The sequence below is a fragment of the Sipha flava genome, unplaced genomic scaffold, assembly GCF_003268045.1.
Source record: "Sipha flava isolate LNK unplaced genomic scaffold, YSA_version1 42_pilon_pilon, whole genome shotgun sequence".
In the NCBI taxonomy this organism is placed as follows: domain Eukaryota; kingdom Metazoa; phylum Arthropoda; class Insecta; order Hemiptera; family Aphididae; genus Sipha; species Sipha flava.
In genome coordinates, this window is record NW_020273159.1 from 1,297,299 (window position 1) to 1,421,827 (window position 124,529).

Here is a 124,529-nt window from a genome sequence, read left to right on the forward strand (position 1 = left end):
AATTATATTTTCAGACGGGCAGTCAAGTAATCAGAGGTCATTTTCCGATTTTCGATATTCAACGGTAACCTCTTTAATTCACGATTATTTTGTAAAGTTGAAATACATAACGACTGTAAGTAATATTAGTTTTAACATTTTATATTAAAACGATACATTCCAAATAATTGTAAATTTTAGAAATAATGGCATTATTCTTACGATCAACCAAATTAGCTGCTAGACTCACAAAAGGCACAACTAAATGCTTTTCAAGAAATTATGCTGACCAAATGAATTTCACATTCGCTGCCGCAAACCAAGTAAGTTTGTAAACATTAAACTTATAATTCCGAAAATAACATGGAATTTTGTATATTAATGGTTATCTATATACTATTAGTTCTTAATAATCAATCATTATTTCGTTGTCATGATCAATGTTTATTCTTTTTTTCTAGATCTTTTACAATGAAAAAAACGTAAAACAAGTTGATGTACCATCTTTTAGTGGTTCATTCGGTATCTTACCAAATCATGTACCAACCTTAGCCGTTCTTCGTCCTGGTGTAGTTACTGTTTACGAAGATGATGGATCACCAAAAAAAATATTTGTGTCCAGTGGAACAGTAAATAATTATTAAAATTTGATGTGGATTATATGAAAACTATTGTAGTTATTTAAATTAATTTCAGATAACGGTTAATGAAGACTCAAGTGTTCAAGTTTTAGCTGAAGAAGCGCATCCAATTGAAGATATCGATGGATCTGCTGCTCGTCAAGTATTGCAAGAGGCTCAGAGTCAACTAGCAACTGCTTCCGGTGATGTTGCCAAGGCTGAAGCTGCAATTGCTGTTGAAGTAGCTGAAGCACTCGTTTTAGCTGCAGGAAACTAATTCTAAATGTAAACTATGTATTATAATAGTGTGAAAATTCGTTTTAAGAATTTTTAAGATACAACTAGGACTCTGAAATCTAATTAAAAATTCTACATATGGTATATTTGTTGGTTTGTGTAAGCTTCAAGTTATAATTTATAATCCTCATCATAAAATTTCTAATAAATTAAAAATGTATTTAATACATGTGTTTTAATTACAATTTTAAGTTTTGGCCAATAAATTATATCAGATTAAACATAATAGATTCAAATAAGTGTTAAAGAGTTAAAAAGTATTTTTTATGTTTAATTATTGTAATTTAAAATAAAAATGTTTAATACAACAAATAAAATAATAATTTTCTTTTTTAGTACTTATATAATGATAAAGAAAATCAAATTAATTTAATAATTTATCTTATAAAATCAAAAATGTAGATTTTCAATACTATTTATACATTTCATTTAGAATTGTGTTTTATTTAATTTATTTTTTTAATCATAATTTTACCTTTTAAATTTCAACTCTTTATGAATTAAAATAACTTAATTCTTTCAACAATAATTATTTTTTGTTGAACAATTGTATCTAAGTATCTTATTTTTAGAATATTATTTAGTAAAATAAAAATCTTATTCTTTGAAAAAAAAAAGAGTGTAATTAAAACACATCATTTAATCTATCAATATTTTAAAATTAATTGTTGGTCATTGCTTAAAATTTATTTTGGAACTTCTATATCTCATTTTTCAGAAATTTTTTTATTGTACCGTCTTAACCTTAGTGCAGAGTAAAAGGGAGCATCCAAGTATTACATGAGCTTATTTTTTTTCATTTATTATTATCTCTCCTTAAATAAAGATAATAATGAGAATTATAGGATGACTTGTCATTGGTGCTGTCGGTAAATCATTGACTTCTTTTTTTCACGCGATAAATAGAATTTTAATAGATATGATGTTGACATGAGATTTAAGATTTAGCCTCATTCTTCTTGTAAGGTACTGTCAAATTTCCCGATCCCCTAGTATGTTAATGTATGTTCCAAATAATTATCCTAGACATTTTTTCCTATGCAAATCATTTTTATTTGATTTCAAGATGTGTTTTATTCTGACTTATAAAATGTTGATAAAATCATAACTGATTTTATGAAAATTATTTATAATTTATTTGCACCCTATAAATGGGTATAAAAATGCCTGTATAAGATGTTAAAGTTTTTGAAAACCGTGTGAATAATCAAAGTTAATGAATGATAATGAAATTATTTTACTTAGGATTTGAATCTATAAGTCAGTTAAAAAATTAATCCTTTTTGCCTGTAAATAAAGTTTATGCATATTTTCTATACAAATAAAAATTGTTTAGTGCTTTAAATCGGGGGTCAGCAACCCGCGGCCCACGGGCCGCATGTGGCCCTCGAAACAATTTTTTATAGCCCTCACAAAGGTGGTTAATTTTTGTATTTTAATTTTGTTCAATAAATTTTTCATACAATTTTCAATACTATTCAATTCTTTTTTCTTTATAAATAATATTATCTAATCGGAGTCAAAGATAATGATGGCTGCACTACTCAGTCATAAGATAAATTAAACATAATTATATATATTTAAAAATTAAAATTTTAAATATATTTAATCTATGGTCATAGTTACTTTGCATTTGTAGCAATTAGTATTACACCGTGATTACGCCCGTACGTGTGACTGTTTGCATTTGTAATAGTTTCATTTTACAAATAAACCCAAACATTATGGCGATTAAAAAAAGAAAAATTTGTGATGAACATCGTTTTTTTTAATAATTCTTCGGTTGATTTATACTTTTTCGTTGAAAACAAAGGTAAGCCATTATGTTTAATTCGTCAAAAAAATAAATTTTTTCTTAAAAGCAATTTTTTCCAGTATCTAACATTCGTATTTTTTACACTCATATTTCTATGTAAAATAATCAAATATAATAGCAATCAATTATTAGTATATATCATAAGTAAAAAAAAAATTTTAATATGGGCCTTGATAAACATTTGAAAAAAATATGGCCCGCGTGGTTCAAAAGGTTGCCGATCCCTGCTCTAAATAGTTCAAATGAGCTCATAACACTGTCAACACTATTTTTTAGACTATCATATACAATTTCCTCATTTAAATTTATAAAAATTAATTTTATTTGAATATTAAGCTATTTAGACCAGTTGAGTTTAAGTAAAAGTTTAAATGGTATGATTTTTAATGTTCTGAACATTTTAATTGCTAAAAATAATAGTGAACTGATTGAAAGAAATCTTATTAAAATATTATTCTGATTTCATATTTACGAGTATGTAACTACTTTGAATGTTCTGTAATATTTTTTATAGTTTTAATAGTTTATTAAAATCTTTTATTCAATGAAAACGAATATTGATAAAGTTACTTCTGTATCTGAAATCTCTAAGTATGAAATATATATTTAATTTAAAGTTAGGTTAATATTTTTAAATATTAACAATTTAATAATTTAAATTATTCTATAATTTAATGTAAATTAATAAATTGAGTTGTTAAAAATTGTCATAAGTAACAGTCAGATGACTGTATAAAGAGGATTGATAAATGGTTAAAGTTATTAATTTTTAATTGAGGAAATAAATATTTATAATAATGACAACCGTAAGTAAATTAATTAATTATTCATGAATATATATTATAGTATTTAATTATTAGGGCCGGTTTTAGCTCTTTCAATGCTCAGTGTAAGAATTATTTTGGCAATCCTCCATTTAAACGATTAAAACATATAACTTAAATCGGCAGAATTTTGGGAGCTGGAGGAGCTTCATTATATAATATATATATAAGCTTCAATCATAATCAAAAATGCTCAAAATAATTTTTTAAATGTGTATATTTGCCACATATTTGTTAATCATTAATAGAACAATCATAATAATATTTGTAGTAATATAGTGATAGTTTATAAAACTGTAATTATACCTACAAGTGCGATCAATCCTTGCATGTCGATAAAATAATAAATAATTATAATAATAATAATATATTGAAAATATTATGAATTTTATTTTCTACCTATAGTAGATAATTTGCGTTGTCAAGGATTGATCAAATTTAATTCTAATTTTGACGCTTCTCGCACGCCCTTCTGATTTTGGCGTCCTGTGCCGTCGCACGCGTCGGTCGTATCTTAAGCCAGCCCTGTTAATTATACTTAAGTTTCAATGAACTTACCTATTAGATTTCTCAAACTATAATTATATAATTAACGCATAAAATTATGTTGAGACAAAATGTATTCCAAAGCGGACAATTTTTTTTTAAGAACCATAATAACCTAATTAATTATAATAATTTTACCATCAAATATTTTTATTATTGGTGGACATAGTTTTAGTTTATGTGTAGATACGCGAATTCGTTAAATAGAAAATCCCTAGTGAAAACTTTCTTGAATATTTTAATTTCCATTTCTTGATCAGATTCAGCAAATAATGACGTGCATATTTATTGTTCATTTTTGTAACACATACTCTTGCGAACGTTTTGCATTATTTCTCGAAATTATTTCACTTCCATGTGATAAATTGACAAATGTCTTTATGCAAAGAAATATTCGAGTGTGATTGTCCATCCATAACGACGTCGTAACCTCTCTACAACGTTGTGTATGGTATATAAAAACGGTAAGTATGAATTTCCGCTTATTCCAATGGTTATAATAATAGTGAACTATTTCATTGTGAAATGTGTGACTATTATAAAAATAGAAATACAAATATACATCATGACACCCCTGTCCTGAACTCAATTACTAAGTATGCCATAATTTTGTATTTGCGACAATTTCATTATTAATTACATTTATTTTTTTAAATTATCGGCAATACACCCGACATATGAAAAAGCCGTTAAGCAATTGCGTTAGGTAGATAATATTTACATCTGTAAATAACCGGTTGGAATTTTTAACTGTTAAATTCTTTGGATTTGGATCTTTTAAAATTTTAACCCAAAAATACCTATAAATTATAAATAAAACAAAATTATCCAAACAATCGAAAGTTTCCAACAAATTTTGGAACCTGTCTTCATTACGAATATCGAATTTCTAACAAGGTCTTTCATGGATATTAGTAGCCACTGAAAATTAGTACTCGTTATAATGATAATATTCTAGACCTTTTAGAGCAATAGAGCAATATTTTCTTCGGTGTTTGCTTGACTAATTCTATTGAAAACACATAAAACAGAATAAAAATGAATTCAGAAATATAAAACGTATAAAATCAAAATTATATTCACATTATCATGATACCAGGGTCATTTCGAATTCTATAGTAATGCACAGTTTTAATAGAAGGATTTAACCCTAAGTTCATTGCCGCAGTCAATTGAAGTGACTTTTCTAGATCTGATTTGATATTCAGTGTTCCGTTTGAATTTTGCTCTGTTGGTTTCGTACTAAAAAATATAAAATTATGAATGTAAGTAGATTTATTTATATATATTCTTTTCATATTAAATCGTTTCAACAAATTATTTGTGTGTTTTATTGGTTGTAGCTTATGTGCTCGTAAAATTATTTACTATCATTATTTTACAATAGATATTATTATATATTCTGTGTAAAGCTATAATTAATGTTCGTAAGTCATCGTCTTAATGATATTTATTTAGCATAAAATTAGAAATTAACTTAATTCACTAAATTGCTTTTACGATGTACCAAACAATTATAATTAAAATGGTTTTTATATATTGTTGCGTATATTTAGATATTTACAAAATTATTTTGTATCCAATTATAATCAGTGGAACCTAGCGTAAATAATTTTGAAATTATATAAATCCACTCGAATTGCCTTATCATATTCGATTAGATTCAATAGTACATTGTAACAAGATTTTGATAAAGTTTCTATAAAAAAGATTTTTAGTTAAAATAGTTGAAAGATAAAGACCCTTTAATTTCTGGATCCAAATAATCTAATTGATATAAATTTAGAAATAAATTGAATTAAGTTGATATTTGTAAATTTTCAAATTTTAAAAAATGTATAATAAATATTTTCATTTAATGGAATTTTCAATTAAATATATCTATTATATGTTTAAAGATAAATTGATAAACAATAATAAGCCAATAGGTATTGTAAACTATTACTATAGGTAAATAGTATTCGACTCAGTCTTTCCGTTTGGGCGCACTGTGGTATAGTGTTTAGTATTAACTGGTTTCTTGTAGTACGTCCTTATTTAACAAGTCTCTTTTTCACTCTTTCTGATTAATTTTGTCTCATTTGATGGTAAATTTATACCATCAATTAAAATCTTAGGACCCGAGAAACGTGCAGTGATTATAGAGAAATCCGTTTGTTGATTTCCAGTGATATTTTTAAGGGGATGTTTGACGATTGGAACGAATGTCCAGGGCAGCTAATTTTAATGGGCGTCAGAAATATGATATCCCAAGGTGTAAAATGTTAAAATATGCTACTGTTAACTTGTAACACGGTGAACGGTAGAGTAAATTTTTCGGTAATTGGTTAAGGTAATACTGTAAGTCCGTTATAATATATCATACATGTTTATTTCGCAACGTCCGTCTTGTTCCCAATAGAAATAATAAACATAACATGACGATACTATGATCATTCAAGTGAATTGTGAAACGCCCAAATCGGTCCTTGTCGCGATATACATAACACATTTTAATGCGAGTCGATCAATTACCTATAGTACAAAAATATACTCCGAACTACGTAATGTGTTAAAATATATAACATATTCGTTATGTAGTGCACTGCACTTAGCTTTTAAAACGTTAGAGAACTTAATATATATTAAGTCATTATATTCGAATAATGTAACTGGTACCTAAGTAACAAGTAACAAAAAAAATTAACGATTATTATCACTGCATATAACTCCTACAACTTAATATATATTTTATATTTCATAATGACTTGTTCTGTAAATTAAATAAAAAAATTGTTTTCCGTTTTAACAGGGCCTCTTAAACAAGCGAGGCCTTAAAGCGGGCGCCTAATGGTAGGTACTGATTATAGCATGTAAGTATAGAGCACACAAAGGATATCCACCGCTACTAGATTTAGAATTTTTTTAACGCTCGAATTTAGAGGGTTGCTATAGCATTATAATTCATGCAGAAGTAACTTTAATATTTACTTTAATTATTTTATATAAATAATCTGGTTTTGCAAAGGCCGAGAGCTGAGAAGTGAAATGCTATATAGTAACATTATAGAAAACAATTATTACATACGGGCTTTTTTTTTTTCTTTTTTAATGAAAGTTTATAATATGCAAACCGTGGTGCATAAATTTTAACTATAAATTAACAACAACGCCTAATAATTTATGGTTAACAATAAATTAGATTAATTTTTAATCGTCAAAATCGTGAATAGTTGTATTTTCTTAACTATAAAATAATGTGGATATTTAATTAATTATTCATATTAACGTATGTAACATGTAATGTATTTAAATGCATATAAATATATTTTGTTATGTATGTGTTTATTTATGATATAACGATTACATGATTGTATAAAAATTTGAAGTGTTCATTAAAATTTCATTACACTCGAAATATGTAAAATATAATTTAGATAATTAAAATATGATGTACAGAATTTTGAATTTGAAAATTTATTATTTTAGTATAATAACATTAAATTATTTAAATCTACTTTTTTAAATGAATTATATGTGTTTCAGTTTTTTTTTAGTGGTTGAGATTATTACGATAAAAATGTCTCTAATAAACAAATATGTGTCAAATTTGAAGTTTTCTATTTAAATAAAGACTGCGAATAATGTATACTAATCTGCTTTTTTTTAACTATTAAATATCATCGAGATACTATCAATGAATTTTGAATCCAATAAATATTAAGTTTTTATTTAAAATGTATATTTTTATAAAAATGGCTTCATATCCCGACACACCAAATAAATAGGAAACAATAAATTTGTGATAATTTATTGTATACTGTCACTTGGTTCGTTTCCTAAAATATATTGTAGTAAGTATCTTGCAATCTCTATTTAATCCACAGTACTATAATTTCATTTGGTTTTGAGTTACTGATAATTTGCCCACGACAGATAAAATATAGAGCAGAACATGTTGAAAGATGCGCTTTAATTTAATATCACCACATGGTTATGTTGATTATAAAAAAAATACTCATCTCACGTTAACAAATTAGATCTTTTAGAAAATAATTTTTTTTTAATAACAATAGACATAATATAATAAAATAAAAGTTTTGCTTTTCATTTAAACTACAAGTAAAAAAATATCATATTCTAGCATATTTCTGGACCAATTTGCTGTATAATTAAATGATACATGTATGTATATAATCCTATATGAATAATATTATGATGACCCAATCAAAATAACCTGAATTTATGGTTAGCACACACACACGTCTTTGTATTTTTATACTTATGTACACAATGATCTCGTTATGGATTGTGGTTAGCTAGAGTTTTCTGGTACCGGTTTTTCTTAATGATGAACACGCATTCCGGTGACATAATTGATGTAAAGCCACTCACACTTGAATTCGCCGCGAAGAAAGTGGTTGCATGGGCACACAGTTCTTATTCGACTTTTGTACTTGATAACAACAACAGCTCTGCAGCTACACTGCACGGTTGTTCTTTCCTTTTAACAAAATCTTAATAGTTTTTTTTTTTTTTTGTAAATCATTCTACAATATTTGTATTATACTTGTTGGTATTCATATATATAATATAAAAAAATGCGTGCAAATTATTTTACAATCGTTATTCTACTTTTTGGATTCAGTTTACGTAACACTTTTTGTCAGACACAAGTTGAGGTGAGTAATATTTCATATTTTCATTTACTATTATAAGTTTTTTCTTGTATTTAGTAATAGTTGATATTATTGATCTAAAATCATACATTATGTATATTAAAATAGCCATCAGGAAAATGTAGAGCACCCGACAAAGCACCTTTAAACCTTGAAATAATAATTAGCATCTGCCAAGAAGAAATCAAATCTGCATTACTACAAGGTATGTAAAATAACTAAATAGTTTTATTGCTGAAGAATTGAATAGCCTGAGCATTTGAATGAATTTACAGAAGCTTTAGATATTCTCAATGATGGCACTTTGGAACAAAATACAGAAAACCAAAGCAGATCAAAAAGAGATGCTGAAGAAGACTTGACAAATGAAGAACGCAGAGTTGCTGGGGTAAGATTAATGAATCTGTTTTCTTTCTTTTTTTTTTAGATAAAGATATCGTTGATTTGGAGATCATGATTTTACTTTTTAAATCTAAATTATTTTTGCTTAGAAAATTAATACATAACTCATGGTATAAAATTGATTTTTTTATTACGTGTATCTACATTTCAATTAATTTAAATATTTAAAAATCTTTTATAGTTAAATCTATATTTTTTTTTTATCTTTTTCGCTGTTTATAATTTAACAAATAAATACATTAAATTTAATGAATTATAGTTTAAAATTATTTTTATGCGAATTAAAATTTAATAAAAAAATTAATATAAATACATAATACGCGAACTAGTTTAATTTATTCGTATACGATATTATAAATAAACAAAAATAATGTTTGACAATATTATTTTTTATAAAACATGAATGAAATTAAATATTTCAAATGTGTAATATATATGCAATGACACTGATAATAAATATATTTATTAATAGAGCAAAATATCAAAGATTAAATAAAAAGTTATACTAATGTTTTATTAAATATTCGTTAGAACTATTTATTTATAAATAAATAACTGAATTAGTTTTAAATATTTTTTACTTCTCGATCAGAATACGTTTTTAATTTAAACTAAAATATAATGGAATAAATATTAATAGTAGCAATTGGATATTGGATAATAAATTACCTAATAGTAAATGACCGGAAGCAAGTTGCACCCGTTTAATTATTATACACGTGTTAAGATTATTGTCGCTTTAAACGGCTTATTTGCTTACAGTCGAATAGTAGTACATGATAGTATATATCTAATCCATTGAGTGAAGTATTATAAAAAAAAAAAAAAACCCATTCACTTATTGCATAACTGAAACCTGTTCCGAATGGTCCGGTCATTCAGTAATATATAAATACCCCGTTGCACATTTCTGCGCATAAATTTAAAAATTATGCTACACGGATCGTCTATAATAGTAATTATTGTTTTCAGTGTTTGCTCCAGTGCGTCTACAAGAAAGTGAAAGCAGTTGAGTAGTAGTAGTATTATTCATCGCGTCCGCGTCCTATTACAATAGAACAAATCGGATAATTGGTCTGCGTAGTATTATTATATATTATAACGCGGTGCATTTTTATTTAGGTTGATGAGACCGGCTTTCCAGTAGTGGACGGCCTGATGAAACTGTACAACGAGGGTGTGCAAGACAGAAATTACTACATGGCGACGTTGTCCGCGGTCAGACATTGTATCTCTATCGCACAGCAGCTGAAACAACAACAGCCGTCAAACCGATTTGGTAATAAATGTTGTCGAAACTCGTTCGTTTTGCGTACCGTTTTGCATTGCACGTAATCGTCTAAAGGGCAAAAGACCCTGCAGGCATAAGACCTTAGGTTAGGCGGGTGCAAGGTTAAAATTAAATAAAATTGTTTTTCCAAGAACAATGGTACTTCATTTAATAATAATTTTAGAATTATTACTGATATATTGTTGTGACAATAATAGTTTTTTTTTTTATTTAGATAAGTTTTGAATATCGCAAATTTGTCTTTTTATCATATTAGTGACCATTTAGGTATTTAATTGGTTTACGTGTATAATAAAATACCAAAATATTCTAAACTTTACTAAAAATTATTATCATCTAAAACCCATCAGTCTCTATATTACAATTATTTTTAATAGAAGTATAATTATAAATTACAAACAAGTGAAAAGTATACAGATAACATTTAAAAGTTACAACTTATGTAATATTAAATATTCGAAATTAGATAAATTGATAAATATTTAGAATGTTATTAAATTAAAAAAAAACAATTAAAAAAACCATTACTTACATGTGTTTTATTATCAATTAAAATTGTTACGTGCATAAACTTTTATGCCTAAAGAAATAACTGTCTAGTTATAATGATGCATTATAATAATAAAATAAAATTTATAAAATATAAAATGAATTCACTTAAACTAATCAAAACAGGTTCTTATTACTGTTTTCGAGCTATATTATTTTAATAGTATAATACTTTCACAGTTCATTAAAAATATTCAAAATAAAATCAGAAAATTCAAATAATTGTAAAGCTTTTAAAAATTGTGAAGCTTTTAATTATAATGGAAAATCCATTTACATTATAATAGTATTAAAAAGTACTCTTTTTATAAATATAATTCACTAATTTTATGACATGTTTTCAATTTTACATGTTATTTTGAAGTTAAATAACAAAAACTCACTCACACACATCATCGGACAGTATAGTTATGAATGTTGAGAGTTCTCAGAGAAAGTAGATACCATTATTGAATAAAACGTCATATAATGTTATGTTATTTTAACGCATTTGGACGATTATTTTTCAGTTAACACAATTGTTTAATAATTTATTAACTATTTAAAACTGTCGTTCATAAGTGTAGTATCTTATCGTTGCACGTTATAATATAATTATTTGTATATACAGATATATATTATATCTTTGAAATCATGTAAAAAGACTTAATCTGAATAAAAGATTTATCTTATATCAATCAGTAATATAATCATTTAATATTTTTAATAATTAAATGATAAAAAATAAAATAAAATTATTAAATGGTTAGTACTCGTAAATTAATATATAAATATAAAGTTTATATCTATATAAAAACAAATAAATAAATGCTTAGCCTGGAATGTATTATATAAATATAATTAATAATGTACAATTGATTTCAAATTAAAGAATTCATTATCAGGTATACATTGAAGGTTTCCTGTAAATACGAGTAAGTACTAAATTCAAATTTTTATCTACTATAGAAACTGTAAGATAAAAAAATTTTGTTTATTATTTATTAATATTATATTATATAATATTACTTAATTTAATAAATATTACAAAATTTTCTGTTTGTTTATTTGAACTTTAAAAATTAGTTATATTAAATTATTTTATGTATACTACTGATACATTTTTTTTTATTAAAACCGGGTCGTACATTACAAGTATAAAAATACTCCAGACCAAGCATTTATTTATTTATATAATATTTTTAACGTGCTTTGAAATTTTTATTTAATGGATTTTTTTTTTTTTTTAATAAGTAATTCATCTATTTTTATAAACACTAAAATAGATGAATTCATTGTTTAGAATTGATATTGTAATTTAACTCTATAATTTTTTTTAATTATAGACGATGGACAGACATGTGATCTTGCATATGAAATGTTTGAATGCGTGAGCGCTAAAATTGATGAAGTATGTGAAAAATGTCCAAAAATTTATAGGTATTCAACTTGCACTAATGGATTTTTTATTTTTATTTTTTTATTTTTAGAATTGTGGAGTGGAAAATAAATCAAACAATTTAGGTTAATGCCATTTACTTTAATAATTTTATGTAACGGTAAAAATATTATGTGTACATAAATAACTAACTATATATCTAATGTTTAAATAATTAGTAATTTTGTAATATTTTAATTTAAATAAATTGTTACTACATCGTAAATATTAGTAGGAATTAAATAAAACTAAATTTTAAATAATTTTAAAATTTTATTTAAAATGTATCATTTTGTATTATAGATCTTAGAGTAAAATCCCTTCTTGTAATTATAATCATATATTTTGTGTGTTATATGAGATATTGGAAATTTATTTAACTCTCAATATAAAATTGTTTAGGTACTTAATTTTAATATTAAGATAAATCATGTATTAATTAAAATAAATGTAAGTTATTCCTTCAAAACCTTATTGGACAACATATATACAAGTACTTTAAAGTTTTCAATGAATTTCAAAGTGTTTACTTCAAATTCTGTACTTATTTCTTTTTATTTTAGGAATAAATACACATTATGAATATAACATAGTGTTATTTTGAATTTTTGTACATTTTAATCAATAATCCTATATGTTTTAAATTCATGAATATATAACTGCAATAACTTGTTCTCATATGTTTACTTTATTTTATCTCTATATATACTCGTATATATATAAAGGAATTCCTATTTCCTTTGGTCACACCATAACGCGTGAACGTCTGGGCCGATTTTGCTAATTCTTTTTTTTTTTGTTATGTATGTTATTGGCAGAAGAAGGTTCTTACAAAAGAAAAATTAAGAAAATTGCGTGGTAAATTAGAAAATTTAAGAATACTTAACTACCATATAAAATTATTTCTAATCTAAATTTAGCGCTTTAGACAAAATAAACATTTTTAATGTAACCTTTTGACATTTGTCATAGAATTGACAGAATGCGTACTGCAAATATCGTCAGAGAATGTGAAAAAAACTGAATATCATTTAAAACAGATTGTTTGGTCGGAGTTATTTTATTGATAAAAAATATATATAGACGAGTATTTAAGATAATTAAATTTCTTAGTGCACATCACGATTAGTTCAGAGCCATTATGCCTAATATTAAAAATTTAATTTAATAATGAATTTTGGTAAGTTTGGATAGTCTAACATACACGTTACTAAAATACCAAGTGATATACTTTGTTTTAAAGAAGAATACTATAGTTTTCTTTCATTTATAGTAGAAGTTTGATTGATGGTTTGGGAAAATGAGGACAGTTATATCTTAAATTATCGGTGACTCTTCCATCAATATGTTGTGGACATGTACGTGAAAGTTGAAACTGAGCGATTGACATTTATCAGGTTGAACCAGGCAAAACTGCGTTATGAAGAATATATTCATCTACGGAATGCCTTCAATGTTGATGTAAATGCACAGAATATAGGTTGAACAACTATTCTTACAGCAACATACGTCGGAGGTCCGCGACATATGAATGAATACACTCAGGACACTATGACATAAGTACGTCATTATGGCACACCAGATTTGTTTATAACGTTCACATGTAATCCACAGTGGACAGATATTCGACAAGAATTATTTCATCATCAATCACCCATTGATCGCCACGAAATTACCGCGAGTATTCAAAAAAAAGTTAAAGTCACTCATGAACTTCAATAGCATATCCGGCGAGTGGTGAAGAAATTAATAAACAACGTCATTGAAGCCACAATTTTGAAAGCGAAGTACAATGGCGAAGATGTTTTGATTCCACGGATTCTCTTGATTCCGAAAGATATGCCTTTCGACTTTAAACGGTTGTAATTTCCAGTGCGGCTAGTATTTGCAATGTCGATAAATAATTCTTAAGAGCAATCGCTAAGTGTTTGTGGCATCAATCTTGAAAATTCATATTTTTCACATGGCCAGTTATATGTCACCTGTTCCCATGTCGGAATACCAACAAAACTAATTATAAACGCGCAAGACAAAAAAAACTAAGAATTTTGTATATCATATTTTTGAAATATTTTTTTTATTAATTATACCAATTCGAATTCAATATTCATAATTAAGACAGGACAACGTATGTCATGTCAGCTAGTATTTGATAAATAAGTTAAAAATATAAATTAATATTATTTAATATTTTATGAGTGTTTAAAATCAAGTTAATTAATTTATATTAAATTAGTAATCTGTATTATATATGACACAGTTTTAAATATTTGTTTAAAAAAAAAAGAAAAAAAAGAAAAAAAAAAGATACTTGTTAATGAATATTAATAAATAACCTATGTCCAAATATATAGTAATAATATAAAGTAAATAACATAAATATTACATACAGTTAATAGAACACAATTTATTTTGAATTTTATAGAATACTGTTTCTAATTTAATTTTTATATTATACGAGTATAACTATAATCAAGTAAAATGTACAGTATTCTACTATTATTTAAATAAAATTAGAAAAATAGTAGTTTTAATAACATTTATTATTCATTTAAATATGAAATGACTATAAAAGTTTATCTTTTCATTTTCTTTAAGTTAAATATCTAAACAAACGGCAATTAGATATGGTACAATAGCTATAGAGTATTATTTTTTAACAATTATTATTGTCATCTCATGAGGTCATTAATCCCATTTAGTGGTTAAAATACATCTGCAAACTACACTTGAAAATAAACCGCATGATGGTCATTTCTTAATCATGCATTAAAATCATTGAACTCTGAGATAACACTTCAATCGTAAAAGAATTTATATTAAGTAATAAATGTAGACAATATGTTATCATATTTTTGTAAATTTTATTTAAATCAATATTTATTTAACTATAAGTTCTCTTGTGTGGTTTATTTTAATTTATTAACTATATACGGATATTCATAATAGCAAACGTTCTTAAATCTCCGTAGCAAACCCCAATTAAGATGTTATAGTGTAATCAATATTTCTTCTGATATTATATGAGTAATTGGTACATTTATATCATATATTTTACTAAATTTTTAACATTTATAGACTATTTAAAAATTATATATATATACACATAAATACACATTAGTTCTATCAAAAAAACACATAGATATTATAAATGTATTAATTTCACCTATTTTAAAGTAGTAGAATATAATGGTAATGCTTAGAGATTAAATGATATTACTATTGTTTAAACCTTGTCACACACAAGGTAGATTTATAAGCACGGTAATTATTCTATGAGATGTTGAGAAGGTAAATAACAAAAGCGGCATAAGCGCTTAAGTCCATTTTATTATCTTATCATATAATTAGTGAACATAATTAATGATCTATCTCAGAATGTATTTATTTGATGTAAATTGAGAAATCTGTAAAAACGTTATTTATTATATTTATGTTATTCACTTTAAGGTTTTTCAAACCTCCACGGCCCAGCTGAATATTTCGAATAAAAAAAAAGAGTCTGAAATAACCGTCAATATAATTCAATACAAGTCTGGGGAAAAAAAATCGAAAAAGCTTTCAATTTTTTTCATCGGAAAAGTAGTAGATATATTTAAATACAACATAATTAACTCAATTATAACAGGTTAGGTCTCCCTTCTATATTATATTATACTCTACTAAGTCTATATAAATGCTCAAGTCAATATAGACAGTTGTGTATAGCAGCAATTCTCAAACTGAAGGTCATCAGTAATCCTTTTTGGGTTACCAATTTATAAAATAAATAGTAAGATATTTTTGTAAATATTATCAAAATAATCATTGTTGAGAATTGCCATTTATGAAATTTTAGGATTGCCAATTTTTAATGTGATCATAATAACAGGGTCACTTAAAATCTTGGTGAAATAGGGAATCGTGGCTTCATAAATATTGAAAACCGCTCTTGTTTAATATGCTGATACCTAGACAATATTTTTAATTTATATTATAAAATTTGAAAACATAAACAAACCCTTAAAAAAAATCTAAAAAATAGTTACAATTACAAAACGTAAAAAAACTGCGCTAAAAATTATTATATAAATATTAAAAATATGGATTTCATATTATATAAAATTAATTTTTTTATTAGAAATTCATACATTTTCTGAAAATTAGTGTTTAATCTTACAAAACTACCTTATATAAATATATTTAATTGCCAATCAAATTATAATGTATAGATATATTTATAATTTTACTTCCAAAATTAAAGGTAATAAATAAAAAAATATTTAATTTTAATTTTAATTTTATTTAACTCAATTTAATTTTTATTTATCTACCATTTAGTTGAAAGATTAGAGACTAAAGTAGAGTAACATATGTTACGCTGTCATTATATAAAATAATTACTGTAAATATAACATTGAATTATTAATTCATTGATATTTAATGTGTAAGTAAATTTTCATTAAAAAAATGATTTTAAAAAAGTATTATGAATATTGAATGTAAAAAGACTAATTTTATTAATATTTACGATAAAATATACCAATATACTAAGAAAATAGTCCTAATATATAATAATTAGCTTCGTTTAACTTATTTCGTAATATTAAATCAGGTCAGAAATTATAGCAATTGTTATTTTTTGTATACAATGGGATGCATTCGAATTCCGTGCATTTAACAATGGTTAGCAAAGTGATTTTATTTGCAAATATTTCGAGTGTAAAAACTAAAATTAACAATATACCAATGGCACCTGTTGACCGTGACGTCAGTAATATCTTCTTAGCATCTTCACGGTGTAATGGGCAAGACCTTAAATACATACATCAATTCTGCTCGGAATGAAGAGACCGCTGGCCACTTGTTTTTTGGCGCCATTCGAAATAAGTCGGTGTACCTGGTAAAACCTCATAACTGTTTAGCAACACTTCGAAAGTATACATTTTTTCCTGCATTATAATATTTTTGTAAGTACCTATAATTTTTATAAATAATATTCAGGTTTAAAGTTAGTAAACATTTTAAATTACTACGATAATTTTTAAAATAAATACTCACATTTTGTAATTTCTTACATACATTGAAGTATTTATTTATATTATTTTCAAAAATTATTATAAAAAAAAAAAATTAATTTTTTATGTTGTTAACTTTTTAACTTAATTTTAATTTAGATATTTAATGCATATTTCCATACTTTGACTTATATGATACTTAATATTGAATGTAAATATTTAAAACCTGTAATTTTAACTCCATAGATTTTTAGTAACTGTAGATGCAATCCTACCCCGTTGATCTTGAACTCATCACTCCATTCCTATAAACGGTCAGATTTTAGGAAAACGAAATATTTCTCAACTATTCTATTTAGATACTGAATTTTCGTTTAAGAAAACGCTAAGAAACAAAAATGAATTGTTAAAATCTCAACTCAACATTTGGCACGAAACACTACTTATTTATAACCATATAATAAAATTAGATAATTATTTATCATAATATTTCTATGTTACTTATATGTGTATATATATATAAAATATAAATTTTTATCGGTTGCATAAATAATATTATAATATTTATTTATTTATTTATATATTTATTAAATATATTTGACTGTAACATTATGATGGAAAAATTACATACACTAGCCGTAAATAATAAGAATTACAATTTCACTCAATTTTAAAAAATTTTAAAACTAAAAGATTAATAATATTTAAAAAAAATTCTTTGGCATCGTGGATCACTTGAGATGAGTCCGCGGATCACCAGTTGGAAACCACTGGTTTATACAATAAAAATCAATTCATAAAAAATACACATAGTGTTTTTTTTATCGTTTAAGTTTATTAATTATTTTTTAATATTTAAACAATTATTTTTTGATTTCTTCTTCTGAAAATGTTGATTTATTAAATTCAAAAACTGAAAAAGTAATATATTATTTATAAATATATAAAGTTTCAATTGTTAAAGTGGGTTAGCAGAATGGAGATTCTCTTATATTATAAAACAATCTATAATTAATATCATTATAATATATTATTTTTCAACTTGAACTGTTTATACTTGTTTAATTATTTTTGTATTAATTATTTTAAACTCTATACGAGTACATTTATATTTTACGCTAAAAATTTGGTATGTTAAATTACTATAAGAAATTAATACATTTTAGGATAATATAAAATAAAACTATTATAATGATTTGCAAAAAGTGCATATAAATAAAATACTACAGATCTCATAATATCATGCGAAAATAAAATACGTACACAAATGTTTACGCTTTATAATACTTAATTATTTGTTGACGAAATATGATATTTTTATAACTAACAAGTAAAAATTATTCCTATTTCTCATCAGTATTATTATTATTTTTATTGTATAAAAAAAAATAATCATACGAATTTTCACAGCAAATTATTATAACAGTCACACGAATTATGCTATAATTAGAGTAAAACTTATACAAAATATATCCTTGACCATTTTATTATAAATTTTCTCATGGCTTGATTAAATTACAACAAAGCAATTATCAATAACACCAATACGTTGGTGTTGCTAAATTGCGTGTATTATGCGCCGTCTAAGGTTGTTCAATATTTTAATTAAATTCCCTTAAATTAATATTTAACTATTTGCAACATTGTGGGTTTGATATCTATATTATAAGCTTTTACTTCACATAATAAAATTCATAAACGGCCAAAAATATTTATAAATTTTTTCTTCAATATTTTATACCATGCTTTCCTAGATAAAAAATATGTCTCTTTCAATACATATTTTACAGAAAAAATTAAATTTTTCCCAATCATTAGATTTCTTTATGGTTTTAAATAAGTAATTTTTTTTTTTTTTTTGAGCTATTTAGATCATAAATACATTTATTCCAATATTATTTATATTTAATAAAAGAATAACACTCGAACCCTGAGTGGAAACATCTAAAATTGATATTGAAAATAAGAATTCATAATCTTTGAGAATCTAAGAATAACGCACTTTTTTTTTGTTTTAAAACCAACGTAATCTATAATACGATAATAATTAATTAATTTAGTTTCAAATTATGTAATCCTATATAAGTTGAACATAATATGTCATTAGAAACTTGTTACCCCTAGGTTTGAGAAAATAGTATTACTTCGGCTTCACTAGATTTATTTATTTTTTTTTACTCAAATAGTTTTTGAAATTAAAAATTGTCCCGCTAATTATTTATATAACACGTATACATACATTATTAGTCTCGTAAACCCACAGAACACAGTGTTTGTCTTTTTTTTTTTATAACAATATTATTTAAACGGACTTCATATTATATTTTTCGATTTCCATACGCGTTGAAACGTGCATGGGAAAATGCTACGAATTCACTATTAGTGGTAAAATCAAAAATTGCCTAATGCAATCCACCGACATCGACGGTTGATCGTGATTCGAGTACATATTCCGTACAAATCGAATCGACAAGTCCCGGATATTGTTGTTCCATGGTGTGCGCCGTGTACGCATTGTGCAGACGTTTTTTCTCACGTTTGACGTTGGCTTTATACCATCGACAGTCGCTGCCGATTACGTGAGCAATAAATGATCTCGCGCTATGTAGACACTCGCGTGTGAACGGCGCTGCGGCTTACACGATGACGGACTCGTCGTGGTGTTATCAGTGTTCGGCAAGTTCCTAAAAAGAAAATGATTCGTTCCTCGTTTTTTTTTTTTTTAGTTAATAAAATAAAAATTGTATTAAATCAAAATATTTATTTTTTTTTTTCGTGTACATCACATACTTTGATAATTTATACGAGAAAAAGAGAATCATAGTTAAACAAAAGTAGCTGTAACGATTAATGTCAATACTCGATAACGGTCACTCATTGACAATGCACACACTAAGAAAAAAGAAAAATATTGGTATAAATCTTGTGAATACTTAAATGGATCGAAATATTTCGTTCTTTTTCCTTAAAAAAATAAATAAACAAATGATTTGTTCAATTCCTCGTTATATTTTTTCTATATAAAAAGGAATTAGTTCGACGTGCCGTTCTTTAAAATATAATTCGTTCCAGGAATCCGTTCCTTTCAAACACTAGGTATTTATGCACAGTCCTCGTGCGTTTCGCTGTACACATGTTTATTGTGCATGCGCATCGCTTCCCGTTATTATTATTCAACCGTCGTAGGCCGCGTCATCGTTGCATTGTTATCGCGTGCATTTAGGGTGCTCTCGCCCATCAGAGCGACTGCCAGTACACGCGTGTCGGACATATGATAACGGGCGATTAATCGCGATCGGAAATCGCGTAGACACATGTGACATTCCACAAGTCATGTATATTGTACCGTGGCACGTAATGGTTTGAAGTCGACTCCAATTTCGCGCGCACAGTAGACATGTGACCGGCGGCCACCTCGCGATTTTTAGTCGTGTGTCGACCAAGTCTCAACGTTAGTCTAGTCGTTATAATTTCACTTTTTTTCTTTTTTTTTTTTTTTTTTTTTGTGAGTGTTTGTAATTAAACGTTCGTTCCTTTTAGTGAATAGCTATATTTTATGCTAATTTGTACAGTTTCATTTTTTTGACGAAACACATATTTAACATTGAACGTGTACAATTGAGACGGCTAATTGTTTACAACTAATAAGTGATTAAGACGAAACGATATAATGAATATAGAATCGTGTGGACGACCGCGTTCTAAGCTTCGTTGAGTGGTGTATGGAAATGAAAATTTTAAGTAAAACTATTGATTTCAGTGGTGAACTACATGGAAATTTTCAGGTAGGGCATGTATGTGGACTTAAATTTTTTTAATTTGTAGGTGTCTTCGAGTACGATTTTTCATTCCGTATGAACCACAAAGGCACCAAGTTTTGAAAAAATACAATATTTTTTTTAGAGTGATTAAACAATTTTTCCAAATAAGATAACCGTAAGTACAAATATTGAACGGTCGGTTTTTATTTTTCAATTTTTATCATCACTATAATTGTTGATTATTGCGATTACTGCTATTAAGGGGTCGCGAAACCAATGCGTGTTGTTCACGATTCTTACTTAGGTATTTACTGTCTAACAATGCGATTCCGCTTTATTGCATCGATACAGATTCGGCATGAAGTCTATATGAAATCGATGAGGCCAACTATTTTAGTTATATTTTATTTACTTTTAAAAAAAAAAAAAAAATAAGCACACGATATTTGAAAATGTTTTTAGTAGTATTCAAATTCGATTTATGTAAGTTGAGAATATAAATCTAAAAACGTGATCTGAATGTTTGATCGACGCAAAATTAGACTTCATGAAAAATTTGAAAAGGGTCTTTTGGAATCATTATAGCTTCACTAAATCAAACGTACCGATGGGACAGGATATGCGGTTGGTGTTGGTTATGTCGCACGGAACTAAGACAATTCGGTTGGTGTTAAATCGCCATTTTATTATCATTATCTGTTACTGTTGTTTTAGAAAAAAAAAATGTTCAAACTATACAACCGTGACCGCGCTATGCGTTATCATCGTTAACCTCACCGATCTGTTTCGCAGTGACGGCGACCATGGTGCTGCAGTTACGCGGCCGGTGCGTATTAACGGCGGCGGTGATGATGGCGGCGATCACTTGTGCCGCGGGAGCCGGACAGCCGGATGACGCGCCGAGGTCTGCGGTTGACAAACGGCAGGCGCCCGCGGAAGGCGACTACGCGGACAGGTCGTCGGACGGATCGTACGCGTTCCGGTACGCGGACAGGAACCAGTTTCACTCGGCCGCCGCCAGTAAGGACAACGTCGTCTCCGGCAGGTACGTGCCCACATGTTCACGTGCACGTGCATACGGCCCGCGCGTTCGGTACTCGTAAGCATCGCGCGCGCGCTATATGATTACGCGCCTCGCGAGCAACCATTCATTACGCGCATCGTTTGACGTACACGTTTAACACACGCAATATGTGCAACTAATGCGCGCGCTTGTACGTTGTGTGCACGCCGCGTGTTCGCGTAATTAAAACGTGCGCGTCCGTCGTTTCCGGCAATGTCTAATTTTTATTAATAAAAATTAAAAAAAAACACATACATATGTATAGGGTAATCTCCGTGTTTGTTTTAAGGTCGAGGTGGTTCTTTGATCGCATGCGAACACATTCGGCCGGCTTAATTTTACGATATATGATATACAATTGTTTCTGTCCATCGGAACGCGAACACTGAATGCCATTATTATATTAGTACTTTTTCCAAAAACCGCGACGACATGTTTCCGTTTCGTCCTTCGGCCAACATGCAAATTATAACGTATAAATAAAAACAGGTAGCAGTAACACAAGAATGCGATCACTATACCGCTATTATCCTGTGCGGTGAATAATCCATGACCATTTTTGTAGTATCGTTAGTCGCTGTAAATCGTCGGTGAAAATGTAAACAAATATTTGTATTTTAGCAAAACCGATGAAATCCGATAGTTACGTGGACCGTTGAACCTATGCTTATTGAACCTGTGAATTTGTCTAAAACTATGCCACGGGTTACTCTGTAGACTATGTCAAAACGAATACAAATAATGACTCTACAACTTAATATAATATAAATCACGTATTTAATACATTTATTTTTCGGCACTGACCTTTCTCTGGTTTGCCATCGTCTTGTAACTTTTACGACCCATATAATAATACAAATAGACCTACGCTAATTTTTTGAATAAATATATATATATATATATATATATATATTCAATTCCATTTCCAGATTTGGCTCCAGAAGTCCCGAAACCGGCCTCATCGTGCAAACGTCGTATTCAGCCGGCCCTCGTGGTTTTCGTGCTCGCGGTCCGGATATTGCTAGACAAACCGATTTATCGCAAATCCGCTTGCCATATTCACCACCTATTCCAACCGATTCCTCTAAATACGATCCGGCCTATGACCGATACCACGACCCAAATGAAGACCCTAGTTACAAGTTCGCTGTTCGGACGCCTACACATTCGAAATCAGAAACCGCTGATTCCAGAGGTCACGTCGAAGGCGCATATTCGTACTTGGACGATGTCGGTAAGAAATACCATGTTTGTATTGTTTGCATGTCAAGCAATGATTAATAATTAGTAATTATATACTTGATAAGAACATAATATTTTAATAGGAATCGGTCCAAATCTATTATTATTATTTATATAATACATCCAATAGACGAAATATGTAGCTTATAAATATTCTTATCTAGACATTTTTAATTTCATATTATCCATAGAATATATGAATACATTTTTGGAGCAATTTTTATATCTTATATTATCACTTATACACGCATGGTTCAATATAAATCCTTCATGTAATTGTGCACAATTAAAATTTATTTATACATTTAAAATATTTACCACCCGAAAATCGCAGAAAATATTTCAAAAAAAACTATTAACTACTTTCAAAGTATAATAAAATCATTTCCGTAAACTTAATTGAAATTTCTTTAGGATAATATTTACCAGTATACCCCAGGATGGAGTGCGTATATTATGATTACAACCTTATATTCTACGTAAATGGTTGACATACGTAAATAAAGAAATCAAATCATAACCATTATTTCTAATATTAACAATCGTTAAATTTATATTAAAAAAATACAACAGTAACGCACTTCGTGAGCGTGGTTTCTAATTTTTCCAGGAAAGAGACACGACGTGCAGTACGAAGCCGGAGCCGGAACCGGATTCCACATCAAGTCTGCGCACCCGGACTCGGACACGTTCAGAGGTGTCTTCTATAGCGGCCCCCCTGGAAAACCCGGCGGCCGGCCGCGTGGCCATTCATCCGTGGTGCTGGGCAAAGACGGTTCGTATGGGTTCACGGCGTCCGGGCCGGACCAACGACGGTCGGAGGTGAGCGATTCCAGTGGTCGCGTTCAAGGTTCGTACACGTACGTGGACGATAAGGGCGTGCAGAGGACGGTGCAGTACGTTGCCGGCCCCGAGATCGGTTATCGAGTGGTGAACAACGCGGCGGCGGGGGGTGCGGCTGCAATTGCCGCCGTGTCGGTGCCCACTTTGTTGCCGGGCGGCAATGTCGTGTCACTACCACCAGCCCTATTGATCCCGTCGTCGTCCACGCCGTTATCACCGGCCGCATTCGAACAGGATCTGTTCGGACCCGCGGCCTCCAGCACGCCCGCAGCACCGTTGCATCAACAGTCAGACCGCCGACGCCCGAAACCGATTCAATCATCGATCAGCATAGGCGGTGGAGGTGCTGATGGCGTAGTTGGCGGTGGTGCTTCCGACGGGTTCCTGTCACCGGACAGCACGCTGCCACTGGGATCGGCGTTCCCGGAGGACGATCCATCGCTACCACCGAAAAAGTGGCCAACCGTGTACAAGACCAAGGACGAGGAGTCGTTTTTCCAGTCTTTCGACAAGTTCAACAAGCGCTGGGAACAACAGCACCAAAAACAGCAACACGACCCGAAGAAAGGGTTCGCGGTACCGGACTCGTCGTCGTCGTCTTACGGCGCACAACCGACATTGAGACCGTCCACCAGCAGGCCGGCCGTGACCGACAGCTCGTCATACGACTACCACTCGTCGTCCACCAGCAGGCCAACCGTGCCCGACACGGTGTACGGTCAACCAGCTCGGCCTATAGTGGTGGACGAGAAGTACGGCCAGTACGGCGGCACGGACTATCAAAAACCCAGTAAAGACCATTCGGAATACAGTGGACACGAGGACCACGGGTTCAATCGGTTCCCGGCTGGCACCATCGTGAAAGCGCACGTGCACAGCTTGGACATATTACCGTTCGGGTACAGGGTACCATCGCCGTCGTACGTTTTCGAGAAACAATTCGGAAACGATTACCAGAACGCAATCAAAAAATGACCATTGTAGCTGACGCTCTCGGCAACATAAGAAAACGGTTAGCAGCATACGCGACTAATATCGTATAATTGTATGATTATAACTGTTATTATTCCGAGTACCCGGGGGCATATTTTTACTCGTATAAGTTATTTTTAATCTCAACAATATTATATTATTTATGGACATCGGCTCGGGTGCCTCATACGTACATCGATGTGAAAGCTATGCAAATATACTTTATATTTTGATCAAATTTAGGACCGTAACGTTGCCAGAATAAATATTTTTGAGAAAGTCGCTAACAGTCACTGTAATTTATAATTACCAGTGTAATTAATAGTAATGTATCACACGATTTAAAAATACGTAAAATTAATATTATAACATATTGTATTTTATTAAATAACTATTATTTAAGTTAGTCATAAAATAGTCAATAATTACTATAACGTACCGTGGTACTTGTATTTTTACCATAATTTAAATAAAAAAATAATATTATATATTTATAATGTCATTTGTTTAGAGACATCGTCTGTCGCCATTTCATCCTTCGGTTTTGAAACCATACTTTTACCTATACGAAAACAATATAATAATTATAATAATACACAAATATGAAATATACACATCGTGTTATTATAATATAAAAGCGGATACACACTGGAACATTTAGGTTTTTTGTAACAGAGTTCATTTTCGGTTGTATGTTACATGTTACAAATCACCTTACCTAATTACTACTCTGTATCAGTTGTTCATCGATCAATCCATATGTTATTCACCGTTTGTTCTCATGAAACATCGTATGCAATATCTAATTTACTAGTCGCTAAAGTAATATTTATTTAAATTAATTTATACTATTTTGATAAAAAATAAAATAAAAAAAAAAAAAAGGTGAATGAAAATAATGCAAAATCTGAATGAAAATGAATAAAATCTAGGTACATAGTTAGTGAATAAGATTTATCAAACAATCTTTTTCCTACATTCATCTGATGTCGTTTTCATTTCTGTGACCAACCCTTTCCATGCATGAGATTTTGCAATTTTTTTTTTAAATATTTTGGATTCTTTGAGAACCATAGTACGAGTTAATTATGTAGCACTTAATAAAGTCCAACATCTTTTAATTTTTCCATTCCGTTTTTAAAATTTAAATTAAATCAATACAATTACAACATGTTTTATTAATATAAAGTTCAGTAGAGGAAAAAAATGTATTAAAGTAATTCGCAGCGAGCAACTGGCTTACATACTAGTGGTATATCGTAATGTAACATTACTTTGATGTTCGTCAAAATACCAACATTCGGGCGAATCGACGGTATCGCGAACCGATCGCACACGAATGATACAATAACACCATACATAAATTACAGTTGCATTACACCTAAAGCTTCGGTGTATGCCCGCTTTAAAATACAAATATTGGTAATAATATGATGATTACAACTAACTTGCAAGTCTGTAAGTCCAAGATTGGACGCCAACACGTTTCTATTTTGTTTTGTTATATATTTTTCCATTTGAAAATGGTATTCTAGCCAATTTTTCTGTGTAATCGTAAACACCGCTCTACCGGTATACTTTCCTTTATTCTTTGCTAATTGTTCTGTTGAAAAATAATTAACTAATATTATATGATATTATGGCACACATACGTATACAATGCGTACAGATAATAGCGTTTTCAGGATTTTCTTACGAGGTGAGACGGGCTCAAAAATTAAAACATATCTAAAAAATTATTCAAATTATTAAAATTATTATTATTGAGTTAAGATTTTATTAAAAATATTAACATCTGACATGTTTTTCAAGTATGGTGTCAATCATTAAATACATCGATATATAGGATTTAGTATCAATATTATATTGGTAGTTTAGATATATGAATGAGATTGAATTAACTGATCATATCTCGCGCTCTTCCATATCGAGAAAAAACTCCTTTTTGAGTTGATATTTCAATACACAATGTGTTTTTGTACAATGAGTTATTATTTATGATTTTTATTTTTAATAAATAAAATAAAATAATTTATTAAATAAGGAAGGAATCATTTTATGGAATATTATAGAAATGTATTATTGTAGTTTAAATTTAATTAAGTATAACCATCTAGAGTAAAGCGATTAAAGATAATTTACACCTTTATAAATAATTTCTACAATAAGAGTAATAGTATATTAGAGAAGTTAGGTATTGGGTTTTAGATATTATATTAAAGGTTAAAGTTATTAAATTTTTATTTTTATTTTTAATTAATTGATTGATTAAGTCGATAGAAAATGTATGAAAGTGAAATACATTCAAAATAGAGAGATCCATCAGCCCTTCCGCGAGAACGCCCATATTCATAAAGTAATTTTTCATAAATAAATATAAATATAATACATTTATTTATAAACCATGCCCTTAATAAAAATATATTTTTACCTGATTTGGTGTCATTTTTCAGTATTTTATCTATACTGAAATTCAAAGTTTCCGTTTCGTCATGACATGATTGTGGTTGTAGTTCGTCCATTTTTAGTACTGAATACTTAATAATATGTTAGGCTCAAAAAAGCTATGTTATTATTTTTTTTAAGATATTCACGAGAAGGGGAAAATAATTCATTCTTAAAATGTTCAGTGGTGTTTTAAAATTCTAATTTACGACCGTTGTGGTTTAAACATGGTTTAACGTATTGTTTACGTAATAAGAACGTTAAATAAAAAACATCAGTATTAACATTAGATTCTAATGGTTTAACGCCTAACAACCATTTGGTCCCAGCTGCTAAAATACATAAAATGTATTCTATAAAGACTATAATTTTAGATATTAATAAATACGTTAAATAGCTTATGTTTTATAAATATACTATATATATATATATATATATATATATATATATATATATATATATATACATACATACTCGAAGTATATTGGTTATAGATAGTTTTATTTATATGTTTAGATGTTAGTAGAATATGTTACACAAAATAACTTAACTTCATAATTTATTTTAGCATGTTCGAATCATCATAGTTAAGGTACGATTCCTTAGGATACACATAATAGTAGCAATGCTATAAATCAATATCAAGATTGATTTTCGTTTTAATAAGATCTCCATTTTTTTTCTTCGTTACTATTTAATTTAAATGGTTTATTTTTCATTGATTTTGCACGTTAACATTAGAACGTTAATGTTTTCTTATACATATTACCGAAAATATTCTGAATACATATATTCTGTAACAAACATTCTATAGAAATCCTCCGAGACGTTCAAATCTCGAAACTGAGCTATAAACATTAATTACAGGGAACTTTAAAATATCTAGTTCGGAGATATATCGAACTATATCATAGGGATTCCATTAGATAACTCTATTGGCGGACATTCACTATCGTTAACGAATATCGAATAGTCACGTTAACAACTATAAACACATGGATTTTTAGTATGTAATTTATTTGAATTTGAAAAAATAATTAACAGCTCATGACTTTTTATATGATTAGTTTTAAATTTTTAATTAATTTTGTCTTTACTTTGTACATTAATTTACAATAATTAGAGAACTAGGTCACATATATAACACATCACTGTCACTTAAGTGACACAAATGTTGATCATATAGTGCAAAACACGGTTGGCAATTATTTACGGCAAGTCTACAATGTAAAATATAGTTTGAGATTTATAATATCATTTCTCGACAGCGAGCACTCGTATAAACATATATCTTATTGAAGGTATACAAAACTTGGAAGCTTCAACCATGAATATATTACTTATAGCATTAAGTTTTTCGTTGATCTGTTATTCAAACGGAACTGAGGAAGAAAATATTTTAAACAGAAAATTCATGGACTTGGAAGCATTACCGTTGGAAAAATTGTTGGAAATGAAAAAAGAACTGAGGAAAAAAAGTAAGTTTAATTATACTATATTTATAAGTATTTGATAATTTTCATACATTAATATATAGACGTCATTAATTTGGGCGAAGTCCTCAAAATGTACTTGAGTATAACATATATAATTTGGACAAGAAATTAACCGATCGTTTTGGTGAATTTATAAATTATTGAATAAAAGGGAATTAACAAACCTATTCAACTATATTGTATTACAAATGAGGCTGAATCATTTCACAGTAAATGTAACCCACAATATTATCATCTACAACCTAATATTTATCAAGTAAATTATATTTAAAAAAAAATTCAAATAGAAACCTAAATAAAAAATGAATAAACATTAAAATTATGAGAATAATATCAAATCGAAATATTAACAATAATCGATTATATTAAACAAATAGGTATATGTTACCTTACCGATAAAAAAAAAAATAATAAATATAATATAATAAATTATATGACAGTATAATAAATTTTTAATCATACCAAATAGATTTAACTGAAAGTCCTATGTTTCTTTAAAAATGGAAACGAAAACGTACTAGTCCATATAAATTTCATGAACAGATACATAAAAGTTCACCCGAACGATGTACTAGACATATTGAGGATCATATAAATTCATCATCAAACATCATTGATTATATTGTCTAATTTGAACTAATATAAAATTGTTTTTATTCTGTTATTGTCCCGAAAACGATTTGATCCTTAATTAAAAATGTTCATATGAAATTCTAATCGGTCCAATTCGGTACAAGTATATAATGTGCATACTAAGAGTATTTATACTAAGTTATTCTATGGTTTGTAATACGGGACTCGAATTCGCTAAGTGTCCATGAAAGATTGCATTAATTTTGTGCTGAACGCGTATTGTACCGAAAACCGAAATTGCGTTTTAGAAAATAATTTTCTCGACCCACGCTACGGTGGTTGTTAAAGAGTTAACTTTTGCTGAACAATCCAAATCGAAGGCCGTTCAAAGAAATTATTTCGCACGCCGTCACCTCGTACCGATGCATTAATAATACGCACATCCGTGTCCGTGCTGCACGTGTGTTACAGATTGTCCAGCAGTACGGCGAATGACCATGGCAACAGAGACGGCGGAACAGAATGCGGCCGCGCCGAATGCCATGGCCTTGCGGCGGCTGGCCGTCTCTCCAGGACCATCGGCCGACAGTTCGGTGCAGACTGCTTTCCAAATGTCGCTCACTATCCTCTCGTTCCTAGCATTCGGCGGCTACGTCATCACCATGGTTGCGCAGAACATGCGTACGTCTCATCGCAATGGTGGCGTCGGCATGACAGCGCCACTACCGCTTAAGACCGTTGTGGTTAACCAGTACAAACAGCCAGCCGTGTCGAGACCGACCGGCACCCTGACCACAGTAAGTTTCGGACGACGCAAACGGAGTTGGAGGTTTCTTTGAACGATTTCTTTTTCGACGTTGTTCTTTGTTCACTTTCACCATTGTCCTTTATTTTCTTTCCCTTCGTCGTCCTTAACTTCACATATTCGTTTTCTAATATTATACCCATCGTACTGCAATCATCATGCAGACGCAAGACCTGCCACATTTCTAGATTCCTTGAGTACGACTTTCGACGCGTTTTTCAACAAAATTTCAGTACTGTTCGAAAATATCTCCAATAACATCGAAATTACGAGTTTGATACAAACATGAAATGTTTTATTCTCAAATAAATTATCCAATATTTATTATTCTGTTACTGTACCGTCTAGCTATTTAATGATACGATTTGAATATACAGGATGGGATTGATATAATACATCTACTTTTTTTTTTTTTGGATCACTGAATGAATCTGGTTTTCGAGAATCCGAGAAAATGTTTCCTACATTGAAGTGATGATAAGCCCCCCCCCCCATATTCATGCCTTCATTAATATATTATATAGAAAACATATGTAACAGACAACGCATCTAATTACCTACATTAAATGTTTTTTTTTTTTTAAATACATACGACCTTATAATATTGAGCGGCCATACGTGATGGTGATAGCAAGTAAAATATATACCTACTTATTATATCTACTTATATACCTAATTATTATAAATTATAATGTGATATTAATTGCGCTCGTTACTGCAGTGTTCAACTATTAAAATATATATATTGTAAATAAATATTATATTATACAACACTGAATCTTTTTTATTATTATTTATTTCATATATATTTTTTTATATCCTTTAATAATATTTAAATGTATATTTCGTTAATTATTTAATTTTATAAGCTTTTGGATTAAAATGAGAATGGGCAAACTAAATATATATACTTTTCTAACCGTTTGAACTTAAAATATTTATGATCATGAATAATACCAATCCAATATTTATTACACCGTTCAATAAAAAATCGGCTCTGCTAAATCTTTCGCGTGTTTAAATTTTAGAAAAAATATTGTAGGGTTAAATATAGACTTTCTCAACAAATTCAAGCCATAATATAAAAATGTACTATCTTTTATCAAAAAAACTATAATTAAAAAAAATACAATAAATCAAATATAAGGACATAGTACAAAAATATTTAGAAAAATATAATTAAAAATATTAAAAATATATACATACAATAAATCCTAGATAATATACAAGTATAATTCTATTTCAGTTTTATTTTTTCATATCGGAGAAAAAACTAAAAAAATCCAATAACTTTGAGATTATTTGTGTTAAATTTTCTATTTAAATTCTGTTCCATAATTTCTATAATGTGTACATCATAAGAATTGTGGAACAGATTTAATACCCGAAATTTGACAAAAAAAATAGTTATAAATCTAATATATTTCTAACCAGTGTTTAATGTTGTGGTCATTGTTAGTTAGAGGCGTAGAATTGGGGGGCATAATAGGATTATTTCCCCCATCGGATTTTTTTTTTTTACAATTTTGCGGAATCTGTAATTATAAGTTTAATTTCATACTTATAACTACTCGCCTATCATGCATTCCCACCAAATACGGTGCTCAATTTTGTAATTATAATAGAAATTTCTAACATCAATACTACGTTCTATAATAATTATAGATAATAAAGAAAAATCTATTATCTATAGTTATAATCACGGTATAGAGAATTCTAAGTTTATAAGTAGAGGTCGGATTTATATTCTCTTAAAATCCTTAAAATATAATGTTTTATGTCTTTAAAAATGCAAATAATCTTTCAATATTCTGAAGAAAAAAAATTAAATTACTTGGTTTAAATTTATCTTTTATTAAATTTTATTTTTTAATAAATTCGGATAATTCAGATCTTCGGATTTCATGTCCATCCCTAATTTTAATGCCAATTTTAACCTACGTAGATTACCCCTAATATCTAATGATAAATTTTTATAACAACCTAGAAGGATATAAAAATAACTCACATTTTGAATATTGTATTTGTTGATTAATATTATCAAAATGTCGATGTACGTAATACGTGCATGGATGTGAAGACAACTAATAAGTAATATAATAATAAATTGTTTTCTTCGAAAAAAATATTTATGAAAATAACTTTCAAAAATAAAAATGCTTATAAAATATTCTTTCACGTATTTTTTAATATTTCCTAACCCCTAAAATATGCTTTATTTTGCAAAATAAATTTTCTGTGAATTTTGTGTTTCATAAATTGTAAAGATATCTCATTTTCATTTAATTGCATATACTAAAAAAAATATGTAAAATCATGAAAATCCCACCTCTAGTTATAAGATATATAAGTATATATCAGAATTTTTCTCTACACCATGATCATAATCAATAATCAGTATTCTATGATAATAGTTTATTTTTATTATAAGTAATTCTAATAATTATAATTATATGATCCTTATATATTTATATATTTATATATAAAAGAACAGGCCTTTTTTATGTTACCATTTTGTGACGACAATATTTAACATTTTTCCAATTTTTTTTTTTTCATAGAGTTGTTCCAAATATCTTTCTGAATATCAGCAAGTTCCCCAATTTTTCATTTTTTTTTTTTTGTCTGAAGGGAAGAAGAGGTAGAATTGTATTAAAGGTTACTGTTTTTTAGTTTAACATTTAAATAATTTAACGGTTTTTTTTTCATAAGGATCTACAAAATATTCCTACGAATGATATATTATTCACAATTTTATTTTATTCTTCATGTCAGTTATAATCGTGATGAATTACTCGATACAATTGTTGATAGAGAAGAATCGATACATTTTTCTTCAGAGTTCTTAAATTCACAAACATTTTGGTGTGTCTCCTCATTAAAATATCACTGAAGGCGGGAGTTCCAATCATATTATGAGAATTTTTAATTCTCCAAGGTTATGCTATAAATCTAGGCTCTAGGTCACCTATTTTACAAAAAATGTAATTAATTAATAATTGAAGCTAAAATTTTGATTGCATATGCTAAGGAAGAAAAAATATTTTTACTGGAATTACTATTATACCTCAACGATTTTCCAGTTTAGTTTAGAAGAGTTAGAGAGTTTAGCTATAAGAGTTCAGTGTGTTTTACAATGACAATAAACAAAGCGCAAGGATAGATTTATTTAAGGATAGATTAATTTATTGTGGTTTAGATATGGAAAATAGCTGTTTCTCAAATGGACAATTGTGTGTAGCATTTTCTAGAGCTGGAAGACATAACCATTTATATGTTTATACACAACAAAATAAAACTCTGAATGTGGTATACCAAGAGGTTTTGATTTAAGTCATTTTAGAAAAATGAATAACTCAGTATAGAATAATTTATAAATATTTATAAATTAAATAAAACTATACAAATTATAATTACAACTATAGAATCATTAGAATCATTTTTAAATATAATTATTACTATTATTATTATATTTTATTAGTAATTCAGCACCTATTACTATTTATCACTTGATCAAATTAAGTAAATTAAAAAAATTAAGAATTTAATGTAGAAAAAGCAAAAACTAGAAAAGGGCAAAACTGGGTAATTCAGCTAATTATAATATATAACTATAATTATAAGTAATTATTAAAAGTACATCTTTAATCACAGTTTCTTATAGATTAAAATATTTTATATTTTTAGAATAGTGAACATTATGACAATGTCAAAATCACAGATTTTGCGCTTTCTGAAAAATTAACCCAAATACACTACCTAATGGTGTGAATATAATTGCAGTACTACTTTAATTTATTTATTGATTTTATATATATATATACATATATATAATAAATTATATATTAATAGGTATATATTTATGTATATATATATACCCACTAATTATTGTATTAACTTCTTACCTACATATTATAATATCACAGCCATAAACATTGGTATAATTTGAGCATGATATTAGAAGTTGGAAAAATTACCCAAAATACACAGATCAAAAGGTTGTAATAATAATTATTTTAATAAAAAAAAACTTAATATGTTTTATCGATATATAGTATGAATAAACATATATAATTCTTCTTATACTTTATGTGTTACTTTAATATGTTTTTACCACTAATGTAATTATAACCATGATATTACATGGGTATTTTTATTTAATCCAACTACTCTTTTGCCCAGACTGTCCAGACAAAATATACAGAAACTGTAACAGTACCATTTAATTAACAATAAGCCACAACTATGAACATCTCAGGAGTTTAAGTATAAATTAAATAAATCTATACTATAGTTCTATTCTAAAGTATGAAGATAGATATATATTTAAAAAACATTTATTTTAAATAATACTACAAAATAGGAAATGATAGCCAAAATAGAAACACCACTTCAGGCTTTCTATGAGAAAAAATTATAAGTTTAATAATGATACAAATATATTTATTTAATAAAAAATTACAAATGTTCTTATATTATTTTATTAAATTATTAAAATTAGATAAAGATAATATTTTTAATTTGTTCAAGATTTAAAGGTGTACGTTTGATTTTAATAACAAATTTATTTAAACATAAAATTAAATAAATACTTTAAATAAACATACTATACAAAATAAGCTATATAAGAATAATTAATACATCATTTGGTAGTTTTCTGGTGAATAATATTTAAAAACTACTATTCCAATACATATATATATATATATATTATAAACATATTATAATATAATAAAACCTAATAGATACTAAATCATAAAATTGTTAATAGTGTACAATTCTAATTAATAAAAATAATATTTTTAAGAATTGATGTTTGGGATTGAAAGGTTTAAATTAATTACGTTATACATAACAAGACTATATACTTATTACAGACATAGCATATTCTTCGCATATGTAAGGTAAATTAAATGTATTCAAAATTGTTTTAAATTATATACTATATATATATATATATATATAGTAAAAGTGAATTATGACATTATTATTTGCAATAATATATTTTAGTAAAACTAAATAAAATAAAAAACTTAAAATGTATCAAAAAAAAAAAAGAAAAGAAAAATTACAAGTGTTCTTTAAAAAAATATTTTATCCAAAAATAAAAACAACTGGATAAAATAGAATGCAGTATGTTTTCAATTACCTTTCAGAAATATCACAGTATTTATAATAATTGTGATTTATAATAAATACCTTGAGCATGTAAAACGGTTCAATTCATTTAACATAAATTAATATATACATTTTTAAAAAACTATACATAAAAAAGCAAATCTAAGTACAAGGTTTTGGAATTTAGAGTAGATCAGATAAAACAAACAATAACACAAAATAACTCTTGATATTTATATATCATAAACAACATTGATCAAAATTTTACTGAATAGAATATAATCAGACAAAAGAATAAAATGTCATTTTAATTATTTGAATTTTAAGCTTTAAAATAAAATAAATAAATATATCAAAAATATTAAATAAACTCTGTTTATTTTATCTATGTTTCATTGATAAATAGTTTACTATTTATTGTAAATAAAATGTACATGTATTGATGTTTTTAAAAAAATAATGTATTTATAAAATCATATATATTTAATAAATTACTTTATAGCAAACAAATATTAAACTAAATAATATAAATAACCTTGATTTTTGAAACAAAATTTATAATAATATAATAAATTTAAATTACAGAGGGAGAATTTATTTAATTTCAGTTTTTTTTATTTTTTTTTTTTACAATATTAATTGCATAATAAATTAGTTGTAACTTAAACTTTTATTTATACTTCCATTCTATTTTATATAAATATATTAAAATAATGTATTGGTTTTAAGCTTATTTAATCTTATACAGTTATATGGTACAAGTTTCTTATATCAAAAGTATAGGTATTTTATAATTTAAATTAAATATTAATAAATAATTTGGTATTTATTATCTTTGCAATGAAACATCTTATAAAGGTTGGTTTCAGAAATTATTTGTAGATACAATTGTAAAACTTTTTATTGTGAATTTAACAATAATAATAATAATAAAATAATGTTTAAGTTCAGTCTCATCAAAGTCTCAAAAACAGATAGAGTACCACCGATTTTTCAAAAATATCTATGCTATCTGAAGGAAAGTTTAAATTTATTGGAATATAATTTCAAAAAATAAGTCTACAGCACAGTCATGTTTTTTTTATGCAATGAATTCAGTTTTTTTATCTCATAAAACAAATATTAAAAATGGCTTTATTGACCTAATCTTAACATAGTTATATAAATATTATCTAAAATAATATATATTATAATATTATATATATTAATTTAGTTAAAATTAAACTCAGAAATACTTATTGTTTTCCTTAATAGTTTTTTTTACCATTAAATTGAATTAAATTGTATGATATATTTTTTTAGAGCCTATATTTTGTTTTAATAAAATAAATTATACATAAATACCTATGGCGCAACATGTGTCTAAATCGTGAATCATAAAAATTACATTGAAGTATTCATATACATTCTATCCCTAATATGATGAAATAAGACTTAAAATGAAAAAAATATATTTAGTTATATGAAAAATAACTGTTAAATTAGAAAATCAAATTATATAATAGAAAAAAAAAATTATTTTGAAAATAAAGGTAGGAAAGCAAGATGAAGGAAACCAAAAAAGAAGAGGTGATTAGTAAGATAACCTTGTGAGTATAAAAAAAAGATTTGATTGATGTCATTTATTGTCCCTTTAGGATAGAGAATCAGTACCATATTTGTCACTAAACACTATGGATACAATCTTGCAGCAGACATTTTCTGATACTTAGGTCATATAAATATTTTTATCATTACAAATTATAATATTTTGATAGTAAATTTTCATTTGATTTAACCTAAAAAAAGGTTAGAAAGTAGACAATTTATAAAAATAAAATAAGAAAATATACTAAGAATAGTATGGAATGTATGCCAACAATAATAATAACAATATTATGAAAATATTATGTTGATTGAGAAACTGTTCATCATAAAAAAAATAGTTGAAAATAAGGGGAAATTAGGGACCAAAAAATCTTGTAACCCAAGTACTATTAAATATTTGAGATTAATGCCATGTCATGACGTGTAAAATAGAGAGTAACAATGTTTAGGTTATTTTAAGTATTTGTTTTACTTTATTTAGACTTTAAACTTCAATATTCATATCTGACCTTAACCCACGATTTTTCAGCTTTTCTTCAGCTTTTAATATTGGTTCTTCAGTTCTGGTATGCCATACATATACCTAGAATTATAAATAATATAAATAAGAAATAATATTATAACATCATAACATACAACATTTTCAAATTTACTTTAGTACAATTGTCTGCCAATGGTTCCAACTGGTCTATAGTAGTTACTTGTGAAAGTATGGCACTTTCTTGGTAACCTCGACTGACGTCCCACGAAAATTCAGCATTTGAATGATTCCGTAACAATTTTAAATTTATAGCAAAACCAGCCATATCAACAGGAAATGGTCGTTCTGGTCTCCATGCGCTATTCCATCCAATTACTTTACCCTTACTATTTATCAATGGTTTTTCTACTAAAAGACCACCAACAAGACCAACTGGCCAAACACCAACACCTTTAACTTTTCGTATCTATGTATGTATAGAAAAAATATACACAAAATAATAGATAATAATAGATAAAATAAAAATATTAAATTAAAAACTCATTTTTTACTTCATTAAATAAATCTACACTATAAGTATTATCATCGTCAGCAAAATAAACAATGCCTTCATCATTTTCATTAGCTTTATTATTTCTTAACCATTCTAATGCCTTATTTCTTTGTTTTACACCTCTAGGTTTTTTCCATTTAGGTTCCTAAAAAAAATGTTGTTATTGTAAATCAAAAATTATGATTTAAATGAAAGTCAATACTTTTAATTTTCTTTTCCATTCAACAGGTGTTCCAATAGCTAAATGTGTATAATTTAAATGACTTCTAAAAAGCAAATTAGCTACAAGTGATGTTTTCATTTCGGAATCTTCGACAATAATCCAGTGAAAATTATTTATAAGACGAAAAGTGTTGGACAGTCTACACCATTAAAATATTTTTGTATATATAAAAACTGTAATGAAATGTATGAGTTCATATATACCTTGTTAGTTCTGCTCTTTGTACAGGTCTTTTGTAAGTAGGTGTTATTGCATATATAACTGGATTATTTGGTTGCCATTTATCACATATACTCTCAAATCTTTCTTTTAAATTATTGTAATTTATAGATTTAATTTTTAACTAAAAAATGACAAAAATTATTGATTTGTACTATTAAACACAAGATTTTAATTAATTACTGCAAAATATATTTATAAAAAAGAAAATGTGTATGAATATTGGAAATACAATTTTAAATTGTTTAAGAACAATTTAGATTAACTTATTATTAATTATTATTTGATAAGTCAAGCTTTTTTTAGAATAATATAGTTAAATTAACTATTTAATATTATCCTTTTATCAACTCTATGAACCTATACATTTATACAACTAAAAAACAGAATTCAAATTACAAATCTCTACACAAAGATATTAAGCGTTCTCAATTAGCGTTTACACATTGTATAGTGATATTATATTAAACGTGTAACTTTTATAAGTATTCATACTTCTTGTTTAGTGTGTTCCAATATCTGTTTTAAATCTTGATAACGAGATGCATCTAATACAAAAATAAATAATAGGATTCAATTTACATTATCAGTAATTTAATTAAATACCATATACTATTCACCTTTACTTCGAATTCCAACAAACCAAAATACTAATAAAACAAGAAAACAAAAGTAAAACATTATTCTTCTTTTATTAAACATGTCTAAAGACTTATAGTTGGTAATAGAACTAAACATTTTATTTAACTCAACATTTGAGTATATCTTATTAATTTATAACATTATTAATCAATTTGAATAGAACAATAATAAGTTATAATTAAATATTGAACTGAATAAAATATATGTAGTCTATAGTAAGAAAAATTATATTTTTAATGTCAAAAAAATATATTAATATGGTGATACTAAAAGAAATAATGAAACTAAACTATATTATTAAATAAAAGTACAATATTAAAATTATCACTAACAACTTTCAGTCTCAAATTTTGTCTCTTAGAGGATTCTTGTAAGCATAATTTTTATTAAGGGTTCCCTCAATTAACTTATTATGCTATGATGGACACGAAAATAGATACTATCTATAACCATACTGATAACTGATAAATTATTGTGATAGTAACCTTCCTTTCTAAATATTCTAGTAGTCATGGTTTCTAAGTTTTAAATCCTCATGCCGACCTGCTATTTTTTCATATTATTATTTTATCATTTATTTATCATCATTGTTCATTATCAGCATTAGTAATTATCCGCTATGTTAATTAGGTAGATTTGAAGGATGAGTATTAATATTACTTTTATGTTTTAATTTTTAATTATTATTTTTTATTTAATATGAGAAATATTTATAACGTCCTTTTTTCGTAATATAATTTATCAGGTAACCTTAGCATAATAGTTAAACATCATAGGTAAACTCAGCATAAACGTAAATAAATAGGTAGTAATAATATTAAGATAATTAATTAGAACATTTACGTAAATAAAGGGTGGTTAATCACAGTTTCTAACTATTGTTCTCAATTATGATTTTTTGTGGATTATTTATCTTTTTCAATTGTATTAGAGGATAACCTATCTAATCATTATATATAAAAAAAGTTTGTCGTTCAATTATATATTAGGATAACCTAATCATTATTCAAATATATTTTATTTTTTAATTTAAATAATTCCTTATGAATGATTGCGTGTGTTGTGATGAAATTATGCATAAAGAATAAACTGTGTACATAAATTGTATTATTTTTATAAATTATTCAAGCAAATACAATTTTTTTTTAGAAGTACATAATTCAAATATCAGCTAAGTTTATCAAATTAATCAAACGTCTTATCATTCCTGTTAATTATGGGTATGTAATACTTTTACTTAAACTTAATAATAGTCTCAGAGTAATAATAATAATAGTTATAAACTAAATAACCTAACAACTTTTATTAACAATTATTATTATTAACTAATTAAATTACGCTATGTAAATAATTTAAATATAATAGGTATGTTTATAATTTATCAATTTTATATATAATTTTAATGTTATTTATGATTATATATTTCCTTTGAATCAACTAAGAGATTAAGAAAATTGGATAACATTAGTTAACTACTACTACTCCATGTTATTATCTTAGTCTGTGGTTTGTAATTAAAAACATTGAACATTTCAACTGAATAAGTAATTAAACTACTTATTTTGTTGATCATTTTTAATACTTATTATTGGTTCCAGTAATCCTTAACACTTGCTCCATTGATATTCGCAGGTAATTATATAATGCAATAAGCAATATTGTACTATTCATTAATTAATTTATGCTCTCCTAATGTATCCTAGATCATTTTTAATATGTTACTTTTATATTTTTTAACTATATTTACAACATTATCCAGAAAAAAATCTTAATAGTATTCTGTTCTTCCTGTATTTATTTTATTGAAATTTAGTTTAGTTAAAAATACTTATTAAAGACATTTATAGCAACTATACATTTTTTAAAATATTCGTAAGCATATGTAAATAGTAAATTTTTTTTTAAAAAATAAACAATTATATTATTTCAGTAGGATTTATAAAATTATCTTAAAATTATGTATGAAAAACTGCTAACTAGGGAATCAATTTATTTAGTAGTGAATACAAAATAATAATGTTTACATTCAATTTGTTCAACTATTTATATTATATTCTAATAGATCATTTTTTGAAATCCATGAAAATTATTGTTTCAAAACCATAAAGTGTTGTTTTTTTTTAGCTTTTTTATGTTATAGAGTATAAATTACCAATTCTGATTACATTTTTTTTGCACCAATAGGTTATTTTTGCTATTTTTCAATTAGGAATAAATTGTACTTTTATTATTTTATACTTGCATAATATGTATATAATACAAGAATTTTTTTATTTTTTAATAAGAAATTTGTGTGATATCAAATGAGTAGAACATTACATTTAACCTCTCAAATAGGTAAAAAGTGTATAATCATATTCAAGCAAAATTATGTTGCCAATTCTCATGTCCATTATGATATAAGTAAAATAATTATATACAAGTATTTCTATATATTTTTAAATAACTCAAGTTGTTTTTCTTAAAGTTGCAGAAATAAGATTCAACTAAACTTCTGGTTATGATTTGTTTTAAATTTAAAATTAATGTTTCCTTATATTTAAGGATTATATTGTTTAAATAATATAATATTATTAAAATACAAAATAGCTACTACTTATATTTAATGAACACATAAGTTGTTTATCAAATCTTTTATTAAAAACTATGTTTCAGTAAAAAGAGTTATAATAATAATTAATTTCATATAATAGAAAAGTATTTTTATTAATATTTTTATTTATATAAATATGATGATTCTAAGCAATAAGATAACAATGGATGAATATGTATATAATTAGTAACTACAACTAAGCTGAAATCTAACTGACTAATGGGGAAACCATTAGTTTAAATAAGAGAAAAATTATGGTTGGCAGTATTCATATGTAGTATAATTTGGTTTTCTACTAAGTTAGCCAGTAAGAAAAGAAAATTATTCCATTACTTTTTTAAAATATAATCAATACATTTTAAAAGTATCTTTTGATATATAAACATTTAAATTTTAAGTACTTTTTTCATTATTATTAAGAGTGAATTTTTACTTTGAATAATTTTTTTTTCTAGTTTGATAAAGATTTAAAAATATATAAAAGACTATTGATTATAATTCAAAATAAATGTATAAATTTTAAAAGAAAAAAATACATGGCAATATAAAAACATAAATATACTTTACCATACATAAATTGTACATCATTTACAGCTTTAGTACTTAAACACAATTACAATATTATTTGTTGTCAAAAATCTTTAAATACAGTCTAAATTTAGATAGGTATTTTTTTATATGATAATATTCTTATTTTATACTTAATCTCGAAGCATCGGTAATTTTTCATGTAAGATACATGTAGATTTATTGTCAAAATTAACAATTGGCTCTTGGCAAATGTTATCACTTTGAAGAATATTGCAAGCTCTGAATAAAACTTGTTTAGGATCTTTAAGTACATGTTTTTTACAAAATTTACTCTTAGGTATCATTTTTCCAGTACATTTTATTCCCATTTCAACAAATGTACAATGTGGAGGGTGTGATTTTCCTTTATTATTTAATAATGAAGTTGCTCTTATTTTTCTATCCATTGCTGACTTAAATACTACTGCTTCTTGTCCTATTTCTATTTTTTGATAGTGTTCTAATAATTTAAGGTAGCGAAATTTGGCATATTCTTCATCATTGGTCCATTTTGTTTTATTTAATTGTCCATATGATTCAGAATCACATTTTTTATTTAACAAATATTCTCTACGTTTTATTCGATACTTGAATAATAAATATCTAAATAAAAAAAAATTGATTTTTTTGGTTATTAATGGTTTTAAATTATACAATTTTAGTTAAATTTATTAATATATACCTGTATTCCTGTGCATACAACAATTGCAATCTTATAAATTTGTTTCGAACTCTCCGTACTGCTTCTTTTTCAGAAAGCTTCGGCATATTACACAAAGGATCCGATTTGGTTAAATTTATATCCTCTAGTTGGGGTATTTGTTTAAATAAGTCAACAGTTACAGTTTTAATTGGCTCTTCATCCTCTAGTGGTTTGGTGTCTTCTAAATTTAGCTTGTATCTTTCTTTAAGAAGCTTTTTTGAATCAATTTCATTGAACGGGTTTAAACTTTTGTATTTTGTAGCATAATGACCAAATTCTTTTTTTAAATCAATTTGCTTTTTTCCTTCCATTTTCCTTAGATAATAGAATATCAATGGAACTATTTTTTGATTTATAATAATCTATGTTTACCTAATAACATAACGTATATATATATAACATTTATTTTGAATGTTTTGTTAATACATTCGAATGATAATTAATGTGAAACTATACAAATTTATCAAATTGGAGTAATCGCTGACAGTTTTAACTACTAATTAATAATATAAGTAAATAATATGAAAAAGATGGACTGTACCATGTAAGATCTTCCGATATGTATTGTAATATAATTTGTCTTTTTGATTATCTGACATCTGATATGTTGAATGTTGAAGAATATTGCAGTAAATACATAGTAATAATATATGATTTTGGTTTTTCACAACTTAACCTAAATTTAATGTTGTGGTAACTACTTCAGGTATCTGTGGTATTAGCTCGGTATATCCATTATTGTCATCATTACGCATGCGCATGTTCATATGATTTAACAGCTGTTGAATCAATCTTGTTTTTCCATTGTCTTTTCATGACGTTGGTCCGTTTTGGGCAGTGTAGTTGAGAGTGTGTAGTATACAAGTTTTGTTTGTTGTTCGACATGATCGAATTAATGGCACTTTTCATTCGTTGTACCTGGACTAATTGGTTCATAAGAAACTATGAATACTGTGCATTACAATAAATCTTTATACATTATCATTCCCAATACGATTAACTTCCGGTTTTCTGGTGAGTGTCCTGGGAAGGGATAGGTATTTTGTTTTTAAAGATGAGTAGTTATTGTTAACTACCATGATCATTTATCAGCCTTAATGGTGAACTGTCATTTATTAATTAATTTATTTTGAAAATATTCATACATTTTTTGTTTACAATATATAAATTACATAAATTATTTGTATTAGTTCCTTTACTGATAAATGTGACTATATTATAGAAAATTGTTATTTGATTGTGGCATGATTAAATTGCTTGGAGGTGACGTCTATGGCCGAACAAGCTAGTTCCGCGTTTGGTAACGCGTCTTCTATAAGTACCAGGTCAGAAATGTAACAATATTTACCACTGTTTTTATTACTTTTGTACTTTTATATTTGTGCTTTAATGGGTGATTTTTATGATAGGAGGGGAAATATAGAAGGAAATACTAGATACAGAAGTGGTTCTCGTAAAGATAGTAAAAAAAGTACAAATAATCAAGAATCAGATTCTGTTGTAAATACATCTTGTACTGAAATACCGTAAGTACCATCAACATTTTTTTTTATCTATCAAAATGTTTAAATTTTTAATTATATTTCAGCATTGTGAATGAATCTTCTGTATCTGTTCAAAATAGTCGTAAAATTAAATCAAGTTCTAGAAATACTCGAACTAGTATTTCTAGTTTATTAATTGTAAGTTGACCAATTTATAAAAAAAAATTATATTTAATTATATTTAATTATAATTAATAAAAAAAAGTAATAAATTATAATAATAAATAATTAATAGTTAGTAATAATTATTATTATTATTATTGACTAATAATAATTATAAAAACATGAAATTTTACAAACCTCTTAAAATTATTATTTAAGCCATAAATAAATGTTTATACTTTAAAGTTTTGTTGGGATTTTTAATACATATTTGTTTTATTTACCCTGCATCAGTTGTAAATTTTACTATTGCTAAACAATAATAATTTAATGTTGGATGGTTTTGACATTTTCTGATCACTATGTTAACATACCTTTAAATACTATTATTTTATTAAAAACTTATAATTTTGGAGTGAGGCTTTCTGTAAAATTCTTCACATGTAGAGCAATCAAAATGTTTGTGATTGTTCTACATATGTAGATGCGTGACTACCATATGATATTAAACAACGCAACTAATGCATGGTTAATATTGTTATGAATACATGCATACTTATAATATCTCATGTACAATTTTATATATCAATTAACTTCATTTTAATGTTATATAGATTTATATTTTAATTGTTAACATACTTATCTATTAACTTTCACCATATAAATTGTATTAAAATGTTATTCTTTGATATTTTTTTAGCAAAAAGAACCAGGACCAAGTAGAAAATCTACATCGTCAAAATCACCTAAATTAAGTAATTTTTCTTTGCTTTACAATTATTATTATTAACAAAGTTTATAAACGTATACTTTGATACCTTGAGATTTACAAACTTGATTTCTCTATTTATTTATTGATTAAAATAATTAAATTACATATTTTATCGTAAAGCTTATTCCTTTATATAAAAAATAAAATAAATATTTTATAATGGTACAAATTAATTATTATTCAATTTTGATTTATAGACAATCAAATTTAATTAAATTTTTCTACTCTTCAAGGAGCATAATTAATAATGTAAGACTTTTTTATAAACTGAAAATAAAAAAACTTCAACATGTATTCTAGTTTAAATTTGTTTTTTAATACATGCCTTTTATTATTAAAATTTTACTTGTACTTCTATTATATTTTGGTTTAAAAATTATATAACCAGTTTATATTATATTCATTTTATAACAATTATTTTAAATCAAAATATTTGAAAATTAAGTAGACCTATTTTTACTTTGTATTAAATACTTAAAAAATAAAACAATATTTTTTTGTGAACTATATTTTAACTTTTATTTAAATATATGTTTATGTTTTTATGTATGTTTTTGTTTTGGTTTAATCTTGTATGTATAATTTTCTAGGTCTGTATAAGATACTTTATATTGTCTCATTCCAATATTAGTTAATACACCTAGTATTTTCCTATATTTATAGACAATGGCATTTATAATTTATTAATTTATTTTATAAAAAAAACAAAAGGGAGTAGTCCTACTGAAAATAGGTATCCGTTGCGTAGCAAATCGAAAGTATCTTTACGTTCTCAAGAAAGCACTATAACTAACAAACTTTCTATCCAAGAAATAGAACCTTCACCAAATAAACGTCCTAAATTAGAACTCCCTACACTGGGTATGTAATACATTTTCGAATTATTATTTTTAATTATTTTATTATTTACTAAATAAAAAATTTTATTAGACAAGTTATAATATTTCTGTTATATATTTGTTAGGTGCGTCATCAAGTAAAAATAAGGAAGATAATTTACGCGCATCTTTATCGTTGCGTAGGAAACGCGGAAGACCAACAACGGGGTCTTGTGCCAGTACTAGGTATTGATAATAATTTTATGTTTTACTTAATTATAATTTTGTTAATGTGTATTGTCTTATAAAATTATAACTTTTGCTTTTATAGTCGCCGCGGTCATACCAAAGCGAGTGGTAGGGAAGGTGTAGAAGTGGCTATGGAAGGAGTGGTTGAAGGGGATGGAATAGCTGAAAGCAGCGAGAATCTAAATTTATTACCTTCCACGTCTAGTTCAATAAGTACTAATGTTCCTGACATGGCAACATCATCATCCACTACAACCATCACTAATCCTTCTTCTTCTGGCACACAAGCTACTGGAGGTGGCGTAAACTGTAATTTATTTTAATATAATAGTTAAATTATTTAATACGTTTATAAATTAACTTTAAACTCTTTTAAGGGCCTACTGCATGGAGTAGTGGAACTACTAGCCATGATAGTGAAGAAGAAGGTGAAGTTGGACGTTTACAAGCATTATTAGAATCGAGAGGATTACCGCCTCATTTATTTGGAGCTCTAGCTCCTCGTATGCATCATTTGTTTAATCGATCCATGGGAGCTGCTTCTACTAGTATGTATTATATAAATATTTATTAAACTCATGTAAAATTATCTAATCATAACAAAATAATTATTTAATATTCTAAATGCTATTCTAGCATCTAAAGCTCAACAACTACTACAGGGAATGCAAGCTACAGGAGATGAAGGGCAACAACTTCAAGCAGTTATTGAAATGTGCCAAATGTTAGTAATGGGCAATGAAGATACTTTAACTGGATTTCCAGTAAAGCCTGTAGTCACCGCACTAATAGTTCTACTTTCTATGGAACACAATTTTGATATGGTAAGTTAATTTTTTTTCTTTTTTTTGGTATTTTAATTTTTCATTAGATTTTGTTTGTTCAAGGAAAAACATTATCTTAAAAATAATTTAAAATTATATTTCATTATTGTTTAAAATAAAATAAGATAATGTAAATTTGTTTACTATGATTTGATAATGTTATCAGTATAAAATTTTTAAATGTAGAAAAACATTTTCATATAAACGGTTATTTTTCCTTTTTAATTATGAGTGTTTTTCAATATTTTCAGATAAAAAATGTTACATATTGTGTTAGAAGTTTTGTAATTATAATTAAATTTTTTTTTACATGATCTATCAGTTATATATATATCACTTGATACCGATCTTTATTGAAATATAAATTTACATACTTATTTTTAAATTTATACAAAAAATATCACAGTTATGCATCAGTATTATATAGCGATTATACTTGGTTCAACAATAATTTTACGACCTCTTAATCTATTCCTGGTGAAATTGTATTTTGTTTTGAATTTTTATAATTTTTTGTTTGAAAATGAAAATAATGATTATTTTTATATGTGAATGTAGTTTTCAAAATCTACTTATTTAGTTCTTATTAAGAATCATTAAATTATTAATTTGATTAAAAATTTAATTGATTATTGCATAACATGGTGGTATAAATTTATATTTTATTGAATAAAGATTATGGTTGTAGGCATTTTTCAATTTAATCAATGTCTGTGTTAAGAAGTACATTTTATAATAAACAATTAGATTCACTGATTTGACAGTCTATTTAGGAATTTTTTTTATTTATTTTTTTATTTTATTTTTTTTTGACATATTCAATTAATTTATAAATATTTTTACTCTTTTTTTTTTTCATTTGTTTGCATGAAAATATAATAAATAATATATATTATATAATGCTTTTCTAGATAGCATATAGCTAATGTCATACTCTAACTAAATACTGATTTTTGTATTTTATTAGTATATTATAATACTAAATAACTTCTTATCTTATATTTTTATTTCTAGATGAATCATGCTTGTCGTGCATTGACATATATGATGGAAGCACTTCCACGTTCATCAGCTGCTGTTTTGGATGCTGTTCCAGCTATGTTGGATAAACTGCAAGCGATCCAGTGTATGGATGTGGCTGAACAGTCTCTGTCTGCTTTAGAAATGCTTTCTAGAAGACATGGTCGTTCTATATTACAATCTGTAAGTTAATTGTATAATATGTGTGACTCAATCTTTTTTTTTTTTATTAGAGAAAATCATATTATATACTGTGTAATTTTTTTTTCATACAATATTTTGTTTGTATATACATTTGGGAGAATGATTATAATAGAATTTTATTTAACAAACCCTTGGCAGCGAAGACATTATATAGTTTGTTTAATTATACAAGGCTTTTCAATTTTAATTGTTTTAAAGTATAAGAATTTAACCTTGTTATTGAGAACAGGCTCCAAATCAATAAAAAAAATATAGGTAGAAATAGTTTTAATTTTGCGTTGAAAAACATTAGTTATGTTTCTGGAAATATGCCCAAGATTAATTAATTTTTTATTTCCTCTAACAGGGTAGTGTGATATAGATATCTTATTACTACGCAATATATCCTTTCTTTTGTTAGCTGATAAGTGTGAAAATCTTTTTTATTGTGTTGTAAAAATTTTATGACGGAGTAATAAGATTCAGGTTATTGAGTAAAGAGTTTTACACCATTTAATGAGCTTTTGCAAGTGACTGTTCTTCTTTGGTTATTTCTTTAATATTAACGCACAATGAATTGAAATTAATGGCAATGCGAATAAATATTGGAGGTGGAAGTTTTTTGCAAGAATTGCAATTTCAATATGATCTGTTTTTAATTCCATATCGTAGGTTTAGTGACTGGTTAATTTCGAGCTCATTTGAGAACAATGAGGAATGATTTTTCGATGCATAATGTTGTTTTTTGTGTTAGCAGCATTAGGTGATGTGAAATGGCTAATGAATACTTTAGATAATATAGGAGTAATATTTCAGTCATTTCGATTGGATTGAATAGAGGAAGTGGAAGAGTGATTTGACACACTCTGTATGCAATTTTTTTGATATTAAAGATGGGACTATTTTAAATTTGTTGCTATGTATGATGAGGCTATTAAATATTGATTATGGAAGGGCTGTTTATCACGAGACAATGGCGATAAGTGGCCTGCCGAACTGCGGTCAAAAGTGTGGTTTTGTCTAGAGACAAATTTTATTTTTACCTACATAACTAATTAAATAATTAATCAAAATTGAGTTAGTGAGAATCTTTTTTTTATGGAACGAAATTTTATCATAATTTTTGGAAAGCTTGAACTTTTTTAGACAGATTGGTTTTTTTTTTTTAATAAAAACAATAGAAACACACTAAGCTTAAGAAAAGATAATTATAATGACGACATTGTGATGTTTCATATCAATGGTCGCGAACAAAGCAGAAATGTAGTAGATTTTTATAGACTTTTTTTTCTATAAATAGTTTTAATAATATAGACTTTAGAACACATAGTGAATGTAGGAGCATAGCCTTGTCACCCATCTGGAAACTAACAACACACTATCGTAATAATATATATAACAATAATATATAACATCAATAATTATCAGTATTTAGCTAACCAAAAAACTCCCTTTATGAATAATTGTTTAATATTCAAAGTTATTTTACTGTTTGAAACTATTTCTATGTTACTATCATATATTAAATATTTTATGTGTTGATAATTAAAATATATTTTTATATTTTTTAGAGCGGTGTGGCTGCTTGTTTAACTTTTATAGATTTCTTTAGTATTAATGCCCAACGAGCAGCATTAGCTATAACTGCAAACTGTTGTCAAAACATGAATTCTGATGAATTTCATTATGTTTTCAAGTCATTACCATTACTATCAAGTCGTGTAACTCAACAGGTACGTGATATATTTTTATACATTTATTAAACAATAAATATTTATTATTTCTTGTTTAAAATTAGGATAAGAAAAGTGTTGAAAGTGTTTGTTTAGCATTTAGTCGTCTTGTTGATAATTTTCAATCAGATCCTAATAAATTAAAAGAAATAGCAAGTGATGAATTATTGACTAATCTTCAGCAATTGGTAATATATTCATATAATAGTATATAATTATACTGTTAAATATATTGTATTTTTATTTAATTATTTAGGTTGTGGCATCCCCTCCTGTTATGAGTACAAGTACATTTATTATGGTGTTAAGAATGATGTCAACATTATGTACAAATTGTCCAGAATTGTCTCAAACTTTACTAAAGAATAATATAGCTGAAACTCTAGGATACCTTCTTACTGGATCTCCTTCTCCAGAACTTACCCAGGTGTGTTGAAATTATTCTGTATTGTATTACTCAATTTTTAAATTTTTTTAACATTATAAAACCTTTTCTTTTATATATTATTATTAATAACTAACAAAATTGTATGTATTATGAATATCATAGTATAACTAAATATTTAATACCTAATACCTAATAATAACTTTTATAGATTGAATTGCTTCCAAGAAGTTCACAAGAGTTATATGAAGTTACATGTCTTATTGGTGAACTTATGCCCCGATTGCCTGCTGATGGACTATTTTCAGTTGATAGCCTTCTTGATAGACATGGTATTTATGGTGCTATTCCAGGATCAGGATCTTCTCAACAGATGGTACAATGGCAATGGAGAGATGATAGATCTATGTGGCATTCTTATACATCATTAGACTCAAGAATAATTGAGGTATAAATATAATTTTTAAAATTTTAACTTTGCCAAAGAGATTTCCCTGTATTTAAATATAAATATTTTTTTGTCTTAATAAACCTTATCCTTTATACTACTATGATATATTAAATATTTGGTCAATAAAAATAACTTAATTATGTGTATAAAATAAATTGTTGATTTTTGAATTAATTATGACTAATTTTTATTGTTTTTATGTTTAGGTTGCACATCAAGCTGGTGAAGATGAAGTTTTATTAAGTCATGCGCCTTACACAATTGATCTCCATTCTATGAGACAAATTAATGAAGATACTGGTACTACACGACCTATTCAACGTAAAGTCTTGACAGTTCCATCTTCTTTTAATAATAATCATCAAACACGATCCACGTCAGATGTAGATACAGTAGTTGCATCATTTGGGTAATACATTTATATTAAATTTTTTTTTTTTTTTTTAATTTAAGTTATAACTTAAATATTACAGTACTATATCAAAATTAACTCAAATTATTGAAAACTATGTAACAGTCACTATTTAAAGAAAATAGTTATAATAGATATATATTTAGTAATAGAGATATTAAATAAAATAACTTCTATTTTATTTCTATTAATGTTTTTTTTATAAACAAAAATATTTTTAATATTTAACTGTCTTTTTTTCAGTGAAAATGAACTTGCTGGATCATTTGTACGATTACTTTTCAGTATATTATATGAAGTTTATAACAGTTCAGCTGGTCCTTTAGTCAGATATAAATGTCTTCGTGCATTATTGCGTATGGTTTATTACTCTCCTGCAGAATTACTTTTGGTAATTGAAATACATTTCATTTTAGGTGCTTTGTAAAAAAAAAAAATTACAAATATATCACTAAAATAAATATATAAAACTACCTTTATTCTAATTTATATTGGTGAAAAGCTATTTTGTATTTTTGAGTTGGCCCCTTTCATTATGTGTTGTACCTAGAGTATTACAGCCATTATAAAAAAAAAAAAAAAGCTTTGTCAAAGTAAAATATCTTGAAATTCCTATTTATTATTTTCTCTCGTTTAATGTATATACATGTAACTGTCCATCTTCATTAAAAAATGAACGTAAACTGTAAATAAGGATAAAAGTAGTTTTGAAAATTATATTCATCATGATTGACTTTTAATTGATATTTAATTAAAATTATATTATTTAAAATTACTTAATGTAATTTTAGAAGGTAGTAACACAAAAACAAATGGTTGCTAGTCATATTGCTGGTATGATGGCTTCTCAAGATTTACGTATTGTTGTTGGTGCAATGCAAATGGCTGAAATTTTAATGCAAAAACTACCACAAATTTTTGAAACTCATTTCATTCGTGAGGGGGTTATGCATCAAGTTAAACAATTAGCTGAAACTGATATTCAAACATCCGTTAAGTCTTCACCATCTACTTCAAATGTTGGAGTAGAAGGATTACCAGGACCATCTAGAAATACTCCAAATGGTATTATTTAAAAAATTGTATTTTATTGAGTACTCTTAGTTTAAATAATAATAAATATACTTTAAGATAATACTTTTATTCAATGTCCTACTCCTGTCGAAAATGGAAATAATGAAGTTCAATCAACAACTAATAGCTCTGTAGTTGAAACAAATATTATTCCAGAGGCAACTGTTTTAGCCCAAGTAGCTCAACGTTGTTCCACAAAGTATGTAGTTTATTTTATGGCAAACATTTTACCAGCATAAATTTGGGCACAACTACAACAATTATTTAAAAATAAAAATAAAATTATATTAAATCTATGGCAATTATATCTATGATCTTGTTTCATACATTTTTAATTGTATTTAAATTTTAGTCGGATGTCTGAAGTATTTAAGCGAAATAAAAAACACAACAAAAGGCAATCTGCTAGTGCTGCTCGTAAAAAAGGAAATCAAGATAATGAAATAAATGAGGTGCAAACTATGGCTAGCAGTAGTAGCAGTGGTAATAATCTTTCACCAACTTCTGCTCAAGCAATAACATTGCATGAATTTTTTATATCCAAAGGTAATAATCATAACATTTTCTTTATGATGATTTTATTGATGATAAATTAATAAATAATGTTAAAATTAATACTAAAAATAGTTTAATGTATGTTTAAATATTATTTTAAGGAGGCAATACTGCTTCACGAGCAGTTGGTGTTAATTCGTCGTCAAGAACTCGTTTTTCTAATTCTAATTTTAAATCGACTTCAGGGTTTTTAGCATCTTTGAATCCAGCACGACTCCTACGAAGTACTGAGAGAGCTTTTTCTAAAGTATGTGTTCTAAAGTTACTATAATTATATATTTATTTTTGTATTAATTAGTAATTTCTTAGGAATTAAACAAAAATGCCAATATGTGCAACAATGGATCAACTTCTACCTCTGCAGCATCAAATATCAGTACAGTAAACAAAGAAAAGGCTAAATTGTGGGTAAAAGAAAGGGCACAACATTTTTTGAATACTTACGATAAGAGTATAAAAGATAAAGAGACGTATAATGAAAACGAATTATCTGAAAGTATTTTAGTGCGTCTTACAAAAGCTATTAGTAAATTACAAAATGAGGTAAATAGTTGTTAAAAAATTCAACTGAAAATTAAAATGATATTACGATTTTATTTATGTTATTAATTAGGAAAATGAAGACATAAATGCTCTTTTAGAATTAAGAGAAATTGTTCTCACTTCAGATATATCACCATTTGAAGTAAATCATAGTGGATTAATTAAATCACTTACTGTATATTTAACTGAAATAACATTAGGATTGGATCATAGAAGTGAACGTTTACGAAAGTTTTTACATGTATTTGCTGGATATCCAGTAAGTACCTGTGTAAATTACAAAAAAAAAATATTTTAGCTTAAGAAATTATAAAAATATTCATAGTTTATAAATTAACTTACATATATTTATTTTATATATTTTTAGCTTAATCTTTTTGATCCATTTACACCAAAAACTCATGATAACAAGGATACTCGGCCATTTTCTGCATTGATTGGAAAATTAGGAAGTTGTGTCTCACAGTTGGAACAATTTCCAGTAAAAGTTCATGATTTATCAACTGGTGCTGGAAATAGTGCTTTAAAGTTCTTCAATACACATCAACTTAAAGTAAGCATTCATTTTTAAAATATTATTTAAAAACTTCTTTATCTATCTATTGATTTCAGTGCTTATTACAAAGACATCCTGACTGTAATAATTTGAAACAATGGAAGAGTGGAACTGTTAAAATTGATCCATTAGCTTTGGTTCAAGCAATTGAAAGATATTTAGTGGTAAGAGGATTTGCTCATATCAGAGAAAATAATCAATCTAAATCAGATGATGACAATTCCGATGATGATATTGATGATACTTTGGTAAGTTTATTTTATTTTATTTTATTTTAATATATATTATTTAATTATATATCTATGGTTTGTCTTTCAAACTAAGAAGAATTATATTTTGCTGCCATAGATTTTACTCTTCATACTATTTTTTCTTTTGTCATATTTTCAGGCGGCAGTTGTAATTGGTCAAGGTTCTGCTAGACATAAACTACAATTTCTTATAGGAAACCATGTACTTCCTTATAATATGACTGTATACCAGGCTGTTCGTCAATATGCTACAAGTAGTGATATGGAGACTGATAATGAATCTGAACTTCCATTGGGATCTGCTGGAATATGGGTGCAAACACATACAATATATTACAGGTAAAAAATAAATTGAAGAAAGTTATTTTGATGGATAACTTAAATATATTTAAATTTTATTAATCTAAAATTAATTTTCATAATTTTTGAAATTGTTGAATTTATGAAAAATTGCTCTTATTTTTCCAATTTTTATGTAAATAAAAGTACATATACAATTTAAAAAAACAGTAACCTCAACTAATACTATAATATGAAGTCATTTTTTATCTATTCAGTTTTTAAAAACATAATTATTTTAGATTCTGAATGAAATTAAAAAAGCTATCAGTTTTACCATGATTTGGTTTTTGTTGTGTGTTAATATCTACTTATACACGATTTCGACAAAAAAGATTGCTCCAATCATCACATTTCTGAAGGGTGATAGGTTTTTAATAGAAATTTTGTCTAGTTGGTACATTTAGAAGAGGTTACTAATAAGAAGTATTAAAAAGAAAAGTTAAATATTTATGTATGACCCATCTATTTTTAACAAAATTTAATTTTTGATTTTGTTTTTATCAAAAAAAAATAGCAAAAAGTAGTAATTTTTTCAAAATACTCATATTATAACTTTTTACAGTTTATATTATAATTTTAAAGATTATGATTTTTGATTTTTTTTAGATATTTGAACACTTCATGTTTTCATACCTTTTTTTTTTTTGTAAATTATTGATTAAATTATTTTGGTTTGACAATAAGTCTTGAAAATTTAAAGCAAAATTCCTTGTACGTAACTCTTACTGGTTAATAAATCAAAATTTAGTTTCATTACAAAGAAATAAAAAAAACATAAATGATTGAATTGTAAATTTTGACAACAATTATGTTAGTTTACAATACTTATGTAGTTCAAAATTAATAAATTATCCATTTATTACTTAAGGTTTGAAAATTGGATCCAAGATTTTCTTTATAATTTTAACACAAAGTTGCTTAATATTTTTTATCGGCATTAAAATTGAAATTATGTTAAAATAAGGTATTTGGTTATTCTTCATGTATTAATCATAAATTTACTGAGGAATTATAAGTTTTTAATAGTCATTTAATCTCTATATGTTGTTTTTTTTCTCCAAAAGTTCTAACATTATAAATTGAACCTACTTCTTTTGCTCAGTACATTGTTCAATATTACATATTTTTAAAGCTTAAAATATCAATACTGCAATATCATTTACTTATTTTTATAACTGATTATTATTGTGTTAAGGCCTTTACCTGAAGATACAGAAGTACATTCGCCTAAACCTACTACTAGCAGTTCTGGTAAAAAAGGAAGATCTGGAACTCATAAAAGTGCCTCTAAAAGAGTGAAAGATGAATTATGGTTAGGTAAGTTATCTTTTATATTATTATTTTTATTTTTTTATTATCACTAGTTAAAATAATTATTACTAATAAATTAATACAACAATTTTATTTTTTATAGAAGGGATAGTATCTCCTGTTAAGTCTTCACTTGAATCATATCTTCAACTTTCATTGCCAGATTATGTTCAGATTCAAGATCCTTCATTACCTGTACTCAGCCTTTTACGAGTTTTGAATGCCATTAATAGGTATTGGACATCACTTTACCCAACACAACTTCATAATAATTCTATCATACCATTTAACGTAAGTAAACAAATAATCTATAAATAAATTATAGAAAATTAAATAAGAAAAAAGTGAATAAGGCAACTAGTCTTACTACTAAGGCTAACTAGATGTAATTCAAATTAATATATAATTTATCAATTTATTGGAGATAAATTTATGTATATTTGAAGAATATGAATGGCCAACCACTAATAATTAAAAGTGATCAAATGAAGAAAATATATACTTATATTATGTTTGTATTAAATTGTTGTAGGAATTTATAAATGTTAAAATATCAGCAAAAGCAAATAGACAACTTCAAGATCCATTAGTTATTATGACCGGAAATCTACCGGGTTGGCTTCAACAGGTTGCTTCTGCATGGTAAATTAAATAAAGCAGTATAAATCAATTATTTCTTCCATATGATTCATGTATATTTTTTATGATTTTCAGTGCATTCTTATTGCCATTTGAAACTCGACAATTGTTATTTTATGCAACTGTATTTGACCGAGACCGTGCATTACAACGTTTACTTGACTCCAGTTCAGAGCTTCAAGGTGCTGGAAATAATACCAATGGTGACATGCATGAACGTGTTGCACCACGTCTAGATAGACGTAAACGTTCGGTTACTAGGTCTAACATACTTTCTCAAGCTGAAGCTGTGATATCTGAAAATGCTACTTCACGAGCTTTATTAGAAATTCAATACGAAGATGAAGTAATCATTATTTGACATAATTCGTTATAAAAATGTTATGAAATAATTTTTTTCAGGTGGGAACTGGTTTGGGCCCAACTTTAGAATTTTATGCATTAGTTTCAAAAGAGCTACAAAAAGCTGATCTCGAATTATGGAACAATCCTTCTAAGTCTGAATCTGATTCTTATGTTTATTCACCTGAAGGACTTTATCCTAATCCAATATCACGAACCACAAAACTTCCACATCAAGTAAAAATGAAATCAAAATTCAAGTTCTTAGGAAAGTTTATGGCTAAAGCTATTATGGATTCAAGACTAGTAAGATAATATAAATTTAAGTGACTTAATTTATTTATAATTTATTAATTTTAATCTTTCAGCTGGATTTACCATTAAGTATTACCATGTATCGTTGGTTATTAGGCCATGAAAATTATCTTTCTCTTAGTGATCTTTCATACATAGTTCCTGATGTGTACAAAACTTTATCAAAACTTCATCAATTAGTACTCGAAAGAAAAGTAATCCTCATTGATGAATCTCTAAATGATGAAGAAAAAACTGAAAAGGTTATTTTACTATAAATAATTATAGAAAATAATACTGCTAAATATATTCTATTATTACTATTATTATGACTTCTAAATTTTATATTTAATTTCAGATTAGTAAAATTACTTTAGATGGATGTTCAGTTGAAGACTTAGGACTTAATTTTACATTACCTGGGCATTCCACTGTTGAACTACGTAAGAACGGTCAAAATATAGATGTTACAATTGAAAATTTGGATAAATATATAGAGGTAAATGTTTGAAAATAGTTATTTAAAAATTATATTTTGTATATATGAGTATATTGAAAATTTTTATAATTTCAGCTGGTTTGTCATTGGTTTTTGCGTGAAGGTGTTTCAAAGCAAATGGAAAGTCTTAGAGAAGGTTTTGAAAGTGTATTTTCTCTTAAACGCCTTGGACAACTATTCTATCCAGAAGAGTTAGAAGCAATATTTTGTGGGCATATAAATACAACTAAAAACTGGGACGTGCGTATGTTGTCAGAATCTTGCCGTTTAGATCATGGATATACAGCAAATTCTAGAGCTATTGGTTTTCTCTTTCAAATATTATCTGAATATGATAATCAGCAACAAAGAGACTTTTTGAGATTTGTTACTGGAGCTCCTCGTCTTCCTGTTGGAGGTAAATATTTCCTTTAATTATAATATTGAATTTTCTCTTTCTTTCAGTTTTATATTTGTTCTCGTTTTATACTTTCATGATAAATTTAATTTTTATTTAAATATTTAGTTTATTTAATCTATTCTTATTTGATGACTAGGTTTCAAATCACTTTCTCCAGCATTGACAATTGTTAGACGAATATTTGAAGATAATGATAATCCAGATGATTATTTACCATCCGTCATGACATGTGTGAACTACCTCAAACTACCAGATTACTCCAGTATAGATATAATGAGGAAAAAATTACAAATGGCTGCTTCTGAGGGACAACATTCCTTCCATCTTTCATAATTGCAGTTTACTTTGTAATACAGTATCACTTATCAATAATTTTCTTTTTAAATATAAACCATTTTACAAGATATATTCCAATAATATTAATTATATTGTATCTTATTGTATCTACTTTTAATGGCAAAAACTGGTTGAAACCTAATAATTATAAACAATTAAACAAATAAAAGGCAATATATATAAGTATATATAGCTATATGTTAAGTTAATATAAATTATTGTCATGTAAATACTGTGCAATACATAAAAATTCAAAAAATTGTTTTAGATTTAATTTTTATTTTATGATCACTGAATTTGTTTTATTTAAAATATTAATTTAAAACTAAGATCTCTGACATGTTTCTTTGTTCTTGGGTGTGTGATAATTAATATATATATATATATATATATATATATATATATACTTTTTTTAGCATGTGTAACATTTGCATACCGTTTAGTGTCTTTATAATTTAGCATGTATAAATATATTCAACAAATTTGTTTTTTCTCTTGAGGAAATAATTAGAACATTATATTGTTTACAAACATTTATCAAATTCCAAATAAAAATTATCTTATAATAAACACATTTATTTTTATTTTTAATGGATGCTTATCAATTATAATTAAATTATTACACATGAGAAACATAAGTTAAATATTGAAGCTTCTACAAACAAGTTTTAACAGATAATAAAATGACTCAATCCATCTTGTTAAGAAAAATGAATGTAGTGTATTAGTATATAAGTTGAAAAACTAAAATATAAACTAATATAATAAGTTCAATTCATTTCTGAAAAAAAAATACATTAATAGTGTATAACAACAATGAATTTTGTAATAAAAAATATTTAAAATCATATTTAAGATAAACAAAAATTACCATTTACTATTATTTGTCAAGCTTTAGTGGATGAAAATTCATTGAAGCACTGTTAATACAAAATCTTCGTCCTGTTGGTGGTGGCCCGTCTTTAAAAACATGTCCTAAATGTGCATCACATTTTCCACACTGCACTTCAGTTCTTATCATACCTGGGTTGGTAATCAATAACAGCAAATTTGCTCCAACTGTATCCATCACCGTCATAAGCGACAGCATTGTTTTGTATAATTGAGGAACCAAGGAAACGCCGCCAACACCACAAATTATTACCATGGTAAAAAAAAAATTTACTAATCTAATCCAAAGCATTAATACACTGAAAAACGACTGTTTGAAACAACGGTATAATCAAAATTTAATGAAAATCAGTAGTTATGAAAGTAATTTTTTATTGTAGTTAAATGATAAAATTAACTACTAAAGAAACAAAAACATATAAAAAAAACCCAAGCTTTGTGTAGATTAATATCAATCAAGAATACAACTATTTAAATATAAATTAATCAATTTGTACTGTTATAAGAATTTTGCAATAGAAAATGCATGAATATTTCTTTTACATACTTCTATGTAAATAATTTGCATGAGCCCTAATGAAAAATGTATCATTAGATATTTAATGTAAATGAAAAGGTTTTTAATTAAAAATATGGTATAAGAAAAAAAAAAATTATATATATTTTTAGTTTCTGATGAAATCAAATTATTCGCTTTAATAAAATCATAATTTTTTATGAATATATTTATCACTAGGATCCATTTTTAATAATTTACATTTTTTTTTTTTTAAGTTTGTATTTAATAGAATCCTAACTCTTTTTAAGATTGCTATTTATTCTTTTGATTAAACTTAGAGTAAAGATATTACTTTTTTATAATATGTAGTGCTATTTTAAATTTAGTCTAGGAAAAATATTTTCTTATTGACCCTGAGAATAAAAATTATATACTTAAAAATATTTTGACTGTACACTGAATCAAAAAAATTAAAATGTTCAACATATATTACACTTTATATTTAACAGTAATCATAATTAGTAATGTAATAAATAATATTTTAAAAGAAAATAGCTACAATGTAAATTATTTCTATTAGGCATTATACTTAACATAACTCGTTTAAATAAGAAATGTTTAATTGTTGATTTTTATTTAAAATCATTTAATAATACATACAAAAAAAAAAAAAAAATTTTAACAAAATATAATACTTATATAAAACTTCTTGTTTAGTTTTAAATCATGTTCTCATATTATACCATATTTGTTTATTAACTAAAATACTAAGAAATAAAAAAAAATGAACAAAAGAAAATCTTATAGAGATATTTTCTCATGTTTAGAACAGCAATACATTATTTAGCATATTTAAATAAAAATATTTGCATTGACCAACACCAAGCTATATATAATTCACTCTTTTTATAGTAAATTAATATTAAGGAAATTTAAAATTATTTTTAAAACAAGCAATTGTAACTAGATGAAGTAAAAATGTTATTAACTAAGCAGCGTTTCCAATCTCCTGACAATACACAAAATAATCTACCAACACCATAGACGTTTTTACAATCCTTTCAACATACCATTTGAAGTATCAGAAGTTAATTTCACTTTTTTTTGATCAATAACATCATTGAACGCAGGCCAACCACAACCGGAATCAAATTTTGTTTCTGAAGTAAATAATGCTTCATTGCAAACTACACAAGTGTACAAACCAGCTTCAGTAGTTTTGTTATATTTTCCAGTAAAAGCTCTGAAATTAAATGATGCAATTTAAATACTGTGTATACACTTTCAAATGAATTTAAATAGTTACCTTTCTGTTCCTTTTTCTTGCGTAACATGATACTGAATAGGTGACAAACGTTTTTTTAAATCGGCCTTGTAATCAACAGACTCGTCTTGACTCATGGTTCTTACAATAATGTTGATTTTATTACTAAACCGTGCGATTTTAGTTAAATTCAATAATCTATTATGAAAATACATTCATAAATATCTAGGTCAACAATTATTTTTCATCAATGATTCATTAGTTTATTAATACAACACTATTCTTGCACTGGTCACTATATATAAATATAATACAGTGATGAATAGTGATTATAGTGGGTGGTCATATGGATATATGGTATTCTGATGGAATATTATCTACTTATCTATAGCTTATCATATCCAAAATGTTGTGGTAATCATGAAGACATAGAGAGAGGACAACGAACATAGCCGGCTGAAGCGAAAATATGTGATTTGTATTTATTGCATCCCAATGTATATTGGTTATACTAATCTATGTTGCATCCGCTAGAATGAGCTCCGCACAGTGGTTTTTGCATATTTACTAAATATTATTTAGTATGATCGTATTTATTGTATTTGAGAGCGTAATAATTAAACTGAACAAAATATATAACTTGGTTTTTTTGTCAAACATAAATTATTTTTTATAAATACAATAACCAATAATTATAAACTCTTAACAAATCACATTAATGATTATAAAAAAATTACATAATTTTTAAATTATTGTACTAATTTTATATTCAAATATTCAAATTTTAATTTAATTTTTTTTATTATTGTTTTTAGAACGTGGATTTGTTTCAACCTAAATAAAATTTCCTTCGAGAATAATGGACCTCTTTCCATTTTTTTTTTTTTTTTTTTAATTTTATACCTACATTAAATGTTTAATAGTAAAAATTTCATAAGTTTTTATCTGATATTAAATATATTAAAACTTTTAAATTATATGACTAAAATTCACTAATAATTATAAACGTCTGTTAAATTACATTAAAAAAAAAAAAAACCAAAGCAATTTTAAATTATTACACTCATTTAATATTCAAATATTCAAATTTTAATTAAATTGTTTGGATGTTTCTTTTTAGAACGTGGATTTTTTTTTATTTCAACCTAAATCATGTTTCCTTCGGGAGCTATGAACCCCTTTTCATTTTTTTTTTCAGTTATTTCAAAATCTTACTTCTCTAAATAATCACAATAATATGAATTTAAATAAAATAAAATATGTTCCATAATAAAATAAAACACTAACAACATACAAGATGAAATTAACTTTTTAAAACCTAACATTGTATTAAAATAACAAATTAAACCCTTCAAATCATAATTTTATCTTAAATAATTGTATAAATTTATTACATTTCAATTAAAAATGATAAAATTTGTTTCTTTTAAAATTGTAAAAAATCTTATTTTTTAAAATAATTTCTTTAGTATAATTTAGTTCTTAGTACATCTTAAAACGAGGTCATATTTAATAATATGACATTCAAAATGGTATTATTATTATGTCCCGTATTTAATGAAAATTATTTTGTTACTCAATTTTTAATATATACTTAATCATAGTAAAATCGAAATATTTTACTAAAATATGTAAATATTAATAAATAATAATCAAATATCACTAAAAAAAATCTATGGGAGGTTGAAAATCCCTTACACCCTCCCCGTAACTACGCCACTGCGAAGAATTATCGACAATACAGAGTACAGACTACAGATTATTCGAGTTATTCAAAGGTATCGATTATTCGATAGTTTTAATTATTTAGTCTTGCATAATATTATTCGATAGTATATATGAATAATCAAATAATAATCGATAGTACAAATTATTCAAGACCGCCCATCACTAAAAAATACTTTCAAAAATCAAACAGTGTTACTAGACTCATTATCAGACTTTTCGCTTTCTAAACATGAATCACAAACTAATTTCATATGATTTTTATACATAAATATATCACACTTATAGCAGGAACTTTTGGTTTTTTTCATCTTTATTTCTTTGATATATAGTACATCTTCCAAATGAGCGATTTCCTGATGAATATTCATTTTAATCTTGATAATAATTGAAATTAAGTACTTATGTGGACATTAGAAATTTGCACGGGCCGGACTAGCCCGACTCAGCCCATACCCAACCTGGCCCGTACCGGGCTTCGACCGAGCCGTGCCATAATATAAATATTGCGGATTGATTATGGGTAGAATAGTAGTATTTCTTTCTTTGGAATAGTCCGATAAAAATAAAACTACGTAAATATAACATAAGAGTACAATTCTAATGCCGATTATTGGCGTTTAAGGAAATTTTTCCAAACTGATGGAGTAGGTTTGTTATAAATCATAATAAAAATATGTCTATATTATTAGCAGAGTTGGGCAAAATTTTATCTAGATAATTATTCGAATAAAAATGTATTCGAATAATTTGGAAACAATATTATTGGAACAATTTGTGATCATAATATTATTTGAATAATTTTTAAACATAGTTATCCTATCTTAGTATTTATAGTAGTAGTTAGTACTAATTACTAAATATGTGTTATGAAATAATGATTATAATTCTTCTAGTTTGTCACTAGTACTAGTTTACTCCAGTTTCTGTACTATATTATATAGTCTCAGATATTTTGATACTATGTACTAACTACGTATGTTCAATGTTGTATTTCATATTTATAAGTTCAAATATATAGAGTTCTACACAAAAATATAAAGATACTAGATAGATATGGGCATATAGCTATAAAAATTATTTGTTTGAATTTATGATATCTAAACATCGAAGACGTGGTTTTATCAAATGTTCATCAAATGTAGATTGTCTAATGATTACTTGTGTCGTATTTGTCGCGTTAGTTCTGTGCGCGAGTCCGCGAGTGTATGAATGCGTGATAGGGTGTTTAATTTAATCTAAAATATCAATTTATTTCAATATGAATTCTGTGAATATACGTAGCGAAGATTCAAAAATTTCAACACAAGAGTCATCCGTGGATAATATTGAAGTGTCTGAAATGACGGACTTTAACTGTATGTCTATTTTAGATGGTAAGTTTTTTAAAATAAAATCCAAAATGGACAAAAATAAAGTAATTGCTACTTGCGTAACACGTGAGAGCCACACTATGTTGAAATAAAAGGGTCATTTTTTATATTTATTTTCATTTTTGCTAAAATAATTAATTGACATTTTTGTTATTATTATTTACTACTATTTATGATTGTTGTAATATTTTTACGAAATATGATTATAAAATATTATTTATATTCAAATATTATTATATACATATTTCTTTACTTTCTTATATAAATCAATATTTGTTTTTTATTATACAATATTTTTAAATTTTTCCAAAAATTATTCAAATAATTTTTTATTCGGATAATTGTGTTTGAAAATTAGTCGAATAATAATTTATTCGAATAATTGAGTTTGAAAATTAGTTGAATAATAATTTATTCGAATTATTATGTTTGAAAATTAGTCGAATAATAATTTATTCGAATAATTGTATTTGAAAATTTGACGAATAATAATTTATTCGAATAATTGTATTTGTAAATTAGTCGAATAATAATTTATTCGAATAAAATGTTATCTAAATAATCATCTAAATAAAATTTTATTCGAATAACGCCCAACTTTGATTATTAGTGTATGTGATATTTTTAATAATAGATCACTGATGAAAACAAATAATAAATATTGCAAACGGGCCCGGTCAGGTTGGACTTCAAAAAAAAAATTGAGGACCGGACTTAAGTGGGAGCATTTTGTAAGTTTAAGTTTCGGGCCGGATTGAGCCGAAAAAAAATGGCCCGTACAGATCTTTAGTGGACATCGACAGTATTGTCATTGATTAAACACTTAATCAATGGTATTGTTTATCTATCTTATAGAGTAATTACTCTATGATCTATCTCGATAAATATACTATATGGAAGTACTAAAATAGATAAGAATATATTGGAGCGCGGACTCGGCTGTAAAAACGAGCCGTCGTGTTTCACGTTACTTCCCTTCCAGTATGACAAAAATGATTATATATTATCTATGGGCTACCACCAATCTAATCATATTTATGCAGTTTAACGTTTACTTCTTCTGTTAATAGAGGAAAACTGTTTATTGTTTCAAAGGCAATTTCTTTGATTGTTCAACATTTAGAAAAAGCATTTCAAATAATTGTTGTAAAGGAAAAAAAATGTATCCTTAAATATTTTTGAGTGTGCTAAGAAAAGCATACTAACTAAAAGAAAAAATTTTTTTTTTACTGAATTCCACCCTATCAATGTTGATATTGGTACTCCTAGTCATAAATATACATTATTTAAAGCTATTCGTAGAAATTTTATTAATATAAGAATACGTCACTATCAAAAAAAGTACAATATTCGTGAAGTACAAAAAAATAAATCTTCATTAAGGATTAAACTTTCCAAATTAGTTTTATTTAAACATTTATAAATGTTTTTATGTATTAATGAACATTATGTTTGTATTAATTACCTAACTTTATATATATATATATGAACAACATTTTTATTAATGAAAAAATAAAAATGTTGTTCAAATAATTTTTTATTTTTATTTTTGATAGATATAAATTTGGGGTCCACATTAACACAAAAAAGTTGAAACAAAAATTAACGCAATACGACCATTTATCCCAAAGTTATGTTAAGTTAAAGTGTGTAGTCTTTCAATGTTATTTGTATGGAAGTTCAAATTCGTGCCATACGGTGGTGACCCCCGGCAGTTGAGACGGCCAATTTTTCGCAACATATGAACATGGACAAGTCCCATAGAGTAATATGATGAGTCTGTGTTCCAGTATATTCTTATTTATCTCAGTGTATGGAAGGTATCATCCACAGATATGTATAATAACATGCTATTATACATATCTGTGGTACCATCACATATTATATAAAAGTTTAATATAATCTGTGGTACTATGTGGCTAAATTTATGATCACTCTTATAGCAGCGTAGTGTTCAGAACACCCTGGCTACGTAAATAAAGATTAAAAGTATAAAAATCATAATAATGTAATTAAAATAAAATTATTAAAATTTACCAATAAAAATAAACTCTTAATAAGTAAAATAAAATCTAGGAAATATAACATAAAAATGTAATAATTTTTATAGTTTTATATTAGCTTATTACCATTGTCTAATTATTATTATTTTTAATGGATTTTCATTATTATTATTTTAATTTTAGTTCTTACAGTAAAATACTTAAAATGTAAACCTGATATTGCTCACACAAAAAGGGTTATTACCCGTTTATAATAAATAAATAAATAAAATTATTTACATATTGTTGTAGTGTTGGTAGCGCTGGTATCCGCATACAACAGTTTTATTTCTCCATGAATTATTTGGTGCTATAGCCTACAATAAAATAAACTGACTAAAGGCTTCACGGCTTCTCTGACTCCTACTTGGAACTATGAGTTTCCCGTATTCGCGAATCACGTTAATCCTTATTGTTTAATGTGTCATGTGATTTGTTCGATGAGAATCGATTTATTTTTTTTATGAGTTATGATGTGTTTTTCTAATGCGGTTGTACTGAACGTCATTTTAAGCGAATATTACATTTAAGTGTAACATCAACAAAGTTCGTGAATATTTATTCATAGTTATTAAATGTAATCAATAGTTTGAAAAAACAACTCGTTTATACTATTACCGTTGTTTTGAAGCCGAAGCATTATGTATACAGTAAGTTCTTTCTCATATCTGAATATCTTGGAAAACTACAAAAAACAATTAAATTAATGTTAATATTTTTGTTATGTTTGTGTATCAAAGTACGCATTTGATTTATTCAATTTACAAGCCAGTTTTCTAGTTATTTAACATTAAAATCGTGCATGTCTGAAGTATATATTCATTCAATAAGATTTTAAGTTTTTAAACAAAAATTCACCATTAATGAACCATTTTCAGTTACATTTTTAAAAAAAAACTAAATATATTAATTATTCTTATAGTTGAGGACATTTTGAATCTATATTGATAATATTTTGACAATGGATTTAAGCAAAATATTAATACTTCAACCCAATTATAAACCCCAGATTAAATAATAACTCAAAAAAACACACGTGCAATATATTATAAGTTATAGATATAATTATTATTAGTAATGTTAAAAGTAAATATAAGTTTAAGATAAAAAAATTTTCAAAAAGTTATTTCTTAATTAATTTCAAATGATTTTGGGGACCATACTTTTTTTTTTTTACATTTATTAAAATCTGCAAAATATATGTTCATTACTGTGTTCATGGTTACTATCCATGCTCATTTTTCCGAATATATGTATGTATCATAAGTAAAGACAGTATGCACATAAGCATCATATTGGACAAATGTTAATGATGATAAATAATATTAGTTAAATGATTAATGGGTGGATTATATTATAAATAGTCTTATGGAAGTAGTTGATATCATCCTAAATTTGAAAATGTTGACTTCCATGATGTCATGTATTTAAGAAAATTAATTTCTGATTCAAAAAAAGAAAGACTGATTACTTTTAATGTTAAGTCCTGATAATTTTAAAATATAGCAATATATATTTATATAATATAGGTACTTGAAATAAAATGTAATAATAAATAAAAAAATTAATAACAAAAATACTCAATTAACCGTGGTGTTCAACACTACCATTATTCAACACTACTCTACCATTATTCCAGATAATCGATGTTCTACTATACATGAATTTATGAGAAAATATATAAAACAAAGCTAATATATTTAGAACTATTTAAAATAAATTCAGTTGTTGTCATGGTTGATGAATCTTATAAAATTCTGAAAATCAAAGCTTAAGGATTGCAACTTGTATTTTAGATTCATGCTATTGAATATAAAACTAACATTATTTAACATATCAAAAAAAAATTTAAAAATTTAAACTCTGTAATAATATCTAACTGTCAATTTATTTTTCATTAATTTGGATATTAAATTTATTCTATGGCATATTATTTAATTTTAAGGGCACTAGTGCAGATCAGGATACTAGGTTCAGTGACAAGGAAAAAAAACTATTGAAACAAATGAAATTTAGTGAATCTTTAAATGCTAAGGTATTATAAAAATATATTATTTTAAATTATATATATTTTCCAAGTAACTATCTTAAAATATTTTAACAATTATACTTTTTAAGGTTGATATGAACAAAGTAAAACTAGATACTATCAAACCATGGATTGGTAAAAGAATAACTGAATTACTAGGAATGGAAGATGATGTTGTTGAAGAATTTGTAAACAATCAGTTGGAAGCAGATACTGTATAATGAGATAAATTGATTATTCTATAACTTAAATTCAATTCTAATTGAAAAATAATTTTGATTTAGTGCCCTGATCCAAGAAAAATGCAAATCAATCTTACTGGTTTTTTAAATGGAAAAAATGCTAGGGTATTTATGACAGACTTGTGGGAATTACTTATATCTGCACAAGAATCACCATCTGGTATTCCTCCTAAATTTATAGAGCAAAAGAAAGAAGAACTTAAAAAGAAAATGGTAAAAATAGTTTGTTTAGTAAATTGTTGCATCTGTATTTTTTCTTTATAAATAATTTATATCTAGTTATTTGATTATTATATAATATTTACATTTTGTGATAAATTAATGTTACTATAATAAATTATAGGAAGATCAAGAGCGTGTTGGAGATATGCTTAAGAAGTTTGAAAAAGACAAAGAAGATAGAGAAAAAGAAAGGAAGAAAGAACGAGAAAGGTAATATTTTTACTTTATGTTTAGTAACTGTCAATACTTGTAAAAAAAAAAATGTTCAAACATAAAAACCTTTTAAAAATATGACTAATTCAATTAATTAATATTAGGGTGCATAAATTAATCTTAAATTAGTATATAGTTCAAAGAACATAAATCATTGGATGGAAATATATAACATCCAATTTCCTACTTAGAATGTATGGTGCATAAATCATTTCATTCTATTTTATAATTCATAATTATTTTTAGTATAAAAAATATCTAATAATTAATATATTTTTTATTTATATAGTTTAAAATTTATTGTAGCTCTAATATTTTATGGCTATGCTAAATAGTAATACATTTTTTAATTCTGCATTTTTTTGAATTTTAAGTATAATAACTTTTGTCTTTAAGTCCAAATGTTGTTGAATCTGGTAAAATAATGGAAATAAATAATGAAAAATACATATAAAGAAAATATATAATATTATTGCTTTTATCTGAAAATTTCATTGTCAATGATTTAAAGTGTATTGAAGAACAGTAGTATTTTTTTGTCTGATTAGCTACCGGAGAATAAATAACTGAGATTTTAATAAAGCTTAATTTCAGACAAGCAGAAACTTTGTTTATCTTATTATAAATATTATTTTAATAACATTTGGATCCACAATGTGTTTCACTCTAGTGGTTGCCTAAAATATTTCTGTATGGTGACGTCTGATTAATGAAATGGGGTTTTTTTGGAGATGATAGAAAACACTAAAATACTTTTTTTTATGACAACCTCATCAGTATGTGCATGCATAACACAACTTGCATTTTTTTTTTTTTTTTTTATGGTAACCATTATTTTTTATTGTACCTTTTTAACCCAGCGTTAGTTGTGCTATGGTCAAAATGACCGCACTTTTTTTACATGTTTAATAAAACATTTATGTTTTATATTTTAACCTTTGATACTCTATATACCTTTCAATAATGTTATTAAAAATGATATTATAATATTCCAAGTATACTTAATTTCGTATATATAGAATAAATTAAGATTAATGTGGTATATCATTAATAGCGGTTATTTTGACCAAATCGCGACTAGTGATGTTATTATTTTTATTATTACAACTAAAATTGCCGGTTAGGTTATTATTAAACTAACATTTCTGGACTTTATTTATATTATTATTTATTTTATTTACTAATTTAAGTTACTCATACATATATAATATACAGTATACAAATTTAAATAAAACTCGTACATTGCTTTTTTAAATTAGCTACCCAATTTATATGTAAGGAAGTAACTATCAGTTTTGATTTTTTTTGCTTTGTAAATAAAATTATAATTTATTAAAGTTGTATGAAAATTAATTTGTCTTAATAAAATTACTAAACGTGTATGAAACAACGTTTTTTATAATTATATTCTAGAAAATTATAACACGGTCAAAAGGACCGCGGTGCGACGAATGACGTAATATACACAAGTGCGACTAACACCAGGTTAACACTAGATTCTTATAGATCTAATTTTTTTATAATTAAACTATTTCTTATCTCAAATAGTTGAAATAAAACAACAATTTGCTCAACTTATGACAATTTCAAAATTTTTGTATTTTGTTATTATCAAATTATTTATGATTGAAAACAGTAAGATGAAAAAGAAATTGTAAAGGTTATTTATATTCAGTTAGAGTTAAAATTTTATTTTTATTTTAAACAAATTATGATTCAAATTATTCATTATATTTTATGAATTGTTTGAAGTTTTGTCCATTATGTTGGTTGTGATCATGCTTTGAAATATCATATAACTTCATCTTGAGTAGCAGCTGTAGTCTGTTGAAATGGTTAGTTAGTTAGTTAGAAAAGGTTATGAGAATCATCAAAAATTTCTAAATTACATTAACTTATGTACTTTTACTAACAAAAATGGTCAACATTTTTTAGACATGGTTGTATTTTAAATTTTTGTAGAAGGAAAAGTCGCAGTAGGTCACATACACGAGATCGACGTAGCAGGTCAAGAGATCGTCATCGTGATAAGCGTGATAAAGAAAGAGAAAAAGATAAATATAAAGACCACGATTCAGACAAAGCACGAGAAAAACATACTAAAAGAGAGTAAGTATTAATTTAATTTCTATCTAAATTGAAAAAGGTTTTATACGAATATCTATTTATGAATTTTGGACTATTTTTAATTTATATTTATTTAGTTCTCGCTCAAAATCTAAAGGAAAACTTGTTAGTAATGGACATACGTCTCCGGCTAAAAAAGAAAAAAGTCATAGTTGCTCACCTAAAAATGATGTTACTGTGGTAAACGAAGAAAAAATAAATAATTCAAAGACCTCGTAAGTTTATTAATTAGATAATTTAACTATCTAAGAAATATTTAATTTATATAAATATAATTTATTAAAATGCTTATTTCATTCAAATTAGATATATCCAAAACATACTCCAATTATCTATTTCATTTATTTTCAATTTTTAATATGTTAAGTTTTTAACTGTTTAAAACATGTATATTGAATATAAGCAATTATGTTTAAAACAGTTTAATTTTAATAATTAAAATATTTACATGATTCTACAATACATGAAATTAAAAATGATGGTCATTAAAGAATTAAAATTATAGTCAAGTATTAAATACCTGTTTATTTCACAGAGTTTCTCCATTAAAAGATAAAGTTGTTGATACTTACAACAAATCAAAACCTAAAGAACGATCTTCATCTAGAGATACTAGTAAACATAGAGAGAAAAAACGGCGTTCTTCTTCATCAAGCCATAGTTCTTCTTCATCAAATTCTTCTCCTAGCCCTGGTATTTATCTGCTATATATATGGGTTAAACTTATAAGATGACTATAAAAGATTTTTTTTTTTTTTAGATCGTAAAAAAGATAATTTTGAAATTCAGAAAAAGGAAAATAGTATTCAGAAAAAAAGGCAGTATCGAACAAATAAAGATGACTCATCAGCTAGTGAATCAGATAAGGATAAATCCTCAGATAGAAGGGTAATTTCATGTCTTAACTAGAAAACTTAAAGTAAAATTACTTGAAGTTAAATTATCATTGATTTTCTAATACAGTAGAAACTCGATCAACTGTCATTGTTGAAACTTCCCTATTAGGTTAACAGAAAATTGTTTTTTTTTTTATTTTTATGCTCAAGCTTTTTTAGCTGAAATATTTATATTTTATGTAGCACTAAGACTGTCTTACACTCGTTAGTCACTGATTTAATCAATAAAAAATAATTCAATTTGTTCATTCATGTGATGTTTTTCGCATATGTTGGATATTAGAAAAAAATTGTATACGCTTGATAGGAGCCACTACAAGTTTGTGACTGCATCATTAACGATAGCGATGAAGGATAATAGAGGGTGATGGTTAATTGAGTTTCTACTGTATATAATTGAATTTATTTTAATAATTTAAATTCTATTGTAAAATGAAATAATTTGAGTTTTTATATTTTCTTAAATTTTTTAATTATGGGTATAATAATTGTTTTGGAAATTAGATCTAATTGAAATTTCAAATTTGGGTCATCTTTTTCTTTTAAAAAGGTTTATAATGTATAATATTAATATAGTTAAAAATTAAAAACATCAATTATTTAAAAATGTTACTATAATTAATTGGAAATCAATTTAAATAAATCTTTTAATAATTTGTAGCATTTTAATATATCATGAGCTCAATTTTGAACTCTATCAGCATCTAGTTTGATTAATTTTTTTTAACAAGCTCATATATTAAGTTCAACTATTTTGATTTATTATTTATTCAGTTATTTAATTAAAATTCTTAATGATGATTTTGTGGTCTGACCCGAAGTATTAGAAAAACTAATAAACATTAAACATGACAGTTTTATTTAGTATTTATATGTAGTTAAAATAAAATAAGTTTCTATTGATTTTTGTACTAAATAATAAATATTGAAATTTAATATCTGTATCTCTAAAATTATCAATTATTTTCCATATGTACTTGATTTAGTTGAATAGTGTCCTCTTTTATATGAGCTCTGTGATAAAACTACTTTGATTTATTTTTTTTTTTTTTTTGCAGCTGAATATATTTTTAAACACTAAACAATAGTAATGAATTTTCTGTTAGATAAAAACCTTGTTTAACTTATCAATAATATATAATCTATATTGTTTCATTACCAAGTGTTAAAATTATATGGCATTCAATTAATATGCTTTTCTAAAGAATATATAATATAGATTTAATTTATATTTGTAGGATCGACGAGACCGTTCCACTTCTCGTTCAAGACGTCCATCTAGGCGTGGTTTTAGTCGTAGTCGATATCGTGAAAAAAGTCGTGATCGATATTATAGAGATAGGGAAAGAGAACGTGCTAGAGAAAGAGAACGTAATCGTCGTGATCGTGAACGGGATCGCAGAGAACGAGGTAGAGTAATTCGTGAAAGAGAACGTGAACGTGATAGACGTAGGCAAAGGGAAAGAGAAGAAAAATCATCACCCAGAAAAAGGTAATTTAATATGCTTATACTTGTAATAACAAATTTTTTAATGACATTTTTCTAAAATTGAAATTGATTTTATTTTGTGGTTAGGAAATCAAGAAGTCCTGAAAGGAAATCCAGATCAGGTAGCAGGCGCTCAAGAAGTCGTTCAAAATCTAGAGTATGTAGTAGTATTTGATAATCACTCCCTTAAATTATGTATAGTATTGCTTGTAGTTTTATTTATTTATAAATGTTAAACCTAATATTATTGATTTTAACAAGTAATCAAAGTAACAAATATTATTATGCTTTAAATTTTAACTACATCAAATTATAAAGTCTATTTATGTCTATATATTATTATTTTTTAAATTTTTGAAGGATAACATTGACAACTAAGCCTATTAACTCTCTTCCTCTGTTAATGATTTTGGAACAGTAGTTGGTAGATTTAATTTTTAGAATTTAGTTTCGAGATGATGGTGGTTGTTGAAGGCTAAGAAGACAGACAGAAGGCAAAGTTCTAGCAATTGTTCTATCATAGCATTCTTGTCATGCTCGACCACAATGATTTGTTTATTATGTAATATTATTTATTGCATACAATTAATTTTTATTACTTAAATTTATTTTCTGTTTGATTAATCTTATTTTTGATACATTTTTTATCTATTGTTTTTTTAGTATAATAATTATGACATCTATTTGTAAATTTATTTAATTTTGATATTTTAAGAAATAATTAGTTATTTAAAATTTATAATTTAGAGGAGACGAAGTGGAAAATCACGTAGCAAAGAACGTGTTATTAAAGATTCAAGAACAGTTTCCCCAGTAAAAAAAGAAAACACTAAGACCAAGGTATTTGCTAATATTTAAATTTGGTAATGTAATAAATGATTTGTTCAAATAAAAATAATTTAACTTTAATCCAGCAGGTATCTCAAGAAAGTTTATCTAGAACCCCTTCACCTTTTAAGAAAGTTGAAGACAAACTAGATCGTAAATCAATTAAAGAAAGACTGTGAGTATAACATACCTTTTTTACTTAAACTATTAAGTTTTTTTATTTTTTGATAACTTTTACATGTATAAAAGTATACATAACTACTCTTTAACAAGAAAACTCAAGGCTATTGTACATATAGTACACTCTGCATTACTCTTTGCATATACAATAACCTACTATTATTTATCACTAGGGAATGGATTTACATTCACAAAAGATCTTCAAATAATGCTGTAATATGTTACAAAATATACACTTATATTAAATCATATATATATATATATATTTTAATTATATAAAATTTCACAAATATTATAATACAAAATTGAACCGTCTGTTTTAAAAATATCTTAATGCTCGTTTATGTCTGTGTCTGTCTTTGTCTGTAAATGACTCTTAATTAGTATTTTTACTTTAGGCATTTTAAAATTACAAACGAATAAAAAATAAAAATCACTAGACACAAAAACTGACAGTCTTATTTGTAAAAATATACTCATGAATACACACACTGACTGATTGGTTTCCATCTAGTTCAAGTGTTTAACTCTATCATATGAATTTATCTATATTAATATAATTTGTATATACTCATATGTTGCATACGAGTATGTAATTTTATTTTTGGCTATAATGACCAGTCTTCATTTTATCTATATGGTTGTAAACTTTAAAATATAGGTAAAACAAATATATGTGCTATAAATAAAAATATGTACTATAAAACTGCAAATATGCAAAATAAGGTGAAAACATTAAAATTTGCAAAATAAAATTAATGTTATTTTCATGAAAATGATCTAAATCGGAGACAACTCATCAGATTTCAAAAACTTGATCAAATATATACATGCTTTAGCATATAAATCCGTTCCTTACTTATCACTATTAGAAATATATTGAGAAATACTTAGATTTAAACTTGTTTTGTTTGACGTATCTAAGCACTTACAGTAAGTTAAAAAGATTTTATCTTTGAGGACAATCGTTGATTAGTATTTTTAGATGTGTGAAGAGCAATAAAATAGTCCTTGTGGAATTTAATTTTAAAACTAAATTATAATTTACGAAATGAAGGGCTATATGTCTGAAATGGTATAACACTTAATTATTCTTATACCTCTAGTTCTAGTCCCTATTGCTAATAATAACCTGTATGTATATATGTATACCAAACCTTTAATCTACATTTGCATAAACAATGTTAAATGTGGTATACATTAATAACTTATATCTTAAAGTGTATAAAGTATCTAAATTACAATTATATAAGTATGTTACAATATTATAATTGCTCATTATGCCGTGTCGACATATAAGAAGTTTGTACATGTACTGATGGGTTAAAGGGTAGTTAGGCATTTAACATGTATAGATATTTCCATAATCAAGTATTTTATGTTATAAATCCATTATATAATACTGTTAATACATGATTGCATTACAGTATTCTTGTTTATTATATGAAAAACATATATAAATTTTCACTGATGTGGTGAGAGTCATCATTAAGGCTCATAACTTATAGCTCTTAAAATGTTAGTTATAAGTGTTATAATATGCTCATAAAAATAGTCATAGAAATGCTTGAGTATGCACTGAAAATACAGAAATATGCGAGAGAGAGAAAAAATGTCAAACTCATTATAATTATTAAAATACTATTTTTATTAATTAAAAAAAAAACTTATTATTAAAATACTGATTGCGTCAATATATGATATAAATAAATATATAATTTAAACCAAAATAGAAGTATTAATTTATTAAATATTATAAGTATAAATAATTAGGTACTACTATAATTACTTGTTATTGTTAAGAAAATATGTTTTAAATGCTACAGAATGAAAAATGACTCTAAAAAGCGATATAGCAAATAAAAAATTTCTTAATATGCAAAAATATGCAACATACAATTTGTTGTGTATTTAGCTTCTTGATTATCTGAAACAAATGTATAGCTCACTTAGGTATCTAGGACCTCTAAAAAAAAAAAAAAAATGAATAAATAGTACAAGTTATGAGCCCTGGTCATCACTATTATATTAAGACTAATCTAAAAGTCTTTTTTTTAACTGTTTGGTAATAGTTCTTTTAATTTTTATTTTTAGAGGTGTTAGGGATGATCAATCATCTAAAACTTCTCTGCGACAAAGATCAGGGCGTTCTCCTTCATCAGAAAAAAAAAGTAGCAATGATAAAAAGTAATTTTGATATTATTTCACTTACATATTAAATGTGCTTAATCATGAAAAATATTTTATTTTAACATTTTACATACTTATTTTAGGAATTTATCGAGTTCTAGGCGCAAATCGCCATCTCCTGTTTCTAAGAAAAAAGAAGAAGTGAGTGTTATTTTGATTTATTAACCTCATAGAACTTTTTATAAAGAACATGTAAGTGAACATATGTTCTTTATAAAAAGTTCTATATTTAGTTTTGATTAATTAATTTTCATAATATTTAAATAAGTAAATAAATTATTTATAGATTCAATCTGTTTAAAATTTACTTATATTTTATATACTTTAGGAAAAACCTGAAAAAAATAAAAAAGTATTAAAAAAACGTGAATCATCACTATCTGATGCTGAAAAATCCAAGTCAAAGAGAAAGGATGAATCAAGTTCATCTGATGAATCTATAAAAAAGACTAAAAAAAAGAACAAAAGAGATTCTAGCTCCGAAAATGAAAAAATTAGAACTAAAAAACGAAAACTCAAAGAATCCACATCATCTGAAGATGATGAATCAAAGAAAAAAAAGAAACGTAAAAAGAGATCATCCAGCTCAAGTTCAGATGTATGTCATTTAATTTTTTTTATTTTTATTTCTATGTTAATGGAATTTTTATTCATGTGTAGGAGAGTGATGGAGATGATAAAAAAAAGAAAAAAGATAAGAAACATAAGAAACATAAGAAGCATAAGAAACATAAGAAGCACAAGAAACGCAAAGCTGAAGGAAGTGTAAATACATATAACAAATCAGTTATAACAGTTTCAATTTTAATTTATATTTTGTATTACTTACTAGGGTTCTGATGTCAAATCAGGAGATGAATCAGAACAACGTTTACGAGAAAAAGCACTGCGTTCCATGAAAAAGAAAAATCAGGCTAAACATGAAGGTACCCCGAATAGCATTAGCAGTGATTAACAAAGAGGTTAGTTAATTCTGAGAAAGAAACCTTTTTTTAATATAGTAAATATTTCAATAATTATGTTTAAGACTATTTATACTTGCATGTTTAAAAAAAATCAGCGTTTAATCTGTTGAAATTTAATAATACTGAGAAAAAATGAAAATAATAAATGAGTAGTCTTATTTAAACAAATTGAATTCTGTATATTTATAATACATTTTATCTTAAGTATTTTTTATTATTACCTTATTACTATTTTAGAATTCAGTTAAATTAAAAATATTAACTAAACACATTATATTCAAAGAATTTAGATTTCTACTGATAATTAACAAACATTTATATATATATATGCATCTCTATATCTACTTATATTTTATGAAATAAGTGACTGGGTGCCCACAATACCTTTGTATTTAAGTGTTATATGTTTTTTATTTATTAACTGCTTTAGTTTGAATAAATAATATTTAAGGGTGAGATATTCTCTTCTTTTTTTTTTTTTTTTTTGTCACATTGACCGTTGTAATTCTAGCAACGAGAATTTGACAGGTTAGCCTACTGTCCAGTCATCAAGGCTGCCGACTTGTTGGCAGAATTATACTTGCATCATTTTCATAGCGCTGTTTGATCGTTTTTGAAGCCCCTTCGTTTGTTTTCTTTCTATCAACATTTTTAATCTACAACTACAATACTTCTATCAACATTCGATTTTCATTTCTGCTATCAACATAATCTACAATCAACATATCTTCAATCAACATAACTTCTATCAACGTATCTGCAATCAACATAACTTCTATCAACATAGACGCCTACAATCAACATAACCTTTGTCAATCATCTGTACTACAACTAACATTACTTCTATCAATATATCTGTACTGCAATCAATAATACTATTGTCAAAGAATCCAGAACTCAAACATAATTGAATGAGTTACACATAATCAATTCCTTGAAACAAGATCGTATTCACAGTGTGATGGTACTCAACCTGTATTACTGTGTAAAATCAGGAAAAAGATATATGAAAATGTGTATACCTCAACCAATATCTATTTTGCTTTGGTATGCATCATTTATGTATGAGTATTTCATTATAATCTAGTATTATAATGAATCTCTTTTTTTTTTTTTTCTAGTATTTATACAATACCTGAGTTAGCTGATTGAAACTATATCTAGACATTAGCACCGATTGAAAATCCACGCTGATCTAAGTTTTTAACTTATGCCAAATATACTTTAAATTTATATAATATAATCTAAATTTGTCTTGATTTTTTTATTTTTTTTTGAGAAAATCTAAATAACTAAATTTTGTTTCAGGTAGTTTCACTGATTAAGAAGAATTTGAAGTATCAGTTAACCAAGAACACAATGAAATTTTCTTTTTAATTTTTAACATTATTGAAATTATTTTTAAAGTAACTACATAATACGATAAACCTGTGTAAATATTATGCATTTATAACATTTTCAGTTTGAATTTATTTTATGTAATAAAAATAATATTCTATTTCTATTGTATAATTTTTAGATTTTGAATTTTTTTTTATTATGTAACGCACACTATAAAAAAAAATTAGATTCCATGATTTATTATTATTAGCTACGGTCTACAATAAAATGTTTTAAAATATAACCTTTAATTGTGTTATTTAAAAAACACATTTAAATTATAATTTTATCTGATCATTAATTTAAATAATTTGATAAATGTTCTACATTTGAATAAAAAGTAATAGAACAGAATTGTTAATGCATTTTTTTTATATTTGTACCGTTAAATTTAAAAAGTGCTTAATGATTTCAAGTTGAATATAACAAAAATTATATAAATGGCTAAAGCTCTCAATTGGATGCGATACACGGTTTGGTGAAAATGATTAAAAACTTTTCTAAATAAAAGAGATTGTTTTTTAACTAAAAATATGAATAAATAGATGTTTTATTTAAAATAATCTTTAAATTTAATTTTTATTTTTAATAGTTAAACATATATGTATGAGAAACTTTAATATACTTTCAAGAGTATTTATCAAAGTAATATAATTTTATTGATATATTACAAAAAAAAAAAAAAAAATACTCAAATAAAAATAAATACTAGAATTTGATTAATCTTAATCTTTTGCAAAATTGTTTGGTCTTCTACACACGGAGCTATTCAAAAGAAACTAAACTAGTTCGTGATATAAATTACTTATCGATTACTAATGTATTGGTGACTGAGATCTGCACATGAGTCTACTGAAAAGTGATCAAAATAACTAGTTTATTCTATTGAGTTATAAAAGTAGGACATGCATTCTTTAACATCAGGGATGAAGAAACGATTGCATAATACAATGATCAAAAAAATTTTCCTGCTTAATTCTATGCAACTTCCGTCTTACCTTTCCTAGAATAGACAGAAATAGTAAAATAGTATGAAATGAGATATTTCTCTACTTCTATCAAATTTACGTTAGTTGTTTATCCATTTATTTTTCTAATATTTATCTTTAACAGAAGATAAATAGAAAAAATGAATTTTAAAAATTCATTCAATTTGGCATGAGTATATGACGCAACTTGAAAAAGACTATAGTTGAATCACTTGAAACTGATCACTACAGCTTCAATAACTAATTTGTAAACAGTAACACTGTATGTTGTGTTCCATTGAATAACATATGTTAAGACTCAAATTGGACTGGTTAGTGATTTGCGTCAGTAATAAGTTTCTAATGAGCAGCTCCATGTGTAGGTGGCCTAACACTAATATAAATTGCTTATTTAAAATATATTTTCTATGAAGAATATTTTTAATTTAAATCCATTAGTTTCATGAAAAAATATTTTAACAAATAATTCAAAGAATATTAATACAGTATTTTGACTAATTTGAAATTTAATTAATTATTTGTAAATTATCTTCAACAGATTGTGTAACATCAAATTCTTCAGATATATATTCATCAATACAATAAAGTAATTTTTTAGCTTTTAAGCTTATATCTTCATCATCACTACTGCAATATGTTGTCACTTGTTTGATAAAAGTTGAATTTTTGTACAAAAGTAGTTGTCTTTGATTGATACCTCCTAAAAAAAAAAATTTAAAATCCTCCATGTATATTCAAATAATTAAATATTTTTGTTTAGTATATTTAATGAATTTTCAACCAAAATTATAACCTCAACATAAGCCTAATATGAGCCTATTATGGTATAGTATTTATATGATATAAGTTGAATGTAGAGACATTGGTGGTTTCTTCTCTTTATCCAAAAATCAAAACCAGGTTCAACCAATTATTCCCACTCAACAATGATATTATGATTATGATTTTTAAACTTACAATTTAATATAAAATTGAGTCAATATTAAAATTTGATAAATAAAGTACACACAATATGATTATTTATATTAATTAAGAATTGAACATTTTTACTTCACTAAGAAATAAATGAGTTAACCTTTTTGAATTATGCATCCAATTACATCCAAACTTTTCATAATTATTGGATTAAAAGTAGTGTGATTTAAAACTTCAATAGTAGATTTAATTAATTTATTTTGATCATTTTCTTCCATAAATTCAAAATTTGTTACATACAAGATATTTCTAAAAAAATCAAACGTTTAATTAAGCTTATAATAATATAAATAGCTTATTTATAAACTTACTTAAACATACAAAGTATAGATACTTCCATCAATGAATTTCTATCACTAACTGATTTCTCCAAAGTATTTATAAAACATGATATATGTTTTAGAATAACTTTAGCTGGAATTTTACCTATATTATTTGATTCATATTCTGAAATTTTATATATTTTAATTAAATAATATACCAGTCAAATTGAAAACCAAAAGAACACTTACTAAATCTACTAAAATTTCCTAAAGATCTTACTGCAGACAATTTAATATATAAGTTATTAGAATGGACTTTTAAAAGTAGCCATTCCACTAAATATATAACTTCTGCTTGTTTATCATTATCCATAGAATTGTCTAAAAAATGTAAAAATAAATATTTTTTAATTTATTATAATATGGCTATTGGTGATTTTACTCTCTGGGCAGGGTGACCGCCGAGAAAAATACTGCCACCCAACCAAACCGATAAAAAACTTTATGATCTCAGTAGATAAGTAAATAAATTAATAATTAATTACCCTTACCATCATTGGAAAGTAAAATTATGATATCACAAATTTTTTTAACAATACATTTGGCTTCTTCTTCTTGATTTTTTTCATATTCATCTAATATTAGTACTAAAGCTTTATGTTTTTTTTTTAATATCCAACTATATACATCTAAAATTATGAATAATTATTTTTTTTGATATGAATATGAATATTTATATTATTAAAAACTATTAGTATTTACTATAGGTTTTAGAAACTTGTTTTATAAATTTCACACAAATAGAAGTAATATTGAGATGCATATAATATTTATCCAATAAATTATCAATAAAAGAACATTTTTCATAATCTGTTATTTTTCTGATATTAGAAGATTTTCTGACAATATTAATCATTATTGATGACAAATTAATATATAATTTAAAATTATTATTATTGATGTATTTGATACCCAAAGCATTCAATTCTTCGATCATATCATCTGGAAACTGAAAAAAAATTAATTTTAAAATATAACTACATACATCAACCATATAAACCTTGTAACTATAACCATCCAAATGAGTTAAATTCAATAATAATCCAATAAGGACAGATAGAAGGCTTTCTTCTGAAATTGTTTTTATAACTTTCATTGTAATTATCAGACATCCTTCTTTTAATGCATGCTTGGTATTTTCTTCTATAAAATTAAATCATTATGTTTTTAATTAAGTATTTAAGTAATATTTAATTTAAACTTCAATAAAATTAGAAATCTAGATAAACTAGTTTATTCAGTTCAAACCACGTAACTTTAAATATCAACTTCAATTTAGATTAATCTAGTCTTTTTACTCACTTAATTATTGTTTATGTTTCAGATTTTAAACTAAAAAATTAGAAAATTTGTAAACATTAAAAAAGTAAAGTTTGATTTAAAAAAGAATTTAATATATTAGTTAAGATGTGTTCATATTACAAATAATTTTAAAATTTAGTGTAACATGAAACTAGAGTTTGACCCATACTTAGGTACTATAACTATAATTTAACATATAAATATTATTCATTACCATGATAATAACAAAGATTTCCAATAGCACGACATGTTTGAAGAAAACATTCTTGAATATATTTGTCTTTGACTGAACGATTTATTAACGATTTAAATATATTCACAGTAGATATTATTATTTTTTGACCGAAATACTGTCTAGCTAATTCATCTGTACTTAATGATGCAATTACATTACAAGCTGCCGCTATAACTTGATCATTATAAATATTTAGTGATAAAGGCAAATATTTTATTAATTTTTCGTAATCTTTTTCTCTTAAACCTAAAATATCATTAAATGTACATAACATATATATATATATATAAATATATTCATTTATGTAATCCAAATATATCTAATATTCAATAAACTAGAATTATAATTTATTTTTATATACTTACATTTTGGATCAAGTTTAGATAATTCATTTAACAAATGAGTAATATCATCAGTAATTTCATTTACTTGTTCGTTTTTAATATTTGTAATAAAAAACTCAAAATAAGCAATTTTTTCCATTTCAAAATTCTAAGTGTTCATAAAACAAAAAGAATATTATTTATTGTAATATTTATTTGAACTGTTCATTTCTATATAACTAATTTAATATAAACTAATAATTATACCAATATGGTCTGTATAATTATGTCAATATAATTAAATTACATTCTTATATATGTACACAAATCTTATGTTTAATTAAATATATAATGATTTCTATATAAAGTATAACTATATAACTTAATAAATTTAATAAATGAATATAAATTATATAATTACTTTATTTTGAATAATTTACTGAATTCTCTAAGTACAAAAGAAGAAAATATTTAAACATTTGTTGAAATCACAGTTTTAAATAAAAAAAACTTTAAAAACAAGTATTTGACAACTAATATAGTCTTTAATTGGTTCCAAATTGGTTCAACAACAAAACATTAAATCCTTAAGAACCTCTTGATAAAACTTACAGTTATATGTATTATCATAAAATGTTTATGTTTATGATTATCATAAAATTATAAGTAGTAAATTGATATAATATAATTAATTGCCGATATGATATTGAAAAAAAGATACTTTGTGGATTTATCATGTTATCAAATACTTGGCGTTCAAATTTGTTTATTCAGAAACTTATCATCATCAAAATAATATTATCAATTATTTCAACAGCAATAAAATCACATAGGTATAACTATCTAGATAAAGAATAAACATATAAGTAAAATATTAATTGATTATTCTTTATGGGTATAACCACAAAATATAATATTATAGCTATAGTATAGTATAACTTGAAAATACATATCATGTTAGATACATTATAGATAATTACACTTATAACCATTGACTTTTAAATCCTAAAAAAAATCATATACAATCATGCTTAATGTGATAAGCTATCAGTTTTATCCGTTTAATGTTTATTGTTTGTAAGTCGTCAAACTATGTACACGTAGAAAATTATATTTATTTGAACAAAATGTTTTTCCTCTGTTTTTATTATTATGAAATTATTGTGTAGGATAAATTAATAATGTTTAGAATCGAATCATATATTACATCGATTATACTGAGTTACGTTGAAAAATATGTGAAAAATTTAAGGCGTCAAGATGCTCAAGTATATTTAATTATATTATATTCATAATTATTAATATTGAATATATTAAAATTTAACATAATTGTAGGTGTCATTATGGGATGGCGAAGGTCTATTTCAAAATCTGGAGCTGGACTTAGATGTTTTAGAAAAAGAGTTAAATTTACCTTTTATTGTGTTAAGTGGTCATATAAATCAATTGTTAATTCGAGTTCCATGGACTAAATTAGGATCTGAAGCAGTTAAAATTACTATTGACACAATCGGTAAGAATAAAATATGTTTATAAGTTTAGTAGGACCTAAATAAATAATTAAAAGCCATTTTTATTTTCTAAAATTTAATACAAAATAAAAATGGAAAATATATCAATAAGTTATTATTGATTAATTAAGATTATAAACTTAAAAATATTGTAAATATATTAACATTTATCAAATATGACAATTATTCAATGGTTAACTCATTTTTACAAAATTTAGATACTGATTCTCCTTATTGATAATAAATTAATATATATCACTATGAAAATTTGATAATTTTTATATACTTAATACTGTTTTTATAAATTATTTTTTAAGAAAGTATTTTCTTATTAGGTCTGTTTGCTCTTATTTTAAAACATTTTATAAAATCTAAATTTATCATCATAAATTATTTAATAATCTTAATCATAAAATTTATTAAATTCCAGATTTTACAAAATTTGTTGAATTTATACATATTTTGTGAATTCTTTTTATTAGAAATATAACTTAGGTACAAGGCTGGGCAAGTTAACGATTTTTTTTTAATCAAGTTAAGTTATTTTAAAATAATAAAGTTAAATTGCATTAAAAATTACTAATATTTTTTCATTAACACGTTAAGTTAAAAGTTAAATTTGAAGATAAAAAATGACTTAACTTAGTTTAAAGTTAAAATTTTCTGATTTGCAAAACTAAAAAATTGCACACATAATATTAGTATTTTTAGACTCAAGAAAATTACTGGGCAAATTTAAAATGATACAATATTTATACAAGTATTAAATAGCTAATTAATAACTATTAATAGGTAATTAATTAATAAAGAAATAATAAACTTTCACAGAAATATAATAAGCTAATAAAGTAATAAACTAATAACAATATGTTATAAATCCTAACAAGATGTGAAGACCACATTCTAGTTGAATAATGAAATTAAATTGGAAATTATACCACAGTTCTTTTGTGATTAATCCCCCATTGACACTCGCTCTCATGGTATTTACTATTTTCACAGAATATTCTTAGGATTTTCATGGGTTTATAGTGTATATACAATAACAATGTTATAAAAATATAATATTAAAATATAGCCCATATAATGACTATTAAAGTTATTTTTCATATTATTTTCGTCTACAGGAAATTCATATTAAAATAGTAAATTATAAATATACTAAAAACCTCAATTAATAATTTGCATTATTCTTTGCACTAAAATTAATTTAATTTAGATACTTTTAAATAAAATTAACTTAAAGTTAACACATTAATCTTAAAAAAAAGTAACTTATTAAGTTAAAAATTGATTTGTAAAAAAATTAATGAGTTAACTAACTTAATTAAAATTAACTTAACGTTTTATTTTAATTTAACTTTTGACTTGTTAATGCCCAGATTTGCTTAGGTACACAGCCATTGATGTATATTTGACATTATTTTTTTTTTATATTACATAATAATTATTTCTATTTGGTATTAATTCTAATAAGTATCAATTTTTATTTCTTTAATAAAGTAGGTAGTTTTGAATATTCTTGAATTATTTTAATGATTGACTCATTGTCGTTGTTGATTTTTATATGTGTATTAGTTGTAAATGGAGATGTTTCTTGTACAAATGGTAAAATTGAAATAACTTCTTTAAAAGAGAAACAGTATTAATATCAGCCAAATTTCATTTAAACTTTGGAATAAGCATAGCAGCCATCTTTAAATCATCTAATTGAAAGACACTTTCAAACTCACAAAAAAATAAGATCAAAAATGTATATTTAAGAATAGTTAAATATTAGTATTTATTAATCAAGAATTAATAAATACAACTTAGATCTTGGAACATCATTTTTTTATCTATTTACATTAGAATACAATACAGCATTTAATTACATTTTCTACTCAAAAAATATAAATTAATCTACTATTCCTAGTATTGCTATAAAAAGCTTGTGAAATGATTTTCAGTTTATAAACTGAGATATAGGGGAGTAGGCACAATATAGCACATACCTTTTTTTTTTTTTTAAGCCATAAGAAAATGTATGTTAACTCTGTGGGTACCCATAATCATATTATAAATTACTTCATTATGAATTCAAAAATATTTTCATAATGTGAATTGCATTAGTATATTAAAAGTAGTAATAAAACTAAAAGAATAAATAGAAGTGTACAAATTACTAGTTTGATATAGACAGATAAAGAAAGTATTTGTTAAAAAATATTTAATTATATAACATTCAAAATTAAAATAATAATTTAATTAAAATAGTTAAATAGGTACCTTGTGTTTATTTTGTTTAATAGAACATCAACTAGTAGTATACAATATTTCAGTTGACTTCCTATTATTTAAAGATTTTTTTAAAGTGAGAATTGGTATAAGATAGTTTATTAATACAATTTTATCACCTTGGAGTATATCTAACGATTTTGCTATGGGTTTCATAATCTGTAATAATAATTTAGTAATATAAAAAAATATATGCATATGAATCTACAGTTTTTAAAGAGAACTATAAAAATGTAAATAAACAAGTATTATATTTTACAGATTTTGTTCAAAATGTAGTTATAAAATTTATTTGGATAGTCAGCTTATATTTCACTGTTTATACTAATTAAAATTTAGTAACTTATTTCATGTTAAATGCATGTTTTCAATGCCTGTGATACTACTTAGTAAATTTCAAATACATAATATTTATTATAATCTGATATATAATAAGTACTTTACAATATTCGATCAAGAAATTTATTTAAATTATAGCTAAACATGGTCTAGATAAGGTCAATGCATATCATATTTATTTTTTCAAAATTCATCATCATCATAAAACTAAGTGCATCGTAAAATGCATTACACTTAAGATCATACAAAAACATTTTTCTCCGTCTGGTTTTAAATGTCTCATTTTTGCTGATAATTTAATAATATTCTCTTCAAATAATTATATTAGTATTAGTTACTATGTTATTTTTTATTTTTTTTTTTTTTTTAACTAGTTAAGATATGAGTTTATTATTTAAAATTTAAATTAGTTTTTTATTTAAAAAAAGTACCTTTACATTTTTAACTAGTTACTGTCCAGATTTGTTTAATTTTTTAAATAAACTCCACATGTTGGGTACTTAGTTTCTTCTTATAAGGTAGTTCTTCTCATTAGGTAGTCGAATGTATAGCGGATGTGCTTCAATATACCAGTGAATTTTATAAGGTATTTTCACTGGGCGACAAAAAATGTTTTTCTACAAATAGTCAATGTATAATACCATAGTACGATTATAGTATTACACTTTGTTTCGCATTATTTCGCCCAATTTTTTAAAATACTGTTGACAGAGTATAATCACTGGGCGACATTTGTGTCGCCTAGTTAACTAGTTAAAAAATGCACTGATATACACATAAACAATTTTAGCTAGTAGTTATTATGTAATTTTATGTCTTTGATAGGTATAAAAATCAATGTTAAAAATAAAGCTTCCCTTATTTATGATGTTAACAATTTAGTAAAGCCCCTTACTTAAGAATTTTGATTCACAATTTACATTTACATTTACATTTTTTTAGAGTTACATCTCTTAAATTAAAACAATTTTATAATGTATTATTCAACAGTAGTAATGATAAATTATATTTATTTTAAATTAGTTTAAGTTTTAATTTTATTACCTAAAATAAATATAATTAATATATACTAGTGTATGTGTTTTAGAATGTGTTTTAAAATTAAAAACTCCTCAGCAGAAGAATACTAAAAAAAATGACAAGAGGTAAGTTATTTTTATTTTCAATTCATTTTTTTTTGTCAATGTATTTTAAGTGATATATTGTAATTTTAATCTGTAAAATACGATTGAGAACGTTATTTTTGGTAACACGATTGAAAACGCTCTCGTTTTTTTTTCCATCGTTGCCAAATGTAATCGATCGATAATATGAGCACAATAATCTGTTGATATTTATCGGACTTTTATCGGATTAGCTGGATGTTAATAGTAACTAGATATGAGAGAATGACCATTAGTGGATTAGGGGGCAAAAGGCTTATAGCCTAGGGCTTTTTTTTTTTATATATAGAATTAAGTGTTATTATTGACTTATTAGGTATATTTATTTTAATAATTTTTTTTTATATTTTTCATATAAACACGAATAAAAATAATTTTAAAAAGTTATGATAATATATTAATATGTACATTGTATGATGCGTACCTATAGGCTATAGAAAGAATATTACAATTATTATTATAATTTGAAAATATTTCATTTGTAATAAAATAATTACAGTTAAATACTAGTTATTATTAATAACTTATTAGTACCTTTGTACTTAATTGGGAACATCCGACTATCCGAGTATAGGTATTTTCATATCTGGCTATTTATATTTCCGTTATGTGACTGTATAAGCATTGTTTAATTATACTGGTAATAATGGATCAGAAGTAAAATAATAGACATGAAATATTTTATTTTTAGAAGTTTTCTATTTTCTCTTTTTTTTTTTTGATAAATAAACTGAATAAAATTTGGAAAGAAGGGTTTAGACCAAATATTGTTATTTCCTTAGTAGAGTGATATGGGGGGGGGGTAGCAAAATGATTAAGCCTAGAGGCGCCAAAACGCGAAATCCGCCACTGAGAATGACGGCTTTGCAGTCGTCGCACAAACTATTTGTCAATATAATATACTACATAGCATATTTATTAAAATGGAAAAGAACAAAATTAAAATTATTTGATGCGAACCAGACGAAGACCTAATATTATTAGAAAGTAATAAATTTTATAAATTCTACATATTTTACAATTTTTTTATACATATATACACTATACAGGTATTAGATATTTTTATAAGCCCTACATATTTTTAACTTTTTATTCATATTATATATTACATATTATTAAGCACTTATTTAGGCTTATAATTATTAATTTATAACTTTTTTTTAAGAATATTGTATGTATACTGAATTTTTCAAAAGCCAAATAAATTCTATGACAACGTTACACATAAATTCATTCTCAATCATATCGTTTTTTGGTTTTTTTTGGGTCAGCGGTAAGCTCTTTGTTAATTTTAAGTGTTCTCAATTGTTCGACCAAAAAGGTAAATCATACTTAAATTTATAGATAATACTTCAGATAAAACTTAACACTTATTATAGTATCTATTAGTCAAATTTTTATTCTTTTAGTAGTTTTATTAAGTGTTTATAAAACTTAAAAATAATTCCCAGTAATATTTATTTTTTGATCAACAAGTAAATTTATGTTACACAATTTGTTTATTTAAGCCAAAATTTTAATGTTATCTAAGCTATTTTACCTTAAGTTAAACAATTAAAAGTATTAACCTATTCAAGTATCTAAATTATAACTAACTAATATTATTATTTAATATTTATATGGATTGCAAATATGATGTATTTATATGATGTACATTCAGTGGCATCGCGAACCATGATTTTGAAAAGCAGTTGCTTCTGGAATTTAGAGGGGATGGGTAGTGGAATGTGACTTGGTCATTTATTGGTAAATGAATATATTAGATATAATATATCCAATAGATATATTGGAAGACAGCAATTATATTTGTATGAACCATAAAATTAAGGTGTAGTATAAATTCTAACACTGAATCGATTGGTGGAATGGGGTGGGTCATTAATAAATTGTTTGCTTCTATATTCTTTATAGTTCCCTATGCCACTGGATAAATAAAAAAAATACTACAGTCACAGATTTCATACTCCTGAATATTTCACTCTACCCTTTCTATTTGAACCATATTAATGCATTTAGATAAAATACAATATTATATATATATATTTTATAGCTATAGGGCAAGTACTGATTATGATGAACTACCACCTCCATCATATGTCCAGAGTTTAATTAACAAAATTATTGGAAATCTATCTGTAACATGCAATAATGTAATTTTAAAATATATTGAAGATGATATTGTACTTTCTATGAATATAAAATCAATTACTCTAGATTCGTGCAATGAAAACTGGATAGCTGATATTATAGGTTTGTATATAATTTTTCTTTATAAAAAGTTAACTTCTTCAAAGAATAATATATTTTTGTTATGCCAACATTAAATAAATATAATTTAGTAAAAAAATGATTATTTCAATTTTTTTTATTAGGTAACTATTTAAATGTTGATAAAAATAGATAGTCATACACAACATTTTTTTCAGTTATTAGTTACAATTGTTAACAGACCAACAAAAGTTAAAACACATATTTTAACATCATACTTGTTGAGTATTTGTTAAATATTTGAACAGTTATATTAGCAAGAAACTAAAAAAATTCAACGATTAATTATCAATTGGGACCTTTTATAGTTATTAATACTATTGTTTTCATATAGTATGAAAGATAATAGAATATTCATTAATTTTATCTATTGTACCTAAAATATTATTTTGGACTTTTAAATGAAAAACAATTCATCAATTTACGTAATGAGACTTTTAAAACTTATATTTAATGTAATTTTCAGAATTAACACCATCTCAATTAGTTTTAAGGAAAATTATAAACCTGTCAGATGTAACTATTTGCTTGGACAGAAGAAATGCTTCTGGATGCATAGAAACATACTTAGAACCATTATTGTATAAATGTTCATTATCAATTCGATTATGTCGAATGTTTCGGTCTCCTCATTCTGCTCGACCATTTACTACTCAAATGGATTTGTTCTGTTCAAAAATCGCATTTATACTTACTGAACCTCAGTTACCAATGTTTTTGAGATTGTTAACTATGATATTAGAACTTAATGCTGCTGATGCTCCAGAAACAAATACCTGTCTTGATGATGAATCTTACAATAGAAGCCCTAGTAGCTGTAGTTCAAGTAAATCAACTAATATTTTTAATCAATTTATTTTAATTATTTGATATAAAACATATGTAAATAATTGAACTCAATAAAAAAGTTATATAAAATAAATAACAATTGAATTTAAGTATAAATATTTAGTTTCAGAAACAAATATAGCCCATAATGACAGTTGGGTTGATTGGATGTGGAGTTGGGTACCAAATGTTAATTTATCTAGTGAAGTTAATGAACTTCCTTTCAGTTCTGAAGCCGCTGTAAGCGGCCATTCATTAAATACTGGGATATATATTGATACTCTTTTATTTATCTTTAAAGTAAGTAATCTATGATGGATTAACTAAATTTATAACACCTCAATTAATATGCTCTATGACAGAAAATATATGTATAACAAATTTAAAATATTTAAATTATCTATCCAATTTGGTTTTGTAATTTATAAAAAAGCATTATAATTATAATTTATTAATTTTAAAATGATTAAGTTTCATATATTTTTAGATCAAATCCACAAAGAAATTAAATGACTATAGACCGTTACTGCAAATTACTTTGAGAAGTTCTTTGCTTGAAATGGTTTCACATCCATTAGACTGGATAAATGTACAATTTGGTATAAGTAAAGCAAGCATAGAACCTCTGGGAGACTGTACTTGTGGTGCTCAGGATTGTTATACGGTTAGTTAAAAATTATTCAAAACTCTATATTTTTTGTAAATTAATATTTATAAACATTTAAATTATTTTAGTTAATTTATTTCAGAATACTTATTTTTCATCTGGTGTATTACAAGATTCATACTTATTAAAATCATTATTTCGAGAAAACATAAATATTAATGCTTTTAATGATAATATATTTTCATTTGATCATCATCTAAATCAATTTAGTGGTGAGACATAATGTATATTTACCTTTATTTTAATAAATATTTTTCAGTTTAGTAAAATCATCATAATTTAAACACATTTTGAAACATGTCTTATAGTTATTAACTATTAATTATTAAAGTTCACTTAATTAAATACATTATAATTATAAATTTATCATTAACAAGTTGCTTTTTATATTTAATCCATTTTTAGAAACAATCCTCTTAGAAAAAACCTCTGCATTTGCAGTCGACTATTTATTCACTCAGATTTCCAATATAAACCAGCACAATTGTGATGAAAATCCAGAGAATTATTCCACGTAAGTATGATAAAAAATTACTGATATTATTAAACGATAGAATTTGAATATAAAATTCTATATATCATCGTCCAAAGGCAAATTAAACAACCAATCATGGGTGAAGGCATGACGGTTCAGCTAGTAATAATATAAAAAAAAAATAGCCATAATTTATAATTTAACATAAATAGGATAGAAAAGTTTTTATATAATTTTATCTCTTATACAATTTCACTACAATATACAGCAAAATTACTGTTAAAAGTCACCTCTAAATGCAATTTATTAAACTATTCTGAGATTGTCAATCAAATGAAACAATGAACAGCTCTCATTCTTCAAAAAGATTATGTAGATAGTTGAAAGCTGCAGGAATTGCTTAAATAATAAAATTAATTTAAAATTAAAATAAATAATTTAATTTTTTTAATTTTTATATTTGGTTACGTGCCATGGGTTCGAATGCCATCTGTTTTAACTTCAAGTGTACGAAAGGTCGTATGTTCGAAATTATTGATAAACAAAAACAACATGAATTTTACTTTAATATTTATTATTCATTGATTTAATTCGCAATATCGTTCAGATAAATTTGATTTGGTGAGTCTTGTGAAGCTTGAACACATTTTTTAATTTTATTTTTTAAAATTTTGCATTGAATTTTAACTATATATTGTGCGTGGTAATGATCATTAATAATAGAACAATCATCTTTTTTATGTTCACCGTGGTCAAAAATTATCCAAAATGTTGTTCTACATCGTTTTGTTCATTTCCAATAATATATATTATTTGATTACATATTCGCAGTCGTATCTTATCAAGCATAAATTCATAATTATTTATAAGTAATATTTCCTCGTCGTGTATACTTTTAAACGTCTTTAAACTTGCCATTTAAAAAAGAAAAATTACTTACACAAATTTATAAAATATTATTTAAAATCAACATTCAAACGAAATTGTGTTTGACATTTTTATAATGATGTATCAAGCCGTATTGATAGATGACAAACAAAAAAAAAAAAACGTTAAGAATATCTGTAATACTTTAATCAGTAAAGATAAAATTGTGTGAAATCCAATATTATGAAAACGCAATTATAATGTTATTTCCATTTAGTATCATTTATCAATAATTTCGAACATACAACCTTTCGTACAGTTAGTCTTTCGAACACATGACCCCTTAGCATAAATAGTTAAAAGCTGCAGAAATTGCTTAAATAATAAGATTAATTTAAAATTAAAATAAATTATTTAATTTTTTTAATTTTTAAAAGCTTATATGAAATTTAAATTGTACCTACCTACATTATATTGTAAATTATTAATACATTTTTTAGTGCCCATATTCATATGTGTACTTATATAATATTTTATTTTTAATATTTGTATGCACTTTAAATAGTGGTCATTAGTTTCGGTGCCTTTGGTGACTGTTTTATGGAATATCTACTTTATATGTTTTATAAATAAATAATGATAATTTTGTATTAAATATTATAAATAAAGAATATCAATAAAAATTTAAAAATTGTAGCAGGTATTAAATATTTAATGATCAATAATACTTTTGTTTTTTCTTTCTTTTATTTTATTATTTACTTATAATATTTTAAATCTATTATTCACAAAACAATTTAATTTTTAGTTTTATTAAAATATATTATAATAAAAGTATTTATATATATTAAAGGTCTGAAGAAAAATGTTTATTAAGATTTGTTGCTGGACCAAGTGTTTTGAATGTGTCATCAGGACTCATTCACAGAGTTGAATTCATTTACAAATTAATTCTTGGTCATGATTTATTTTTATTCACTACTCTTCCACAATCTTCACGTTTGGGTATAACTTTATTAAAATTATATTGATGTATTTAATATATATTTATATTGATTTAGATATTGATGAAAAACTCAACACTTTGAATAATCCTAATATTCAAATTATGGTGTATCAGTTTACAATATTTAACCCTACAGTCAAAATATATCCTGCTTGTCATGTACCAATACCATCATCTCAAAGACACAAAGTAAAATTAAATAAAATCAAAACCAAAGTATTATTAGTAGGTAATTTTTTTGTTGTAGCAGAAAAAATCAAAAAAGCTGTTTGAAACAATTTGATCCTGTGTTTAAAAACCCACCAATAGCTATTTTTGAACTGAAAGTTCTTGATGGTCGAATTGTGAAACCTAAAAAAAAAATGAAATGGTCTTCTATACCACAAAATATTACAGAAGAAATAAAATCACTAATGAAAATTAAAACTATATTTAGGGTATGTAATTAATAAAATATAAATTGAGCTTAAAACTTTTCAATAAAAATAATGCAATGATAATTTTTTAAATTTTTAAAAGTCCTTTAACTGTGTAATAATATAATTAATTAAACTTATTCATTCAAAAGTTCTGTATAATGAGTTTATATGTCTAAATTTACATTCAAATTTAAATTGAAGCTGGTGTTTAATAACTATTTATATGTAATTAATGGTATTATTTGTGAAAATTATTTTTATTTTTATTTTATTTTTTATAGATGAAAGATTTTGTTATAAAAATTACATTTTCTAGTTTCACTCATAAGTTGATAAAAATTAACAATATAGGATTTACTTCTACAGTGGACTGTATTACAAATTTTAATTCTGATTGCTTACTGGATATTGGTAATTATTCACATGTGTTCTTACTTTTTCCTTGTTAAAATTTTGTATAGTTTATATGTGCATATATGTATATTTTTAGATATAATAAGTTTTACAACATCAAAAGAAAATTATTTATTGATATATTATATAATTAATTCAATAATTATGTCTAACCATCGAAGGCTTTTACATGTTAATCATTATATTTTTAAATCATCATTATTAAATGATGCCCCAGGTAATCAATAATATATTTATATTTTAAACATTAACAGTAAAAAAAATAATCAAAATCTTAGAAAAATACAAATTCCATACACATAATTATAATACTTTATTTAATTTTTTTTTATTATGTAGATTGGATATTCGAGATTTTTATATTTAGTCTGTTCAATTTTTATTGTTAACGTTTAAAATTTAAAGTATGAAAAAAGTTCTAAAAAACTGATGAATAATTTGTTTCATAATAATAAATAAGTTATCTTGTACTTAGGTTCAATTGTATTGAAATTTAATTTGGAAGGAGCTAAAATATATTATAAATTAGAAAATCAAATATCTTGCATTAAAACTATATTGAACAATATTAGTGCAAAAATGGTATTATACAATTCATTAAGTAATAAACAAAGTGCTATTTTAGTGTCGACCCCTGAATTTATTAAAAATGCAATGCCATTCCTTCATGGTAAGTAATTTTATTAAAATATTTTTTCAATATGAATTCTGCTTTAAGTATCGCATTTTTAAATAGATTATAAGAAATTAATTTTAACATTTATAAGTTAATTTTACAATATTTATTTATAAAAAATATAACTTGTAGAAAATTTTTTATTTAGAGTTGTAATATTATTATGTATTCCAGTAATTCTTCAATTGACAGATAAAATAGATTCAAATGACATGCCATTAATATATTTAAAAGTTGGCAAATTAGATATGAACTTTGATCCAATGTTATTTGATTGGCTAATTTACATACCTGAAATGTATAACCAAAAAGAAATAAAGAAGAAAAATTCTACTTCTGATTTAGCATTTTTTAGGTACTATTTAAAATCTATATTTTCATAATGCAATAAAATTTGACAAATTTTATTCTTTTAGTGCTCCAAGTCGAAAAATATCAGAAACTAGCATTAGCAGTGATAAAAAAAAAAAGCCCAAACCATCTATTCAAAGTAGTATTTCAGAAAATATTTCATTTCATTCTGCTAATTATATGCATTTAAAAATTGAAGTAAGCAAATTATTTTTTTAAAACCAAAATAGTATTAAACAAAAAAACCTACATTAAAATGTTATTAAAAAATTATCAAACAATTTTTGCATAGTAAATAAAAAATTTAATTTATAATGTCAAAGTTTTATTTAATTATTAAAAATTTCATTTCAAATTCAGAATATATTTAAAGCAAAGTGATTTTAATTATTTTTTTTTATTTTATTTCTTTTAAGAAGGAAATATTAATTATAATATAACTATTACAATATCATAAGCAAGCAAACATTGCTTTCTTGTTTTAGTTAAGCTTAATTTTAAACTCAGCCAATTGTGTTTTGACAAAATACTTTTTAAGACCTCTAAATAAATTGAAAAGTTTATTTTAAATATGAGTAATTACTTATATTTTGTTGTGGTTTTGTTATTTGTAGTCTAAAGAAATGAAAATCTTACACTTATTCAACAAATGGAAATCATCAATGGTTTTTGTTGATACATCAAAATTTGCTTTATATTTTCCTAGCAAATCATTATCAATGTTGGAAAAATCACCAAGTTGTAAGGATTTCAACCTGAAAAAATTAATTGAAATGTCAACCAATAATGGAAATGGATTATTGGTATTTAGAATATCAAAAATTTCTTTAAATTGTATTTTACCAAAAAATCAAATAGAACCATATTTAAATACTACTCCTGTACGTTTTCCTAATACATTATGGTCACCTGGTAAGACTTCACTTTTTTTTTAGTTTTAACTAATCTAGAAAAAGATTACTAAATACATAATTTTTTTAATTATAAAATGAGTGTTCATAATTATCTATTTTATTAACTTTAATATGAACTTTAGAATCAGTATACTACAAATGCAAGTATATTAACTGTCATTAAATTGTATTTATTGAAAGTATTATTCTTGTGTACTGCAAACCATGAAAACTCATAATTTAATGTTGTACATGAATAATATCATCATATTTTCATTAGATTTGACTACCTACTTATTTCTTTTTTTTTAGGTAATGTGTATTTTCCGTGGCAACTAAACTTTTTAAAATTAGAATGCTATACCATTCATAGCTCCTACGATATTACATACCAAAGAACTTATACGCATAAAATACAACTATTGTATCCTTTTAGTGCCCAATGCACTTTGGCTATTACAACTCAGTATCATGATAATAGTATAGAGTCATTAAAAAGTTTAGCTGCTTGTATACATTGTGATTCCGATCCAGTATCTATTTGTATATCAGAACAACAAGTAAGTTATATCAGAAATTAAGTTATTTTTATTATAATATTTATAAAAAAAAAAAAAAAAACTATGTTTAGTATAATAAATAATTTATTTGATATAAATATAATATGTTACTAATTGTTCTTGAAATTGTCTAGTTATTTAAATGAACCTTATTATGCTATTTCATGAAATGAAATATATTTTATAGTTTTTATTATAGTTAATCAGTTTCAATACTTTCCATTTTTAATTTATAATTGCATATAATAAATTGAATATTTTATAAGTATGGATTATGCTAGATCAAAGAATTTTATATGATGAGATGTAATAACTTTTACTTAAAATATAATTTACTATTCTTGCATGGCCATATTTATATAATTAGCTAATACATTCTAAATTATTGCATATTGATAGAAAAAATTAAAGTATAAAACACCAATTTAAAAACTTATTATTTATTTTTGTAGTTTTTCATATTCGTAGCATAATAACATTTTTGGTTTATCTCTTTTCATCTTGTGTTATTATAATAGAGATACTTAAATAGTAAGATTAAGTATCAGTTATTGAATGGCTATAAAAGTAGTTGTATAATAAATAACATTTTTTTTCTTCAATATTTATGAGCTATACTATAGCAGTTCCCAAATTTGAGGTCGTAACCCAAAACATAGTGACAAATTTTTTTATAGTGGGTCATAGAAATATAAATAAATTTACATATTTTAATATTTTTTATTTTTTAATTATTTATTTGCTTCAATTTCTTATTTTATTTTAGAAAATGTTTAATATTAACAGCAACTAGTCAACATAATTTACCTTTATAAAATCAAGAGCTTTTAATTCCTAAGTATTTAATGCAATGTGTGATGAAATGTAGTTACTTTACTTACAAATGTACAATGTCTAATCTTTCATGACTTTCTCATAAAAGAATTCTTAGTCGAGTTAACTCTGTGCTCAGAAATCCATATTTTTTTTATTGAAAAACACCCATTTACCAAAAAATTGTCTGACCCTGCTTAGGTAGATATATTAATCTTCTTAAGTGCAGAAACAAATATAAACCAATTCTTTTAGAGAAGCAGATAAAGTTTTATTACCATGTCCAACCACTTATTTATGTAAAGCATAGTTTTCTGAATTAACGATAATAAAAACGAAGGGTGCTACTTCGGTTTGCGCTCTATTGACAAGTTTCTAATTCAGTATGCGCTCTAAAGACTAGTTTTGTTTCAGTATGCATTCTACCATAACGCTATTTTAATTATGTTTTATATAATTTAAATAATTTATATAATATAATTTATATAATTTTATTGTTTATACACCTTCTGAATGTCTTCCAACAAGGCGAAATAAAGATCAGGACTATCTTGAATGTAAAGTTGCTTGCAATAGTAATTAAGATGAGACTGCAAATGGTGAAAAAGAATTCCCCTCATTTTCTTCAATAATTCCATTTTTGTATCTACCCAAGATCTTTCAATGTTATGACTTTATAACATTGGGCTGGGATTTTAATGCCCTAAAAAAACCTCGAAAAATACCTTAAAAAAAAATAATACTTTTATGACCTAAAAAACACTAAAAAATACACTTACATTTTTATTTTTAATAATTTTAGTATAAATAAAATTATATGAACTATAACAAAAAGTTAAAAGATGGAAAAATTCATAAAATGCATTATAAAAATGACTAAATGTATTCAATAAATATATTAAAATTATTAAAAAAAAAGTTGTACATAAAGCTAGATATCATAGACTTGTATTTCGTTTAATCTGAAAAAACACATTGTTTTCAACTCGTTATCTAAGTTTTGACACATTTCAACAATTGTCCGATAATATAATACGAATAACGAGTACCTACTTATAATCTGTTATATTTATATATAAACCATGTTGGTGTAAAAATCTTAAAATTAAACTTCTAATTCATATTTTGATTCCAAAAACTAATATGCCCTAAAAAATTAAGAAAATTAAAAAAAAAAAAACAAAAAAATAAAAAATATAAATAAAACTAAAAACTAAAAAACATCAAATAATGCAAAATAAACTTTCTTATTGTCATTCAAAAGAATATAAAACAAATTTGTGATAAGGCATTGCATAGTTAGCTTTGGAAAACAATACAAAGTGCATCAAAATCCCAGTCTTAGTTATGAATATGGGCTCCTGTATTTTCATCAACAAATGATATTTGATAATTTACCATTTTATGAATAAAACCTTGGCTTGTGAGACACCTTTATGCAGCCCATTCATTAGTATGAATTTCTGATGCTGCCTTGCACTTACATTCTATAATATATAAGAAATACAGTTGTTGTCCGATATAGAACCGGTGTAGAACTGACTAACATAGAACAGGCAAAACTTGTAGAGTCCATACTGAAGTGACACCAAATTAAGTATAGTTATTTACTATATATAACTTAATAAGTTATAGATTTGATACACAACATAAAATACGATATCCTTGCAATAAAAATCAAACCAAGTATTGAGAAACTAATGGACATTAGACAACAATATCACAATAGCCATTCATTTATTAATTTAAGAATAATTTTGCTCTGCTTAAAAAATGTAAGCGAATAGTAGATTGTAATTATTCATTTTTTTTTTTTTTTATTATATAAATTTAAAATTATTATTAATTTGTATACAAATTGAATGTATGTAATTGTAAAAAATAAATAAACCTAACTAATATTCATAGTTTATATCAATATAAAAGGGTAATTTTTTCTTTTTTATTCTTTTTTTTACTGTTATTGGTAAGCAAATATAACTGGATCGTATATAAGTTAATTTTAAATCTTAAATCTTAAGATCACGGTAAAAATAGTTGGGGAACTGCTAAGCTATAGCATTAAGTAGAGATTATAATTATATTAAATCATAGAATATAATTTAGATGTAAGATATATAATATGTAAAAGACAGTGTTAAATATTACCTATTTCACAAATAGATCTTGACAAATATATGTATGTATTTATTTATGTTTATGAATTTATCTATTAAAATTTGCATGAATTGTATGGGTACAGATTTTTGAAATAAAAATCCTAAGGTTTGTTTGTATAAAATATATTTATATGTTTTCAAATTTAAACATTTTCTTATTATAATTACTTGTACAATTATGTTTTTTTTTTCTCACAGGTGCGACTTGTTGCTGATTTATTGAAAAAACAAATTGAAGTATACAAGGTGATATTTTCAAATATTGAGTATGGAACATTTTTTAATCGATCTGTAGCTCATGAAATGTCATCTATTCCTGAAGATGAAATTGTTGAATCCAAAATACAAGCATTTGGTAATTTCTGTAATGTATGTAAAATATTTGTTGCTTATTGTTTTATCATATAATTCATGTTTTAAGATATTAAAAAAACTAAAGAAAATATAAAACTATCTGGTTGGTTTCAATGGACTTTAGCCCGATTCTCATTGATTATTAAAAATAATCCAGAACATAGTTCAACAGAAAATGTTAAACTTGTATTGGACTTAGAGGATGTGATTAGTTCATTAGATTTTGGAGTCTCATATCACAAACTGAAATTGAAAATATCTTCTGCATCTATACAACACTTTGTTAAGTAAATCATAAATATATATTCTGTTTATATATTAATGTACAGATATATTATTGGTAATATATAATTTGTATAAATTATTTGTTTTAGAAATATCAAAGAAGAGCAATGGAAACATGGACCATATTTAGGTCTTATACTTAAAGGTTATGATCCATTAAATAACTCAGAGAAATCAAAAACTGATGGTTTTATAAATTTTACACTAACTAGAGCTTTTAAAAGTTCTTTTCAAGGGCCTAAGTTAAATAAAGATAATACATCTTTATACATGGTAGTATAACTTTCTTTTTAGTAGTAATAACCTTTAATTTTATATAATTAAGATATAAATATCATTTATATTTTACAAAATAATCAAATTTATTATTAATAAATCTATTATATTTCGAATACTAAAACAAATGATTTTACAATTATTAGACAAATCATTTGTCGTTTTAAATAAAAAAAAATATGAAATAGTGTTACATTTCTTCCTACTGTGAAGTTTAATGTAATACTGTTTTAGAAATTTCTATCCTATTTTATAATATTTTAAATTTATAAAGTTAATTGTATGAAAAATTAATTTTTAAATAATAAACAATGATTTATTGATAAATACTAAAATAATTCTAAAAATATTATATGCATTTTTAACCCAATATTTGCTAAAAACCATTTGTATAAATTAACCAATTGTATTATTTATCTTGTTTCAAGATAGACATTTGTTGCTTCTTTAAATATGATTATTAAAATAAAAACATTAAATATCAGCATGATATTTTTATTTTTGTTATGATTTTAGGTTAGTGATGAAATGCTTAAGTTAAATCAACAATTAATGGATGATTATATAATGGAAATTGTAATCAAAGTGCAACCCATTGACATTGTTATATCTCCTTTAAATCTTCATACATTTTTGACAATTATTGATCCACTATTAGAAATATTTATTAATTCGGAATATATATTAAATCCTTCATCAAACTCTCATGATATGTTAGAATCAACAAAAGGATTATTTGGTTCAACATTACCACTGTTTTACTTAGATATTGCATTGTTAAGAATTTTTATACCAATTTCAGTACTAGATTATAAAATTGAAAATCATGATACAGTCATTATTCAGGTTAGAACATTAATTGACATTTTATAATATTGTTTCATATTAGAAAAATTTGTATTAATTTAGGTTAATTCAGTAAAAATAAATCAAAATCCTGAAAATCCTATTGCTCGAACTCCACTCAGGAAAGATTTGTATGCTGAAGCTGAAAAAAGAGGATTATTGACCATTCCTGGTTCAATAGTTGAAGATCGTCAATACCAAATTATTATTAATGGGTTTTCAATAAAAACTGGATTTTGGATTGATTTTAAACAAGTTTTAAAATTTTATCAAGCATCATTAACTTTGGATACTGATCATCAACCAAATGCTGCATTATTATGGAATGAAGGAAAGCGACCTAGATCTATGGCAAATTCAAACATTGATGAAATTAATATGTTAACGTTGTTTTATGAAGTATCTTTTCACTCTGTTTTTGCGCCTCCAATTATATTTGAACCAGAAAATACATTGGTGTGTAGCAGTTGGATGGAAGTAAGTGATTAAAATTTAAATGTTCATGTTACCCATTATTTATTTTTTGTTATTTATTTATTAGGTGAATACATTAAATGAAATAACAATCACTTTATCTGTAGAACAGCTATATTTATTGAATATATTAGTTTCTCAATGTAATGAATATATATTAAGTCATTTAAAAACTAATTACACTCAATATGTACCAAGTGAAAAAACACAACCAAAATGCATAAATGAATCATTGACTCATGATAGTTGTATTCAGTCTACAGAATATAATAATAAATATTTTGATCACGACAACAGTTTGATAACAACGGCTGACAATAAAATTAATTCTCAGTCAAATGCATCAATTTTTACTAAAAAGTAAGTGTACAATATAATTTTTTGACATTATAACAATGCTATAACATTATTAAAATTGTATTACACTTCATCAAATAAAAATAATTATTTCATTTTATTTTTTAGAGACTCTAATACCATAAATAAAATTCCAATTGATATAATCATCACAGGAAATCAAATCAATTTAAATTTTTTCAATTACATTGTGAAAAACGAAATAAAAATTTCTGAACCTTTAATCTTTATTGTTATTCATCAACCGCATGTATTTTTTTCTCTTTCTAATAATTCTGATTCTTGTCAAGTATGAGTTCAAAATATTTTTATTTTTTTATTTTTACTTAATTTAGTATTGATCAATAAATTATTCTGTGTTTTAGGTAATATTCTTTGATCTAACAATGTCATTGGCTCCAAAAAATAAAATGTATGATATTGAAGTACCCGATTCCAAAATTTATTCTGTATCTCTGTTTGAAACTAAGTCTAACTCAATGGATGAAATTCCTCTAGCATTTTTTACATTGAAAATTTCCCGTCCGATTACAATTGGTCAATATAAAGTATGTAAAAGTGTTCTTTTACTTATTTTTCTTACTGTATTGCTGTGGCAAAGGTATTCAATGTGGCCCGTTAAAATTTTTTTTAAATAGAACAAAATAGTAATAAAAAAAGTTTTTTGTGTTTTTATTTTGAAAATTAACAATTTGTCACATATAGTTACAATAAGAAGATGGATGGGGTGTGCATAAATGGTACTGAGGACATGAGTTGAAGTCGTTATCCATTGATAGCGCTTTGGTGTGCACTATTATATTATTTGCACATTAAATTATAAGAAAAAAAATAAAAAGGAGAAAAATAAATAAATAAAATAATTAAAAAAAAAAGTAAAATTATTATAAAATACAATTTTTACCTACTAAAAATTAGAAATACTGAAATACTAAATATTAAAATTAAAAATAACCTAAATTAAATGTAACCAAACAACCCCAAAAATCATATTGAAATTAAATTTTAAAATGTATATTCATTTTTTATGTACATATATACACACTTATCGATTCAAATAATTAAATACTTCATAATTGTTTATTTTATTTTTTATCAAAACTAATATTTAATTTCTTATTAATACCATGTAAAAATGGAAAAATTGATAGTTAAAGTTATGTAAAGCAATGACGAGAGGTAAAAGGATATATGAATGAAAAAAGGATGAGAAACACTACTATGTAGTATGTTTATATATTTTATTTCTTTTTAGGTTGAACTTATATTAGGAAGAGCAATTTCATTGTTATTAAATAAATATAAAATGGATCACTGTTGTAATTTATTAGATTTTATTAAACAAAGTTTTCATACATGTCCTCTGCCTTATGAAGCAACAAAAAATGATAAAAAATATAATCTTTACACTGATCCAAAGTAAGTTAATAATTATTTTGAAAAATATATTTAATTATTTTTAATAATTTACTTGTTATTATTATTTATAATCAAACTAATAGATTTATTGATGAGTTGAAAAGATTTTATATTTATATTGTAATATGTAAATGATTATTTTGCATTTATGCTATTTAGGTCTCTAACAATTTTTTTTGTTTCATTTTTTCATGTTTTACATTTAGGTATAGTTTTAACTTAAACATCATACGTACTTTTGAAATTAACTTAAATAAATTATATGATAAAAAAAAGAATAATATAAGTTCTGATTTATTCCCATAAATGCTTAACTATTTATAATGGACATTTTTAATATTTTTATTTAAACTGTTTGGCATGACTATTTTATGTAAGATGTTTTTCTGAACTAATTTTAATAGTCTTGAAAATATTTCAAGATTTAAGATAATTATATTTTAGAATTTGAATTAAGACAGAGTTTTTTATTTTCATGATAATATTCTTCATTATAATCATAAAAGTAATCAGGAACTAATATATTTAATATTTATTAGCTAGTTGTTTACAATCAGTAGATGTATCTAAATTATTTAATATGTATAAATTATACATTTATTGATCTTAATAATAATTTTATATTTGTAGGCCTAATGAAATTTTGAATCAGACTTTTCAAATTGACTCTATTGTATCTCAATATGAAACCGATAAATTTGGTTTGCATAATTACGATGATACAATTATTGATTCAGTTGATGATAATTTGAGTGAAACTAATAAGGAAATGAACACAAAAATAATTGAAATACCAGTATTATTGGTAAATGAACATTTTTGGTACTCAAAACCAATAGTTATGAATATATCAACTCAACAAATATTTATTAAACTATCCACAGAAAATAATGGTATAATAAAAAATCTTGAAATTTTTTTTTATTATTATTAATAAAAATGTATGTATTCAATTATTTCAGATAATATTATATTTAGTATTGAAAGTGTACTTTCTAAAATACATTGTTTATGGAAAAAACCATCAGAACGTATGAATGGTGAAATAACAATGAACAGTGTAACAATATCTATTGGACATAATTATTCAAATTCCAGTGCAAATGAATTGATATTACACCCATGTACAATGACTTTAGAAATTGTCTTGTCATCAGATCCATGGGTTCCAGCAATTTTGAGACCAACAAAACAAATTAAAATACTTACAGATTATATCTCATTTCATATATCTCCAGTTAATTATAATACATTAAAACTGATATGGAATGAATATAAATATTTATTGGAGTACAATAAAAATGCAACAACAAATTTAAGTCAAAGTAGGTTTTTTCTTATATATTTTTTTTTAAATATATTTAATAATTGGTATCTTAAACAATTAGTTATAAGTTTATAACTTATATAAATATAATAAAATATTTTCAAAGTTAATACTAAATAATCTTTATTAAAATAGCTTTTTATTATATTATAAAGTATTTTTATATAATAAATATATACCTTTTTTTAAGTTTTCATTCATTTGTTTTGTTTACACCTTTCTATTCTTGGTTGTGTCAGTTTTTAAAGAAAAATGTTGGATGAACTAAAATAATAGCACTACTTGAAATAAGTTTTTGCATTTCTTTATTTGAATTTTTTTTTTTTTTAGATTCTGAATCTGACGAACAATTTTATCAAGATGATCTAAGAGCCGGAGCTTTTCAATTTTTGGAAACAAATAGTTCTGATTTACCTTTGCCTTATCAAATTTTTTTTTCAGAATATTTTTCCAACGATCCACCTAAAATAACATGGCGTTATCCTCAACCTCGAAAATTGACAAAGATTGAAATACAACCAGTTCCCATAGATGTATGTAAAATTAAATTATTGTTTTTCATGTATTAATTAAAACTATAAATTATAAAAAATTTTAAGATGGATATGGACATTGAACTTCATTTGCAATGGTATGATGAGATACAGAATTGCTTTAGAGAACATACTAGTTTCATATTTCCTAAATATGAACCTATGTTATTGAGACTCGAATCTTGGCAAGCAGTTTCAAACACATGGCAAATAATTATAAATAACTCATGTACAGTTCACTCCCAGTTTCAGATTAAGTAATTTATACAGTTTATTAATTATATTATACATTGTTGTAACTAACATTTTATGTTAATAGAAGTTTAGTTGGATGCCTTAGAGTCGACTCATATTTCTCACCAAACTTAGTACCACAGTTACAGTTTTCATTATCAGCATCTTCAATTAAAGTAATAATTTCTAGATTAAATTAGTGAAAATATTTTCTTATAATATTTCAAACAGGTAAATATTTCATATGATATTCAAAAGAAATCATATGTGCCAAGATATGATTGTATTTCTGATGTTCCACCAAAACATACACTAGTTTTTTTTATTTTGGATCAAATAAACATTGGCTTCAAACTTCAAGAAGGTATTTAATAATTATTTTCTAATTCTTTCAAATTATCAATGTGTGTGTGTATGTGTGTGTGTGTGTGTGTGTGGAAATGTGGAAAAAATAAAATTATATAGAAATGTAATATCTTTGATTTAATATTCGAACACAAAAATTAGCTCATGATTTTAAGTTTGTGTAGTTATTAAATATATTATTCTTGTTTATTAAATTCTTGTATATTAAATAAAATTTTTTTTTTTTTAGGAGAAATGAATATTTCAGCTCAATCACATGTAAAAATTGAACTCTTAAACTATGGTACATTAACACAAATTCCAATTTTAAAATTGTTTTTTTTATTTACAAGTCATCATGTAACAAAACCAAGTAAATATTTCCTATATAATAGTACAATAACCGTAGATTAATCTTAATATCTCAATTTTATTTTAATAGTACCTGATATTCAATACAACATTCAAACTGGAGCTATTACATGTCAATTTGGTCCAAGTATGATTAACTCTTTGACTGCAGCAGTACATCTATGGAATAATCATTCATATTTTATAACTATGCCATATATTATTTGTAATGATACCAATTTCAAAATAATGTGAGTTTTTAAATTAATTTAATTTTTTTCTTTCAAGTATCTACAATTAATTTTCCATAGTTAAATTAATTTACTAAATATATTAAATGAGTTGAAATATAAAATGTAGGTAAATTAATGATTTATAAATCAATTTTAACCATCTAAATAGCCTTGTAAAGTATAAATTATTAGAAATATATAAATACATACATTTTACAATATTAACTGTCATATTATTAATAATTAATTATGAACAAATGTTCACATTGCTGTATGAAGATCATAAAACAATTTTTCATCCTACTCCACAACTTTTATTATTGAAGTAAAAATATGCAAATGCATTAACTTCATTTATTAGTAAATAATTATTACTGAAAGCAGTGGTGTTAATAGAAATTGTTTTCACTGTAAGCTAATTTTTTTATGAATACATAGTTCTAAATATTGTGTATTACCTCTGGTTGGAGTTAATTCATTACCACTTTATTAGCTATTTGTTATAATAGTATGAACTAGTAATTAGACATTAAATAATTTTTTTTATTTTTAAGCTTTAATTAAATCATAATTATTTATGATGTATATATATTAAAAATAATGCATGAAAGATCTAAAATATTTTCACTTGAAATTTCACTATGGACTATGTCCCATATGTCTCCCTCTATATATACCACTGACTGAAAGCTTCTACATTTTTGACCTTAGACGTTATTTTTAAGATACATAATTTTCTGGTTTTTTCTTTAAATTACCTTTAAGTACATTTCAATTTGTTATTGTAGATTTGGTCAAGAAACCACTAATGAAATTATCACTCTTGATAGTTTGCAATCCTATCAATATACATGGCGAGTGCCTACTGAACATCCTCGCATACGAATTAGTGTTGGAAATATTGACAAGTAATTTTTTCTTATATTTAGTTAAATGCAACTATGTTTAATTTATGTGTTTTTTTTCTCTTTATATTTAGTTTATCTTGGAGTAATGGAATAAGTTTACATCCTGAAACTTTAATGTCATTTATTGTAAAAAATCATAAAGGAAAACCTCATATATTAATATTATCTATAACAAATATGACGCCTTCTATCATAAAAGTAGGTCTGAATGTATGTAAAAATAATTTTTTTTTTTGTATATTTTTATATTTTATTAGGTCACTGTATCCAGCCAACTGAGTATTTTAAATAAAACAAATTATTTATTGGATGCTCAATTTACTAAAATTAAACAAATTGAAGAACAAAAAGATAGTCATCAAAATTTGGTCTTACAAACTTTATCTATTGCTCCAGAAAACTTTTCTCCATCCATAATGTTACATAATGAACTAAAAGTTACACTAAAATTACGGTTTTATACCCCTAATCTTGAAGGCCCTTGGTCTGGACCAATCCCACTGCATGCAGTTCAAACAGTTAATGGAAATCAAAATTCTTGGCTTGTTAAAAGTAAGTCTTGTGATTTAATATACTTTTAAACACAAGTATAGTTTAATTGGCTAATCTAGCTTATTTTAGATTCTGAATGAAAATAAGAAATATATTATGATGTGTTTTTTTTTTTATATTTTCTTTATAATTTTGATCAAAAAAATTGCTTCAATCATCTTCAACATGAAATTTTATTGATTGGGAATGTTATCTTATTAGTAATTTTGGTAGTTTTTTAGATTTCTCAAAAAATTAATTTGTTGTAACTTTAAAAAAAGTAATATTAGATACTAGGAATTTTTACTGAATGCTTATTACATCATTGTAAGCTAGATATCATAATTTTCTAAAGACTGGTTTTTTCAAGCCATTTATAAATATTTAAAAATATCACCTTTTATATATATATATATATGTTACGGGCAAAGTATACAATTTGGGCATTTTATACATTGTCCGGACAGTATATAAAATGCCTTTCGTATATTGGGCAATATAGATAACGGATGATATGATTTAATGAAATATGATAAATCGTAAAACATAGTTAAAATAAAGTCAAATTATTATCTAAAAATTATTATCTGTAACTAATTTGTTTGTTCTTATCGTATTTTTACAATGGGGATGTCCGCTTGTCCACATATTATACACGTGTACGTGACATAATATATTATTACTATATTTACTGATTTATAAGTTATATTATATGAAGTTGTAGTGATTATCGTGCAGTCGGCCTTTTACCTATTCTCAAAAATGAACTATTTAGTAACCGTGAATCGTTTGTATAGTGCAGGTTAATTTATTCAGTGCGTACCTAACTACTTATTCGAATATGGAAAAGTTTAATGAAGATTTAAACAATATTTTTTTAAAAAAAAAAGGTTCAAATACTTCATTTTTTACCAAGTTAAAATTTAATCAATTAATTTTACATAAAAATCAATTAAAAAACTATTCAAAGAAAAAGGAACCGAATGATTATAAACTTTTAAAAAACTATGACGTGTTAATAAGTTAATTGTACCAGTATTTGAAAACAACAAAATTAAATATTATGTACATTTATCGATTGGACATGGTGGACGAAACAGGATGGAACACGAGGTAAATACAAAATATAAAAATATTACCAGAGATATAATTATGCTATACTTAAATAGTTGCGAATTATGTAAAAGAAAAAGAAGCACAGCCAAGAAAGAATTGGTGGTGCAATAAATTATATCTACTGAGATGAATTAATCAATAATATAAATACATGTCATTATTCATTGATTTATCATATTTCATTAAATCATATCATCTGTTATCTATAATGCCCAATATACGAAGGGCATTTTATATACTGTCCGGACAATGCATAAAATGCCTGTACATTTTATAAAATGTCCAAATTGTATACTTTGCCCATAACATATATATATATAAAATTTCAATAAAATTAATTTGTTACCAAAAATTATTAAAAATGTAATACAAAGTTTTCATGCATATCTATTACTGGTTAATGAACAAAAAAGGTGATTTAATTTCAAAAAAATATTTATTAGGTTAGAATATTCAATTTTGTCCAAACAACAATAAACTACATCATTATAATTGTAAAAAAAAATCATGATTCATAAAGCTTTCAATTTCCATACTATAACTTAAAATGTAACACAAAATTTTCTTAATAAACTACAATAAAAAAATTGTATAAGCTTTAGAATATGAAATTTTATTTTTATATCTGTGTATACAATTTTCATTATGATTGCATATCATCACAGTTATGGATGATTTATGTTAAAAATATCTCTGGAAATATTGTCTAGTTAGTACTATGAAGGGAGTCATTTTAAAAACTTCCTAACAATTTTCTTAATAATTGCAAAAAACTAACCAAAAATAAAAATAACGTATACAATTTACTACTTTGATCCACTCAACCTCTTTAATTCAAAATTGTTGAATTGAATAATGCAATAGTACAATGATTTCAAATTTAAAGGCCAGACAGCAATATGATTCACCCATCCTTATACCTTACTTGATAGTGGAGTCCTGACCTAGGAGTTTCTCCTTTTTTTATGTAAAATCTATTAAAAAATATTCTATCCATTGGTCAATAACATTGACCTAAGTTAATTATAAAATTAAAGTACATTTGGACAGAATTATATGTATAAATAATTGAATAACTTCAATATATTAAAAATTAATTTTTTTAAATTATTTTATCCCCTCATTTTTATTTATCAAACATCCTGATAGTAATGTAAAAATTAATATATTTATTTATTTATTTAAACTTGTTAACAGTTCCAATGAAAGATAATATGAAAAAATACCGTAGTATTTGGTGTCGCTTGATCATTGAAAATATCAATAAAATTCCTCGTATGTTGGTATGTATAAATATATTTATGCTTATTACATTTACCTAATAATTGTTTTTTTTTTTTTAGATTTTGTTAATGCCAATGTATGTTGTTCGCTCATATTTACCCTATGATACTTTATTAAATTTTAATTTAGTTGATAGTAAATTAGAACAAAACACAATTATAAGAGCCAAATCTGCCATCACATTAGATGAAATACAACATCTTGATTTGCCTGGCACGATGAAAGATGTTTATAATTTAACTATAAAATCAAAGTAAAAATCAAATTTATTTTAGCTAATTATATTAATATTTTTATAAGTTTAGGAAGTAATTAAAATAATTTTTAGTGAGGATTCTTTAGCTTCTACTCCACCAGTATCTGTAACATATCATATGAATATTGATTTGCCTGAATTAATAAATGATAGTTATTTTACCATTGAAGATATTTTTAATGGAAAATATTCAATTATGGATTCTGATCTCAAATGGCCATTTATTGGTAAACAATTTTCATGTATAAAATGGAAACAAAGTGATTTACCAGATACTCAAACTACCGTTAAAGTAAAATTCATAATAATTATTTATATTAAATTTATGTGTATATACATTATATAATATCCAAACCAGTGATATATCTACTGAAGGTTACATCAAATATTTATATTTTTAATGTTATTTAGTTAATATTTTAATTAAAACACGGTTACCAATATTTTTCACTAATGGTATTTTACCCAAAAATCCTTAAATCCGAACACCTTTTTCACATAATACATATAAAAAATTAAAAATCAATTAATATAATTAATAATAATATAACAAATTCTTTAGTGTTATAATTAAATGGATATTTTAAAATCGATAAATTATTCATATAAAAAATAAAATTATGAATATAATATTTATAAAACAATGTTACGCGGCATTGCCTTCAGAAATTGAAGAGCTCTGTGCAAAAACCATACAACTCCATATTTTGAAAACTGTTCTTTTTTTAAATTCTAGTACAGAAAAATAATGTTTATAAATCTATGTAAAAACAAGCAAGACAAAATCCATCATTAATTCATGAAATATAACATATTTGGAGCTGTTCGGTTTTGTTTTTGCTAAGAAACAACCTATACAATTTAATTTCAATAAAAATAAACATGTTAATTACCTGTAAAATTATGAGCATAAATCAAGATAACCCATAACTTTCTAATATTTTTTAATTTTTAAGTTTTTTATAGTGTATAAAACTTTGGTCACTTTGGTAAATAATTATCTTGGAATGGGCCACTAAATATAAGAGTACAGTAGAAGCGCTTATTTTATAGATATTAAATTATTTTTTATGTAATTTTTTTGATCTATCATGTTTTGTAAAAACAAAAAAATATCCTGAATATTTTTAAAAAATTAAACCGTCTGATTTTTGGACAGAACCCTTCAACTGTAGCTCCTGGTACATATTAAAATCAGCATTAATTCTCTTTTGAAAATCTATCTTTAAAAAATGTATCATTAATTTTGTAGATAGCCTATTTTTATTACAAAATAATATATTTATTTTGCAGAAATAATTTTATTTTTAATTAAGTTAATTTTTTTTATCCATTCATTTGTAAGTTAACGAAAAAATTTAATTTATAAATAATATATAAAATATTAGTTTACCTTTTAACTTAACTTACTTTTTCTTGTATTATTAACTTAATGAGTCAAATAAAACATTATACAAGCGATGATAATAATAATAATATCACAAGCACGTAATGATATCGGTGTAAAATACAAATCAGTTAAATGTTCATTTATCGAATATAGTAATTTTTTTTTTTTTTAACTTATATTAAAAAACTTTATTAAAAAATGTTCAATAAAAAATGTAAAAATAATAAATTTGTTTCAACAATTAATAGATATAAAAATGGAAGAAAAATAAAAATAAAAACATTTATATTTATGTAAGAGAAAAATGTAATTATAATAAAAAGCCCTCTGAGAGGAAAAAATTGATGATGGTTTTGATCAAATATGGATTTGGAGATTGGAAGACATATGGAAAAGTAAAAGGAGCATTGTTGGTAAAACATATAGTAGAAAGAAGACGCTGGCTATGAAGGAGATCAGGGCAATTAAACAAAAGATAATAATAATAAGTTTATTTCTATCAAAAGACTATACATTTTTAATATTAGCATAAGTTTAATTTGATTATTGATGGATCTCCTCAAAAGCTAATAGCTGTGCTAGAGAAGAAAGTTCCTTAGATAATAATATATAGTTAGAAACAAATTTTAACAATAAGAATTTAACAAGTCTACTTAATTGAATATTAAATGAGCAAATAAAATTACTAAAATAAAGTATTAATATCATTTGTATACATTGAAAATTGTTTGAAGTTATGTAAATTTAAATCATGATCACAACAAAATTGAATAAACTCTTATTGAGGCATCACTATTTAAAAACTGTTCCAATTTTTGGAACAATGACATTTGTCTTAGATTTAAGTTAAAATTAAAAATTTAAAGTTGCTATACCAAGTCATTTTTAAAATTATACATTAATAAACAAATATTTTTAAAGTACAATGATTTTAAACTTAGTATATTTAATTCACTATATAATTTAGATGTTTGAAACAAGTGAGGCCTATTAAAAATGAATTTTACTAGTGAATTCAGCATTACTCCAAGGTTGTAAAGATGTGTTATGTATGGTACGTGCTCCTCCCCAAAATAAAACACCATAAGAAATAATAGATTGTATAAGTGAAATGTATGTTAATTTTTTTAGCTTATAATTTAGGATATGTTTGAGTGATTTGAAAAGGTAAAAAAAATTCCGAAACCGATCTGTCGGTGAAAAATAAGCAATAATTGTGATAATGAGTGATAAAGGCATTAAATAAATCATTTATAGTGGATGGAGAAAATGATCGAATAGTTGAAATAGGAAAACTCAGAAACGTTGGACAGATAAATTAAGGTACAACTAACACAATAAAACCTCGAAAGGTGTATCGTAAAGAGGTAAACGGCTAAATAAAACGTGTATGAAAGGAAAAAACGAATAAAGAGAATCCGTAATATAGCCTATAAAGAGGTAGATTTGGCACAGTAACGCCAAATGCCGAAAATTGATAAATACAATGCAGGAATAATCACGGAGAAAAGGGGAAGATGATTTATTAATAATGAATTTACCGTCTAACCAGAGAACCCGAACGTCCAAGGGAGTAACGTAAAACTCGACTTCTAAAGTTGGGGAGGGAGCGGTGCGGAGAACACCAAGAATCGAACGTAAACACGTGTCATAGTAGGAATTAAGTTTACCGCGAATGGTTTTGAAAGCTGTACGGGAATAAGTTAGGCTATTTTGAAGTGAAAGAAAAAAGATATAGAAGATGTGGACCTCAGGGAAGTTTAGAATATATGATGAGACTTGAGTAGGTAACAGTGGAAACGAATATGATATTGTGAGTGCCTTGCACGGCTGGTAAATACAAAGGAAGCCGCCACCTAGTGAGATGATGGCTTTTGATTTTTTGGAAAGCTGCCGTGAAGAACTGGTATTTAAAGGAGTAGAAAGATAAACAAGAGCGGAATTTAGGTGTTCAATAGTGAAATCAATGTTTTTGTGAACTGAGAAAATTGTCAAATCGTCGGCGTAAGTGATTACTTGAAACGGTTTTTTAGGATTGATTTCACGACCTTGCAAAAACGATGTGAAGAAAATAATAGGTCAGAAGCCTTTTCACCGTTAGAAAAATAGTAATAGTATATTAAAAATTATACGTATGAGTATATTTCGTTGTAACGATGGTAAAGTAAGATAAGGGTAAGATACCCGTATTTTTTCATAAATACTATATTTATCGCATGGAAAAAAGTAACTGATGGGTTAGAATAAATAACAATAGCTGTATTATAGTTATATATGTATAAAATATAATATATAGAAAAACATCCTCATAACTACGTTTTTAAATAAAATTTTTTTTATCGGAAACTATAGCCATTGGGAAAAAACACTTCGGATTTTCTTGTAAAATATTATTCGGGAAAAACGTTAGGTACTTTAAAACATTTTTGAATGGTTTTAAAGACAAATTTAAAAATATATCACTATGGATGTATTATATATACTTACAATACACATATGCTATGTATTTTATACTGTATTTATCTATAATTGTATTGAAATATAATATAGGTTCAACATTATGGACATCTCGATCCTAGTAATGGGTTAAGTCGCGTTATTATTGTTCAACCCTGGGCATTGATAGTTAATACATCTGGTCAATTAATAACATTATGCAACTCAACTGACATACTTTGTAATTTAGACCAGTTTTGCGTTGTAGCACCTCCAGTTATCAAAGTAAGTTAAATAATTATTTTTTTAGACCGAAATATGATTTACATATATAATATTTATATCTTAAGATATCTTTCTAATTTTTTTTTTATATTTTATACTACTGTCAGTGATTTAGGCCTAAAAATTTGAACCTGATAGAAAAAACTAAAAGGGCCCCTCTTTTATTAGGTTTGAATGTAAAAAAAATAAAACTAAACCCTTAATAATGCATTTAATTAGGCTAATTTTTTTTATATTATATAAGTAAATACACTTAGACATATAATTTATATTTATATATTTATAACAGTTACATTTTTAGTATATTATTATGATTATTATATTATTTGATTTTGTTTATAGTATACATTTTATATCGATCTGAATATTGGTTGTACGACTTATCGTTCACAACCACTTCAACTTTGTAGTAGTCAGTCATTCCACATGCCACAAGTCAACGGTTTGATTCCATTAAATGGTCATACATCTGTTGTTATTAACTGTAAACATTATGTAAGTTTTTAATTGTTTATGTATTTTTCTGCAAATTTATAAATCATACTTAAAATAATTCATATAGATTGGTTATTTAAACATTTGTTCTTTGGATCATAATAACATGAGAATTATTCATATTCAAAGTTCATATATTGCTTCAAATCATAGTTCAATAAATCTAAAAGTATTAGCTGTTTGTGCTAATCCATCTTCAGGTGTATTAGATATTCCAAAAGACATTGATGAGAACTCGGTTGATTTGCCTAAAAATATTAATGAACTGTAAGTATAGTTATTTAACATACATAATTATATTTTAATAAGAAAAATATTCAAGATGTATCAACAGCATGGCTCATAACTTGTAGCATTTAAAACATTTTTTCTTAATAATAACAAATAATTATATTAGTATTAATTATTCACATTTATAATTAATTCATGTTAATAATTTATTCTTCTTTTTTTGGTTTAAATTATATATTTATTTATATCAAATAGCGATGTGATCGGTATTTTAATAATAAGAGTTTGAAATAATTTTTTTACATGACATATATTTTTGTATTTTTAGTGCATATTTAAGCACTTATATGAGTATTTTTATAAGGGTATTACAGCACTTATAACTACAATTTTTAGAGCTATAAGTTATAAGACCCGATCATCAGTTATTAATCGTTGATTTGAGGTTCAATTTGATTTTAATGCATATTGTAACTAATTTTTATGTTGAGATATTTTAATATTTTATTTTTGGTACAATTTTAATATCAGTGTTTTATATAAAATAATTAATTTTCTGATCTATTACTTATTATTTTATAATTTTATAATATTTTATTTGTTAAGTACTTGTCATTACATATAGTTTTTTTTTTTTTTTTTAGGGGTAAACCTCTGGCTTTATGGACATTAATTGGTAGACAGAACACATCAAACGAAGAATTAGTTCAGTATATAATACTTATATCTGATGGTAATATTAGTTGTCCAATTAAATTAACTGAACTAATAAATGAAGAACGCCCTTTGCCTGTTCTGTTTTCAAGTTGTGTTATAAATCCATTGATTTGTGTTACACTGCAAGAGTTAAATAATCAATATTTTTTTACTGTATATAATCAACCATATCCACAATTTATTCTTTACAATCATTGTCCAGTATCATTGAATCTTACTTTAGCAAAAAAATCTAAATCTAAAGAGCCAAAGCCATTTTCAATTGATTGGAATTGGACCTACAGAATAACTTCTGGGAAAAAAGCATATTTATCTTTTCCACACTCAGTTTCATGTATACAGATTCCTAGAGTATTAATTGGACTTGATAAAAAACCTTTTAAAGGTTTTTATTTTTTTAAGTTCTTATAACAATAATTTCATTATGTTTTGAATGATCATGAACATTTTATTATTAGGTTGGTTTGCAAGTATAGAATTAAGTGTTTGTGAAAGCAGATTATTACCAGTACCTGGTCAAATAAATGATATAAAAGTTTTAATTACAAAGAGAGCATTTACATTAGATGTAGTCTTTAAACCAGCTGCACAATTTGAATTTTCAGCTAATGAAGTTCGGTTGAGATTAGCTAAAAGTGATAAATTTGAAGGTATATTTGTTTAATATAAAATAAAATATATTGACTATATTAATATTGTTCTAGATAATTTATCAACTAATAACAAAATTCTGAATAATGTAAGACATGAAACATTTCGAAATCCTACAAGTTCTTCCCAAAACTTAGTCTCTAAATCAAAATACAGTAATTGTTTACTTTATTACATTATTAAAATTAAATTTCATTTTATTAATTTTGATAACAATTTTAGAACTATGGCCTTCAATAAAATGTCATATTCATACGTTTATATTCACATTATTTGTTGATGACATTGGATTCAGTTCAAAGGCTGTAATTTCAATGACATTAGATAACATAGCAGCAACCTTAGATGGAAATCAAGTAAAATAATTTTTAAATTAATGAACTATAAATTGTAGTTCATCTATGTGTCTAAAAAAATTAATATTATACATACTAAAATCTATATACTTACATAATTTCATAGAATTATATATAAGTAATGTTATTTACATATTTTAGGATGCTTCAAAAGAAGAAATGAGCATAATTATTTCAATAAATAATATTCAAATTGATAATAATGCATTTATTGATGGGCATTATGATTTTCCTGTAATACTAGTAAAACAAAAAAAAAATATTGAAGAAGTTTATTTTGATACTAGTTTCTTAAAACCATTGTCAAATGTAATACATGATCTGAGACAGCTAGATTCAGCTATTATTTTAAAGTTCACATTAGATATAACCTATCACTTAACACCAGGTATTTATAAATTATAATTTTAATGCATTTTATTACTAAATTATAAAAGACTAATACATTTTTTTTAATTTAATTTTTTTTAGTTATCTTGGATCTAGAAATAACATTATTTACTTTTGAAATATTTATTGAAGATCGTTATTGTTATTATATGCTAGAAATATTAAAAAACTTTAAATCAACAATAACCACATCAAAAGAAAATAATCTAACTCTAGATGAATTCATTCCACTTCATTATTTAGTGATGGCACATTCCCAAGAATTTCGTAATCCTTTAGTATTTAGAATATTTACTATAAAATCATTTAAAGTTATGATAAGTTTGCATACATCAACAACGTTTTATGTGGCCCTCGACCGTTCTCCTTTAGATTTTACAGAATTTACAAAAAAAAATTTAATTACTTCATCTTATCAACTCGGTCGAAGTTTATCATTACATTACTTTTTAAATGCAATATATGGTACAGGATGGGCATTGGGTTCTTTAGAATTTTGGGGTTCTCCTGGTGGATTAGCCAGGTCTGTCGGAACTGGTTTATATGATTTTGTAACTTTATCTGCTCAAGGAATGACTGAAGGACCAAAAGAATTTTTTGTTGGTGTTTTGAGTGGATCTGCATCGTTAGTTAAACATGTTACAACAGGAGCATTATCATCGGTGACAAAATTTGCATCTAGTTGGTCTAGAACATTCAACCGTTTAACTCTTGAAGCAGAAGATTTAGAGCAAATTGAAGAAATTAGACGTTTACGACCACAAAATTTTTCTCAAGGAATCATACAAGGTCTTAGTGAATTCGGAATTAGTCTATTAGGAGCAGTTGGTGGATTAGTCAATCATCCAATTCAGTATGCCATTCAAGATGGTCCAGAAAGAAGAAGAGGATTTGTTAACACTGTAGCTATAGGTTTTGTTGAAGCAATTACAAAACCTATCAGTGGAGCTGCTGAACTGGTAGCCATGACTGGGGAAGGATTTTTAGCTGGTGTTGGATGGATTAAAAGTCCACAAGTAAATAATAATGTGTGAAAATTAGTTTTAAAATATAAAGGGACTTACTCAAAATTTACTAAAAACTGTTTAATACATGTCTGTTTTTTTTTTTTTTTTTTTTTATACAGTTACGTTCCAGTCTTAATTGTAATGAAATTAGATTTGGTGCATCTGAACTCAGATATTCTTGGTTAATATTACACAAACATTTAAGTTCAATTGAACGAGTTCTATTAACTTGTGATGCAACTATGGATAATTTTGAATTAGAACAAAAATTGTCAGAATTAACATTGGTATTAACTGATAGATTTTTATATTTAATCAAAGATCCAAATTTAATGTTACCAAATGTTCTACGCTTACCAATAACTCAAATTGTTACTCCCAGTCAACAACATCATGATCCTTCTTTAATTACAATAACTATTCGTATGTCAGCTCAGGTAATTAAAGTATTGAGAATATTATACCAAATCAATAATTTTTAACCAATAAATATGTTTAATCAATAGAACGATACTACATATGATCGAGTAGCTGATTATGTACGTAAATCACAAAGTTTTTTAAACATGGAATCAAAAACCTTATCAGATAATCAAGATCAAACACATAGATTGCTGGTTAGTCCACAAATAAGAAATTACATATTAAATTTAATTGAATTCCTTAAACGACATATTCAGAATAAAGGGTATGCAGTGATATAAATAATTGCCAAAAGTGTACTCATAAATGTCTTGTGCAATATAAATTTTAAAATACCTGTGATAATTTAATCAGTATAATTTTATATTTGTCTATTAATTATGAATACTGTTATATGTAATCGAAAATTAAAACTGAACTATTTTGTTTAAGAAATTATTGTTATATTAATTTCAAATTATTTAATTTTGTTCTGGAAACCATGTAAATTAGTTTCAAATCATTAGAAAATTGAGAGATTATAAATACCAGAAACTAGAAATTCAGGCTTTATCATAATCATTTAGTTTAATTTAATTTTTTTATGCCTAATGAAAACATTGATTTCTATGTCCTGTTTTTTCAATTGTTTATTTATTCACGAGATTACTAATATATTTATTCTAAAAATAAGCCTCCGAATAAAATAATAAGTGTTTTTCAATGCAAAATTATCTGCTAGATTAGCTATTCGATGAATAAAGTAAAATCTTTATTTTATAGTTTAGGTAGCCATAGAAAATGCTGAAATATTTGCGCCTACAAATATTTTACCTATGTGTAATTTACGTGCCACTAATAATTTTAGTAACTTATAAGGAAAATAAAAACTTGTGATACTATAAGAAAAGAACATAGGCGAAAAACGTGAATCGAATAGTCGTATATATTGGAGTAGTACAGAACAACAGAAAAGACAATCGTTTGATCGTAATGTAAATCGTTATCGATTTACAAAAGGTATACTGGATTAGTCTGCGCCTACGCCTTAGTCTGATTTGCACCTATGATCATCAGGGGCGAATGGAGCGATCGCGTCGATGGCCAGACCCATAGTTTCACCTATGCTGATTTTTGCATCTGACGTTTTATTTAATCCACGTTTATTATTGAAATAATTAAATAATTTAAGACATGGCAACTAAATTGTCAAAACCCAAAGGTGGGTCATGTTATGCAGTAGCAACATGTATTAATTATGCTAGCAAGGTAAAGCGAGATGGAAATACTAATATATCATTTTACAGATAATAATAATAATAAAATAATTGAATACAAATTAAGATAATAGTAATGAATTGTAATGATAAAATAGAAATGGTTCAAGGTGTAGTTGAGCAGGTTGGGTAGTTAAAACATTGGAACTCAAATTTCCGGAGATTGGTTTTACAACAGAACAAGATTCAAAAAAATCTCCCACGAACATAATTATGAGATGCTGTCATGGATAAATCTTTTATCTTACGGTGGATTAATTATTCCCAGTGATGAATTCAAAAATAATATTATTAGAATAGAAAGACTTTTTAATAAAATAACCAAACAAAATTCCTGAAGGACAAGGAGTTGTAAAATAGTGACCAAAAAATATTCAATACAATGAAAATACCTAAAAAATATTATCCTGTTGTGCCAAAGTATGTTAAGCAAAGAATTCTCATACGAATAAAACATTTAAACTACCACAGAGTCTTAATTAATAAAAAAAGAAAAGATAAAGTGAACCTACAACGACTGCAAAAACGTAAAAGACTTATGACATAATTTAATAATCATTATTTATTGATATTTTTGTTTATATTATCATATTTTTAAATCTGTCTAAAATAATATAAAAAAAATTAAAAATAAATAATGGCAACCAGGGGTATATTAGAGGGCGAAGAGGGCATTCGCCCCCATGGCTCATATTTTTTTTTTAATATAATACATTGATTTATTTAAAAAATGTAATAAAATTTGATTAAGTCCATAAATGATTTAGCAATAACTGATGTTGACTGATTTTCATAATAATATTTTAAATTTTCTAAATTAAAACTTATCATCTCTTTTATATCTGTGCTAAATTAATTAACTATTCAAGTTAGAAGTTTAATGTAACTAAGATTTTCTCATTTACCATTTATATAAATAAATTGTCTACTATTATTTTTTTTTTTTTACCATTTGCCATTCTATTTAACAATTTTTCATTCCAGTTACCATTATCCATTTAAAACTTACCATTTCCCTCCCATTTACCATTCTCAAAAACTGTTATAAATAAATAATTATGGATCATGCAACACTAATCAAATTTATGAGAGAATATAATTTTATAAATAATACTACTAACCTATATAATACAAAAAAATCTTTCAGGGAGAAATATAATATAAGCTTGAAAACTATTAATAAATATCCAGTGCTCGAAGTGGGGGAGTAAGGAGGGATGGCATCCCTCTACTTTTTTGTATTTACAATTTTCATCTCTCAACTTATTTTGTCTAGAATAACGCATTCCTCCTAAGATTTGTATTTTAAAATGATATACTTACCATTTTTATATTGTATATATTAGACATTTTTTTTTTCAGTAAAAATAATTGTTTTTGACATTCAGGCCCGGGCGCCCGGCTTATCGTGTTGTAAACTTTAAAACTAAAAACTGTAAATTTGTTTAGTTGTGTATTTTTTTATATTTATATTTTTATAAAATCTTTGATGGCCTGGTAGAAATATCATACAAAACTTTCCTTTTAACAGCGTTACTAATTTTTTATCTTGTATTTTCACGTTGCACTTTTCGTGATTGTGTTCTTTGCAGTTTTCTAACATAAAATTATCAAAGGATAATTTAAAAACATTTACATGAGTTTTTACAACGTGTCTATCGTTGAACCTCCCCTTGCAACATTTTATAATAACATAATAACTCGTATTGAAGCATTTATAATACAGTACCTACGATATTACGATACTATCGTGCAGTTACAAGTCACACACGAAAGTACCCTTATATCTATCATCTACGTGTATAAAAGCCAATCTATTAGTATAAGGTATGAATTAATATCTATCTTAATACACTTTTTGTGTCTGTAGCGCAATTTTAGTTGTCAGCCACAAAGTGCCTCGTCGGAAAGCACTATATTTAATATATCACCTTTTATAGAATTAGCAAAAATATCAATATTGTTATTTATTTGATTTAGAACATTCACTTTACTACACACAAAAAGTAATTACGCTATGGCTACACATTAATAAGACCACTATCTTTCTTTGAGCTTCATTTTTAACTTTTAGGCGCAACTTGGGGGACTTGGGTGTGTTTAACACCCCCAAATGTGTTCATGTAAATTTACATATAAATAATTATTACTCATTATTAAGGCTCAGAAATTTATGCGCTAAAAAGTACTAAAATATGCGCATACATATGCGTCAAAAAACATCAAAATATGAGGTATAATACGCAGTAGAAAATTGTAGTGTAGTATGATGTTATTATTTTTATATTAAATAAGACTATTTATATAAGGATTTATTATTCATTTAAAAATTTTAAAATTGATTTATAATTAGTCAGATATAAATCTTTAATTAAAAAATTTTATTAGATTTTTATAATATAATAAGTTACAAAATTTTTTATACCATTAAAAATGAAAAAGAAAATGAAAAGGG

General features: G+C 25.1%; 12 protein-coding genes across 17 annotated transcripts; 7 read left to right on the top strand and 5 right to left on the bottom strand.

The window, feature by feature from the left end:
- Position 1: 1 nt before the first annotated feature.
- Positions 2-1,061, top strand: LOC112689166 (ATP synthase subunit delta, mitochondrial). The gene is made up of 4 exons (XM_025562724.1): positions 2-115; positions 181-302; positions 441-608; positions 676-1,061. Exons 2-4 carry the CDS (start codon positions 186-188, stop codon positions 874-876), a joined length of 486 nt encoding a protein of 161 aa, XP_025418509.1. The 5' UTR covers positions 2-115; positions 181-185; the 3' UTR covers positions 877-1,061.
- Positions 1,062-8,481: 7,420 nt separating this feature from the next.
- Positions 8,482-12,490, top strand: LOC112689109 (general odorant-binding protein 70). Its single transcript, XM_025562631.1, has 7 exons — positions 8,482-8,743; positions 8,849-8,945; positions 9,016-9,128; positions 10,115-10,150; positions 10,265-10,421; positions 12,308-12,372; positions 12,452-12,490. Exons 1-7 carry the CDS (start codon positions 8,663-8,665, stop codon positions 12,488-12,490), a joined length of 588 nt encoding a protein of 195 aa, XP_025418416.1. The 5' UTR covers positions 8,482-8,662.
- Positions 12,491-17,238: 4,748 nt separating this feature from the next.
- LOC112689212 lies at positions 17,239-25,566 on the top strand. Its single transcript, XM_025562796.1, has 4 exons — positions 17,239-17,348; positions 21,950-22,202; positions 23,150-23,454; positions 24,073-25,566. The coding sequence occupies exons 2-4, from the start codon at positions 21,961-21,963 to the stop codon at positions 25,278-25,280; spliced, it is 1,755 nt and encodes a 584-aa protein (XP_025418581.1). The 5' UTR covers positions 17,239-17,348; positions 21,950-21,960; the 3' UTR covers positions 25,281-25,566.
- Positions 25,567-25,609: 43 nt separating this feature from the next.
- LOC112689224 (homeobox protein DBX2-like) lies at positions 25,610-27,799 on the bottom strand. Its single transcript, XM_025562818.1, has 3 exons — positions 27,709-27,799; positions 26,726-26,880; positions 25,610-25,839 (listed from the first exon to the last, which is right to left on the bottom strand). The coding sequence occupies exons 1-3, from the start codon at positions 27,797-27,799 to the stop codon at positions 25,777-25,779; spliced, it is 309 nt and encodes a 102-aa protein (XP_025418603.1). The 3' UTR covers positions 25,610-25,776.
- Positions 27,800-28,946: 1,147 nt separating this feature from the next.
- LOC112689214 lies at positions 28,947-31,222 on the top strand. The gene is made up of 2 exons (XM_025562800.1): positions 28,947-29,200; positions 30,263-31,222. The coding sequence occupies exons 1-2, from the start codon at positions 29,050-29,052 to the stop codon at positions 30,628-30,630; spliced, it is 519 nt and encodes a 172-aa protein (XP_025418585.1). The 5' UTR covers positions 28,947-29,049; the 3' UTR covers positions 30,631-31,222.
- A 6,523-nt stretch (positions 31,223-37,745) lies between these two features.
- LOC112689189 (galactosylgalactosylxylosylprotein 3-beta-glucuronosyltransferase I) lies at positions 37,746-39,568 on the bottom strand. The gene is made up of 7 exons (XM_025562766.1): positions 39,398-39,568; positions 39,273-39,325; positions 38,762-38,901; positions 38,538-38,697; positions 38,334-38,480; positions 37,955-38,248; positions 37,746-37,884 (listed from the first exon to the last, which is right to left on the bottom strand). Exons 1-7 carry the CDS (start codon positions 39,513-39,515, stop codon positions 37,786-37,788), a joined length of 1,011 nt encoding a protein of 336 aa, XP_025418551.1. The 5' UTR covers positions 39,516-39,568; the 3' UTR covers positions 37,746-37,785.
- Positions 39,569-42,554: 2,986 nt separating this feature from the next.
- On the bottom strand, positions 42,555-43,972 carry LOC112689190 (KAT8 regulatory NSL complex subunit 2-like). Its single transcript, XM_025562767.1, has 3 exons — positions 43,827-43,972; positions 43,265-43,657; positions 42,555-43,185 (listed from the first exon to the last, which is right to left on the bottom strand). The coding sequence occupies exons 2-3, from the start codon at positions 43,594-43,596 to the stop codon at positions 42,714-42,716; spliced, it is 804 nt and encodes a 267-aa protein (XP_025418552.1). The 5' UTR covers positions 43,597-43,657; positions 43,827-43,972; the 3' UTR covers positions 42,555-42,713.
- Positions 43,973-44,094: 122 nt separating this feature from the next.
- LOC112689188 (E3 ubiquitin-protein ligase TRIP12) lies at positions 44,095-59,007 on the top strand. Its single transcript, XM_025562765.1, has 35 exons — positions 44,095-44,299; positions 44,508-44,610; positions 44,695-44,811; positions 44,874-44,967; positions 45,632-45,686; positions 46,403-46,564; positions 46,668-46,767; positions 46,853-47,079; positions 47,148-47,318; positions 47,407-47,594; positions 48,609-48,797; positions 50,369-50,530; positions 50,596-50,718; positions 50,787-50,957; positions 51,127-51,363; positions 51,573-51,775; positions 52,022-52,169; positions 52,570-52,843; positions 52,910-53,051; positions 53,205-53,398; positions 53,509-53,654; positions 53,717-53,950; positions 54,021-54,209; positions 54,318-54,503; positions 54,563-54,754; positions 54,897-55,096; positions 56,295-56,416; positions 56,514-56,701; positions 56,943-57,052; positions 57,125-57,395; positions 57,452-57,697; positions 57,760-57,948; positions 58,044-58,184; positions 58,260-58,581; positions 58,721-59,007. The coding sequence occupies exons 2-35, from the start codon at positions 44,558-44,560 to the stop codon at positions 58,915-58,917; spliced, it is 5,943 nt and encodes a 1,980-aa protein (XP_025418550.1). The 5' UTR covers positions 44,095-44,299; positions 44,508-44,557; the 3' UTR covers positions 58,918-59,007.
- A 609-nt stretch (positions 59,008-59,616) lies between these two features.
- Positions 59,617-62,047, bottom strand: LOC112689151 (peptide methionine sulfoxide reductase MsrB). 2 transcript variants are annotated; one of them, XM_025562698.1, is made up of 4 exons: positions 61,617-62,047; positions 61,381-61,553; positions 59,792-59,943; positions 59,617-59,701 (listed from the first exon to the last, which is right to left on the bottom strand). In XM_025562698.1, exons 1-3 carry the CDS (start codon positions 61,787-61,789, stop codon positions 59,801-59,803), a joined length of 489 nt encoding a protein of 162 aa, XP_025418483.1. In that variant the 5' UTR covers positions 61,790-62,047; the 3' UTR covers positions 59,617-59,701; positions 59,792-59,800. The 2 variants fall into 2 exon arrangements, with proteins under 2 accessions (XP_025418483.1, XP_025418482.1); XM_025562697.1 differs by having other exon boundaries at positions 59,792-59,979.
- A 4,995-nt stretch (positions 62,048-67,042) lies between these two features.
- On the top strand, positions 67,043-79,550 carry LOC112689161 (serine/arginine repetitive matrix protein 1-like). 5 transcript variants are annotated; one of them, XM_025562716.1, is made up of 20 exons: positions 67,043-67,364; positions 68,660-68,749; positions 68,833-68,958; positions 69,028-69,198; positions 69,329-69,417; positions 71,383-71,529; positions 71,625-71,762; positions 72,083-72,240; positions 72,308-72,435; positions 73,682-73,935; positions 74,020-74,089; positions 74,680-74,772; positions 74,847-74,935; positions 77,035-77,127; positions 77,214-77,271; positions 77,459-77,728; positions 77,791-77,895; positions 77,963-78,092; positions 78,607-79,142; positions 79,217-79,297. In XM_025562716.1, the coding sequence occupies exons 1-18, from the start codon at positions 67,356-67,358 to the stop codon at positions 78,083-78,085; spliced, it is 2,211 nt and encodes a 736-aa protein (XP_025418501.1). In that variant the 5' UTR covers positions 67,043-67,355; the 3' UTR covers positions 78,086-78,092; positions 78,607-79,142; positions 79,217-79,297. The 5 variants fall into 5 exon arrangements, with proteins under 5 accessions (XP_025418501.1, XP_025418500.1, XP_025418502.1 ...); XM_025562715.1 differs by having other exon boundaries at positions 78,624-79,142; XM_025562717.1 differs by having other exon boundaries at positions 78,629-79,142.
- Positions 79,551-80,952: 1,402 nt separating this feature from the next.
- LOC112689130 lies at positions 80,953-84,067 on the bottom strand. The gene is made up of 10 exons (XM_025562664.1): positions 84,044-84,067; positions 83,665-83,791; positions 83,279-83,545; positions 82,763-82,905; positions 82,465-82,711; positions 82,254-82,391; positions 81,952-82,083; positions 81,751-81,886; positions 81,540-81,688; positions 80,953-81,164 (listed from the first exon to the last, which is right to left on the bottom strand). Exons 2-10 carry the CDS (start codon positions 83,780-83,782, stop codon positions 80,971-80,973), a joined length of 1,524 nt encoding a protein of 507 aa, XP_025418449.1. The 5' UTR covers positions 83,783-83,791; positions 84,044-84,067; the 3' UTR covers positions 80,953-80,970.
- Positions 84,068-84,692: 625 nt separating this feature from the next.
- On the top strand, positions 84,693-121,205 carry LOC112689216 (vacuolar protein sorting-associated protein 13B-like). Its single transcript, XM_025562802.1, has 53 exons — positions 84,693-84,890; positions 84,958-85,135; positions 88,837-88,894; positions 90,963-91,162; positions 91,647-92,006; positions 92,133-92,308; positions 92,496-92,672; positions 92,758-92,887; positions 93,081-93,189; positions 94,871-95,022; positions 95,079-95,211; positions 95,274-95,460; positions 95,724-95,853; positions 95,933-96,073; positions 96,332-96,526; positions 96,707-96,887; positions 96,949-97,081; positions 97,498-97,795; positions 98,089-98,336; positions 101,507-101,663; positions 101,730-101,949; positions 102,037-102,220; positions 102,740-103,069; positions 103,133-103,546; positions 103,611-103,903; positions 104,009-104,189; positions 104,266-104,448; positions 105,156-105,319; positions 105,950-106,212; positions 106,282-106,644; positions 106,977-107,179; positions 107,246-107,436; positions 107,499-107,589; positions 107,645-107,777; positions 108,009-108,131; positions 108,201-108,360; positions 109,131-109,250; positions 109,322-109,448; positions 109,508-109,802; positions 112,095-112,180; positions 112,241-112,434; positions 112,510-112,729; positions 116,378-116,548; positions 116,891-117,043; positions 117,111-117,310; positions 117,919-118,376; positions 118,450-118,641; positions 118,696-118,797; positions 118,865-118,998; positions 119,140-119,386; positions 119,470-120,404; positions 120,515-120,832; positions 120,902-121,205. Exons 1-53 carry the CDS (start codon positions 84,804-84,806, stop codon positions 121,097-121,099), a joined length of 11,076 nt encoding a protein of 3,691 aa, XP_025418587.1. The 5' UTR covers positions 84,693-84,803; the 3' UTR covers positions 121,100-121,205.
- Positions 121,206-124,529: the final 3,324 nt, after the last annotated feature.

Bases quoted from the DNA above. Each gene is read 5' to 3' on its own strand.
- LOC112689190 (XM_025562767.1), bottom strand. From the start codon at position 43,596: ATGGAAGGAAAAAAGCAAATTGATTTAAAAAAAGAATTTGGTCATTAT. The intron at 43,186-43,264 runs GTATATATTAAT...TTTTTTATTTAG, and splicing joins TTGTATGCACAGGAATACAG to ATATTTATTATTCAAGTATC.
- LOC112689216 (XM_025562802.1), top strand. From the start codon at position 84,804: ATGTTTAGAATCGAATCATATATTACATCGATTATACTGAGTTACGTT. The intron at 85,136-88,836 runs GTAAGAATAAAA...TATGTGTTTTAG, and splicing joins AATTACTATTGACACAATCG to AATGTGTTTTAAAATTAAAA. The intron at 106,645-106,976 runs GTAGGTTTTTTC...TTTTTTTTTTAG, and splicing joins AACAACAAATTTAAGTCAAA to ATTCTGAATCTGACGAACAA.
- LOC112689224 (XM_025562818.1), bottom strand. From the start codon at position 27,799: ATGGACGAACTACAACCACAATCATGTCATGACGAAACGGAAACTTTG. The intron at 26,881-27,708 runs GTAAAAATATAT...ATTTTTCAACAG, and splicing joins GAAAAATGACACCAAATCAG to AACAATTAGCAAAGAATAAA. The intron at 25,840-26,725 runs GTTAGTTGTAAT...GTTTTCGTATAG, and splicing joins TTGGACTTACAGACTTGCAA to GTAAAAGTATGGTTTCAAAA.
- LOC112689189 (XM_025562766.1), bottom strand. From the start codon at position 39,515: ATGTTTAGTTCTATTACCAACTATAAGTCTTTAGACATGTTTAATAAA. The intron at 39,326-39,397 runs GTGAATAGTATA...TTTTTGTATTAG, and splicing joins TGTTGGAATTCGAAGTAAAG to ATGCATCTCGTTATCAAGAT. The intron at 37,885-37,954 runs GTAAATTTGAAA...TTATAATTCTAG, and splicing joins TGGCAGACAATTGTACTAAA to GTATATGTATGGCATACCAG.
- LOC112689166 (XM_025562724.1), top strand. From the start codon at position 186: ATGGCATTATTCTTACGATCAACCAAATTAGCTGCTAGACTCACAAAA. The intron at 303-440 runs GTAAGTTTGTAA...CTTTTTTTCTAG, and splicing joins CATTCGCTGCCGCAAACCAA to ATCTTTTACAATGAAAAAAA. The intron at 609-675 runs GTAAATAATTAT...AATTAATTTCAG, and splicing joins TATTTGTGTCCAGTGGAACA to ATAACGGTTAATGAAGACTC.
- LOC112689151 (XM_025562697.1), bottom strand. From the start codon at position 61,789: ATGTATTTTCATAATAGATTATTGAATTTAACTAAAATCGCACGGTTT. The intron at 61,554-61,616 runs GTAACTATTTAA...ATTTAATTTCAG, and splicing joins CAAGAAAAAGGAACAGAAAG to AGCTTTTACTGGAAAATATA. The intron at 59,980-61,380 runs GTATGTTGAAAG...TGATGGATACAG, and splicing joins AACTTCTGATACTTCAAATG to TTGGAGCAAATTTGCTGTTA.
- LOC112689214 (XM_025562800.1), top strand. From the start codon at position 29,050: ATGAATATATTACTTATAGCATTAAGTTTTTCGTTGATCTGTTATTCA. The intron at 29,201-30,262 runs GTAAGTTTAATT...CGTGTGTTACAG, and splicing joins AAAAGAACTGAGGAAAAAAA to ATTGTCCAGCAGTACGGCGA.
- LOC112689212 (XM_025562796.1), top strand. From the start codon at position 21,961: ATGGTGCTGCAGTTACGCGGCCGGTGCGTATTAACGGCGGCGGTGATG. The intron at 22,203-23,149 runs GTACGTGCCCAC...TTCCATTTCCAG, and splicing joins GACAACGTCGTCTCCGGCAG to ATTTGGCTCCAGAAGTCCCG. The intron at 23,455-24,072 runs GTAAGAAATACC...TAATTTTTCCAG, and splicing joins TTCGTACTTGGACGATGTCG to GAAAGAGACACGACGTGCAG.
- LOC112689161 (XM_025562718.1), top strand. The intron at 69,418-71,382 runs GTAATATTTTTA...AAATTTTTGTAG, and splicing joins AGGAAGAAAGAACGAGAAAG to AAGGAAAAGTCGCAGTAGGT. The intron at 77,896-77,962 runs GTAAATACATAT...ATTACTTACTAG, and splicing joins AACGCAAAGCTGAAGGAAGT to GGTTCTGATGTCAAATCAGG.
- LOC112689130 (XM_025562664.1), bottom strand. From the start codon at position 83,782: ATGGAAAAAATTGCTTATTTTGAGTTTTTTATTACAAATATTAAAAAC. The intron at 83,546-83,664 runs GTAAGTATATAA...ATGATATTTTAG, and splicing joins ATCTAAACTTGATCCAAAAT to GTTTAAGAGAAAAAGATTAC. The intron at 82,712-82,762 runs GTTTATATGGTT...ATTTTTTTTCAG, and splicing joins TGGATGGTTATAGTTACAAG to TTTCCAGATGATATGATCGA.
- LOC112689188 (XM_025562765.1), top strand. From the start codon at position 44,558: ATGGCCGAACAAGCTAGTTCCGCGTTTGGTAACGCGTCTTCTATAAGT. The intron at 51,776-52,021 runs GTAATACATTTA...TCTTTTTTTCAG, and splicing joins ACAGTAGTTGCATCATTTGG to TGAAAATGAACTTGCTGGAT. The intron at 56,702-56,942 runs GTAAGTAAACAA...AAATTGTTGTAG, and splicing joins ATTCTATCATACCATTTAAC to GAATTTATAAATGTTAAAAT.
- LOC112689109 (XM_025562631.1), top strand. From the start codon at position 8,663: ATGCGTGCAAATTATTTTACAATCGTTATTCTACTTTTTGGATTCAGT. The intron at 8,744-8,848 runs GTGAGTAATATT...ATATTAAAATAG, and splicing joins TTTGTCAGACACAAGTTGAG to CCATCAGGAAAATGTAGAGC. The intron at 8,946-9,015 runs GTATGTAAAATA...ATGAATTTACAG, and splicing joins CAAATCTGCATTACTACAAG to AAGCTTTAGATATTCTCAAT.